Consider the following 139,052-nt stretch of genomic DNA (forward strand, 5'->3'; position numbering starts at 1 on the left):
AAAAGTGTGAAACAACTGAAAATATGTCATATTCTAGGTTCTTCAAAGTAGCCACCTTTTGCTTTGATTACTGCTTTGCACACTCTTAGCATTCTCTTGATGAGCTTCAAGAGGAAGTCACCTGAAATGGTCTTCCAACAGTCTTGAAGGAGTTCTCAGAGATGCTTAGCACTTGTTGGCCCTTTTGCCTTCACTCTGCGGTCCAGCTCACCCCAAACCATCTCGATTGGGTTCAGGTCCGATGACTGTGGAGGCCAGGTCATCTGGCGCAGCACCCCATCACTCTCCTTCATGGTCAAATAGCCCTTACACAGCCTGGAGGTGTGTTTGGGGTCATTGCCCTGTTGAAAAATAAATGATGGTCCAACTAAACGCAAACTGGATGGAATAGCATGCCGCTGCAAGATGCTGTGGTAGCCATGCTGGTTCAGTATGCCTTCAATTTTGAATAAATCCCCAACAGTGTCACCAGCAAAGCACCCCCACACCATCACACCTCCTCCTCCATGCTTCACGGTGGGAACCAGGCATGTAGAGTCCATCCGTTCACCTTTTCTGCGTCGCACAAAGACACGGTGGTTGGAACCAAAGATCTCAAATTTGGACTCATCAGACCAAAGCACAGATTTCCACTGGTCTAATGTCCATTCCTTGTGTTCTTTAGCCCAAACAAGTCTCTTCTGCTTGTTGCCTGTCCTTAGCAGTGGTTTCCTAGCAGATATTCTACCATGAAGGCCTGATTCACACAGTCTCCTCTTAACAGTTGTTCTAGAGTTATGTCTGCTGCTAGAACTCTGTGTGGCATTGACCTGGTCTCTAATCTGAGCTGCTGTTAACCTGCGATTTCTGAGGCTGGTGACTTGGATGAACTTATCCTCCGCAGCAGAGGTGACTCTTGGTCTTCCTTTCCTGGGACGGTCCGCATGTGAGCCAGTTTCTTTGTAGAGCTTGATGGTTTTTGTGACTGCACTTGAGGACACTTTCAAAGTTTTCCCAATTTTTCGGACTGACTGACCTTAATTTCTTAAAGTAATGATAGCCACTCGTTTTTCTTTACTTAGAATTTGTATTATGGCAAGAAAAAAAGCAGCTAACAGTCTATTCAGTAGGACTATCAGCTGTGTATCCACCTGACTTCTCCACAATGCAACTGATGGTCCCAACCCCATTTATAAGGCAAGAAATCTCACTTATTAAACCTGACAGGGCACACCTGTGAAGTGAAAACCATTTCAGGTGACTACCTCTTGAAGCTCATCAAGAGAATGCCAAGAGTGTGCAAAGCAGTAATCAAAGCAAAAGGTGGCTACTTTGAAGAACCTAGAATATGACATATTTTCAGTTGTCTCACACTTTTTTTGTTATGTATATAATTCCACATGTGTTAATTTATAGTTTTGATGCCTTCAGTGTGAATCTACAAACTTTTGGTCTGTACTGTAGATATTTGAAGTCTGACCAGTTACATTATTTATGCATGAGTCTCTATATGTACATGTACTAATGGTCAGGTACTGGATGTAGATTAGAAGAGTAGATCCAGTAGACGGTATATTGTGGACTCTGGATATACTATATATACATACACATTATTAGCCACATTTGCTTTTGATGGTCCATTTTTTTTCCCCAATTCAGAAAATCTTTGTCTGAATTGAAAAAAGCAGCATTAGGCATTCATTCACATGAATGAAACCTGGAACATTAAAGGGCTTCTGTCACCCCAAAACTCATTTTTCATTTTTGGGCATATTAAAATCCTTATTGGACGACTATTCCCTATATAGGGCTCTTACCTTGTTCTGTGGCTTGGTTTCACAAAAAATCGATCTTTTAAAATATGCAAATTACTTCACTGGTAGCCGCCGCATCCTCCTTTCAAAAAAACGCCCCCTCTTCCTGCTGATTGATAGGGCCAGCGAGCGCTCTCCTCCTCCAGCTGGCCCTGTCTGCAATTCAAATCCCGCGCCTGCGGGAAAAAACCCGAAAACGAAGACATCATCGGCGCAGGCGCACTGAGGAAGTGCTGAGGAAGCAAGCATGCTTCTCTCAGAGCGCCTGTGCCAAATGAGGTGCAGGCGCGGGATTTAAATTGCAGACAGGGCCAGTCGGAGGAGGAGAGCGCTATTTTAAAAGATCGATTTTTAGTGAAAACAAGTCACAGAACAAGGTAAGAGCCCTATATAGGGAATAGTCATCCATTAAAGATTTTAATATGCCCAAAAATGAAAAATGAGTTTAGGGGGTGACAGAAGCCCTTTAAGATGTCTTCGCATGACATGGTCAAAGCACATACATTTTCCAAATTGCAGCATGAATGCATTTTGGCTACCATGTGTGACTACACCCTGGAAGTAATTTGTAAGAACTGTTTTTTTGAGATTGTGAACCATATCAGTTGTACCCTTGTCTTCTCCTTTTCCAATTTGGTGCAATTGGAAAGGGAGTTTTTTTTCCAGTGAAGGGGCATGGCCTAATGGCGGCAGTGATCAGAGTACTGTCCGGTGTAAGGCATTCTCAAGTCTTGTTTAAACCTGTATCTTGGTTCTTTGAGGTATTAAGACACCATGAAACTCATATGGAATTTGTACAGGCACTTCGGCTCAGTTCAGTAATTAAAGTAATTTCAGTTAGAGTCATTTCTGTACAAGAGATGTTGACGAGGATTTGAGAATTCACCGGCCAGGAGACAAAAACACACACACAAGATAGAGTACTATGAAGTCCAGCTGGAGGCAGCCAGATGCCTTTATTCATAGTTTAAAAAAAGGGAGAACATATTTAAAAAAACAATTTATAATGTAAAATAGAAAACAAGAGATACCTAAAATAGGTATAAATTAATAGAAGGAAACAATATCTACATATTTGGCCATGAGAATAAATACAACTCGTTTGTCGCGCAGCTACAAACTTGTCCACAGCCAAGGTCACTTTATGGACTTAGACAAAGCACATTCTGCTAGCATGAATACCCCAATGCGTTTTGTGTAGCTTTTTTTGCAAGCCATTAGTTTAAAAAAATACAAATAAAAGTATATAACCTCCTCTGAATTCACTTCCTGAAAAAATAATAAATAGAGGTGAGCAAATTTTTAAAAATTCAATTTTTACGCTTCGCCAAAATGAGTTTCGTTCCAAATTAATCTGTCACGAAGCACGTTAAATCAGCTATATCCCTGCTGTGTGAGTGTATCTCGGTGTACATCACAGCAACATTGCTGCCACCCTCACCCCCGATGATTATGATGAAGCCCCCTCTTCAATCGGCTCCCATGGGCGATCAGCTACATCATCATCCACTACTGTCTGCTTGTCACATTTATTATCCTCACCAGTCTAATGGTTGCTTCCCTAATGGCTTGCAACACCTATTTTCACGTGACTATCATCGTCGCAACTTGCACGTCTACAGGAGGAAGCAGCAGACATCTCCTCCAATTCTAGGCTGGCCAGTAGCTGCTGACGGTCCGCAATAAGCTCGTCCTTGCTGAAAAGCGGAGCATAGCCAGCAGCATGCATTACTTGCCCTGAGCAGCTAAGGAACAGCAAAGGAAATATGCAGGTTCAGGACAGGTGAGGGCACAGAGCTTGTTTCTGGGCCATGCCAACTAAGTTTGGTGTCAGCGGAACCCACCGACTCCTGGCTCTGTGTGTCTGATGTCAGTTGAGATGATGTTGGAGACTGAGTCAACCATTCAAGGACAGCAGGAATGGTCGTCAAAATATGACCGCTGGATGACCATGGCAGCTCTGGCCTGTTGCTGCTGCTGCTGCTACCGCCCCCCTTCTGCTGCTACTTCTTCCGGCTACAGCAACTGCCCGTTCCTTTAGAGGTCCCTGGCAACTGTCTGTTGGACATACTGTACTGTAACACTAACTGTATATGTAAAATAAGTCAGTGTCAATATGGACACCCTAATAACATTAGAACAAGACAGGTTATTCACCAATTTGAGAATCAAGGCCTAATGGAATTGCTTATCTATTAAAGAAGTCAGACACTGTTTAATTAGATAGCTCTTTGCCATAAAAGAGATTGATAAAAACTAAGCTGTCTCCTATGGATTCCTTCAGCATCAGTCCCTGCAGTCTCCCTGTGCTCTCCCTACAGTGTCTGAAAACTCTCCCTACAATCTCCATACACTGTCCCTGTACTCTCCCCATTCAATATTCTACAATTAAACGCTTTCTTTAACATAGTCCTTTTTTTGATGTATTTAGTCTTTATTTCAATTTCATAGATAAAACATCCAGAAAAAAAACACATTAATCTGGCAGTAAAAAACTTCAATATTGACAATTAATAGTTACAGTTTATCTTCGTTTTATACCCTCCCACTACCCATAGGGAGAGGAGGGGGGGACGTGAAAAAAACAAAACAAAAAAACAAATCCAGCCCTAGAGTAACCAGTTTTTCCATACTTCGTCAAGATTTTGAGATTTTTTAGTATGACTCTCCATCGCACGTTCTTCTTTAATTAAGTTATCTATTGCTTTTCTCCACTGTCCCACTGTCGGTGAATCTACCGTTATCCATTTCCTAAGTATAAGAAGTCTGGCTTGGAACAATACTTTATTCAAAGCCAGTCGTATTTTTTTATCTAGCTTCAAATGTTCAGTTGCCCCTAAAATACAAATTACTGGATCGTTGGGCAGCTGAACCTTCAAAAGCAAAGATACGGTTTCTGCTATTTCTGTCCAATATCTAAAAAGTTTGTGGCATCTCCAGAAACAATGTATTAAATCGGCTTTCTCCTCCCAACATTTTGGACACTTATCTGAAGCCCTCACACCCATTCTTTTCAACATCCATGGAGATCGATGTAATCTATGCACTATGAAAAATTGTGAGATCTTGTGTGAACCCCTATCCGAGACCCTCGCATAGTTTCTAAGGGCATCTCTCCATTTCTCTTCCGTAAAAGATTCTAGTTCTTTCTCCCATTTTTTTACGGCAAGCATTGTAATCCTTTTTTTCTTTTCCTCCATCAAAATCCCATATCTCCTTGCGGTTATTCCTCCTCCTTCCCCTCCTCTAGTAAATTTATCCAACATATCCGATTTTTCCCTTCTATACCTATCATCCTGCTCCACTGTCCGCAGCGCATTCCTAAGCTGAAAATATTTATACATATCTCTATGGGGAATCCCAAATTCCATTACCATTGTATTAAAGTCCTTCAGCTTATCTTCCTCAAAGATCTGATCTAAGTATTTCATTCCTTTTTTTCCCCCAGTCTATATAAATCCTGATTGTTTCTAGTTCCTTTAATTAAGATTTTTCCAAGTCGGTGTATAATGCTGAAACCCTTTAATCTCTAATGTTTTTTTAATTTCCCCCCATACATATTCTGCTAAGTTTAGTGTTCTGTTACCAATATTTTTTCCCCCCAAAAAACCTGATTCCAACACCTCTAAGTGATTCCACTCCTCTTTCCATCCCCATCTATTTATTTCTTGACTACCCACCAAACTTTCTAAACTACCCTTTATATTCCCATATTGTGTTATTAGATAGTAGAAAAGCAAATTAGGAACCGCTAATCCTCCCTCCCGCACTGGAAGCTGAAGGACTTCTTTCTTTATCCGAGGGATAGCTCCCTTCCAAATAAAATCCCCCATTAGGCTATCAAATAGCTTAAAAATGTTCTGCGATATTCTCACTGGAGCATTTTGCAAGACATAAAGTATTTTTGGGAGAAAGACCATTTTTATTAGATTTACCCGACCTTGTATTGACATTGGTAGTCATTTCCATATATGTATTTTGGTTCTTAATTCTTTTATTAAGGGGAGGACATTTAATTTTTCATATTCTTCTATATTTCCAGAAATTTGTATACCAAGATATTTAAAGTTCTCGTATTTTTCAAGGACATGCACCCGTAAGTCTCCCTGTAATTGTCCGTCTCCTAATAATAGCATATGTGATTTCCCCCAATTAATATTTAAACCAGAAAACAAACCAAATTTATCTATTATTTCTGTCACTCTATTAAACTGATCCCCAGTATTGTGCAGAAAAAGTAAAATATCGTTCGCATACATTAACATTTTTTCCTCTCCACCCACATATTGGAACCCTTTGATCTTCCTATCATTTCTTATTATGCTTGCCAGAGGCTCAATTGCGATAGCAAATAACAGTGGGGAGAGAGGGCATCCCTGCCTAGTGCCACGATATAGGGCAAACGGCAGGGACAAGCTCCCGTCCACAACCACTCTAGCCCTTGGGTTAAGATATATTAACTGAATCCACCTTATAAATCCCTCCCCTATACCAACCCTTTTTAATACTGCCCATAGGTACTCCCATTCAATACAGTCAAATGCCTTTTGGGCATCCAATGAAAGTATCGCTTTCTCCCCTGCATCTAATCTGTTGGCTTAGATGTTAAGGAACAACCTTCTTATATTTGAGTATATTGTTCTGCCCGGAATAAAGCCTGTCTGATCTTTATTTATTACCACTGTAATAACCTTTGACAGCCTATCCGCCAAGACCTTTGCCAAAATTTTGACATCCGTATTCAGAAGGGATATTGGCCTATATGACCTGGGGTCTAATTGTTCTTTCCCCTTTTTTGGAATTAATGTAATAATTGCCTCCTTCATGGAGTTGGGTAGATCACCTAATTTTCGAGCCTCAACCAATGTTGTTTTTAACTCAGGTACTAAAACCTGGGAGAAGGTTTTATATATTTCAAAAGGGAGCCCATCACCCCCTGGTGCTTTTTCCGCTTTTACCTTCCTCAGAGCAAAATTTATTTCTGCCACCGATATTTCTTTTTCTAAGTATTCTTTTTGGGCCTGGGATATCTTACTAAAAGGAATCTTGTCTAGGTATAAATCTAACTCTTGTTTTGAATATTGTGCCCTAGACTTATAAAGCTCTAGGAAATACTCCAAGAACACTTTTTTAATACCTTCCGGTGTACTGGATAATTTACCCGTTTTATCTTTAATTGCGCCGATCCATGATTTCCCTTTTTGATTTCTCACCATATTTGCTAAAATTTTACCAACCTTTTCGCCCTCCAAAGCTAACCGGATCCCTTGAAAAAGCAATTCTTCCCTAGTTTTTTCTAGCTGGTATATTTTTAACTTTTCTTGTTCTTCCTCCCAGACTCTCTTATTAAGATCGGTGGGGTACCTTATACATGCCATTCCTGCTTTTTGTAATTTTTTTTCCAATGCATTCCCATTCTCTCTAGCACTTTTTTTCCAGTGATTTACCTTTTTTAGCAGCACTCCTCTCAAAAATGCCTTAACCGTGTCCAAAACCATTAGTCTATTAGCAGAGCCGGTATTCACCATAAAAAATTTTTTTAGCTCCTCAATTATACTCTCTTTATCTGAGATCAATAATAACCAATGAGGACTGAACTTGAACAATGGCAAGATGTTATTTTTATTCAAGTCTAGTTCAATTACCATTGCATTATGATCTGACAAAGCCATAGGTATATACTTTGTCCTAATCCTGTTTTGGGACATTAAATTTTTATTTCCGAAAATCATATCTATTCTTGACCAAGTTTGGTGTGTTTTTGAATAACAAGAGTACATGGTTTCATCCGGGTTTTGAACACGCCAAACATCTACCGAATTAAATTCCTGGGCTAGCTTACATAAATCTACGTTTTGTGCTCCTCCCCCTCTGCCAGACGTTCTATCCCTGAGTGGATCCATAACCGCATTATAATCGCCTACCGCAATCAATATACATTCCTGTTTGTTCAACATAAATCTATACAATTGATACAAAACATCTGGTTTATAAGGTGGTGAAATATATATATTGGCAATTACAATTTTTTAACCCTTCTATGTAACAATGTAAAAAGAGGTATCTGCCATAGTCATCGGCCTCACATGTCACAACTTCACATTTAATCTTCTTGTGTATTAAAATTGAGACCCCTCTAAAATAGGTAGTATACACAGAGTGAGATCCCTCCACCATCCATCTCCTCTCCAACCACCTTAATGATTCCTTATCCAAATGTGTCTCCTGGAGACAGATGATGGCTGGCAAAAACCTCTTCATCCACTCAAGGATAGCGTATCTTTTAATCCTCTCTCGAAGCCCTCTCACATTCAATGAAAGGATCCTAACCATCTAGCAGAGGGGGAGGGAGAAAAAAGGAAAAAAAAATAAAAAAACACACACGTCCCCCCCTCCCACATCCCATATATACCCCCCCCATCCCATATATACCCCCCCCTATCTAAATAGTCCCCCCTTCTGCTAACCAGCAGTCTGGGTGACTCCATAACTTAGCATAGAGACTCCTTTCACCTCCGCCTCCCCCAGCCTCAAAGGCCCTCCCCATCCGCCCATTCGCTACCTTCTTCCGGAGTCTGGAAAAAAACACTCCTACCTTTATATTCCACCCTTAATTTTGCCGGAAAAAGCAAGCTATACTTTAGACCTGCCTCCCTTAATCTTTTTTTTACAGTTATAAATTCTCTTCTAGTGCTGAATGAATAGTCTGGAAAAAGTTTAATCTTTACACCCTGTATGTGGTATTTTTCTGAAGTTCTAGCATCAGATAGTATTCCATCACGGTCCTTAGTTAATAAACATTTCACCAATATAGGTCTAGGATAATCCCCTGGGACCCTATTTTTTGTGGGGACCCTATGTGCTCTTTCGATAAAGAATAAGGGGGAGAGAGTACCTTCTTTACTATTTTCCCTTATCCATTTCTCCATAAATTCGGTACAGTTATCTCCCTCCGCTCGCTCTGGGATCCCCACACATCTTATGTTAGATCTTCTTGATCTATCCTCCTGATCAACCAGTTTTTGTTCCATCTTACTATTTATCTGTTTTAAAAATACCACCTCCTTCTCTAACTTCTGCACAGATTGCTCTAGGGTGGGAATCCTTTTCTCCGTCTCATACAAACGCTGCCTTACTTTCTCCATCTCACCTCGTATAACCATAACATCCGTTTGCACTGCCCCGAGCTGTGTTACCAAATTGCCCATTAAATTTTCCATCCGCGAAACAGTGCAAAGTATGTCTTGCACCATTCTTGCATCTGTTCCTGTGTATGTCACTGGGGTTCCCCTCTCCCCCTCTCCCCTCTCGGGTGTTGTCTCATGTGTTGGACCTTGAAGTCCAACGTCCGCATTTTTTTCTTTTTATGGGGATCTAGGCCCAGGTGAATTCGGGACCAAATACTTATTTAAACCCTGTTGGTTGTATCCACTTTCTAGCCCTGTTACTGATCGCCTGGCGGTACTCCCTGTAGGGCCACGCTGTTCCTCCCTTCTTTTTGACGGCATTTTGAGGGTCTCTTTTATTCCTCTCTCTTCCTCCTCTACCTTTTCCCTCTACCTATTATATCAAACAATTAGTTACAACAACACATTGTTAATAGTAGTCAAAAAAAAAACGACTTACAATCACTTACTAATCTCAGTAAAAAACAAAACAAAACAAAAAAAACCCTATAACACAATGATAAGACCAAATATAACCCCCTTTCAAATTAGTCACAAGGATCAAAACATAAAACACAAAACAATAAATTAGTCCATATTTAGATGCTAGTTAGTTCAGAAGAGAGAGAGAAAAAAAAGTTCAACGATGTTAAGTTAGACCTAGAGCTTGCAAGAAAGGGGAGAAAAAAAAACCAAAAAAAAAAAACCTGCCTCTTTAAAGAATTAAGGTCCAAAGCCTAGAATCCAGGCATATGAGAAAGCTTGGTTAGTTCAGAGAAGTTTGATGGAGTTAGTCTAGCTTTAAACCTGTAGTAGGAAGCGACTTCTCTATAGGGTTTAAAATCCGGAGTCCAGACCCCCAACACTCTCAGTTTTTTTCTCGTTCAATATACTCCAGTGCGATCCAGCCTCAATAACCGCTTCTAAACCCCACCAGGAATATCAAAGCGGGTACCAGCGTCCGCAGCCAATCAGCGGCGGCCTAGCAGATTTGTCACAGAAATTTCATTGAATGTCTCATTTATCTGAGGTTGCCACCAAAAACAACCAGATTCAGAAGTATGGTACCGATGTCATCTACTGCATGTGAATATACCATAACATTTTGGGCTCTAAATGATGTGCCCAATGACTCCCCGCACCCTGTTCTCTACAGGAGGAGACCAGGAGGAGGCAAGACCAGCTACACTCCCGCTATCAATTTCCTCTGTAGTTTTTCCACTCCAGTCACAAAAGCTCACCACCGGGCTCTCCAATAGAGGTAGACGGCAGACGGGGATCAGCGTCCAGGGCATCCAGAACAGACGGCGGCACTCACGGGCGCCATCTCAGAACGATCCGGCAATCCAGCTGGTATCGAGCGGCGAGGCCAGTGTGCCGGGGCGGCGGAGGGGCGGAGCCTAGCGTAAGACGTCCGACGCTCCCATGCCTCCGATCTCGACCAATGCAGCATTTAACATAGTCCTTAGTGCTCGTCACATCTCTCCATATGCTCAGCTCACAGTGAAATGGCGGAAACAGCGCGGGATGAGGCTTTGAAAGGGCGGTGCCATCACAGGGGCTGGCTAGCTGCGGATTGGCTGTCTGCATGGCATTATGAGTGATCTTGCGTTCCCGGGCTTCTTACTTTCACTTTAACATGTGTAGCCTCCATTTTCAGAAAAAAACAACAACTATTCATTATCACAAAGCGCAAGGAAATTCGAATTCGTCATGAATCGAATCCCATTTTGGATGCTTCCCTTCGCTCAACACTATCAATATAAACACAGGTTGACAAATGCATTTTTTCAAAACAACTGATATCTATTGCATCAAAACTCCAGCAAATAAAATGCTACATGCCACAGAGCATGCTGTGATTTTCAAAAAATGCCATGAACCTAAAATCCACATTGCAAGTGAAGAAATAAAAAAAAAACACGTTCTTCTCCATTTCATAATTACTGCAGACTTATAGCTAATATCGGTTTTGTTTTAATAAAAAAATGCTGATCAATGCTTCAAAAAAAAAAACACAAAAAGGCTCAAAGAGAATGAAACAGAAAAAAGATATTTCACAAGAATGTCTGCGTTTTCTATTCTGGTATTGAGATCCGTCATAGGCTCTCAAAACCGGAGGAAAACTATTCTATTTTGTCCTCATTCATTGCAAATGGGGACAAAACTGGACTAAACGCAATGCACCAAAATGCATTCAGTCAGTTCCGTTTGGTTGCATTCCCACGCCGAGAACAAAACTGATGCAAGCAGAATCTGCATGAAGAGGTGAGTTTACTACTTTATGTTTTCTAAAAAAACTGATCTTCCTTCCTGTATTTTCTTGATCTTAATATCCCAAAAATCTACTTCTTTATCTATTTTATATGTTAATCTCACGCTGATGTTGTTTTCATTTAATTTGTTCATCAGATGTTCCAATTCATTCGGTGGACCTTCCAAAAGAATAGGATGTCATTTATATAGCGCATCCAATTTTGTACTCTATATTTGGAATGGCATGTCTCAAACAAGATTTCTCTTTCCATGCTCCCTAAAACAGATTTGCATATGAAGGTGCACAGGCCATCGCAGAACCCTGAATTTATAAATACATTGATTACTGCTATTGTTGTTTGGAGCTATTAGCTCCTTTTAGCGGGGAAAAGCTAGTTACAGAGTACTATAGGTGAATTTCGGGGATAATTATAAGATATACCTTGTTACCACAGCCATATCAATATATATTTATTATTTATAAGGTATGGGGCAGTTATATTCACCAATACTCTGCCGCTATATGCACACTGATGCAGTGTTATCTTAGAGTTCATAGTAGGTCAGGGCTTACATATTAGCTAATACTTTACAGTCCTACTATCTTGATATGACCGTCTTGCTTATAATACCAGTCTGTAGGAAATTTCAGCTGACCCAATATCGTATCTATTTTGATGTATTAATTAATAAAAGTGTAATTTCATGGGAAGATTATGGCTACAAAATGTATTTTCTTGGTTTAGCAATATATCTAATGGTAGCTTTTTCTCAGTGATGAATATAATATGAATATTGGGAATAATTTTTAATATTTGCCAAATCTAATAGGGCTTGTTGATTGTCAGGGTCCGGGTGGGTTTGCCCTCTTCAGGACGAGTTATCCATGGCTAGGCTTATCAGGGCCAGAGCAGCATTCACTGATGGGGCTTATTAGGGTCAGTAATGGTCCATTAATCCTTGCATATTCTTGACCTCCTACAGGCCCCGCCACAGTGAGGACGCCCTGTGTACATGCTGATTGCGATAGGAACATATGGTTCTTTTTTATATTTACGCTGGTTGGGTGGCGCCAAGTACCCTGTGCAAATGTTTTTCTGGTGTCTGTAGGTTTGTGTCTCCTGGTCTTTTTGCATCTATTTTAATCACATCATTAAAAATTATGTTTTATCATAGCATTTACCACCCTTCTTTGTCTATTGACTATTGTCTATTGAAAAATGAAGTAAAGGTATCCGATTGCTGAGGAGCTCTCAGTCTGCAGGTCTCATAGATTACAGTCTGTATTACAATAGCACCACATGATTAGTATAAATTTAGTATTGTCCGGTATAAGGCATTCTTCAAGTCTTGTTTAATCCTATATCTAGGTCCATTGAGACACAAAGACACCATGAAACCCATATGGAATTTGTACAGGCACTTCATCTCAGGCAAGTTCAGTAATTAGAGCAATTTCAGTAAGCGTAATTTCTATACAAGAGAAGTTGTCGATCGTCTAGGAATTCATGGGCAGGGGGACAAAAGCACACAAGACAGAGTACTATGGAGTCCAGCTAGAAGCAGCCAGATCCCTTTATTCATAGTTTCAAAAGTTTAGAGAATATGTTAAAGCACCACTTGATGAACCACCAATCAGAATGTAAAATAGAAAATAAGAGTTAAAAGTGTTTTTCTGAGATTTTAATACTATCCTATGGATAGTATCTATTCGGTTCAATGGGGATGAGCTGCTCCTAAACCACATGACCAATGTGCTGATCGGCGGTGATCCCGGGTGTCAAACCCCCACCGATCAGATACTGATGACCTATCCAGAGGATAGGTCATCAGTATTAACATCTCGTAAAAACCATTTAACTAAAATAGGCATACATTAGTAGAAATACTGTACATACGAGGTTATACAGGTTTTCATAGTTCTTTTACCCAGAGCACTCTGCTATGCATTCATAATGATGATAAACGCAACTACAAGGGGTACATACAAAGCAAGGCCATATTCTCAAAGAATGTGCCCTGGGTACATGTTTAGGCAGACACCGAGAACACATGAAAGTATCATCCAGAAGGAAACTTAGCCAAGACAAGGGTACAAAGAACACGTTATTTACATATTTGGTCATGAGAATTAATACAACTAGTTTCGCGTGTGGCTGCCATCTTGCCCACAGCCAAGGTGACTTCATGTCACACACTTAGACAGGGCACATGGATATCATATAATTAGTTTCTGGTTATGCTGCAAAGCCTAATAATTATTTTAACTCTTAACTGTATCTCATCCCACCTGCACCCTGTCATACTAGAATGTGCATGAGCAGTTTGGAAACTCATTAACAATTCCCTTCCTTTTGTCCAACTCTTAAGATATTCTACCTGCTCCCAATCTTGACCCTATTCCATATGATATTCTGTCCTGATGATCTCAGCCATTCCTGAAGGTGGGGCTCTGATACCTCTGGACTCTTGTCCTGTTTCCATTGTCCCTTGTTCTCCCTACTACTGGTTGGATAGTGATGAGGGGTTCCACAATTGATGCAGACATCCAATATTTCAGCGTTCCATTTATCACATGCTGGGCATCTCCAACCACCGTTCTGCGTAGTGGTGGTAACTAGTCTGCATTTGGTACAGGTAAGGGTGGGTTTACGTCACGTTTTTGCCATCTGTTTAAACTACGTGTTGGGGGTCTGTCCTTCTATAAATGAAGACAGCTGCTGGCTTTGAAAAGTTAACATGAACATCATTATTTGAGGTTTTTCTATAAGTAACTCACAAAGCATATATCTATTAAGCAAATAAATTAGCAAAGCAATAAATAGTAATATCAATATAGCAGTCCCTGAAGTTACAGTATGTATTGGTTCCAATGCAAGTTGAAATCACTGTAACTTGAGTCCATAACTCTATGGAAAACTAGTAATTGGTTCCAAAGACCCAAATGTGATCTCATGATAAGAGAAAGTGAAGATTTAAGAAAAATAAGCAGATAACTAAGACAGATAAGACAAGTCATTACATATACCAGTCAGGAATAGATGATGGAAGCTGTAAATAACTTTCTATAATGAGAAAATTAGCTTCTTTACGGGTTCCTGTATAGTATACAGTGCACCAGAAAAATAATATGCAGCCTCCCTCACCTTACGTCCAAAAGAGCAGCTCATCCTAACATAGACAGAAGGCAGTACAACAGATATAGTACCACACTGAACTGTAAAGAAGAGCTACCAGACAACCGATACAGGTGTTTTACCAGAGAAATAGCCGTATTGATTGGTTTGATCTGAATCTGAGGCATTGTATGTTGAGTCTAGTGTCAACATACAATTGCCTAGGAAAAACCATTGTAAGTTGAAAATATTGTATCCAGAGGCCATTGTATCTTGAGGAACCAGTGTAAACAGTGATGATTAAGAACAACTAAAATATAATCTGCAACATTAGCAAACAATTCTGCCAATTTCTCTATATTATGTGTGTTCTTAACAGACTACTCAACTAATGTTAATGAAAATGCTAATTTTTCTTTCAAAAGGTTCATGGATCATTGGTTTAGCTTCCCCTGCCTTTTAACATCTCTTCGCATAGCATATGCTTTGGGATGTTTCCGATTGGGAATTCCCAATGTTCCGATACCCATGTCACTGGTGGGAGTCTAGCTAAGAGATGTGTACCTACTATCCTCACCAGAATAAATTTGTATGCATGGCCACAGACGATATACTGTAGATATTATGTGGTAACTCAAAACAGTTATACTTCTATGGTCTGCTACTATGTCCCCGAGTTCTACAAGTATTAGTGTACTACAGAAAATGCACCAGGATTCACTAGTTATATTTCTAATGGGACTGCGATATCTTCTTAGCCCACATATGGAGATATCACTTTGATTATAGTAAGGCCTCCTGCACACGACAGTATTTTTTAACGGCCCGCAAAACGTGGTTCCGTTGTTCCGTGATCCGTGCCCGTTTTTTCTTCCGTTGTGCTTCCGTGTTACCGTTTTTTTTTGCGGACCGTCAGAAAACTTGGTCTGGTGAAAAAAATGTCATTTTAATAACTCCACCCAGGATACTGGTATAAATCAAGGGCACCTGAGTATGCATTTGTGGCCATTTTCTGTAGTCTTTCCAGAGTACAGAGGTTATTTTGGCTGCTTCTCTTTGCTGTTTCACCATGTCTGATTCAGAGGAAGAGGTCTTAGTGCATTGGCTCGTTTCTCGGCAATGGGGTCCGCGCCCTCCTTTGTTGACTGAGGAACCGAGTAGAAGGCGACGATTTTGGGTCCATCCGATAGTTTCCCAACGGTACCGGAAAGGACACTTCCATACCCTCTACGAAGATCTGCGCCTGCATCCTGCGAAGTTCTATTCCTTCTGTCGGATGTCAGTGTCTACATTTGATCGCTTGCTGTCGTCTCTACGTACTGTCCTTACCTTTATGGACACCAATATGAGGCGCAGCATTACTCCTGAGGAAAGGCTCATCGTCACGTTGAGGTAAGCAGTATAGTACTTGTAAAGTTTCACCAGTAATGTGCATGGCTTGTGTCAGGAGTAACATGTGCTAGAAAATGGCTGCTGTTAGACATGTGCTAATGTTTGCAGAACTTACGTGTCTTTCTCCTTCTCTTTTTTTATTTCATTTGTTTGTGGGTGTTTTGGTAGCCCGTTAATCCCTGGCACAGAACATGCGTAAATTTTTTATTTGGGCTTGCTTTTGGGCAAGTTTCAAACTTGTGTTTAGCTATCGGCCTCCAGAGAATCCATGAAGACTCTGCACTCGCCAGTAGTTTGTTTAAAATGTTGTTTGGTTCAGTCAGTCAGCCATGTTACAGCAAGCTGTGACCTGCCTGTCTGAGTGATTAATTTCCTATCTTTCTGGATTTTCTGGCCTTTTTTTGTTTTTGTTTTTTTTGATTGTAAAGAATTTGGTCCCTCAGTCAGGATCTCTATCTGCGTGCCCCACCCTGAGCAAAGTCTATATACCGTTCTGTACCCTATTTCATTGGATTGTGCTGCTGCGAACCCGAGATGTCCAGCTAACCTTTTCATCATGCCTAATGTTCACAATATTTCGAACCGCCACAACACTCTCCGCATTTATAAAAGGGGCTAAACACAGTTTATGTAACTTAGTTGTGGGAGTACTGGCCACAGCCCAATAGCTGTTAGTGTTTAGCTCAGATACTCCTTTTTATTTTGGGTTATTACTTAACCAAGGACATAGGGCAGTGATGGCGAGGCGTTATCAGACTGAGTTGGCAATGTTCTAGCCAGTTCCGTTGCTTTTTTGTCGACCTTTCTACTCAGCAAATTTGCATGAATACTGTACTACAATATAGTTTAACGGCATTGCAGTGTAGCATTTTACTTTAAGTGCAGGCTTCCAATCAGTGCTGCCGGTAGTAAGCATAGTGTGCCCTGTTCTGATGAATGCTTTGTAAACTCAATGGTGTATAGTTGTAAACCAAAGTCTTTTCAATGGGTGTGGGTGCCCACACAGTGGGCCTTGAGTCCCGCCTCTGGCAGCCGTCCCATAGGTTCACCACCACTAGACATAGGGTGTTTACAATCATGGTGTGTATACATTATGCTTGAATCTTCAATCTGTTTTCCCTTATTGTCACAGTTTACTGATTTTTTTTTTCCTCAACAGATTCCTTGCAACTGGGAACTCATTTGCATCACTGCATTTTGAGTTTCTATTAGGAACCTCGACGATCTCGAGTATTGTACGACACACTTGCCATGTCATGTGGCAGCAACTCCGAGAGACGGTGATGCCGCAGCCCAAGGTGGACGATTGGGTTCGGATCGCAGAGGGCTTCCAAAATTCGGCGCAGTTTCCTAACTGCATCGGGGCAATGGATGGTAAGCACATCCGTGTGAAGAAGCCGCCACACTCAGGGAGCCGTTTCTTCAATTATAAACAGTATTTTTCGGTAGTGCTGATGGCTGTTGCTGACAGTAACTACCGGTTTATAATGGTTGATATCGGGCCTATGGAAGCACTGCGGATGCTCGCATCTTTAGTGCTTCTAGAATGGGTGAGCGGCTTCGTGCCAACCAGCTTGCCCTGCCCGAGTCCAGAAGACTGCCCGGATATGCAGGTCCGCCGGCGCCATTTGTCATCGTGGCGGATGAAGGGTTTGCATTGACTCCACATGTTATGCGGCCCTTTCCAAAGCGTGGTTTGGATGTCAGGAGGCGTATATTCAACTACCGGTTGACTCGTGCCCGTCGGTATGTTGAGTGCGCTTTCGGAATACTCTCTAGCAAGTGGAGGGTGTTTTTGTCATCCATACAGATGGCTCCGGAGAATGCTACCCTGGTGATTCAAGCTTGTGTGGTTCTACACAACTTCACCAGGATTCACGAGGCTTCCTCTTCTGTTGACATGGAAGATCTTCCTACGTCTTCAGATTTGGGTTTGGAAAGGACCCTGCATAGACGACCTGGGACTGCAGGGATTGCAGTTCGGGAACTTTATGCAGACTACTTTTCAAGTCCAGAGGGGTCCGTGCCGTGGCAGAGGGACGCTATTCGTGGCAGTTTTTGAAATCTTCTGGGATCTTTAGGTTTTTTTTATTTTCTAGATAGATTCCTGAAATTTAGTGTTGTAGTTGAGTGTAGGGACTCGCAATATTATGAGGACCCTTGACGTGGGCTTGCGGGCTGAGATTTTTTGGACATGCCATATTTTAATCAGCATATCAACACATATTAATGATGAGTTTGTCTAAATTTGAATTGACTTTTTCATCATTAGATTAATATTATATAGTCCAAAAAAAATTCTAATACCTCTAATTGAAAAGATCCTATAATAAAGATGTTTTTCAAAATAAAGTGTTGCTTTTGGCGTTATAGTGAGTTTTCGTGGTTTCTTACATTTCATTAAATTTTCACTTATAATGTTTAGTGGAGTGTGCTTTAACCACTTCAACCCCGCTAGCTGAAACCCCCTTCATGACCAGGCCACTTTTTACACTTCTGCACTACACTACTTTCACCGTTTATCGCTCAGTCATGCAACTTACCACCCAAATGAATTTTACCTCCTTTTCTTCTCACTAATAAAGCTTTCATTTTGTGGTATTTTATTGCTGCTGACATTTTTACTTTTTTTGCTATTAATCGAAATGTAACGATTTTTTTGCCAAAAAATGACATTTTTCAGCTGTAAAATTTTGCAAAAAAAAACGACATCCATATATAAATTTTTCACCAAATTTATTGTTCTACATGTCTTTGATAAAAAAAAAACGTTTGGGCAAAAAAAAAATGGTTTGGGTACAAAAATGTGAATTTCCGCTTTTTGAAACAGCTCTGACTTTCTGAGCACCTGTCATGATTCCTGAGGTTCTACAATGCCCAAACAGTAGAAAAACCCCACAAATGACCCCATTTTGGAAAGTAGACACCCTAAGGTATTCGCTGATGGGCATAGTGAGTTCATAGAACTTTTTATTAAGTTAGCGGAAAATGATGATTTTTATATATATTTTTTTTCTCCTTACAAAGTCTCATATTCCACTAACTTGCGACAAAAAATTAAAAATTCTAGGAACTCGCCATGCCCCTCACGGAATACCTTGGGGTGTCTTCTTTCCAAAATGGGATCACTTGTGGCGTAGTTATACTGCCCTGGCAATTTAGGGGCCCATATGTGTGAGAAGTACTTTGCAATCAAAATCTGTAAAAAATGACCGGTGAAATCCGAAAGGTGCACTTTGGAATGTGGGTCCCTTTGCCCACCTAGGCTGCAAAAAAGTGTCACACATCTGGTATCGCCGTACTCAGGAGAAGTTGGGGAATGTGTTTTGGGGTGTCATTTTACATATAACCATGCTGGGTGAGAGAAATATCTTGGCAAAAGACAACTTTTCCATTTTTTTTTTATACAAAGTTGGCATTTGACCAAGATATTTTTCTCACCCAGCATGGGTATATGTAAAATGACACCCCAAAACACATTCCCCAACTTCTCCTGAGTACGGCGATACCAGATATGTGACACTTTTTTGCAGCCAAGGTGGGCAAAGGGGCACATATTCCAAAGAGCACCTTTCGGATTTCACCGGTCATTTTTTACACATTTTGATTGCAAAGTACTTCTCACACATTTGGGCCCCTAAATTGCCAGGGCAGTATAACTACCCCACAAGTGACCCCATTTTGGAAAGAAGACACCCCAAGGTATTCCGTGAGGGGCATGGCGAGTTCCTAGAATTTTTAATTTTTTGTCACAAGTTAGCGGAAAATGATGATTTTTATTTTATTTTTATTTTTCCTTACAAAGTCTCATATTCCACTAACTTGCACTTCCACTAATCAAAATGTGTAAAAAATGGCCTGCGAAATCCGAAAGGTGCACTTTGGAATATGTGCCCCTTTGCCTACCTTGGCTGCAAAAAAGTGTCACACATCTGGTATCGCCGTACTCAGGAGAAGTTGGGGAATGTGTTTTGGGGTGTCATTTTACATATACCCATGCTGGGTGAGAGAAATATCTTGGCAAAAGACAACTTTTCCCATTTTTTTATACAAAGTTGGCATTTGACCAAGATATTTATCTCACCCAGCATGGGTATATGTAAAATGACACCCCAAAACACATTCCCCAACTTCTCCTGAGTACGGCGATACCAGATGTGTGACACTTTTGCGCATCTAGGCTGCAAAAGTGCCCAAATTCCTTTTAGGAGGGCATTTTTAGACATTTGGATCCCAGACTTCTCACGCTTTAGGGCCCCTAAAAAGCCAGGGCAGTATAAATATCCCACATGTGACCCCACTTTGGAAAGAAGACACCCCAAGGTATTCAATGAGAGGCATAGCGAGTTCATAGAAATGTATTTTTTTGGCATAAGTTAGCGGAAATTGATTTTTTTTTTAGTTTTTTCTCATAAAGTCTCATTTTCTGCTAACTTAGGACAAGAATTTAAATCTTTCATGGACTCAATATGCCCCTCAGCGAATACCTTGGGGTGTCTTCTTTCCAAAATGGGGTCAGTTGTGGGGTGTTTGTACTGCCCTGGAATTTGAGGGTCTCCGCAATCATTACATGTATGGCCAGCATTAGGAGTTTCTGCTATTCTCCTTATATTGAGCATACAGGTAATGAGATTTTTTTTTTCCGTTCAGCCTCTGGGCTGAAAGAAAAAAATGAACGGCACAGATTTCTTCATTCGCATCGATCAATGTGGATGAAAAAATCTCTGCCAAAAAAAAAAAAATGGAGGGGAAAGGCGTCTGCCAGGACATAGGAGCTCCGCCCAACATCCATACCCACTTAGCTCGTATGCCCTGGCAAACCAGATTTCTCCATTCACATCAATCGATGTGGATGAATAAATCATTGCCGGGATTTTTTATTTTTACATACAAAGTGTTTGCCAAAGCATAGGAACGCCGCCTCCTCCTCAGCTCGTATGCCTCGGCAAACGTATCTGTTACTGCAGAGTAGAAATCTTGTCTTGCAGCGCCGCATACACCGACTTGCGTGTAATCTGACAGCAGCGCAATGCTTCTGTCAGAATGCACATCAGTGCTGCAGCTAGTCGATCGGTTGGTCCACCTGGAAGGTAAAGAAAAAAAAAAAAAAAAAAAAGAAAAAAACAGGACGCAACGCAATAATTTTATTAACTTTGCAACAGAACATATAAACTTTAACTTTTTGAACTAAACATTAACCTTTTTGCTTACTGGTGTTTTTTTTTTTTTGGTTTTTAGTTTTTTTACCTTTATAGAACAAACCTCTCCTTCCCCATGGGTCAATGTGCAAAGCGCAAATCGCCCAAAGATGTGGCGAAGTGCGTTATGCACTTTGTCCCAGGTGAAAGGAGACGTTTGCAGCAGCTGTGTGAGTGAATGGGCCCTAATAGCCCTGTGTGCCTGTCCTGGTAAGATGATCCCTATGCTAGGTGTACCTGTGTGTGGTACTTCCGGAAACACTCCCCTAAGCATAGGACAGGGTGGTCAGGACAGTCAGGACAGAAATAGCGGGTGTCACGCCTTATTCCACTCCTGCTACAGACACAACATTTTTTTCGGGGTGGCGGTCGGTTTGAGGTACCAGGAACGACATTGGGGAAATGTCGCTCGTGTAGACGGCTAACTACACTGGTGGATGGGGCCACGGAACCTCCTGGGTACAGGAGGTTCGCGATGATCTCTTCCTGAAATTTGAGGAAGGATCCAGTTCTCCCAGCCTTACTGTAGAGAACAAAACTATTATACAGAGCCAATTGAATTAAATATACAGACACCTTCTTATACCAGCGTCTGGTTCTGCGGGAAACTAAATACGGAGACAACATCTGGTCATTGAAGTCCACCCCTCCCATGTGAAGGTTATAGTCGTGGACTGAGAGGGGCTTTTCAATGACACGGGTTGCTCGCTCAATTTGTATTGTCGTGTCTGCGTGAATGGAGGAGAGCATGTAAACGTCACCCTTGTCTCTCCATTTCACCGCGAGCAGTTCTTCGTTACACAGTGCGGCCCTCTGTCCCCTTGCAAGACGGGTGCTAACGAGCCGTTGGGGGAAGCCCGCGCGACTAGTTCGCGCGGTACCACAGACGCCAATCCGTTCTAGAAACAAATGCCTAAAGAGGGCCACACTTGTGTAGAAATTGTCCACGTAAAGATGGTACCCCTTGCCGAATAAGGGTGACACCAAGTCCCAGACTATCTTCCCACTGCTCCCCAGGTAGTCAGGGCAACCGACCAGCTCCAGGGTCTGATCTTTTCCCTCATAGACACGAAATTTGTGGGTATAGCCTGTGGCCCTTTCACAGAGCTTATACAATTTGACCCCATACCGGGCGCGCTTGCTTGGGATGTATTGTTTGAAGCCAAGGCGCCCGGTAAAATGTATCAGGGACTCGTCTACGCAGATGTTTTGCTCTGGGGTATATAAATCTGCAAATTTCAGGTTGAAATGGTCTATGAGGGGCCGAATTTTGTGGAGCCGGTCAAAAGCAGGGTGGCCTCTGGGACGGGAGGTGCTGTTATCACTAAAGTGCAGGAAACGCAGGATGGTCTCAAATCGTGTCCTGGACATAGCAGCAGAGAACATGGGCATGTGATGAATTGGGTTCGTGGACCAATATGACCGCAATTCATGCTTTTTAGTTAGACCCATGTTGAGGAGGAGGCCCAGGAAAGTTTTAATTTCGGAAACTTGGACTGGTTTCCACCGGAAAGGCTGGGCATAAAAGCTTCCCGGGTTAGCGGTTATAAATTGTGTGGCATACCGGTTTGTCTCTGCCACAACTAAGTCTATGAGCTCCGCAGTCAAGAACAGCTCAAAAAATCCCAGGGCCGAATCGATCTGAGCTGTCTCAACCCGAACTCCAGACTGGGCGGTGAAAGGGGGAACTACAGGTGCGGCTGAAGTTGGGGACTGCCAATCAGGGTTTGCCAGCACCTCAGGGATTCTAGGGGCTCTACGGGCACGTCTTTGCGGTGGCTGCGACGGGGTCACTACTGCACGTGCCACCGTACCAGCTTCAACTGCCCTTCTGGTGCTCGCTACTTCACCATGTTCTATGGCAGTGCTGGTACTAGGTCCAGGAAGGGCTGGGCTGCTGGTGTATGCCTCACCACGTAATCCGACAGCACCAGCCCCACTCTGCTGCTCTTTAAGCGGATCCTGCGCAACCTGCGGTCTAGCGACACGGGGCCGGGTACGCCTGGTGCTATCAGGGACCTCAGCCTCCTCGTCCGAACTTTGGGTCAGAGAGCCACTGCTTTCTACAGGTTCGTATTCTGACCCGCTAGATTCATCAGATGAGGGTTCCCATTGCTCATCCGACTGGGTCAGAAGCCTGTAGGCCTCTTCAGAAGAATACCCCCTGTTTGACATGTGGGCAACTAAATTTAGGGGTATTCCCTGAGACTACCCAAGAAAAAAAAGCAAGCCTGTCTTACAAATGGGAGGCTAGCGAAGTACCGGAGGCCGCTGCGGTTGATAAAAAATATCAAAACTGATTTTTTTATCGCCGCAGCGCGTGTAAAGTGAATGTGCAGTGATCAAAAAAAAATATTTTTTGTCACTGCGGTGGGGCGGGCGTGGGTGAACGCACGTGTGGGCGACTGATCAGGCCTGATCGGGCAAACACTGCGTTTTGGGTGGAGGGCGAACCTAAAGTGACACTAATACAATTATAGATCTGACCGTGATCAGTTTTGATCACTTCCAGATACTATAAAAGTACAAATGCTGATTAGCGATACGCTAATCAGCGAATCAGTGACTGCGGTGCGGTGGGCTGGGCGCTAACTGATCCCAAAACTACCTAACCAAGGGGCCTAAACTATCCCTAAAAACGGTCAATACCAGTGGAAAAAAAAAGTGACAGTTTGCACTGATCACTTTTTTCCCTTTCACTAGTGATTGACAGGGGCGATCAAAAGGGTGATCAAAGGGTTAATAGGGGTTCAGGGGGGTGATCTGGGGCTAGTATGAGGTGTTTGGTGTACTCACTGTGTAGCCTGCTCCTCTGCTGGATCCAACCGACGAAAAGAACCAGCAGAGGAGCAGGCAGCCATATAACAGATCATATTTACAAATATGATCTGCTATCTGGCACTCTGATTGTTTTTTTTTAAAATCAGCAACCTGCCAGCCGCTATCATTGGCTGGCAGGTTGCTGACTAAATACTTCTTGACGAAATGCCGACCCGCGATGCGCATGCGCGGGCCGGCTGTGACGAAATCTCGCGTCTCGCGAGATGACGCGCCGATGCGTCCAGGAGGAATAAATCAACCACCTCCCGGACGCATCGGTGCGTACAGCGGTCGGGAGGTGGTTAAAAACAGACAACTGGTTTTCTCCCAAATCAGATTTATGTTAATAAATGGGAGCAACATTGTATTCATGAAGAGAAAAAAAATCAACAATTTTGAATCAACATATTAAGTGCACCAAACATAAACAGAATACAAAATTATAAATTAAGTAGGTCCTGGGTGAAAGAACCCGGGCCAAACGAGGACTGTGGCCTTACATGTGCCTGTTGTTGGCGCACAGTTGGCAACCTGGGCGGGTATAGGGGCTGTCCCGCCTGCTGCATTGGGCCCTGGGGTAGGCCGTACAGGGGTTGAGTTGGGTATGAAGGCCCTTGTGTGGTTTGGGGTGGAAACTGGAAGGAGCCAGGCCTTGGCTGCTGCGCGGCATTCTCCAACTCCAGCTTCATTGTATTCAGACGCCCCAGAATGTCACCGTGAGTGGGGATGGCGAACATTTTAATCACGACCGCTACTGAAGCAATGCACTCGTGATTCTCCAAAGGATCCACATGCTTCAGTAGCGGTCCCAATCCACGGAGCAGCTTCTCCTCCACGCCATCACTCCTCCTCTGGGCCAGAAAATCGATGACTCGGGCATCAATTACTTCCCGACTCTCTGGCACAGAGGTAGAGGGAGGGACGTGGCGGCGACGTCTGGGCTGGGGTTGAACAATCCGCGGTGGACTGGCTAGTGGTTGGGGGGCTTGGCTCTGGGTGGAGTCCTCGGGGTCCTCAGCCGGCGTGGGAGCAGGACTTGTGGCGGGGGAGAAAACCGCAGGGGTCTCACTCCCAGACGTCTCCGAATCTGCCGAGGGATCCAGACTGTCCACAGTACTGAAATGGATGTACTGAAATGGATTTACCAAAAAAAAGTACATTAGATTTCGGGCTTTATTACATTTAAAAATACACAGACTATATTAGTTAGAATCTGGCGTGTGTCTCCAAATTAGATACAGAGTGGTAGCATAGATCAGACATTTGATTTTAATTACTCACTACTAGCTTAGAGGTGAACAGTGCAAAATCGAAATTAATAGCATTTTACATCTAACGCTAGCAGAAGTCTTGTAAAGGCATAATGTTACTGAAAATGGAAAACATTGTTTGGAGCTGTCCAACAACAGAAGAGGACTCAACATTCAAGGGCCAAAACCAGTGCCAACGGCATCTCGTCTGTATGTGACCCGCTACCACCATCCAAAGTATCAAGTGGAAAATAGATCCTAGTATACGATCATTTACTAAGAATGAACATGTACCAGCCCTCTATTGACCATGGTGAGAGTAGTACTTTTAATCCTGCTGGTCAACCGTAGCTGGAACATCATTATAATCCATTTTCTATGGATCCCGTTTTTTGACATTTTCTATGTGCAAGGAAAGGAATCAATGTTGTCTTTGGTTCAGTACCATTTAAGCAATATAAATGACAATACCAATACCTAAGGAGTTCCATTTTCAAATACATACCAAAGTAAGGGAATCGGTCTGTATTAAACCAAAGTCGCATTGTCCCAAATCCAAAATATGAAATACATTTTCTGCCCTCCTATTCCAAGAGGAGGCTTTTTGCAAGCTATGGTAAATAGTAAACCAATCCTTGGAATAGGTTCAAACAAATCGATTGGTGTGTGACTTCTTGCCGGCAAACTTGATGATCTACTGTATGAGGAAATAATGCGTGCAGTGTGCACGTGTCATCTGCCTTCTCCTATATCTTGTTCATATTGCAAACATCTATGTCCCTAGACGGACAATAAATTGATTGTACACGAACAAAACAGAGAGGGGAGGCGCAATCTGCACACTACACGTGTCGTTTCATCATACAGATCATAAGCGGTGGGCCCTGGTTTAACCACACCCCAAAAATAATGTAGACAAACAACACCAGGCATGTACAAACTGTTGCCCACCAGCTGATGCACAACTACAACTCCAAACAGGACTGGTTAGTTTACAGCTAGTCTGCCATGCTGCGAGTTTGCGTTGTTATACAGCTGGATGTAGTCAGTTATGACATGGCTGCACTAGAGAAAGTATAGATCTACAATACAAGAACACAACTGGATCCTTTAGTTTCTGGTTCAGTTTTACTCGTCTACATACTACCAAAAGTGTGCCCTAAAAAAACATTCATAGTGTTATGGACTATAGATACAAATGGATACTTGCTTGTTGAGCTAGGATGGCGGCCAGGCATTCTGCCAACACCTATAAACTAGAATCTTACTTTGTGTTTTTATCATGTGTTTCTTTGTGGTTTCCGTTCAGCTCAAGCAAGCAGTTACAAAGAAAGAAAGTAGTAACGTTTTCACCCAGGAACAAGGGGGGGGAGTGAGGAGGAATTTCCTCTGGCCGTCAAGGTTACAGAAAAGTAGAGAGTTCATAGCCAATAGAAAATATATACTTTATCTTTCACCCCCCCCTCACTCCCTCCTCTCGTGAAAACTATGTATTGTCTGTTTTCTTAGAAATAAACCAGAGATCCTGATTAACTCCATGTAGTGAGTTGTCTGTCTGATCTCTCCGTGCACGTATCTTAATTAATTTGGAGCAGTACATCAACTGAACTGGCAGCTTTGTCAGAACCAGAACAATAGTAAAACCAGAAAACTACTTACCGCCTCAAATCCATTACTGGCCTTAAGAACTGCAGCTGGGCAGTGTATATATAGGCCCGTTTTTTGGAGGTTCCCTCCCCACTCCGGCCTTTGCTGGTAACCTCCCGCCGGAATTGGTCCCAGCAACTGGCCCATCTGGTTTTGGTTTGCTTGACTGTTTATAAATGAAATTAAAAGACAATTGTGAGGATCTACATTTTTAATCAGGAAAAGAAATTTTGAAGAAAAAAAAAAACCATTAAAAAGGGAAAAGGAAAATGCGCAAAATAAGCAAAAATGGAAAAAGCACATGATACAGTCCAGCAGGTGTGTGGATGCAAGCCATTAGGACTAATAAACTTTACAATATGTGAAGGTGACAACTGTAAGATGCGCAATTTCAAGGAAAAAAGTAGCCAGACGTGATTATACATGAGTACTGTATGCTGTCGCAAAGGGCAGGACAGCCATTTCAAGATGGAAATGGAATTTAATACACGTCTCTTTAATAAACCAGGTACAGGGCTTTAGGATAAATGAGGCTGTACCACAAAGACATATTTGTCTTGTTACAAACTACATATTTGGGCCACACAGAGGGAAATGACAGCACAACTACATTGCTATCACTTACCTAATTCAGAACGACCTCGGCTATCTGCTTTGGCCCATTCATGCTTTCGCAGGCTCCGGGCCACTTGCTCCCACGAGGCTTCTTTTTTAACACGGTCGCAATATGAGTTGGCACGGATGTCCCAAAGTTCGGGCCTCTCCTGGACCAGGGTAATTAATTTTTCTACGTTCCACCTTGGCATGGTTGCTGGTAAAATATTGTAAAATGGCTGCCTCACCACACACCAGCTTGTCTGCACAGGAGGCTAGAAATTACCATATCCTGTGACCATATACTTCCTGTATCTATTTTTTTTTTAATTTATTGGCACAAGTTTTGGCAGACAATTTGCCCATGTCTGAAGTATGAAATAAAACGGGCGCGGACACGGGCGCGGCCGCGGATGACAAACGGGTGTGCAAACGCGTTTTTCACGGCCCCATTGACTTGAATGGGGCCGCGAACCGTCAGCCGTGAAAAAAATAGGACAGGTTATATTTTTTCACGGGCAGGAAACACGGGTCACGGGCGCGGGTGAAAAAACGGTGCAGTAGCCGAGTTTTCAACGGACCCATTGAAAGTCAATGGGACCGCAGAAAAAAAACGTTCGACGGAACAACGGCCACGGGTGCACACAACGGTCGTGTGCATGAGGCCTTAATCCCAGGATCTGGAATAGCTCCAATCTGGGTACAGGTGACATTGTCTCCTTTAGTCAAATTGATTGTCCATCTCTAAGCTGTGTCATGCATATACTGTATCGGCCCAAGCAGTCTGGCGAATATGGCATGCTCCAACCTTTATCTGGGGCCTTCTGGAAACTGATCTTCAGTTTCTTACTAGTAATCTCTCCTAGTTTAAATGTTGTCACTGACTCTTTCATCTCACTGGGATCCTGTCTGTAAACCATTGTTTTTGGATTTTGCCATTTAGTGATATTTACTACCCACCACAGATGAATAATATGCCACACTATCGGAAGAGGAACACCAACATCTGTCCATCCATTATAACTGTACAATGTTAAATTCCACCAGTCAAGTGTAAGTAGCTCATCTTCTGTAATGGGGACAGCTAAATAGGGCTTAATAGTCAAATTGCTTTATGATATTTGAAGAACGTATTATCTCAATTCCCCCCAAGGATGTAATTTATTCTTACTTTAGTAAGGATGCATGTCAAAATACAAAAGGAAGAACACGGGAGTAAGAATTAGGATTGTATGGTTGGTTAGGCTTTTTTTAAAACCTCTTGCAGTGTGAAGCTTTTATCCACTATACTTTCCCTCTAGCTTCACAGACACTGGTGTGGTCAGTTGGACTTGGAAGGGACCTTGAAGACAAGGTTCAAGAGCATTCCTAATGTGCCTTTTCCCAGTCTCCTGGTTTCAAGCCGTTTGATCTGGATATAGATGGCATCATAAAGGGGTTGCAGAAGGGTTTATGCCCCTAATATCCATTCTTGGCAATAACCTACTAGACCTAGAAAGTCCCTGTAATCTCTGACTGTGGTGGGAGAATGACATCTTGGATTGCCTTCCTCTTATTGTGCGTCAGATTTTTTTTGTTTTCGGAGAAATAGTGTCCTAGAAAGATAACGTGTTATATCAAATGGAGTCTTGTTCTTTGATACTTTACAGCCTGCGTGAACAAGAAATGTGAGAAGACTCACTAATTCCTCTAGACATATTGCTCTGTCTTGTGCACAAAGTAAGAGATCATCCACATGGGTGGTTGGAGGTATGTTTGGGGCTCCATCCTGATAGAAGTTGAGTGATAGCTTAAATGTGGATGAAGATGTTGCCCTCCCCCTGTGGTAGTATAGTGGAGCAATATTGCTGGTCCTTATGTGTAAAGTGAAATAAAAGCTGGTTCTTTCAGTCCAGAGGACAGAAAATAATACATTGGCTAGGTCAATGACAGTAGCTGGTGGGAGAAATCTGATGCAGGAAGATAGGAGGATTAGGTACAATGAGGGAGTCAATAATTGTGTATCTCACGTAGGTTATCGACCATACTGTATGCTATTGGTTGGCTTGGGGAAGTCTTTTTCTTAACTGAGAAGAGTGGTATATTATATGTTTATCTACAATTATGCAGAACCCCTATTTTTAAACACTGTACTCCAGAATCTGTAGGTCAATGGCATCCATTAGCTCCTTACTTAACGGGTGCAGTTTGATTTTTACTGGAACTACTCCTGGCACGAGTTTGATTTTTACAGGAGGTACTGTGAGCCTGTCCACATATGTTTTGCCTGTGGACCAGAGACAGAGTGGAGCCATCTCTGTCTCCTGTGTTTGCTTGAGTGGAGACTCAGATGATGTGAAACTGATCAAGATCAAAAAAGAGAACACTGATCAGGGAGTGGACCACTAACAGTTACTCCTGGAGATGTATACTGTTGCCGGCCTGAATGAGGTTGAGAACATCAGCGCTCAGATGGGTAACAGGGCAGTTATCAGAAAGCTCTCCACAATCTCAGTGGTCTCAGCATGTTTGACCTTAAGAGACTTGGTTTCCTTGAGAGAGGTTACTTGGCTCGATAGGCTGGTTTTGGGAATGGACTTTGTTATAAGATATTCGGTGGGCAACTCCTCTAATCTGAGGACTGTTAAGGGAAGCTCCAGTGTCCACTAGGCATTGGAGGATTTGCCCTCCTGGTAGTTGCAGATTCACTTATGCACAGGGCCGTCTTTACCAAGGGGCAAAAGGGGCAGCTGCCCTGGGCCCAGTTGCTCCTGGGGGGCCCAAGGCAGCTGCCTCTTGAGCCCTGCTAGCTACTGCCCCGGGTGTCAGGCTGTCGGCTACACAGGCATCATGATCGTACTGTGTTAATGATCTTAATTCTAGGACCTTAATGAGTTTGAAAGAAAGTGTTTAAAGGAATAGCTCACTCTTATGTAAAACAGGACCAGGTGCCAACAGGTCCAACAGGACCAACATACCAACAGGTATGTTTTTTATGGCACTACAAAAGATTGATACACACTGGCGGGGAGGGAAGCATATAGATAGAATGTCTAGGGCTGAATCACGTCTGATATTTGACTTTGGGAGTCTTATTCCATTGGGTCTGAACGCCGACCTAGAAATTTTTGGCTTTTTATAGATACGGGTTATGTGTCCGTTTTCTGATGGTGAGCCTCATGTCAGGCTGTTTATCAGCACTGAGTCTCTCCCTCCGAGTCGGACACACATCCCTTCTACCATCTTCCTCTTTTTAATATGTCCGAAAAATATAGTCCTTCTTTTTAATACGTCCGAATAGTCCTGCTATTATTCAATGACATCAAGCAATATATATCACTAATATATGTTTTTATTTTTATTTTTATTTTATTTTGTATATATATATATATATATATATATATATATATAGATATACATATATAGTATGTATATAGAGATATACATATTTTAACTATTCACATACATGTGCATATACATGTTTTTACTTATTTATATATTATATATAACAATTGAATGAACTATTTAGTATTCGTCTGTTCATATATTTTTTTTTTTATTTGTTTTAAATTAACATTGCAGCATTTATTTATTATATTCATCTAATGTATTCTATTAACAAATATTCAATTAAGTCCTAACCAAATAACGTCTTAAATTATCGCATCAATATTGCACAGAACAGCACCTATGATAAATGGAACATTGAAATTGAAAATCCAAACCGCTTTTTGTAAGTACCTATGATAAATGGAACAAAGAACAAAAAACTGGAATTGAGAATCCAAACCACCTTTTATGTTTCTCTATGCAGTCTATATAAACTCATTCCAAACTTAGGGAGATCAGCTGCCACTGAGGAAGGGGAAGAGGTCCCCGAAACGCGTCTGGCGTAACCAGCTGATATACTCCCATCAGAATCAAGGCCTTCTTTATATACTCAGATGGAATTATAATCTGAGAATATTTCTTTGCAACTACTGGAGCGCTCCAGTGAACAACTCTATCCAGATTTCGCCGAGCATAGTCTTTGGTACTCTGACTGCCGCATACCAGGTCACGCGATACTCTGTTGGAGTCCCGGACTGGAGGTACGTCACGAACCACGTGGGACGCAGCACACACTGTGATACAGACGGCCAAACCAGCAACACGCTATAGACCGCACCATTCCAGCGTCCACCACAGCACGCCATAGACCACATTGCTCCGGCGCCTAACACAATAAACCTTCAAACGTGGGATCATCTGCAGCATACACGTGAGTGACTGTTTGTTTTCACTCCAGCCGGCTCAAGGTAAGATTTGATATAACTCTCTTACCTGGAGTATCATATCTCAGTGACTGCCATATACCGCTACCTAGGAGTCAACACATTTGTGCTGAATCCTTTGCACAAGCCACACAACTATTGGACTTTACACCTGCATGGGACTGTTTTGGACTTTCTAATGTGATTGAAAGGACAACTACTTTATCCAACTATTTTGCTTATTACAAGATACTAACCACATCATATGAACTAACAAAGGTATCAATACATGCCAGTGCTGCCATCTACTAATTTTTAGCGTATATATGCTTTTATTGTATTGTGTATTTTATTGTATTATATTATGTTTATGAATTAAATTGTGATCACTTATATTTTACTATACCATTCATTGTATTTATTCCATATTACCACACATACAGAGTGCCAGTCCAATTTAATATACTTAATGAGTTTTGATCTAGGACCTTAATGACATCATTACCATGTGACCAGTAACCTAGCAATTACTGGTCACATGGCTATGAGGTCATCACAGGTCCTGTGGAGTGTTGCAGAAGTTAACTGTGGAGCTTTGTTGTGTAAAGATTACATCAGAAAAAGGTGACAGGGGCTGTTATGTTAATATACTGTAAACTACTGTATAGTGGGGTGCTGTATACTGTGTGGTGGGCTGTATATTGTGTTGTGGGCTATATATTGTGTAATGGGCTGTATATTGTGTGGTGGGCTGTATACTGTGTGGGGGGAGGGGGTGGCCTGTATACTGTATGGGGGCCTGTATACTGTGTGGTGGGCTGTATACTGTGGTGGGCTGTATACTGTGGGGGCCTGTATAGTGTGGGGGGGCCTGTATAGTGGGGGGGAGTGCTATACTGCTGTACTGTATAGTGTGGGGGGCTGTATACTGTGGGTGCAGTATAGTGTGGAGTGCTATACTGCTGTACTGTATAGTGTTGGGTGCTGTATACAGTGAGGTGTTGTATACCGCGAGGTGCTGTATACTGTGGGCTGCTATACTGCTCTACTATATACTGTGGGGTACTGTATAGTGTGGGGTGCTAAACTGCATACTGTGTGGTGCTGTATACTATAGGGTGCTATACTGCATACTGTGGGTTGCTGTATACTATAGGGTGCTATACTGCATACTGTGTGGTGCTGTATACTATAGGGTGCTATACTGCATACTGTGGGTTGCTGTATACTATAGGGTGCTATACTGCATACTGTGGGGTGCTGTATACTATAGGGTGCTATACTGCATACTGTGGGGTGCTGGGGTGCACTGTAACGCTAGGGTGAGCCGAGCCCTGGTCTCCTTCCTGCAGAGCGGTGCCCACTTCCAGCCCAGAGCACTGATCCTGAGCCGCTGGAGTCTTCAGAACTGGAAGTATTTACAGTCATTCACTGGACTCTACCAGATGTGTGGATTTTTTGTGTGTGTGCTGTGGTGGAGGGCGTGATTGCATGCTAAGGTGTGGGAAGGCGGGATCCAGGGGGCCCAAGTACATTTTTGCCCAGGGTCCAATCAATATTAAAGACGGCCCTGCTTATGCACTCAGAAAAGGTGCTGAGATCACCTTATTTGCCTGTACAGGGATGGTAGTGGGCACTGGGTTGCCAAATTCCTAGTCCTCACTCTCTTCATCATGTGAAGATAGGAAATTAATATGACATGGGCATGGTTTATAAGGAGGTAAATGACGCCTACTGTTAAAGGGGTTGTCCGGGTTCAGAGCTGAGCACAGACATAACCCCATTTTCACCCAGGCAGCCCACCTGATATGAGCATGGGAGCATTTCATGTTCTGATGCTCCCTTTTCCCCTGCGCAGAATCGCGCACGGCAAAAGCTTTTTTTTTTTTAGGAGATATGGTGACGTACCAAGCTGTCCATAGGGATTGCTAGGCGGAGGCTTCCGCCTAGCAGTGAGCCCGGTGATGTCACCGGCACTAATGGGAAGACTTTAGCGCTGCCCTAGCCTATAAAATGACTAGGGCAGCCCTAAAGCCGTATCATCAGAGCCGGTGATGTCAGCGGCAACACTGCTAGTTGGAAGTCTGTCTAGTAGTGTTAAAAACAAACACAAAAGTGCAGGGCAAGGGAGAGCCTTGTATGACATGTTCCGATGCTCATATCAGGGGGGGGGGGGGGGGGGGGGAGGGCATGTCCAGGCACAATTCGTTTTGTGGTACTTCTAGGTCGGGCTTAGATGGCATTTGGGACGTGTTACAGCAAGAGGCTGCTGGGTCTGAAACTGATCACTGTGGCCAGGAGGATTAGTGATTGCAATCCTGATAAGTTGGGGTTTAGATTCTTCCTCTGTTTTTTTTTCAGATGTTAATCCTCCAACCCACTGAGGACCAGGAGAGTTTTCTCTAGAGGAGTTATAGGACATTCAGGGCAGATACTCATCAACTGATCCCTATATTTGGCATGTAGCCTGCTGATAAAACAAGTGTGCAGGAGTTTGGCTTCTGAGCTGAGTAATGACTGGGAGGGTTTGTGTATAGGTAGTACAAGTAGGGACAGCTAGCAGGGACACCTTGGAAGAGGTGGGATTTAATCCTTGTACAGTCAGACACTGCATGACGCCCTTTTGCAGATGTTGTTCAGCACAGGAGGAGCAAAGGTTCACTTCCAGCGAGTGTGACATTTTTTGTACAGATTCAGTAGCTGAATTCTAGACTTGGGGACGCTCATATACATCAGCCATATGGTTGAATATGGTCTCCAATGCACTGGTGTCTAAACCTGAGGACTTGGGTCTTGCATTCTCTGAATGTTGGGGACATAAGCAGGATAGGTCCCAAATTCCGAATGGTCTAACATACTGAGCCAATTCCCTTATCAGGTGGGTTGTACAGTAGTTCCCACAGATACAACCTTCCGATCCTTCTCTTGTCTTTTGCTCTAGTAGTTAGAGATAAATTGAGCTTGTTGTCTCTCAAAATGGATTATTCTGGCTCATTGGTGGTTGAGTCATAATATCAGCCAAAGGTAGTTGTGCAGTAGGAAACTGGAAAGTCAGTGGCTGAGCCACATACATTCCATTTCCTTTTTCCCTTACTGTTCAGTATGTCTTCTGACATCTCTAACCATGCCTTTACCTTCTCTCCCTTCTTCACTATCCACTTTCTTTCCTTGCCCACAAACTCTTGCCACCTATTAGGGTCTAAGCATTCAGTCTCAGGTATCTTTCTTCTTTATAACACTTCCTTTATACCGTCAACTGTCCATCCTCCCTTCTGTTACTTTATAATATCTAGAACATGTGTTTCTTGCTATTTTGCGAGTCCATAATTTCTTCCTATAGGATAGCTAGACCTACTCTTGGTATCTATTCTCTTCGGAACCTCCCTGCGACAAAGGTGCACCTAGCCTTTATGCTGTCTGAGGCAAAAATTAAAAAGCCCCCCCTACCCATACCAAATTCTTAATTTAAACCCCTTCCCCCAGCCTTACTGTTAAAGAGATATGTGGATAGGCATTTTATACAACTCTACAAAACATACAGGGTAATACAGTCCTACATACCCATTACATTTAGTGATGTAGACACTCTCTTTCCTTATCTCCATTCATAGGTTAGACCTCTCTGCAGAGTTTTCCACACAAGCATTTTAGGTTCCTCACTTTTTCATCATCCTCTGCCTCCTGGTGCTCCAACATTGTAATAATAATGTAAATACAGTAATAACGTCCCCCACAGTATTTATAATGCCAGAGGGCCCTAGCAGAAGTAAGTGAACCCTATAATGCCCTCTGCAGTAAGGCACACCTTTAGAACTTCCAGTAGTAATAAGGCCATTCTATAAGGCTCCCCTAGGAGCCCACGGGGGCATTTATAAAGCCCCGCTGCAATGCCCCCTGTAGTTATGATTGACCCTTGTATTATAATGCCCCTATAGTGCCAGTACATATAATGAACCTAGAGATAAGCAAATTTCATATTTTGAAATTCATTCACACTTCGTTTGGTGGTAAAAGCAGAAATGCATTATGGATTCCTCTCCTGCATAACGCAAATGGGACAGATCAGTTATGCAGGCCATAGACTTCTATTATGACGGAATGAGTAACAGAATGCTGCTAAAGACATTCCGTCATAGAGTTGCGTTATGGTCCGTGGTAACAGAATCCATAACGCAATTCTGCTTTTCTGCAGTGCCTATATGTATTATGCCATTCTCAAGATTCATCTGCCCAACTGTTTAAGTACATGCACTTTTTGTAGCTTTTTCTGCACGCCATTTATTTTTAAACAGGAAAACCGGAATTAGACTTACCGGTAATTTTGTTTCCATGAAATCACCATGACGGCCACACAGGAGGTTGACCCATGACCTCTGTAGGGGCAGGAACAGAGAAGAGGTTAAATTGCCCCCTCCCACCTCCACTCCCCAGTGTTTCAAAGATTACTGAGTGCCAAAATCATAAGCAAAATAATTCAAGGTATTACATCATACCCCGAAAGGGAGACACAAGGTATTACTTCATACCAATAGAATAAAAAAGGGAAAGGAAATATGGGCCGTCATGGTGATTTCATGGAAACAAAATTACCGGTAAGTCCAATTCCGGTTTTCCATTTCATCACCATGACGGCCACACAGGAGAATTATTAAATTATACATTTTAGGGGGGCAACCGCTTGAAGGACCTTGCGTCCATAGGAAAAGGTCAGAAGACCTGGATAAGTCTAAGCGGTAATGCCTGACAAAAGTGTGTATGCTTGACCAGGTGGCCGCCCTGCATATGTCATCTAGCCAAGCTCCTGCTCTTTCTGCAAAGGTGGTGGAAACTGCTCTAGTGGAATGGGCCCGAACGTTTGCGGGTGGAGGTTCTGAAGCTTGTAGGAGAGAGAGAGAGAGAGAGAGAGAGATGGTATCTTTAATCCATCAGGCAATGGAGGACCTAGAGACCTTCAAGCCCCTATTCTTTCCTGCAAACTGGATAAGACTGTCAGATATTCTAAAGTCTTTTGTGGCTTCCAGGTATCTCAGTACAGTGCGTCTGTTTTTTTGGTTTTTCGCAAAAGGATGGGAGGATGATTTCCTGACTTCTGTGATAGTTGGAGACTACCTTGGGCATAAATCCTGGATCTAGTTTTAAGATGATTTTGTCGTCAGTGATAGTGAGATAAGGTTCTCTTATGGAGAGTGCTTGTATCTCTCCCAGCCTCCTGGCTGAAGTAATGGCTATGAGAAATGTGGTCTTGAAGGAGAGATTTTTTATTGTGCAGTCTTCCAGGGGTTCAAAAGGAGGACGCATAAGTACGTTAAGGACTAGGTTTAGGTCGCAGGTAGGAGTACGAGATCTTAAGGAGGGCCTTAGCCTGATTGCTGCTCTGCTAAACCGCTTAATCCACCTATGATCAGCGAGACTGGTGTCGAAGAAGGTACTAAGTGCGGAGATTTGCACTTTCAATGTAGAGGAAGTAAGCCCCATCTCCAGACCGTTCTGTAAGAAGTCAAGGATCTTCTGGATGTTAGGTTCTATCTCACCAGACCATGAGCAAAACCTTTTCCATATTTTAAGGTATATTGCAGATGTCACTTCTTTCCGACAGTATTTCATTGTAGAAATGACTGTCAGAAAGACCTTGGTGTTTTAGTATGGCGACCTCAGGATCCAGGCTGTGAGCTTGAAGAACTCTGGATGAGGGTGAAGAATAGGACCTTGGGGAAGAATGTCATGGATGGGTGGTAACTTCCGGGGTTCCTCTATTGCTAGTTTCCAGAGTAGGGGAAACCAGCTCTTCTTTGGCCAAAAGGGTGTGATCAGTATAACGGTCGTCCTCCCTTCCATGATTTTCTGAATTATTCTCAGAATCAGGGGGAGAGAGGGAAAGGCATATGCCAAGCCCCAATTCCAAATCAGTGATAGAGCATCGATTCTCCAGGGGTGGTCTCTTGGGTTCAGCGAACAGAATGTTCTTAGTTTAGCATTTTCTTTTGAGGCGAACAGGTCTATCGTGGGGAGGCCCCATCTCCTGGTTATCGTCTCAAACACTTCTTGTTTCAATGACCACTCTGAGTGGTCTATTTTCTGTCTGCTGAGGAAGTCTGCTTCCTGGTTCAGAGAGCCCTTCAAGTGGACTGCCGAGATAGATCTCACTCCGTGGCTTGCCCACTTCTTATACTGCTCTGCCTCCCATCCATGAAGACTTCCGGGTTGGTCACGTGACCGGGACCCGGAAGTGACGTCATTACTCATTGACGTTGGCGTGCACACACGCCGGCCGCTGCACTGCCCTCCCCACTGGGGGAGAGGAGGAACCATGCAGCCCGGGAGCAGGCTCCGGATGAACCAGAACGAGTCCTCCTGATACCCCCAGCCCAGCAGAAGCACGCGGCCGCCGGCGGACTGGGGAGCTCCCGCTGGAGCTAAGGTAAGAAAGACCAGGAGACCATCCTTGGACCTCCTGGAGCTAAAGTAAAAAACAAAAAACAAAAAAAAAAAACATAGCTTCCTCTTCATCTCCCTGACGTGCAGGGAGACTCTTCTCCGCCCCTGGCCTCAGTAGGGACAGGAACACTGGGGAGTGGAGATGGGAGGGGGCAATTTAACCTCTTCTCTGTTTCTGCCCCTACAGAGGTCATGGGTCAACCTCCTGTGTGGCCGTCATGGTGATGAAATGGAAAATATGTACTCCCTCTGATGTCACTTACTCTTTAGATCACTCAAAAAAAGTCATAGTAAAAAATAAATAAAAACTCAACAGGACAGATCCATTTTTCAAAAACCAATTAATATGTATTGCATTAAAACTCCAGGAAAAATGCCAGTCAAAACATGCTGCAATTTTGAAAAAATGTCATGGACCCAAAAAACCACATGGCAAGTAAACACCACTAGAGAAAAACAAAACAAAAAATAAAAAAAACACAAGAAACCCATGTTTATACTGCTTTTCATAATTTTCACAGAGCGACAGCTAATATCTGTAGGTGTTTTTTTTTTTTTTTTTTTTTAATGCTGATTATGCTGTAAAAAAAAAAACACACACAAAAAATTAAATTAGCCTAGTCCTGAGGAGCTCTCAATCTTTGGGTCTCATGGATTACAATCTGTATGATTACAATAGCACCCCTTGATTTTCTTATATTTATTCACAGTATTTAGAACTAATGACTGCAGTGATCAGAGTATTGTCCGGTGTAAGGCATTCTTCAATATTGCTTAATCCTATATCTAGGTCCTTTGAGGCACAAAGACACCATGAAACCCATATGGAATCTGTACAGGCACTTCAGCTCGGGCGAGTTCGGTAAAATCTTTGGCGTCCAAAATTAGAAGGAAGATATTTTTATTCTAAAATAAAAAAGGTATAGAATTTTAGTTACTCGCCCCAGCTTATAACATCATGAACATATGACCACCCACACTGACCAAAAGAGTATGAAACAAGGACAAAGGAGAGGTAACGTAGAGGTGTCCTGGGCTGCAAATGAGCATAACTGCACAGGGTATTGGGGTGGGCTGCTTGAGACGAACAGTATTTTAACTAATAGCCATGAATGCAATTTACCATTATAAATGTATTATGAGTTCAGCACCGATCTCCTCATTAGAAGTGTTGCCCCATTGTCACTAAGGCCTTATGCACAGCGCTCGCTATCTTAATATGTCCACTGATGGAGGCGCATGTAACCCCGCTCCATCAGCCCCCTCCTTTGAAAACCACAGTGCAAGAGACACTAGCGCATGCACAGCGTGAGGAGGCCGTGCAGACAGTACAGAAAGCTTTACCGACAAGGTGGTGTACTAGGGGTCATCACCTCACCCATCAAACATTGATGGTCTATCCTGAGGACAATCCATTAATGTTTAGGTTTCAGGAGACGCCTTTAAAGCATATAAAGTGTATGTGTCAGACATTTCTAGTTTTGATTGGTGGGGATCCAGGTGCTGCAAACCAACTGGCTCAATGGAAGGAAGCAGCAGAAATGCTTATTGAGCCCTGTGCACCTTGGCAGTGGTCAGCAGTTTTCTCCTCATCTTGAAGAAGCAAGGTTAGCTAGGTATGGGCAGTACATGGCACTATGAAGGGTTCATATATGGCAACAGGAGCAGAAGGGGCACATCACTCAGCAGAGCATTTCTACCCCTTCGTTGTACAGATCAGTTGAGGTCTCAGCACCCAGACACAAACATTTTTCTTACCAAGCTGACTGGTACTGTGAGACTGGGTATGTGTTTTTTTTGTGGCATTTTTTGGTATTATACATTATTACAATTAAGGAGTGCATTTAATTCTTGCATCAGTCTGAATTACACCTTTCACATACACTTTCTGTCTTTTATTTTTTTTAATAAAAACTGATCATGAACTGCGGCTCCTATGCTACCAGCAATTGGCCAATGACAGATAACGTTTGAAAAAAATTCTGCTGTATTAGAATTTTTTTTCCTGATCATCCTTGGCCCAAGAATAATCTTTTTGTCAAAGACTGGTCCCAGAAAGATTGTTTGCCCATCTCCCAGTTTCACTGAACATCTACGGCCAGTTTCAAAGAACTGTAATGGCTGCATTAGTTAAAGGTTGTTCAATCTTTAACCTACTTCTGTCTAATGTGTATGGCCACCGCTCCATATCCTAGTCAGAATGAGACAGCCTTAATTGACATGCAACCCACACAAGAGTCATTAACAGCTAAAGGATCTTGTACATTTAACAGTATCCTGGAACCAAGAGGACATTTTTATTTCTACACTGGCCAGAGTAAAAAGAAAATGTAAATGCGAAAAAGCGATAATGATAAATGACAAAGATTACAGCTAATTCCCCTCTGTATACAGCCCAAGGTGTTTCAAGCACGGATCCTAGTCTAATTAATAAATCCAGTGTATGAGACTCCTCAGGTGTTATACGGCCACCATGGCAAGAGTATTACCCAACAGGCAACTTTCTTCTCTCCAAGCCTGGGGTAAGACCAGGGTGGAGAGAGAGAGTGGAAAGCAAAAATGTAATGAAGTGTGGAGAAAGAAATATGAATGTCATCAAGCAGCTAGAGTGCCTGGAACAGCGTGTCCAGCTTTGGAGGACTTGGCATGGCCAAGAATTACATGGTCAGTCATTCATCAGTAGAGGTATTGTGTAGTACTACAGATGATCACCAATGAACCTTGCCTTTTAAAAAGGGACTGTCCATTTGTGACTACATACCATCAGTAGGCCAATAGAAAGCAGTGCTAAAACTATTAGATCGTTCACACCTTGCAGTCTAGACACAGTACTGGCTTTACATTTGGTCAAATTGAGCCCTATAATGAACTTTTTTATGGGGTTAATGTCAGAGAATATCAGTCTCATACCTGATCTGGTGTAATAACAGCTGAAAGGATGACGCCATCATCCTCCCCAACAAAATTTGGATGAGGCACAAATATCGGCTCTGAAGGGAAATACCCATCCTCCTTCCATATCTACAACATTCAATAGAAGAGAAAAAAAAAAAGTTAATAATACAGCGTAAAAGTGATGGTGAAAACATTATCCTTGTGATCACTGGGAGTTGCTATGTAGCTGGTCTGTGCATGTTAGTACACCAATAATCAAACCGATATACAAATAGATATAAACCCAGTGTGTGGCAGTAAATCCTAACACTGAAGAAAACCACACCACTAATCATTAATAAATACATACAACCTTTAGGGTCCATTCACACGTCCGTAAGTGTCCTGCGGATCTGCAAAACACAGACACTGGCAATGTGCATTCCGCAATTTGCGGACCGCACATCGCCGGCACTATAATAGAAAATGCCTAATCTTGTCCGCAATTGCGGACAAGAATAGGACATATTCTATTTTTTGGGCGGAAATGGAAGCAAGGATCCACAAATGCGGATGCGGACAGCACATTCCGGACCCATTGAAAATAAATTGGTCTGCACCCGTTCCGCAAAATTGCGGAACGGATGCGGACCCATTTTGCGGACGTGTGAATGGACCATTAACATCATTGCATTAAAAATACTCAAGAAGGTTTTATCATGATAATATATGGATCACAAACGTAACAGCCATGGCGGGTCACCAAAAACTGAGGACTGCAATACCTAAGGAGTATACAGTTATGCAAATCACACAACATTAAGAAGTCACATGCGACTAACATGGCTTGTGATGCCGATAAGATCACACGGTAAGGTACATCAGTCCCTATAATGCCATAACATTGATGTGTCCATAGACATTGCTACACAATAATTCCACATTTATGAGCTGCAAAAGAATAGGAACAGAATACAAAGAATCCTTCTGTTCCTATTCTTTTGCAGCTCATGAATGTGGAATTAATGTGTAGCAATGTCTATGGACACATCAATGTTATGGCATTATAGGGACGGATGTACCTTACCGTGTGATCCTATCGCATCACAACCCATGTTAGTCGCATGCGACTTTTTAGGGCTCATGCACATGGCCGTTGTGCGGCCGCTTCGTGCATTGGGGACCGCAATTTGCGGTCCCCAATGCACGGGCAACATTCGTGCGGCGGCCAGGACGGGTCAAACCCATTCAACTTGAATGGGTCTGAGTCGTCCGCACCGTAAAAAAATAGAACATGTTCTATTTTTTTGCGGCGCAGAGGTACAGAGACACCACGGAAGCACTCCGTAGTGCTTCCGATCCAGGCTTCCGTTCCACACTGCATCTCCCAGATTGCGGACCCATTCAAGTGATGCTGAATATGCAATACGGCCACGGCCGGGCAACGGCCGTGTGCATGAGCCCTTAATGTTGTGTGATTTGCATAACTATATACTGCTCAGGTATTGCAGTCCTCGGTGTTTGGTGACCCGCCATGGCTGTTACGTTTGTGGTCCATATAATATCATGATAAACCTTCTTGAGCATTTTTAATGCAATGATGTTAATGAAATAACTAATAAAGGTTGTATGTATTATTAATGATTAGTGGTGTGGTTTTCTTCAGTGTTGTCTGGTCTGTGTAGGTGCAGGAAACCACCTACATAGGATATTAAAAGGAGATGGAAATAGGCTAAGGAAAGATGCACCCCAGTAACGTCTGGCACAAATAAGGCAAACATGACAGATATAATAATAATTAATATAAAGCTACGGTATGTTATTTTACTGACTATGTGGTGCGGATTTCACCCATTTCAATACAGTGCTTACAGGGCTTGTATCTTCAGATTGCAAAATAAATGGCTGTCCATGTGGTGCTGCACATTCATCTCTTTTTTACCTTTGCTTGCTTTGTCTCCACATCTATTTTAACTAAAGAATCCCCTATAATGTCCTGGAAGCCACAGCCGTAGAAGAATCTGTATTTTTTGGCGTTATATTTTGCATAATTAATCTGGGGGAATTCAAATCCACTGGAGCCCAGAGTGTGGTCATAGAGGTTTTCGTATGTGCACCATATCTAAAAGAAAGCACAATAACTTCCATCAGGCAATCAGAACCCATCAATAAGTAAAGAACTAACAGCATTCACCAAGTTACATCTCAATGTATTCCCTTCTCAGCGCCAAAAACGACACTGGATTCAGGAGAGAGGGAGAAGGCTCTTTCCCTGTTTACATCAAACACGTATCAAATGATTTTCCATGGAAGCAGTTCTGTTCATTTCATTTACGATGCCATAGATAATGGGAAAAACATGAACATGAAGGAGCTGACACCAGTCAGGTCCCAGCACTCATTTTTCAGAGACTGACTGGTGACTATTGAACAACTTCCCCACTTTTTCTTCCCACCAAATTTAGTCTTTGTTCACATCTGCGTCAGAGGCTCCACTGCAGATTCTGTCAAATTTGACATGGTAAATAGCGCTGCATGCAAATTCCAAATGGGGTCTGTCAGGTGCCGGTGGTATCCATCACAGCAGAATGCTATGTTTTTTTTATGACTGGAACCCACAATGCTAATGTTAATAGAGCCTAGATAAATATTCGTGTTTATCCATATTTGTTTGGATGCAATGGAAAAAAAATGAAAAAATTTACTTTATTTTATTGTTTTAGTATCTTCTAATATCCATCATTTAAAATGTTACAAAACAAACCTCAACAGAAAGTACATTTTATATTAGTAAAGCATATTGAAGGAGTTACCTACCTTCCCATCGCCTTTCATAGCGGCGGTAGCACTTGAGTAGCTTAAAGGCTGGGTGGCCACATCCTTAATGCCGCTGTCCAGAGGGAGGACAAATCTACGTGGGTAAGACTTTGCTACCTGTTTGCGAAACTACAAGACAGAAAAATGTTACGTCCAAAACACTAACTACCTAACAAGTCATCTTTTATTTTAAAAAAAATAATATATATATATATAAAATCACAACATAACTGGAACGCTTCATGCCTCATCCTGGCCTCCTTTTTATGCGGTGACGTATGGTCCTAATAAATGTCCTCCATTGTTTTGCAATCATGAGGACATTATGCACATGATGTCTAAAAGGCTATTGGAATATTTAAGCCTGCATCCAAAAAAAGGGACCAGGTTGATGCGAGGATAGCGCAAAATGTCCTTTGCCTTGTATGTTCCCACAATTCTCTGCTTCCAGCCATGTGTTTTTTACCCAAGTCGAAAAAGGATCTCAGTGTATGGTGATTGCTGCAAGAGCACACTATCGCGGGATACATAGGTATGATAGCTGTGCTATTGGGCCAACCTGGTACAGTAGTGCTGATTCCAGTCTACCTTGCGTGGGACCTAAATAGTGGCTGTCCGCATAGACCGATGTGCCTTTTATTGCGGCTGAGTCCATTACCTCATATGAGTGCTGGGTCCCTTCATTCTGATGAACGGCAAGGATCCCAGGGGTTCAGATTCCCACCTGTCAAACACTGTCTGCCTATTCTGTGGGCAGTTTATAAAAAAAGTTAGTTCAGCTCACATGTAGAGTCCGTACAGGGATTCTGATGCTCGATGATAGCGGTGCCCCTTCCAGAGAGTAAATAATCACATTAATTGTTCCTTCAGCTCTCGTAAATTGAGATACACAACTTCCCGATAAACTTATGCCGGAGTTCGGGTATTTAAATATGGTGTCTGCTGTGCTTGCGAGTGGGTGCCATAGCCGCCGGGTGCCTGCTGTTTTAAACAGCAGAGACTAGGGGCTAATGTATGTGACTGACGGTAACGTAGATTGCATAAACCTAACCCCTCAGATGTCACATTTGACTATAAATTCTGGAAGCTTAAAAACCAGGAGTAAGCAGAGATTGGGAGAAGCTTGATAGTGTGTGTGGCAGCCTCGGACCTCCTGAATGATCTGAGGCTGCCGCAGCTGTGTTCCTGTAAAGACTGTGGCAGGGCTCCATAGGAACACAGTGAAATTCTCATAGACTCCAAGTGTTGGGGTCTATGAGAGAAGTAATCTAATGATTGCATGTTCAGGTTCCCTATGAGAACTATTAAAAAGTGTAAAAAAAAAAAAAAAAAAAAAAAAAAAAAACCACACAACAATCGCCCTTTCACCAACATTAAAATACATAAAACAATTTAAAAAATAAACATCATAGGTATTGCTGTGTGAGAAAACGCACATACTATTTTAAAATAGGAATTCGAAATTGGCTTTGGTACCAGGCAGTACCAAAGGCCACTTCGGATTCCAATTTTAAACAGTTTTTTAAATACATAGAAATGAATACAGTAGTATTTCACCGAAGTCTCATGCAACTTTGGGCGAGACTAAGTTTGGCTCCGCGGAGCCAATATATTTTAATGCTGTTCATAAACAGCATTCACAACAAAGATTTTGAATGAATGGACTTCAGATCTATGATCCGAAGATCGATTTGCTCAAGCCTAGCTGTAAGCATACTGACCCAGTGAATAAACGCAACAGGTCTGTTTTACCACATAGAAAATGGTGTAAAAACCAAAACCCAAATAACTGTGGCAAATTAGCAAAAAACAAGCCCTCGTATGGCTAGGTAAATACAAAAATAAATAAAAATGTATGGCTTTGGGAAGGCAGGGCGTAAAAAACGAAAAAGGGATTGTACATCCTAATGATATGTTACTTTTTCTGTGACCCTCTTCTCGGTGTGTTTACACAGGGCAGATACCATGCGGATCTTTTGTCAGTAGTGTAGTAGTACAGTAGCAGTTAATTAACTGGATTTAAAGTGTACTTGAAGGAATAATCCCACAAAAAGGTCCCCCCTCTGGTGCTGGTTTGAAAAACATGGAGTATTTACAACAGGCATCCTCAAACTGCCGCCCTCCAGCTGTTGTAAAACTACAACTCCCACAATGCCCTGCTGTAGGCTGATACCTGTAGGCTGTTCGGGCATGCTGGGAGTTGTAGTTTTGCAACAGCTGGAGAGCCGCAGTTTGAGGATGCCTGATTTACAACAACAACAACAAAAAAAAAAAAAAAAAGAAGAAGGAGGAAAATAGCCCGTTCCTGAAGAGGTTAAAGACCTATAAATCTATAAATAATATTTAGTGCCTCTACTTTTCAGCTGGACTGTCTAACCTGCAGGGACATTTTTCTGTGACTGTGTAGATATTGAATGCTTTTATTTATTGATCTTTTTTGTATGCTATATGTGTTGTAAGATATTGCTAGCTACCTAGGCAGCTAGAGGTCTACCTAGGCAGCTAGTTTTCTCACATAAAATGCTACTCCGCTTTCTCATTTTACCAAGAATGACCTGAGCTGTGTTGTTCATAAGTGAAACCAACTTTGACTCCTCTAATTTTGCACACTCTTGACTTCAACCACCCAAAATGGAAGTGTAGGGGCGCATGCACAGTCACCACTCTGGAGGCAGAGCCTCTTACGCTGCTACTTGGGAACAGCGGTCCATGTTCAAGATTGTCAGGGCCGGATGAGATGTCTATCCTTGTCAAGCGGCAGGGGAAGGGTTTTCAGAAGCAGGGACAGCCCCTCATTGGTGGAGGAGTGGATTGTGATAGGAGAGAAAAGTATTAACGTAACATTCAACTTCTGACTTTTCAAATTCAATCCTGGTTATAACTTCCAAAACTGCATCAAGAAATCTAAATGTCTTGCTGTACCCAAAAGAGGCAACAACACTGGAGACAGAGACAGGATTTTTTCACATTGAAGCCAAACAGCAGGATTGTGGCTCTGCCAGAGGGTGCAGGGGAGACGGTAGCAGTCCCACCACCGATATGCCCTAGTGAGAACTACTCAAAGATTGCTGGGACTCCTTTTCTTGAGGGAATCCCTAGCAGATGTATGGCAGGATACACAGCAATGAATTATATTGCCTCTTGCTATGAATCACCTGATGCTGAAGACATTGGATGAGGACTTGGTATATATATATGTGCAGTGGGACAGGAAATTAGGAAAGATTCCCCTATTGTTCTTCCTGTAGCTGGGTTTTTTTTCTACTAAGGTCCTGTGAACCGGTTACAACTTTATATATTGCTTTCTATGGGCTCCATTTAAGTCACTGGAGCAAAAAGAAGTCCCTGGACACAGATGAGCATTTGCAATAAGAGAAGTACAGCTCAGGGACAGGAAAACATGTCCGAGCAAGCACCAGGCAGGGAAATCATTGCTCAGGCAAGTAAAGCATACAGCTGAACTTTGTAGATTCGGACATGTAAGGAACAGTATCCGCAAGATGAACATTTGATTGAAAGGACACTTCCTGGATTAGAGACATGGGATACAGATAATTATATAACCCTACAACTGCATAATATTATAAAATTATGCACATTACGAAAGGGGTTTGTTAATATGGAAATGTACTAAGGGCATGTCATGGCGGAGGTCCATCCCCACTACTGTTCCGGGAGTTTTGTGTCCCCTGCTGGAGGCCGCTGCCAGGCCTCTTCCTCTATCCTGTAGGACACACGCGCTTCCCGCCTCTTAAGAGGCCAGCACACTGTAAGACCAATGCACCAAGTTATGGCGCATTTCTTTAGGAGATGCCCGAGCAGCAGGTTGTCTAGCTTGCTAGTTCCTTGCAAACATGTTCTGTTTGTCTGCCTAAGTACTGATCTCTACCCGTTTCCTGACTCGACTCGGATCTTCTGCTGTCCCTTCCGACCTGATTACAGTATTGAGCCATTGCTGCTTGCCCTGACCTGAGACTCGTTTTACTGATTTGCCCGATCCTCATCTGCCCTGAACTCAGCCTGCCCCTGATTATGGTTTTGCCTTCCTTGGTACACCGCACTAGCGTCTGGTTGACACAGTGGCTCAGAAATCACTAACCATTACAGGGAATTTAGGTTTATAGGAAAGGGGTTAATATATCTATTTTGAAGCTGGAGTTGGTACATTTCTACTGACTGACTCCAGGAATAAAACGCCACAGCTCTGAATATGACCACAAAAAACATTAACTGCCTTCTCGCTAGGGCTGCAAGATTAATCGACTTTAATCGATAATATTCGATAACAGGATTCATTGTCGGTGAATCCAGTTATCGAATAATCGCCGATTTGTTGCTATGTGGGCGGGAGGTTTACTTTAAATCAGCACGTCTTTATTTTACCTTACAATGAAGCTCCAGTAACAGGCAGAGCGGGCGGCGGCGTAATGTCACTTACTCACGTGACGCGCCTGCTCCATAAAGTGGGCGGGGCAGGAGCGTCACGTGAGTGAGTGACGTTAGGCCGCCGCCCGCTCTGCCCGTTACCGGAGCTTCATTGTATTGGATTTTGTAAGGTATTAAAGATCAATTCATAGCGCTGATTTCAAGTTTAAGTAAAAGTTACTGCAGGGTAACGGTTAAGGAATACTCTTTAGATATTGCTGTGAGCGGCGGGGCCAGTGTATTGGGACTCGGGAGACACTGTTATGGGGGAGATCTGTGGATGACACATATAGCATAAGATGGTTTATAGTGTAATCCACAGATTCCCCCCCCCCCCCATAGCAGTGTCATCCACAGATCCCCCTCCCATAGCAGTGCACAGATCCCCCTCCCCATAGCAGTGCCATCCACAGATCCCCCATAAAAGTGTGTCATCCACAGATCCCCCATAACAGTGTGTCATCCACAGATCCCCCATAAAAGTTAAACTTGCAAAATCATACTTGTCTATCCCAAGTACATCCACACCATCGGAACGCCTCTTCTCTGCTACAGGCAACTAACGTGTAAGATAGCTAGCCTCAGACCTGACCATGTGGACAAGTTGTCTTTTTTACATTGTAATGCAAAATTTTTATAATTATGTAACTCCTAAATTTGTTTTAATATAGCCAATAGAACATCATTTTTCAAGTAAAATCATATAAACCCCTTTTTTTTTTGTCATTTTGGCTCCCCCCCCCATTAATCGATGAAATTATCGACAACTAATCGATTATTCAAATAATCGTTAGCTGCAGCCCTACTTCTCGCCATAGTATCCTGTATGGTTAGACTGCACCAAGTGTCAATTTACTCTAGTTTTACCTCATTCAATTCCTCCCCAGATTTGCGCAGATTCGGCAGATTGAAAAGGTCCAGAGTTCCTCCATCATCCATGCAACAAAGGTCTAGAACAATGCAGCCCTGATCCTCAAAGGCATTGATCTGATGAAATGTCGCAAAAGCCTTAGTGTGGAAAGTCGCAGAATGTTTCTAAACAAGACATTAAAAAAAAAACATATTCAAGTTGCAGCTACAACTATACGAGTGCTGTAAATAAACAATACAGTAAATAAAAGATCTGATTCATCTGCGGGAGTACTGCAAGCAAAAAAGTGAACTTCTACAGAATAACATTACCTGTAGCACTGGAACTGACACAGATCCATAATAAGTCATGTGTATGAGACTTACCTCTCTACATTTGTTGCTTTTCATACCATTATCAACTGCCGCTACTCTCCTTCACCTGGACCCACGGTGGTCTTCTTTCACTACAGCATTCAATCCCTCATCTTTTCCAGAAACAGAACTGGCCCCATGTAGGAAGCTCCATGAACAGCGTAACATTATTGGGTCCTAAAGCAGTCATGTAGTTACATCCTTGAGGACTGCTTAACTAAGCTGTAATGCATCCAGAGTCCTGAGGACCCCGATGCAAGAACTGTATATAGACCTTTACTCTCCTTATCGTAGAACACTCCAGTTTTGGGTCTCCAACAATTCACCACACCAAAAACCGAATTTAAACGTGTCTTACTGTTTATTATTGATTACCTATTCTGAGGACAGGTCACTAATATCCGATTGGTGGGGGGGTCAGACTCCCAGTACCCCCGCCGATCAGTTGCTTGAGGAGGCTGCAGAGCTCGTGAGTGCTGCGCCCTCCTCATAGCATACCAAGCACAGCACTGTATACTGTATAGTGGCTGTACCTGGTATTGCAGTCCAGGCCCTTTTACTTGAATGGGACCGAGATGTGCTTTGGCCATAAGACTGATAAACGTGCTATCACTGGCCAAGGAGGGGGCCTGACTTCTGGCCTCTTCAAACAGATGATCGGTGGGGGGGCTGGGAGACTGACCCCTTTCGATCAGATACGGTATTTATGAGCTATTCTTAGAGCGTTCAATATTAAAAATCCCAGACAACCTCTTTAAATTTTTGCTGCCAGGTTCCCCAGCATACTATAGTTGATAGTCAGGGGTCCCAACTGAAGCACCCTGTTGTTATCTGCTTATTGGTGGAGAATGCGTCCAAAAATAAATAAATAAATTTAAAAAATAAAAATAAAATAATAATAATAATAATAAATAACAAAAGGTGCATCAAAAGTGGAAACACACTTTGGGGGCCCATATTTAATGTAATATTTTACAATTTTTGTACTTTAATGTTTTACACTTCGTGGTTCCTAATCTTTAGATGGAAGGGCTCTGGTTGTGCAGGACATACCTTTCCAGTGTGTTTATTAATAACATGGAATACAGTGTTGAGCTCAGGGTCCCAGCTTATGCTGTGCAATAATGCCTTTCCTCGTATCTTACAAAGCAATAGCTTCAATAAGTTTATCTTCACAGGTTGTTCCACAAACACCACGTAATTCTCACTCATGCCTACGACAAAAAGAAAATGTACAGGCTACACAGGTGGGAGATTTAAAAAATCAGACATATCCATTTTTAAGTAAAAATTACATTTTTGGATACCGTTCGTATCAACTTCTAAATGAGCAAAATGCATAGTATGATTCACTTTGGTAGCATGCACACAAGATGCAAGGACTTACTGAGAATAATGGGGGGGGGGGGACGACAAAAAAAAATAAACACACATTGTACCAAATACTGTTGACTTGAATGCTCAGAACTGAACTCCACTGTGAAGAGACGTGCAGAGAATAGCTGCCTGTCACGCCTGTGTCTCGGTCTCTGTGCATGCTGGTTGCCTGTGAAAATGTGTAGTTTATGCAGCATGTGTGTACACTTCTCCTTTAAGGTTTGTTTCCCTTCCCTGTCTGGTGCTTGTGGGGTTAACTGGGTTACCTGGCTGGGTGTGGTCACTAGGTGCTCATACTGCCTGTGGCTGGTAGCCTGGGGTTGAGTTGTCCTCCAGCCTCTGTTGGTGCTGGAGCTATGCTCCTGTCCTGGGTATTCCATCTGCCCAGTTATTGAGGGCCACCTAGTGAGACATCAATGTCATCGTTGTTACCATGTCTTCCTACCTTACCCGTTTCTATGTATGGTGTGGTTTATGGTCAAGGTTTGTGTTGTATGTCTAGTTGTTCCATGTCTGGTCTGTTTTGGTGTGTACAGTCCTGCATAGATGCTAGACACTCCCCTGTCTGTCTGTGCCTTCGGCAAGAGGGCTCCTGGGTTCCCCGGAGGGGGAACAACAAGTCAGTGAGCAGCTCTGCCTGGGGCCGCCATGTACCCTGTCCGTATGGGGGTCCAGGCAGTTACTGGTGTATTGGTTTTCCTTCCTGTTTCTGCGGCAGGTAAGTGCTAGTTGTTCTGGGTTCTTACCTGCAGATCCAGTTGCTTTTCACTGTCTTCCCCTTTCTTTGCATCTAGGCAGGTGGGAGATTCCTGTTCATCCGTATCTTGGAGAACAGGTAGTCTCTAGTTCCTGACATATTTTCCAGGGATTAACAGGGCGACTCGGGGTCCGAGGTTCCAGTGTATGAGTCGTCCTACCATCTAGGTCCGCTCATATGGATAGGAGTCAGGGCTAGGATGAGGGTGGCATTAGGAGGTGCCCTGCTCCCTTTCCCCGGTGTCCAGACCTAGTTTCTATTCCAGTTTACCTTCGGTGTTCGGTGGGGAGTTTTCTCCGACTCCCCACATCAGATTTTCTGCAGGGGCACAACAGTGCCCCCTGGAGTATATCAGGATGTACAGACCATTTTAAAATATCCATTTTTATGTTCAATGCTAAAACGATCACTTGAATGGATCTGATCTGCACCTAGGCCATGTGGCTGATGTCAGTGGTCTAGGATGAGGCCGCAGTGCTCAACGGAGCGCCGTAGCCTCTTCAGACAGCTAATAGGAAGGGGTGCAGGGAGTCGGACCTACGTCGATCAATATGAAAATCTCAGAGAACCCTTTTAAATTGATGCTCTGTTTATGCTTATTAGTCTAGTGTGTGGTCCTAATCAGTGATTCAAGGCCTTTACTGTATGACAATGTGTAGAGATAGCTGTCAATCACTGAGTAGTGACCACCCACTGGACTCAAAGTTATATATCAATCTGTTCTAGTTAGGTAATCAGTATCTGATTGGCAGGGGTCAGACACCCGTAAACCACACCAATCAGCTGAGCACCACTGCCTCCTCACAGCTTACCAAGCAAGCACTGTGCAGTACATTGCATAGTGGTTGTTTGGTCTTGTAGCTTAGCCTTATTCACTTGAATGGGAAAGAGCTGTGCCTGGAACACGTGACGTCACTGGCCTAGAGTAAGCTGGTCCCCCATCGATCATATACTGATGACCTATCCACAGGATAAGTTATAGGCATAAAAAAGTTATAAACGTCATTTATAGGACAACTGTCACACTTAGACCCTAATTAAAATTTTCATATATGTAGTTACTAATAACATGATATTCCAGAATCAGTTACTATTAGACTGACTCACCCCATATTTAATAACATTCAGCCCTTAGCAACCAGTCTGCATAAAACTGCAATTTCATTATTCAGTTAAGGCCTCATGCACACGGCCGTGTTCCGCGGCCGAGAGCGGACCGTAGAAACCCGGCCGGGATTCCTGCTATAGTGTATTACTTGTACAGCAGCGGCTGCATGAAGCGCATGGTGTCATAGCAACCAATGACGCCGTGCGCTCATGCTGTCAGCAGGAATCCCGTCCGGGTTTCCACGGTCCTGCTTCTGCGTCCTCCGTCCTTCAACAAATAGACGGACCATGCCTAGCAACCCTATTTTAAGCACAGGTAAAAGTAGGCAGTACAGGGAACAAAAATGTGGAATTAAGGGGTAATTGAATACACAGTGAAAAGTTGAAATAGGGCCACCAAGGAGATATTAATCACCACAATCCAGTACTCCAAAAAAAAATAAAAAATTATAATAATAATATACGACAGTTATACTTTAAATCACCAACAAAACGTATCCTTTAGTAGAGTACTCTGTTCACATTCTAGCACTGTAGGGGTTTGTCATGGACTTTCTTACCAAAGCTGTGATAGTAAGCAAATTTTATTTTCTCCGCTGGTTCGATGGAACAAACAACTTGAGCTCCTTCTAGAGTCTCCCCAGCGCTTGACTTCTGAGGGGGAACCCTAATAATGTTGTAACGTGTTCCTGTACAGAAACAAACATTGAGGGAAAATCATTTCTTTACAGAGATTTCATGGTGACATTTAATACCAAACTCTTATTAGAGGAGGTGAAGTATCGAAATGGATCAAACCCCCTAACAATCCCTCATATTGACACCCCCCCCCCCCCCCCCGAACTATAAAGGGAATTATACCTATCAGCGCCCTTCAACTCGCATCCGGTTGTAGGACCCAGACGGTCTTCTCTGCACTTCCAGCAAATACGGGGTCATGTGCACCAATGTAGCCAATAACTGTTCTCAGCATGGACAGCTCCCAAATGGCATGTGACCCAAAAGTGACATATATTTTGGTGACACGTCATTGCTGAGGCCAGTCATCGGTGCACAAGTGACACCATCCATGCAGGTGGTTTACATGCAGGCACCAGAAGTGCAGTGAAAGCAATCTGGATCCCACAGTGCTGGAACGGAACAGCAGGGTAAGCAGATAAGTATTCAGCCAATACTTTGTAGGAACACCTTCTCTGAAAATTACAGCTACAAGTCTTTTGGGGTAATGTATGTCTGTACCAGCTTTGCAGATCTAGAGGCAGAAATTTTCCCCTATTCTCCTTTAGAAAATAGCTTAAGCTCTGACAGATTGGATGGAGAGCATCTGTAAACAAATTTTCCAGTCTTGCCACAGATTCTCAATGGGATTTAGGTCTGGGCTCAAGTCTCAAGTTTCTTGCAGCCTCTAACAGGTTTTCCTCCAGGATTGCCTTGTATTTCGTTCCATCCATCTTCCCATCAACTCTGACCAGATTCCCTGTCCCTGCTGAACAAATGCACCCCTACAGCATGAGGCAGCCACCAACATGTTTCCTGGTGTAAATGGTGGGTTCAGGGAGATGTGCACCCTGGCCTTTATGGAAGAGTGGCAAGAATAATGCCAATTTTGAAAGCAAGCCATAAAAAGTCCCATTTGCAGTTTGCAATAAGCCATGTAGGGAACACAGCAAACATGTGGAAGAACTGTACAGAGGCAGATCTTATACATATGATGTGGTCCTGCAGAGAATTGCATACCTACTGGGTCGGAAGTGTTCAATATGGTAGATACCGTGTACAATATTACAGTTCCTAGGATCCCAGTGGTTGGTGTTCTGGGCCACACTCAGGATCTAGCAGTAACGGGGGGGGTGTAGGTTGGCGATAGTGAAAACTTTGTATTGTATAAAGGAAATTGGTTGCGAAATATTGGATTCAATCTGTTGGTCCAAACAAGCAAGAACTGTTAGGGGCTATAAACCATCTAATTCGGTTGGAAAGGGGAATCTACATGAAAAGAGGAGCACTTAAAAAAATGGGAGAATTGGATGGTAAGTCCTGGGAGGCTAAACCAGATCATGCTTTATATATTTTGTACTGTGTGTTAAAAAACAAATAAAAAACGACTCGATATTGTTAAAGATGTGTGAATTTTATTCTATATTTTTGTATATCTAGGATTGTAATGAGTTAACTTTTTCTTCTCCAAGTGCCTCCCACCCCTCTCTTTGTTTCAAGACTGGAGAAGAGGAAGGGGGGGGGGGAAGAGCTGTGCTGTGGGCAGCGTCTGGTTTCTCATCTTTCTACAGATGTCCCAAGGGAGGTATATAGAGTGTGGAGGAATGCATAGTCCAATCATATGGGTTGATATATACATATTATTCACTGCCTATAGAGAAGCACCTCCTTGAAGTGTCACATATGACGTATGCAGTATTATTGTTAGACTGTCCACCATTATAAGATGGCGGACACTTAGGCTACTTTCACACTTGTGTTCGGGGCTCCGCTTGTGAGTTCCGTTTGAAGGCTCTCATAAGCGGCCCCGAACGGATCCGTCCAGCCCTAATGCATTCTGAGTGGATGCGGATCCGCTCAGAATGCATCAGTCTGGCACCGTTTGTCCTCCGCTCCGCTCAGTGCTTGCAGCATTCGGGTGTCCGCCTGGCCGTGCGGAGGCAAACAGATCCGTCCAGACTTACAATGTAAGTCAATGGGGACGGATCCGTTTGAAGTTGACACAGTATGGCTCAATTTTCAAACGGATCCGTCCCCCATTGACTTTCAATGTAAAGTCAAAACGGATCCGTTTGCACTATCATGAACCATGCACTTTTCATGGTAATGCAAACAGATCCGTTCTGAACGGATCTAAGCGTTTGCATTATAGGTGCGGATCCGTCTGTGAAGACACCAGACGGATCCGCTCCGAACGCAAGTGTGAAAGTAGCCTAAGATGTTTACATTAGTTCACATTCCAAAGTGGTACTCACTGCGCAGATGTTAGTATGTTATCTCTATTTCTCTTATCTCTTTTTCCTTTTTGACCAATGAAACAATGCCTGGGCCTCAAAAAGTACTGCCCTTTTCTGAAGATACATATACCACTTACTCTGTGTAATAAAAGTTAGAGATTGCTTTGACCAGCTTCTGTGTCAGTGTCCAGTCTCTCAACCACGCGTGGATAGTAACCCCCTGGGGGTACATTGATTTGGAGCACCAGAGTGTATCTCAAATGCTCCAATTCAGGGCTGCTTAAACAAATGGCGATTACGAAGGGACTTCAAGGTGAAGTGAGCATCAACAGCCGACACACAAGAGGCCCCAGGACTTGACGAACGGCAGAGAGGAGATGGCCGGCTTTAATAGAACGGTAAGAATACTCTTACCCGCCTTTCTGCCATTTAGTTTGTCACTTCATGTTGGCCTAGTCTGCTGTGAGGTGGTACCCGTGTAAGTAAAGTAGTCGGCTGATATGCTGACTACATAATCTGAATTGATAGATCTGGTGTGTATATGTGTGTCAGTATGGTCCGAGGAGTGAATTGAGCATGGACAGTAAGACCACAGACAAAGGGAGGGGACAGTAACCTCCTGGTTTGGAAGGGAGCGCTGTAGCGCCGAGGTGTAAACAAAGTAAACTCCGGCTGACCTGGCCAGGAAGACTGTGGATCCTCATGACCCTTGGAAGGGAAGACTGCAGAGATATTCTCCACCTGACCTGACCCCCAGGAAGACGGTGGAGCCTCATGACCCTTGGAAGGGAAGACTGCGGAGATATTCTCCACCTGACCTGACCCCCAGGAAGATGCGTGAGGAGCCCGCCTGACCCCTGGAGCAGGGGAAGACGTGTGGGGAGTCCCAGCTGACTAGTCAGACGTGATAGTCAGATTTGAGCCAACCAGAGGGGAGGGTGAATCCTTTGTGTGTGGAGGAAAGGGTTTTGTGTGTGTCAGTCTGAAATACTGCTGTTTAAATGGGTCAGTCCCAGTATTATGAAGGAGAAAATACAGCCCCTAGCTAGTAGTGAGGGAAGAGGGAGATTATAGGATGTGATATTAATGGAGAATTGAAAGTTAAAATGTGAAAAAGAACGTTAGAGAAAGTGTGGCCCCAGACAACATGTCGCCCGGCTGGCAACAGGGATGAAAATCTGTAAGAATCGGTGATGTTAGAGCTTACAGACTGTGATGTTGAGGTGAGGGGGGGGGGGGGGGGATTCAAATGAGTGAGAAAACAGAGCAATGTCAGGATGTTAATTGAGGGCACTAGCAAGAAAGCAAGTGCCCCAGTGTCTGCAATCAGAAAGGCGATTGTGTTAAATGTTCAGAAATTAACTGGTTAAGTTTTGTTACGCTAATGATATGTGTGTGTTTAAATAGGGAAGGTCCTAGCACTAGCATTGGAGATTACAGCAGTAAAAGATGGTCAGTTAATGGAAGTATTATATCCAGTGTGAGCTACAGAGACTCACTTCCCCCTGCCTTCACACAGAAACATTCCTGAGATAAGAGGAGCAGGCGAAGAAATAAGGGGGGAGGGAATGAGGGAATCATGCAGAGTAAGTGATGTGTAATATATTATACAAGACGAAGATTTGTTCAATAATTTTCTTTCTTCTTTCCCAAGCAGTGTAATGTGGGAATCCAGCTTTTAACAAAATGACTGTATGATTATAACATGTATATTGTTTTCTTATATAGGATTATAACATGTAAATATATTGTTTTCTTATAAGATTTGATTAATCACAGAGTGAAGACCAGAAGACATTGGAAAACACAGCACAATAGCGACAGACCATCAGCAATTCTGGGTGTGGTGTGGCCATCTGTTTCCAGGAAAGCTGTGTTTGTCTGTGCTGCAAGTTTTGGGATGAAACAAAGAAAGCTATGTGGCTGGGTTGGAAAACAAATGATTCAGTGGAATGTGAATGGGTGTGGCTTTGAGTTGTAGTTGAGGCGCATATGTGTGAAGACTGATGGATGTTTTTACCAGAGCTGTGAATGTAATTCATATTTTATGTATATGGGCGTGGTTATGAGCTGTTTGTGAAAAGGAGTACATGAAAATGTGAATGTGTATGGAGTAAGATATTTGTTTTTATATAATATGCGCATTAAGAATTTTATTTTTCTTGGAAGTTTTGGGGTTTTTATTGGTGCCAACAGTGTTGATCACACTTTTTAATTAAAGTTAATGAAAAGTTTTTTTATGGGCCCTTTGTGTGTTCATAGTAACATAGTACATAAGGCCGAAAAAAGACATTTGTCCATCCAGTTCGGCCTGTCATCCTGCAAGTTAATCCAGAGGAAGGTAAAAAAAAGCCTGTGAGGTAGAAGCCAATTTTCCTCACTTTAGGGGAATAAAAATTCCTTCCCGACTCCAATCAGGCAATCAGAATAAATCCCTGGATCAACGATTTCTCTCTAGTAGCTATAGCCTGTAATATTATTACGCTCCAGAAATACATCCAGGCCCCTCTTGAATTCCTTTATTGTCCTCACCATCACCACCTCCTCAGGCAGAGTTCCATAGTCTCACTGCTCTTACCGTAAAGAATCCTCTTCTATGTTTGTGAACAAACCTTCTTTCCTCCAGACGCAGAGGATGTCCCCTCGTCACAGTCACCGTCCTGGGAATGAATAGATGATGGGATAGATCTCTGTACTGACCCGATATATTTATACATATTAATTAGATCTCCTCTCAGTCGTCTTTTTTCTAAAGTGAATAACCCTAATGTTGATAATCTTTCAGGGTGCTGTAGTTGCCCCATTCCAGTTATCACTTTAGTTGCCCTCCTCTGGACCCTGTCCAGCTCTGGCATGTCTGCTTTGTTCACTGGAGCCCAGAACTGTACACAGTACTCCATGTGTGGTCTGACTAATGATTTGTAAAGTGGTAGGACTATGTTCTCATCACAGGCAACCCATTATCTAATTGGCCTTGGCAGCAGCTGCCTGACACTGTTTTTTGCAGCTTAGTTTGCTGTTTATTAAAATTCCTAGATCTTTTTCCATGTCAGTGTTACCGAGTGTTTTACCATTTAATAAGTACGGGTGACTTGCATTATTCCTTCCCATGTGCATAACTTTACATTTGTCAGTGTTAAACCTCATCTGCCACTTATCTGCCCAAGCCTCCAATCTATCCAGATCGCTCTGTAGTAGTATACTGTCCTCATCAGTGTTAATTACTTTACACAGTTTAGTGTCATCTGCGAAAATTGATATTTTACTATGCAAGCCTTCTACAAGATCATTAACAAATATATTGATTCATGTCTGTTTTGTCAGATCTGTTTGTTTCAATGTTTAATGTTACGTGTTACATGTTAAGTGTTGTGCTTAACATCAGAGCTCTGTTCTTATGCATAGCTGGGACACTACTGGACGGACAGAAGGAGGACCACAGTATCCGACTGAAAGGGGTGGACTTAGATGACTCAGAGCGGAGAGGGGGATAGGGGTGGACGTTACAGACAAAGACATCCCTTGTGCCCATCCCCTAGATATAAGACACTCCCATGGAAGATGAGAAGTCCTGTTTTCCAGTCTATCAATTCCGCGATAGGGAAAGTTGGATACTTCTGTAAGCCAAAATGCAGAGTAACATCAAGCAGCATTGGGTGGTTCAGTGGTGCCAACCATAGGTAGTGTTCCTTTGGCATTGCTTCAGCCCTGATGTCAAACGCCTCATTAAAGTGAGGGAAAAGTAAGTCTGCCACCCTATAATGGTCCTGGGAGATGGGCCTGCAGAGTCTGTGGGACCCAGATCCCAGAAAAGAGAGTGTTGTGCTGTGTGTGGTACTCCTCGTCCACACCACACGAGAGTATTGTAGTCTATGTTGACCATGCCCGGATCACTGTCCGTCCCCACAGACACCCATGTTTTTTGTTATAAGGAAAACACAAGACAGGTGAGGGGGAGGGGGGATTTAGATCAAGATTAGGAACAGGAAATCCAGCATCGGCTCTACTTTTAAACATTTTTAGCAGATTCAGTCTGGCCCAATGATATCCCTCATTCTGGGTGATAAAAGAAGTAGTCCCGTTTTTGATTGATACTGGAGCAGCCAAGACAGTTGTTCACAGCAAACATGGCCTCCCCTGATTTACTCTCCAAGGACACCAGTCTTTGGGTAGAAGTGGATGGGAAAGTAGTACACTCCCTTTACAAGAGAAACCATCCATATTAGATTTGCCCCTAACCAAGATGCGCTTGCCCGTTTGCTGGTCAGTGGTAATGCCCCTTGTTGCCTCCTGGGTGCAGATTTGCTTGCAAAGGTACATGCTAGTATCTCCTATCAGGAGGACGGCACTGTGAAGCTTACAGGTGCCCTCAACGACCAGGAACTTTGTTTGTTGGCCATTAGTGATAAAATTCCCTCGTCCATGTTTGTATCAGTACTCCCAGAAGCTGAGAAAAGCAAACCACTCACCATTGGATGGTACATTACCTACACGCCGTTAATGAAGCCACAGTTTAACACCCACATCGTGCCCAATACACACACACACACACACACACACCTTGTTGGCTCAGGTTCCCATTACCCCTACTCACTCCCCTGTGATTGATTTGTCCTTAAGTCCCTATCGCCTCACAGATGAGGTGGTAGATTATTTTTATGCCTAGAACTGGCAATTTTGTGTTCCCCCACACTGAGCCTATCAAATTATTACATTTAGATTGTATTGTTATGAAGTGAGTGGCCATGACTAAGCTGTCCTCACCCAACTGCATGGCCAGCAATAACGCCCCGTAGCATATTATTCAGTCAGACTTGATCCCGTGGCCAGAGGTGCCCCTTTCTGCATCAGAGCTGTAGTAGTTGTAGGTAAATGAAGAAAAAAAGGTCCCGGAGACAAAATGAAGTTCCTCTGTCAGCTCTTCTTTATTGATCACATGAAGTTTACAGACAAAACCACCTCCTACATGGCATAACGTTGACGCGTTTCGGGTTGGTACCCTTAGTCGTAACAACTTCTCAAGTGTGGCCCCTCAACTTATAGGGGTTTGGAGAACGCCCTCCCCAGCCACGAGGAAGGAGTCTCCAACTCCATAGGCTGCCACATATGATGACACACCTTTTTCGTTTGCTGTGTTAATCACTGATATAATTGGTAACACACTGTGTGGACACCTCTCTGAGGATATTAACCCCAGGAATGCCGTGATACTATATTCTGGCAGGAAAGACGCACAGTGTGAACATGCCATCATCAATTAAAAATATATAATATAGTACAAGAACAAACAACATAAAACGAAAATGACCTTCTGATTTTCAGCTGATTGAAATACATAGTATTGAAGCAGATTACATTAGACAATTTGTCTGCAATTCTATTACATATTAGTATCTGCAGATGGCTCGGCGTTCCCAAAGACAACTTGCAAAAAGCTTATTGTGCTATTCGCAGGCAGCACCCGCTACATGCGTGTAACACAGTGAAATATGTAGCCTTCGATGCACTTTGGAAGCGCCGACTCCAATGGTTTTGTGGACAATCAAAAGCAAAAAAGAAGAAACCGCCTTATCTAACCAGGGTCCTATGTATTGACGAACAGAGATGTGTGCAAAAAACCAGGCTACCTGAGTTATCATCAAGGCTTCTATGTTAGGGGAGTGTATTTGGAAGCCCCAGTCATACCCATTATGCATGCCTTGCCCAAAGTCCATAAAGGCGTCCACCCCCCGCCTCATAGTCTCCGGCATAGGTTCCCTGACAGAGCGCCTGGGTAGTTGGCTGGATAATGTTCTCCAGCCTCTAGTCAGGCGCACTCCAGGATTCCTAAAAGATACAGCGGACGTATTAAGATCCATGTACAAATTTAAATGGGATAATAATTACTGTTGGATTACAGCGGATGTGGTCTCTCTTTATCCCTCTATTCCCCACGGGGTTGCTCTGCTGGCGATGGAATACCATCTTCATCGATATACCGGACTTAGTTCCGGTCATGTTGACCTTATATGCGAAATAACAGCGTATTTGTTAACCCATAATTATTTCATGTTTGACGGTGTGTTCTACCTACAGACCCGCGGAGTGTCAATGGGGGCCAAATTCTCACCATCATTGGCGAATTTGACAATGTCATATTGGGAGGAAAAATACATTTATAAATGTGGACAATCCATTTATGCCTGGTTTGGTCTGGTACGGCAGATACATCGATGACGTGCTCATGGTATGGGCCGGCGGTGTGTCTGCCGTCCCAGACCTCCAGGCATATCTAAACAACAATAATTACAATCTACAATTCATATGTTCGGCACATGAGTCCCACATAAACTTCCTAGATTTGACACTCCGCGGGAGTCCAGGAGAGGTGGTGCACACCGTCACTTACAGGAAAGAAGTGGCAGGAAATTCTATACTGAATGCCAAAAGCCACCATCCCATGCATACCATCAGAGCAATCCCCGTGGGTGAATTTACACGTACAGTTAGAAATTGCAGTAAAGCAGAGGATCTAGAAGAAGAATTTAGAAAAGTGGAAACAAGATTGAGGGACAGAAATTATCCAGGCTGGATGATAAAAAGAGGGAGAAAGATAGCATTACAGAAAGAAAGGATATGCTATTTGGAAAGCCAAGGAACAAATTAAGTGGGAAGGTCTCCGGAGACAGTGACCAGAACAAGGTTCCTACTCTATCTTTAACTTATAGTAGTGAATTTAACACAATTAGCTCTGTGATAAAGAAATGCTTACCCATTCTATACGATGACAATATATTGTATCAAGCCCTTAAATCAGGATGCAGAATTGTATCTAGAAGGGCCACTACCCTGTCCTGCTCGCTGTCTCCGTCCCTGTACACTGCCAGTAGCAGGGGAACTAATTTTAAGCCAAATTGGCTTATTTATAAAGGATTTACCAAATGTGGAGGTAATCCCTGCAAAACTTGCGAGTATGTGTTTCCCACGAAGTCATTTGAAAATTCAGATCACACGTGCAAATTCCCTATCCGTAGTTACATAAATTGTAACACGGAAGGTGTTATTTATGTAATCAGATGTACGCATTGTGACCTAATGTATGTGGGCAGCACAGCTCGTAAGTTTAAAAGTCGCATTCTTGAACATTTGAACTATGTTAATAACCCGAATATTTTGAATATTTCAAATATAGCAAGGCATTTTATACAAAAACATGCTCGTCAAGTGACATTTTTCCAGGCATTTGCTATAGAGCGAGTTCTAACCCCCAAAAGGGGTGGAGACATCGGAAAAAATCCTTCTCCGAGAAGCCTATTGGATTTTTAGACTTGCTACTAGAACACCAGCAGGTCTTAACTTGAAAAAAGAACTAATATATATTTATCAGTGAGTGACTAAATCAAGGGAACAACAATTATATATCTCTAATAATACAAGGAGACAGTATAGCATATGCCTTCCAAATACACTCCCCTAACATAGAAGCCTTGATGATAACTCAGGTAGCCTGGTTTTTTGCACACATCTCTGTTCGTCAATACATAGGACCCTGGTTAGATGAGGCGGTTTCTTCTTTTTTGCTTTTGATTGTCCACAAAATCATTGGAGTCGGCGCTTCCAAAGTGCATCGAAGGCTACATATTTCACTGTGTTACACGCATGTAGCGGGTGCTGCCTGCGAATAGCACAATAAGCTTTTTGCAAGTTGTCTTTGGGAACGCCGAGCCATCTGCAGATACTAATATGTAATAGAATTGCAGACAAATTGTCTAATGTAATCTGCTTCAATACTATGTATTTCAATCAGCTGAAAATCAGAAGGTCATTTTTGTTTTATGTTGTTTGTTCTTGTACGATATTATATATTTTTAATTGATGATGGCATGTTCACACTGTGCGTCTTTCCTGCCAGAATATAGTATCACGGCACTCCTGGGGTTAATATCCTCAGAGAGGTGTCCACACAGTGTGTTACCAATTATATCAGTGATTAACACAGCAAACGAAAAGGTGTGTCATCATATGTAGCAGCCTATGGAGTTGGAGACTCCTTCCTCGTGGCTGGGGAGGGCGTTCTCCAAACCCCTATAAGTTGAGGGGCCACACTTGAGAAGTTGTTACGACTAAGGGTACCAACCCGAAACGCATCAACGTTATGCCATGTAGGAGGTGGTTTTGTCTGTGAACTTCATGTGATCAATAAAGAAGAGCTGACAGAGAACTTCATTTTGTCTCCAGGACCTTTTTTTTTTCTTCATTTACCTGCGGTTGCTACGGGAACACTTCCCCAGGGTCCCTGGAGCCGGGACTACAAATTCCACCAGAAAGGTGAGCTGGATTAAGTATTTATATTTCTGTAGTAGTTGTACTAGCTATGCTTGATGAAAGCTCTGAGATAGTTCTGAACCACAAAGTGATGGTGATATTACATCTATCCTCATGAACGTACAATCCAAATAATTGTTTTGTTGCCTGTTGTCTTAGAATGCCGTGTTCCATTTTGTTGCCTGACAATGTTGCTCTCCAAAAGGTGTAATACTTTGGACCAAGCCACCCTGTTGCCTCTGGACCAAGGGGAGAGGGAAGAGTTAGGACACCGCACTTTAAACTTTTCTTCCAGATTCAAAGGAAGAGGCTCCTGACTTTTGCAGATGAGGTCACAAGAGGTAGTGGGATTCGGTAAATCAGCCATTAGATAATCTAGATCATGTGCTGTTTGTGGATGGATCGAGGTATGGCCAGGATGGCAGGTACTACACAGGTTGGGCAGTGGTGATTAAACGTGAACTACCACACATGTCTGCTCAAGAAGTGGAGCTAAAAGACTCTGAAGATGGCTTGCAAATATGCAGATGGAAAAACAGCCAACATTTACACTGATTCCAGGTGTGCTTTTGGGATAGCCCATGACTATGGGCCCATATGGAAAGCCAGAGACTCCCTGATCGCTTCAGGTAAACCCATCGAAAATGGGGAAGCAGTGAGGACTCTGATGGAAGCCCTCTTGTCACGAACATGAGAGGTGATGATAGCAACGAAAGGCCACTGTAAACGGATGCAGAGGAGGCAAAGGGGAAAGCCACGGCAGATCAGGCGGCAAAAATGGCTGCCAAATTACCTAAGACAGGGGTCTGCTTAAGTGGCCACTGTTCAGGTCCCTGAAATAACTCCTCCTGTCTCCCGAAAGTTCTTAAGACCTTACAGAACCAGATGGGGAAGGAGGAAAGGGACTGGTGGATGGAAAAGGGGGGACTACAAATAAGAAGGGAAACTTCGCCTTCCCAGGTCCCTCTACTCCACGATGGCACAGGCAACCCATGAAGTGATGCACCAGACAAAAACTGCTATGTGTGATTTAGTGCGAAGCATATGGTTCCCCCCCTAGGGTTCAGCACTGTAACAGTCAGACATACTCAAGGATACATGATTTGTGCCCAGAACAACGTGGGCAAGGTGGTTAAGGTACCCAAGAAACAAGTCTTGCTTTTTGTATCTGTTTCAACGTTTGCAGACTACCTTCCACTACCCAAGGTGGGCATGTACGAGTATGTATTTTTTATGTAATTACTTGTTTTCAGGATGGCCAAAACCGTACCCAAAGAAGTAAAGAAGATTATGGCCAAAGTTGTGTGCAGTTATGGGGTACCTTAGATCATTGAAAGTGACAGGTGAAGTGATGCAGGAGATGATTAAGGTTTTGGGTGTAGGACAGGCCTTGCATGCTTCGTACCATCCATAAAGCAGCAGTAGAGTAGGAAAAAGGAACTGAACGGGACGCTAAGTTAAAGATTCAAAAAGCCTTAATGGAGTGCCCTCTGGTAGCCCTCTTTTAGTAAGGTATACGCCTAACCGTGAGACAGGCCTTTGTCCCTATAAGGTCCTTTTTGGGTCAGGCCCTAGGATAGGATTTTATTTCCCACAGCAGCTTCAGATGCAACATGGTTGTCTGACAGATTATGTGATCAGTTTTGTACAAGCATTTGACTAAAGTACATTTTCAAGTTTTTGCTTCACTTCCAGTACCAGGAACCCACCCACTTGTGTCTGGAGATTGGGTGGTAGTAAAAGACACGTTAGAAAAGTCCCAAAACCCTGGTTTGATGGTCCATTCCGAGTGCCGTCAACCACAAGCACAGTGAAGCTCAAAGAAAAGCATAATTAGATTGATTTCAAGAAAGTGTTGAGACTGGTTTTCCCTTGTGTGACTGTTGATCATGACTCAAAAGAATATGGAAAAATTGTATGAAAACTTCGATCCAGAAAATCAGGAGAACTGATGACCTCCAGTCCCCCCATGTGATGTCATAGCAATTAGGGAAAGATCATCTGACTTCCCCGTACTCAAATCCAATGTCACGGGAGGCTGTTCGCTAGGAATGGCTTGTCATGGAAGCTGGTGAAGAGGAGGCGAAGCATTGGGACAGATGTTTAGGTTTAGGGAGAGAATGAAATTCAAGGGGAGACTGTTAAAGATGTGTGAATTTTATTCAATATTTTTGTATATCTAGGATTGTAATGAGTTAACTTTTTCTCCTCCAAGTGCCTCCCACCCCTCTCTTTGTTTCAAGACTGGAGAAGAGAGGAGGGGGGGCAAAGAGCTGTGCTGTGGGCAGCGTCTGGTTTCTCATCTTTCTACAGATGTCCCAAGGGAGGTATATAGAGTGTGGAGGAATGCATATTACAATCATATGGGTTGATGATTTATACATATTATTCACTGCCTATAGAGAAGCACCTCCTTGAAGTGTCACATATGACGTATGCAGTATTATTGTTAGACTGTCCACCATTATAAGATGGCGGACATTTAGATGTTTACATTAGTTCACATTCCAAAGTGGTACTCACTGCGCAGATGTTAGTATGTTATCTCTATTTCTCTTATCTCTTTTTCCTTTTTGACCAATGAAACAATGCCTGGGCCTCAAAAAGTACTGCCCTTTTCTGAAGATACATATACCACTTACTCTGTGTAATAAAAGTTAGAGATTGCTTTGACCAGCTTCTGTGTCAGTGTCCAGTCTCTCAACCACGCGTGGATATTAACCCCCTGGGGGTACATTGATTTGGAGCACCAGAGTGCATCTCAAATGCTCTAATTTAGGGCTGCTTTAACATTACAAAAAAAAATAATAATAATAATAATGTTGAACAAGGTGCTCTGGTCACATGAGACCAAAGTTGAACTTTTTGGCCTAAATACAAAACGCTACGAATGACGGAAATCTGAAAGAGAGAGAGATGGGGCCAGATTTATCATTAGCTCAGGTCAGAATAATGGAGTGAAAAAGTCCCAAACGCTAAAACTGCGCACAAATTTGTGACTTTTTTCTGCTCTGCACTATGCTCACCAGTTTTCTGAAAGTGGGCCTGTTTTCTTATGTAAATGAATCTCTAGACAGATTTACTATTGGGACTATTTAAAAAGTTGCAAAAAAGTCGCAATTTCACTCCAGTGAGGACCATGCTTATCTTATGAGACTTTTTAGTAGAACATGCGACTTTTTCATAAAAACTTGCAACTTTTTCGTAATAAACTGCTACCGTCAAACCACATTTATTACAGTCTTAAAGGGCCGATCATAAATCTGACTTGGCTAAAACCGACTTTAGCCATATGTTAAAGTGGAGTGAGCTGTCAGAGTGATGATAAATCTGGCCCATAGTGTTCTCTACTAATGTTCATTATCAAACCTCTGAGGCCTTCACAGAACAGCTGGAGTTATAATGAGAGTAAATTACACACAGGTGGACTATTATTTAGGTGATTTCTGAAGACACCTGGTCACGCTGGATTTTATTTAGAGGTATCAGAGTACAGGAGGCTGAATTTTTTTATTTATTAAATATTTTGAAATCCAGATATTTTCTTTTCCCTTCACACATACTTTCTTACTTTGTGTTGGTTTATTACTTATTATCCCAATAAAATACATTTAAGTATGTGGGTGTAACGTAAAATGTTTTGGGAAAAGTTAAAAGGGGTGTGAATGTCAGGTTTCTGTGATGGAAAAAAAAAAATAGATAGATAGATAGATATAATTTCAGAACTTTTTCCACCTTTAATGTGACCTATAAACTGTACAACTCAATTGAAAAACAAACAAATCTTTTAGGTAGAGGGAAGAAAAAATATAAAAATAAAAAAGTCTGCACACCATTAAACTAATACTTTATTGAAGCACCTTTTGATTTTATTACAGCACTCAGTCTTTTTGGGTATGAGTCTATCAGCATGGCACATTTTGACTTGCCAAGATTTGCCCACTCTTCTTTGCAAAAACACTTCAAATCTGTCAGATTGCGAGGGCATCTCCTGTGCACAGCCCTCTTCAGATTACCCCACAGATTTTCAATTGGATTCAGTTCTGGGCTCTGGCTGGGCCATTCCAAAACTTTAATCTTCTGGTGAAGCCATTACTTGGTTGATTTGGATGTATGCTTTGGGTCGTTGTCATGCTGAAAGATGAAGTTCTTCTTCATGTTCAGCTTTCTAGCAGAAGCCTGATGGTTTTGTGCCAATATTGACTGGTATTTGGAACTGTTCATAATTCCCTCTAGCTCAGGGGTGCACAACCCGCGGCCCGCACAGCCAGTTTTTGTGGCCCCCGTACTCCTGCACAGAGACACAGCTGATCTACTGCCTCTGCGATCAGCGCGTCTCTGTGAAAAATAAAGCCGGCTCTGAAGGCCCCCGCCCCCTGCAACTGCCCTCACCTAGATTCGGCTCCAGCCCGGAGCGCTCGGAATGCCCCGCCCCGGAGCGCTCGGAATGCCCCGCCCCCTGCAGCTGCGCTCACTACTCACCGCCTCCCGGAGCCAACACACAGGTCCCCCGCCTCCCCCCGATGTCTCATTGACTGGGCGCTCCCTCGTGCGCCTGCACCGCATCACATACTGGGCCAATCAGCATTAGCAGTGTGCAAATATCCTGCTGCTGATTGGCCCAGTGTATTGCTGGCAGGCAGCACCGCAGCAGGCGCGCATCCCAGGCTGGAAGAAGTCATTGAGTTGTGCTGCCTCACGTCTCACCAGTGCCACCCAAAACATTAATACCACAGCCAGTCCGGACCTTTGCCACTGCCAGCCCGTCCACACAGTAAGACACCGCCCCAGTCACAATCTTTACATACAGGGATTCTATCAAAAAAAAAAACTTAAAGGAGTATTCCCATCATGGACAATGGGGGCATATCGCTAGCAGCATATGCCCCTATTGTCTGATAGCACTGGGACCCGCACCTATATTGAGAATGGAGCGGGGAGTGCTGTGTCTGGAGGACCCTAGATTTCCCGGGGTCCATCCACCACCAAGCGCTTCTCCCATAGAAGTGAATGGGAGCGTACCGCGCATGCGCGGCCCATGCTCCCATTCATTTCTATGAGGCCGACAGAAATAGCTGAGCCAGCACTTGGCTATTTTCGGCGGCCCCATAGAAATAAATGGAGGGAGGCTGCGCATGCGCAGTGCGCCCTCCTTCACTTTTAGGGTTCCATTCTCTATATAGGTGTGGGTTCCAGCGGTGGGACCAGCACCTATAAGACAATGGAGGCATATGCTGCTAGCGATATGCCCCCATGTCTATGATGGGAATATCCCAAGTCATTAAAAAAACCTTACCCCACGTGACTTCCAGGGGTGTGCGCCTCTGCAAGTGCAGTACCAGGGCATGGGTAAGCTAAAATTACAGTGAGCATTGACTCATGGATGCACCCACGGACACCGCGCATGCGCTCTCAGGGGTAAGGAGATCTGACGGTATTTTTATCTCCTTACCCTCACACCGCACACGCGGATTGTAAAATCTTCTTATTCTTACTACACAGCGTGCTTCAGATTCATTTCTGGCTGGTTTAGATCAGGTCGGTCTCTATGTGCAGTGAGGGTAAGGAGATTTACAATCCGCACGTGCGCAGTGTGAGGGTAAGGAGAATTAACAAGACAAAAGACCGTCAGATCTCCTTACCCCTTAGAGCGCACGTGCAGTGTCCATGTGCGCATCCATGAGTCAACGCTCACTGTAATTTTAGCTTATCCATGCCCTGGTACAGTGCTTGCACGGAGGCGCAAACCCCCGGAAGTCACTTTGGGTAGGGTTTTTTGATAGATCACTGGATCATTAATGAAAAAAAATTCTGTACTAATGAGTCTCTCTTAGAACTTGCGTAATAATTTTTTTTTGAATGGACCCCCCAGCTGTCTGGCACTTCTGACACTTGACTTCTTCCATAATACAGTCCAAATTCAAATTATTGTCCAATAGACAAGTCATGGAAATATATGTACACTGTACATATGAATGGAAATTTAAGTTATGGCTATTGTAAAGTGGCGAGAAAAATAAATCAAAAATGAAAATGCGCTGGTACTTAAAGGCCCTATCCAGGAAAAGATATTAATGAATTATCCTCAGGATGGGTCATCAGTATCAGATCTGTAGGGGTGCGGCACCACAGACCCCCGCCTATCAGCTGTTAGAAAAGGCATTTAAAGGGGTTTTGCCATCTCAGACAATGGGGGCATATTGCTAGGATACGCCCCATTGTCTGATAGGTGAGGGTACCACCTTTAAAACCTGCATCTACAATGAGACCGGAGGGGTAAATGAACGGAGGGAGCACTGCGCATGTGCAGCCACCCTCCATTCATTTCTATGGGGCCACCAAAAACAGCCGAGCACTGGCTCAGCTATTTCCTTCTGCCCCATAGAAATGAATGGGAACAGGGGCTGCGCGTGCGCGGTACGCTCCCATTCACTTCTATGGGAGCAGCACTTGGTGTTGGATGGAACCGGGAAATCTGGGGTCCTCTAGCCATAGCTCTCCCCGCTCCGTTCTCGTTGTAGGTGCGGGTCCCAATGGTGGGAACCACACCTATCAGACAATGGCATTGTTTGTAATGGGAATACCCCTTTTAAGCGCCACAGCCTCTTCCTAGGTAATGTGACATTGTACATCAGTCGCATGGATTAGTAGCGTCTCAGCCCCATTCAAATCAATAAAGGCTGAGCTGCAATACAAAGTACTGCCACTATAAGATTTTACAGGTTTTAGAAAAGGGAAAAAATAAATAAATATATATATATTTTTTTTTAATTAGACTGCAGATCAGACCCGTATATCAAAGACCCCCCATGTCAGACCTCAGCTCAGACCCCCATACCAGATCAGACCTCCGATCAGAACCCCCATATCAGAGGCCCATCAGAAATAAAATAAATACATTCACTTACCTCTCCTCCTCCGCTGCTACTCTCCAGGTCCAGCGATCTCTCCTGCAGTCACACTCCCTGATCTTCTCTGGGCTCACGCCGCATGCAGCCTCAGGTCATAGCGCGAACACTACTTTCTGGCGATGTACGCAGTCAGGACACAGCAGCGCAGCCCAGAAAAGACCAAGGAGGAGGGGGAGTACAGCACTTCATTGACTGCTCCCCGCGACTCCTGCATACTAGTGAGCTCTTCTATAATGAAGCACTCACTAGTATTCGCTTTATAAGATGCGATTTTCACTGACAAGTTGGGTGAAAAAAGTGCATCTTATAAAGCAGAAAATATGCTATAAATTTGGTATCGCCAAGATTGTACTGACCCGAATAAGGCTACTTTCACACAAGCATTTTTGCTGGATCCGTCATGGATCAGTAAAAACACTTTTGTCATGATAATACAACCATCTGCATCTGTTATGAACGGATCCGGTTGTATTATCTTTAACATAGCCAAGACGGCTCCGTCATGAACTCCATTTAAAGTCAATAGGGGATGGATCAGTTTTCTATTGTCTCTGAGAAAACAGATCCATCCCCATTGACTTACATCAGTCTTGCTTTGCATCCCAAGACGCACTCAAAAACGCTGCTTGCTGAACGCAATGAAACAGAACGGAATGCATTCTGGTGCACTCAAATCCCTTCAATTCAGTTTTGTCCCCATTAACAATGAATGGGGACAAAACTGAAATGGTTTCCTCCGGTATTGAGATGTGCGAAAGTAAGCTATTAAAGGGAATCTGTCACCTAGTTTGAGCATATTAAACTGTTAACATAGCAATCTTCAATAAACTACCTTCATTCCAGCATGGGTCTTCTTTCTTTTATTCAAGTTGTCATTTTGATAAAAAAGAGATTTTTCAAATATGCTAATTAACCTTCAAGGTGCCCAGAGGGGCGTTATTCCTCTCCTCTAGTGCCCAGTAAGGCCCCCCTGCAGTGCCGAGCACGCCTCCTCATAAATAAATGTACTCCCACAGCCGAGCCGAACGGCGCCGCCCCCTCCGCTACGTCATATAATTTATTCACAATCCTTGCATCCTCCTTCCATGCCCATGAAATCTCGCGCAGCCGCAAAGGCAACAGCGCTCTGATTACGTCACTGGGCTCTGCGCATGCCCAGTGACACTATTGAGGCAGTTGCCCTCACGGACAGGCGCAGGCAGGCGGGGATACTGCGGCTGCGCGAGATTTCATGGGCATGGAAGGAGGATGCAAGGATTGTGAATAAATTATATGACGTAGCGGGGGGGGGGGGGGCGGCGCCGTTCGGCTCGGCTGTGGGAGTACATTTATTTATGAGGAGGCGTGCTGGGCACTGCAGGGGGGCCTTACTGGGCACTAGAGGAGAGGAATAACGCCCCTCTGGGCACCTTGAAGGTTAATTAGCATATTTGAAAAATCACTTTATCAAAATGACAACTTGAATAAAAGAAAGAAGACCCATGCTGGAATGAAGGTAGTTTATTGAAGATTGCTATGTTAACAGTTTAATATGCTCAAACTAGGTGACAGATTCCCTAATTTAAGGTCATCATGTCATTAATTAGTGCACAGTTAAACCTTATCTGAAAGTTTAAAATGTAACTGTCATTTTATTCTTGTAATGCATCGGGGCAGTGATACTGACCATTTTTGTAATATACTTTAAATTGTACATTTCTATTAGAAAATTAGCTCTAAAGTGGCCCTTTCTCAGCCTTAGCAACGCTCCTCTGTCTTCTGCTTACATCACACAGTCAGTGTTGAGCGTGTCTCCACTGTTATGTAAACAGAAGACAGAGGAGAGTTGCTAAGGCTCAAAATGGGCCACTTTAGAGCTATTTTTTTAATAGACAATTTCAGTAAAGTATATTAAAAAAAAAATTGTCAATATCACTGCCCTGATACAGTACAAAAAATAAAATAAAAATGACAGTTACATTATACATTTTCCTGTTCCTCAACCTATGTGATATGGTTTTCACAGATCTGAGACAGCTAAGGGTCTTTGCTGCACATACCTAAAATGGATGCTGCAGGCAGTGCAGAGAAGAGAAAAATTGCAGATGAGAACAGGAAATTTAATGAGACCTGGACAGAAAAATTCTTCTTTATTGAAGAAAGAGGAAAGCTAGTTTGCTTAATTTGCAAAAGTGTAGTTGCAGTGCCGAAGGAATTCAATGTTAAGCGGCACTACGAAACCAAACATTCCAATTTTGAGCAATGTAAGGGAGAATTGCGCAAACAAAAGATCTTATCTTTACAGCGCAGCCTAACTGTACAGCAGACTATGTTGACCAAGATATCTAAAGAAAGTGAAATGGCTATGGAAGTTAGTTATGAAATATCAGAATTGATTGCAAAGTCTTCTAGACCATTCACAGATGGTGACTTTGTAAAAAAGTGCCTCATTGTTTCTTCACAGAAACTATGCCCAGAGTCTGTTAAAAAATTTGAATCTATTAGCCTCAGTCGTATGACTGTTCAACGACTGTTCAACGCAGGATTGCTGATATGGCTGCAGATGTTTCAGGACAGACAGAAGAAAAGGCAAAAAAAAAAATTTTATTTTCTCTGGCGGCAGATGAGTCAACAGATATCAGTTCCACAGCTCAACTACTGGTTTTTATTCGGGGGATCACCACAGATTTTTATATTTTTGAGTGATTACTTGGAATGATCTCATTTCAAGGGCAAACAAAGGGAAGTGATTTGTTAAGCGGTATATTGGAATTATGTGCCAAGATGGATCTAGATTTAAGTAAGCTAGTTGGAATTGTTACTGATGGAGCTCCAGCCATGATAGGCTCCAAAAGTGGTATGGTTTCTCTTTTAAGGCAACACCTTGGAGAGCACAAGCACCAACTGATTCAGTTTCATTGCATCATCCACCAACAATCCCTGTGTGGAAGAGAGCTTGGATTTGAAAATGTAATGAAAGTTGTTGTCAGTGTTGTCAACTTCATAAAATCACGAGGACTTAACCATCGGCAGTTTAAATCTTTTCTAGAAGAGATTGATGCTGAATATCATACCTAGTTTTTTTATACAGAAGTAAGGTGGATGAGCCGGGGGAAAACCTTGCAACGTTTTTTTGAATTGTTGGAAGAAATAAAATTATTTCTTGTTCGGAAGGATAAAATAGTTGAAGAACTACAAGATGACAAGTGGCTGTGTGACCTTGCTTTCTTGGTAGATATCACACAACATCTGAATGCACTGATTTGCAATGCACGAGTCTGCAAAATTACAAGGGAAAAATCAGTTTGTTAGTAATCTTTGTAACTACAGTACAGACCAAAAGTTTGGACACACCTTCTCATTCAAAGAGTTTTCTTTATTTTCATGACTATGACAATTGTAGATTCACACTGAAGGCATCAAAACTATGAATTAACACATGTGGAATTATATACATAACAAAAAAGTGTGAAACAACTGAAAATATGTCATATTCTAGGTTCTTCAAAGTAGCCACCTTTTGCTTTGATTACTGCTTTGCACACTCTTGGCATTCTCTTGATGAGCTTCAAGAGGTAGTCACCTGAAATGGTTTTAACTTCACAGGTGTGCCCTGTCAGGTTTAATAAGTGGGATTTCTTGCCTTATAAATGGGGTTGGGACCATCAGTTGCGTTGTGGAGAAGTCAGGTAGATACACAGCTGATAGTCCTACTGAATAGACTGTGAGAATTTGTATTATGGCAAGAAAAAAGCAGCTAAGTAAAGAAAAACGAGTGGCCATCATTACTTTAAGAAATGAAGGTCAGTCAGTCCGAAAAATTGGGAAAACTCTGAACGTGTCCCCAAGTGCAGTCACAAAAACCATCAAGCGCTACAAAGAAACTGGCTCACATGCGGACCGCCCCAGGAAACGAAGACCAGGAGTCACCTCTGCTGCGGAACATAAGTTCATCCGAGTACCAGCCTCGGAAATTGCAGGTTAACAGCAGCTCAGATTAGAGACCAGGTCAATGCCACACAGAGTTCTAGCAGCAGACACATCTCTAGAACAACTGTTAAGAGGAGACTGTGTGACTCAGGCCTTCATGGTAGAATATCTGCTAGGAAACCACTGCTAAGGACAGGCAACAAGCAGAAGAGACTTGTTTGGGCTAAAGAACACAAGGAATGGACATTAGACCAGTGGAAATCTGTGCTTTAATCTGATGAGTCCAAATTTGAGATCTTTGGTTCCAACCACCGTGTCTTTGTGCGACGCAGAAAAGGTGAACGGATGGACTCTACATGCCTGGTTCCCACCGTGAAGCATGGAGGAGGAGGTGTGATGGTGCTTTGCTGGTGACACTGTTGGGGATTTTTTTTAATTGAAGGCATACTGAACCAGCATGGCTACCACAGCATCTTGCAGCGGCATGCTATTCCATCCGGTTTGCGTTTAGTTGGACCATCATTTATTTTTCAACAGGACAGTGACCCCAAACACACCTCCAGGCTGTGTAAGGGCTATTTGACCATGAAAGAGTGATGGGGTGCTGTGCCAGATGACCTGGCCTCCACAGTCACCGGATCTGAACCCAATCGAGATGGTTTGGGGTGAGCTGGACCGCAGAGTGAAGGCAAAAGGGCCAACAAGTGCTAAGCATCTCTGGGAACTCCTTCAAGACTGTTTGAAGACCATTTCAGGTGACTACCTCTTGAAGCTCATCAAGAGAATGCCAAGAGTGTGCAAAGCAGTAATCAAAGCAAAAGGTGGCTACTTTAAATAACCTAGAATATGACATTTTCAGTTGTTTCACACTTTTTTGTAATGTATATAATTCCACATGTGTTAATTCATAGTTTTGATGCCTTCAGTGTGAATCTACAATTTTCATAGTCATGAAAATAAAGAAAACTCTTTGAATGAGAAGATGTGTCCAAACTTTTGGTCTGTACTGTATATCTTTTCATTTCAATCCAAACTAAAATTGTTCCAATCTCACCTTGAAAATGGCAATCTTGTGCATTTCCCAGCATGCAGACAAAAATTTGTCAGTGGCGCAAACATGTCCGAGTATGTTGCAAAACTTGCACATCTCCAGTCCATATTTGAGCACCGCTTCACCGATTTTAAAAATGAGAATAGGGTTTTGAAATGTTTGCAGACCCATTTTCAGTTATTCCTGATGAAGCACCCCCAGAATTCCAACTGGAACTCATTGATCTTCAGTCATGTGACAGTCTACGAAACAAGTTTAAGGAAGGGGATTTACTTAACTTCTATAAATGTGTGCCAGGAGATGAATATCCCAAATTGTGTGAAAGAGCAGCTATTTATGCCTGCCTGTTTGGGTCAACATACTCTTGCGAGCAGGCAGTTTCTATTATGAACATTAGCAAATCAAAATTTAGGAGGAGACTTACTAATGAGAATCTTCAGTCAATTCTGCAACTAGCCACAACTGAGCTGAGACCTAACATCCAAAAACTTGCAAAAAATATGCAACCCCAGAAATCACACTAACTCCTCTTTCACAAACTAAAAATTTGCTGAAATCAACACCCAGTTGCTTTTATATTTACAGTCCTAAAGTTTCTTTTACTAATCATTTATGTAGTAGTACTGTACTGTGCAGTATATGTTATTTAACTGTAACTGGTAGGTAAACCTTGTTCTGTTTATTGTGAGCAGGATACATAAATAAACTGCATAAGGGCCCTTTCACACTTGCGTTGTCCGGATCCGGCGTGTACTCCACTTGCCGGAATTACACGCCGGATCCGGAAAAACGCAAGTGTACTGAAAGCATTTGAAGATGGATCCGTCTTCAAAATGCGTTCAGTGTTACTATGGCACCCAGGACGCTATTAATGTCCTGGTTGCCATAGTAGGAGCGGGGAGCGGTATACTTACAGTCCGTGTGGCTCCAGAATGACGTCAGAGCGCCCCGTGCGCATGGATGACGTGTTCCATGTGATCCATGCGCTTGGGGCGCCCTGACGTCACTCTGGAGCGCCCGGGAAGCCGCACGGACGGTAAGTATACTGCTCCCCCGCTCCCCACTACACTTTACCATGGCTGCCAGGACTTTAGCGTCCCGGCAGCCATGGTAACCACTCTAAAAAAGCTAAACGTCGGATCCGGCAATGCGCCGAAACGACGTTTAGCTTAAGACCGGATCCGGATCAATGCCTTTCAATGGGCACTAATTCTGGATCCGGCCTTGCGGCAAGTCTTCAGGATTTTTGGCCGGAGCAAAAAGCGCAGCATGCTGCGGTATTTTCTCCGGCCAAAAAACATTCCGTTCCGGAACTGAAGACATCCTGATGCATCCTGAACGGATTTCTCTCCATTCAGAATGCATTAGGATAATCCTGATCAGGATTCTTCCGGCATAGAGCCCCGACCACGTAACTCTATGCCGGATCCGGACAACGCAAGTGTGAAAGGGCCCTTACACAGCATATATTTGTATTCCCAATCCTGTTATAAGGAATTTTCTCATATTTTTCAAGGCTTTTTAGTAGGCCTCTGTGCCATTCAAAACATGCAGTGGTGCATGAAAATTGTAGTATGAATTAATTGACAATCCAATGGCGGGTTTACACAGCCTGATTGTAGGTTATCAGGTACGAATGTTACTATGAATGCTTGTTCCTGATAATCAGCCTATGTAAGTGTGCTGCCGATTGGGTGAATTGATCTGTCATGCAGCACATTAAATCTGCGAACAAAGCTCTGCTGTCCAGAAACAATGAATCTGTATGAGGATGAGAGATGGTAGTAGCAATGTAAATGAAGCTTTTCACCTCAACTGATGAGCAGGCAGTTATTGGGAAGGAACCGTTCATAATCAACTGCTCCATCTGCTCCTGTGTGGTATTGCTATTTGAATGCATCAATGTATACTAAATATTAATGATGCAAAACAAGTTATAGTTTTCATGCAGTAAACTTTTACAGTTTAAGCAGCTCAATTTTTTTTTTGTGGCCCCAGGAGACAGAACAATGCGACAATGCGGCCCTCAGACCAAAATAGGTTGTGCACCCCTGCTCTAGCTTAACTAAGGCCCCAGTTCCAGCTAAAGAAAAAACAGCCCCAAAGCATGATGCTGCCACCACCATGCTTCACTGTGGGTATGGTGTTCTTTTGGTGATGTGCAGTGTTGTTTTTGGGCCAAACATATCTTTTGGAATTATGGCCAAAAAGTTCAACCTTGGTTTCATCAGACCATAACACCTTTTCCCACATGTTTTTTGGGAGACTTCAGATGTGTTTTTGCAAACTGTAGCCTGGCTTGGATGTTTTTCTTCGTAAAAAAGGCTTTCGTCTTGCTACTCTACCCCATAGCCCAGACGTATGAAGAATACAGGAGATTGTTGTCACATGTACCACACAGCCAGTACTTGCCAGATATTCCTGCAGCTCCTTTAATGTTGCTGTAGGCCTCTTGGTAGCCTCTCAGACCAGTTTTCTTCTAGTCTTTTCATCAATTATGGAGGGACGTCCAGTTCTTGGTAATGTCACTGTTGTGCCATATTTTCTCCACTTGATGATGGCTGTCTTTACTGTGTTCCATGGTATATCTAATGCCTTGGAAATTCTTTTGTACCCTTCTCCTGACTGATACCTTTTAACAACGAGATCCCTCTGATGCTTTGGAAGCTCTCTGTGGACCATGGCTTTTGCTGTGGGATGAGACTATAAATTTCAGGAAAGACCAACTAGAGCAGATGAACTTTATTTGTGGTTAATCACAGGCACTTCAAATAATGGCAGGTGTATGCAGACTCCTATTTAACATGATTTTGAATGCGATTGCTTAATTCTGAACACGGCTACATCTCCAGTTACATTATTTGAAAAAAAAAATTGTTTTCTTCTCTCCACCTAAAAGATTTCAGTTTGTTTTTTAATTGAGTGGTACAGTTTATAGGTCACATTAAGAAGGTGGAAAAAGTTCCGAAATGATTTATCTTTGTCTAATTTTTTTTACAGCACAGAAACCTGACATTTCAGGGGTGTGTAGACTTTTTATATTTTTATATCATATATGTTAAAAAAAACAGTAAGAGGTTTGGTATTTTCCTCCCAGCATGTGCTGCTGGGCTGATATATATATATATATATATATATATTATATTATATATTAGTGGGGACTCGCTCTGGTAGACAGGATTAGCGGACGCAGTATAGAGGCAACCACAAGTTCTTTGGATCAAACAGTTCAGCGTTTTATTCACACTTTAGGCAAGTGACAAAACAAGCATCATATTCAAACAAAAAGTTACCTTGCGGGGTTGCTGGTTATTCACACCATACGGCAATTCTGCCTCAAAGAGTCCTTGCTGATAGCAGCACCAACCCGTTTTCATGCCAAACAGGTAGCAAGCCTTCATCCAGACACAAGGCTCCCAGATCCCAACACAGAGATATTGCTTCTGAGCCCAGCTGCCTATTTAAAGGACAGCCAGGTGCTGCCAAAACCTGCCACCTATATTTAACTAAGCAAATAGTTATGAGCCGCCTATTGGATAATTACTGCATGGGCGATAATCTTTCAGCTGGCAACAAGTCATTTAACCCCAACTGGTGCAATGAGTTGCTTCTCATTTCTTAAACAACCATGTCGAACTACACATCTTGTGGTCATGGAAAAGATGTTAGTCTGTTTGAGAAGGGTCAAATCATCTGCTTTGCATCAAGCAGAGAAAACATTTAACGAGATTGCAGAAACTACTAAAATTGGGTTAAGAACTGTCCAACGCATTATTAAAAACTGGAAGGATAGTGGGGACCCATCGTATACGAGGAAGAAATGTGGCGGGAAAAAAAAATCCTGAATGATCGTGATCGGCGATCACTTAAATGTTTGGTGACATCAAATCGAAGAAAAACAGTAGAACTCAGTGCCATGTTTAATAGTGAAAGTAAGAGCATTTCCACACACACAATGCAAAGGCAACACAAGGGATTGGGACTGAACAGCTGTGTAGCCGTAAGAAAACCACTAACCAGTGAGGCAAACGAAAAATAAAATAAAGGCTTTAATTTGCTAGGGAGCATACAGATTGGACTCTGGAGCAATGGAAGAAGGTCATGTGGTCTGATGAGTCAAGAGTTACCCTGTTCCGTAGTGATGGGCGCATCAGGGTAAGAAGAGAGGCAGATGAAGTGATGCACCCATCATGCCTAGTGCCTACTGTACAAGCCTGCGGGGGCAGTGCTATGATCTGGAGTTGCTGCAGTTGGTCAGGTCTAGGTTTAGCAACAGTATGTGCTCCAAGAATGAGGTCAGCTGACTACCTGAACATATTGAAAGACCAGGTTATTCCATCAATGGATTTGTTCTTCCCTGATGGCACGGCATATTCCAAGATGACAATGCCAGGATTCATCGGGCTCAAATTGTGAAAGAGTGGTTCAGGGAGCAAGAGATATCATTTTCACACATAGATTGGCCACCACAGAGTCCAAACCTTAACCCCATTGAGAATCTTTGGGATGTGCTGGAGAAGGCTTTGCGCAGACTCTACCATCATCAATGCAAGATCTTGGTGAAAAATAAATGCAACACTGAATGGAAAAAAAATCTAGTGACATTGTTTCGATAAGCTTCTGCAATGCCACAGTGAATGCGTGCCATTATCAAAAGGTAAAGGCGGTCCAACTAAATACATTTGGTGGTTACATTTTTTTGGGGGATGGGCAGTGTATAGATTATATATATATATATTATATATATATATAATTACACATACATACACACAGTACAGACCAAAAGTTTGGACACACCTTCTCATTCAAAGAGTTTTCTTTATTTTCATGACTATGAAAATTGTAGATTCACACTGACGGCATCAAAACTATGAATTAACACATGTGGAATTATATACATAACAAAAAAGTGTGAAACAACTGAAAATATGTCATATTCTAGGTTCTTCAAAGTAGCCACCTTTTGCTTTGATTACTGCTTTGCATGCTCTTGGCATTCTCTTGATGAGCTTCAAGAGGTAGTCACCTAAAATGGTCTTCCAACAGTCTGGAAGGAGTTCCCAGAGATGCTTAGCACTTGTTGGCCCTTTTGCCTTCACTCTGCGGTCCAGCTCACCCCAAACCATCTCAATTGGGTTCAGGTCCGGTGACTGTGGAGGCCAGGTCATCTGGCGCAGCACCCCATCACTCTCCTTCATGGTCAAATAGCCCTTACACAGCCTGGAGGTGTGTTTGGGGTCATTGTTCTGTTGAAAAATAAATGATGGTCCAACTAAACGCAAACCGAATGAAATAGCATGCCGCTGCAAGATGCTGTGGTAGCCATGCTGGTTCAGTATGCCTTCAATTTTGAATAAATCCCCAACAGTGTCACCAGCAAAGCACCCCCACACCATCACACCTCTTCCTCCATGTTTCACAGTGGGAACCAGGCATGTAGAGGCCATCCGTTCACCTTTTCTGCGTTGCACAAAGACACGGTGGTTGAAACCAAAGATCTCACATTTGGACTCAGACTTCCAATGGTCTAATGTCCATTCCTTGTGTTCTTTAGCCCAAACAAGTCTCTTCTGCTTGTTGCCTGATATTCTACCATGAAGGCCTGATTCACACAGTTTCCTCTTAACAGTTGTTCTAGAGATGTGTCTGCTGCTAGAACTCTGTGTGGCATTGACTTGGTCTCTAATCTGAGCTGCTGTTAACCTGCGATTTCTGAGGCTGGTGACTCGGATAAACTTATCCTCCGCAGCAGAGGTGACTTTTGGTCTTCCTTTCCTGGGGCGGTCCGCATGTGAGACTGTTTCTTTGTAGCGCTTGATGGTTTTTGTGACTGCACTTGGGACACTTTCAAAGTTTTCCCAATTTCTCGGACTGACTGACCTTCATTTCTTAAAGTAATGATGGCCACTCGTTTTTCTTTACTTAGCTGCTTTTTTCTTGCCATAATACAAATTCTAACAGTCTTTTCAGTAGGACTATCAGCTGTGTATCCACCTGACTTCTCCACAACGCAACTGATGGTCCCAACCCCATTTATAAGGCAAGAAATCCCACTTATTAAACCTGACAGGGCACACCTGTGAAGTGAAAACCATTTCAGGTGACTACCTCTTGAAGCTCATCAAGAGAATACCAAGAGTGTGCAAAGCAGTAATCAAAGCAAAAGGTGGCTACTTTGAAGAACCTAGAATATGACATATTTTCAGTTGTTTCACACTTTTTTGTTATGTATATAATTCCACATGTGTTAATTCATAGTTTTGATGCCTTCAGTGTGAATCTACAATTTTCATAGTCATGAAAATAAAGAAAACTCTTTGAATGAGAAGGTGTGTCCAAACTTTTGCTCTGTACTGTATATTATACACACACACACACACACACACACACACACACACTGTGGACAACCCTTTTAAGCCAGGAACATTTCCTCCTATAATTGGCTGGGCTCTGACCATGGGACCCACACTGATTACAAGCATGGCACATAGCGTACCAAAGCAGTCCCTTCATAGTTTAACCTAGAAAGGAGCTTTCATGGGGCTTGTAGCTTAGCTCTATGGAAGAGAGTAGGGCTTTGTTACAATATCAGACGCTGGGCCTGGATGAGTATGGTGCTGTAACTGCAAAAAATACAAAAGGGCTCCAGTGGTCAGACTCCAAATAGTCTATCTACCCTTAGTAAAGCTTCTATGTCTTAATAGTGGAAGGCCAGCACAATACATGAAAGAACTAAATCAGCATAATGTTTTCCATCACATTCATCACATGCTGTTGAGCCTCCGAGACTGTGTAATGTGAAAGACTGTATGGAAAAGCTAATCTTCCTTTGTTTCTACCACTTCTAAACTTCAGTTTGGTTTCAAGGCCACGTACCAGATGTATTAGTGAACAGCACACAAGCGCTCAACTATTTCTTTACTTTGTATGTTTGCTACCTTATGCAACTAATATATTATACACACACACACGGGCCTTTTGTCACTACTGTACAATGTAATTATTCAGTAAAATCTTTTTTTTTTCCAGTAAAATCTAATTATTTATTTAGCAATCAGGTCAACCTATTTATTCCTGTATCTCAGAATCCACCATGAAAAAAAAATCTGGATTGCTTACCCTCTTTTCCAAATGAATTTCCCATATTGTACACAGTCCCATCAGGGTCATAATGAGGGTGAGCTGTGCCACTATTCACAGCAATAAACTTTGTCCAATCAACCTGTACACGGTGAAAATTACAAGGTAAACATTTGGATGGACTTTAGACAAAATATTATGCAGAGGTATAACCCAACATATTATTGGAACCTCAAGTGTCGCCCTTCACTCCAATAAAGGGCCTCAAATCACAATCAAGCAGGTTAAACAAGGCACCTAGTGTTATTAGAGACATAGTATACATACACACACACACACAGTATGTGGGTGGGGGTCTGACACCCGGGACCCTCACCGATCAGCTGTTTGAGAAGTGCTTGGTATCGCAGCTCAGGCCCATTCACTTCAATGGCACGGAGCTTGATACCAAGCACAGCCACTATACAATGTATGGCGCTGTGCTTGGTGAGATGTGAGAAGGCCGCAGTGCTTACAGGAGCACCAGTGCATTTTAAACGGCATATTGGCGAGGGTCCTGGGTGTCAGACCCCCACCCACATACTGATGACCTATCCTGAGCATAGAGCATCAATATTAAAATCCTGCTAAAACCTGTTTAAGCTTACAAGTCATCGTACACTTGCATTGAGGATTACCTTTTCCAGGGTATCCAGGGTCTCAGGTGCCACTCTGCGCATAAAATTGGTTTCAGTGCTGACATAATAGTCACCTTTATACAGGACATAGTTCACACTGCAGTTGTCGGTTGAAGCTGAAGAACAAAACAGGAAGAATGGGATTTAGATTTCAGTGCTCAGACTGAGGGCTCATGTACATGGACGTGGCCATATTGATACAGCGGGTCCGCAATACACAGGCACCGGCCGCGTGCACCCCGTATGACGGAAGCGGACACATTCACTTGAATGGGTCCGCAATCTGGGAGATGCGGTGCGGAACGGAGGCACGGATCAGAAGCCCATGGAAGCACTATGGAGTGCTTCCGTGGGTTTTCTGTCCGTGCCTCCGCACCGCAAAAAAGTAGTGCATGTACTACTTTTTGCGGCGTGTACCGTCTGATGCGGATCGCAGACTTCATTTAAGTGAATGGGTCTGCGATCCGCATGCGGCAGCCCCACGGTCGGTGCTGTGCATTGCAGAATGCAATTTGCAGTCCGCAGCACACTGTCATGTGCATGAGCACTATAGGTAAATTCTAATATAAAGCTACCATGTCATAAAATGTGCGGCTTACGGGCAATAAAGGAAACAGCTTGCTTCATCATGGGAGAATCTTTAAAAAAAGTCCCTTTTGAAAAACTCCAACAACTACCCCCCAGCCGTATGGAAATATTGTTCTTGGTGTTGATGTCTTTCAGAATTTTTTTTATCAAATTCAAAGGAGACAAGGGATCTTGTCTCCTTCTGTGTGTTTGTCCTCATTTTATAGGGATCAGAAGCAGATATGATTTTCTCTCAGATTCTGCTTAAAAAGATGAGATGTTTATTCTGTCAATATACTGTACATATCCCAATAAGACTATGTCCAAAGTAGCAATATGAAATCAGGCAGAGGAACAGCAGTATCCCACCTAGTATTCAGTATATTGGGCAGACTAGATGGGCCAAATGGTTCTTATCTGCCGAAACATTCTATGTTTCTATCTCACAAAATTTCTTCCAACAAGGAAACACCATAACGTCTCAGTGTTACAGCAAATCACAGAGTCTATGCTGTTTTCATGCACATTCTGGTCTTGACAAAACAGTTATGTTTTCTGCAATAGAAAAAAAATACTGAACGTACTCATTTTGAATTTAGACATGAATCGATCATACATAGATTGGCAGGGGTCTGGCATTGCCAAGGTACCAAACTCTGAGACGACAATTCGATTTGCTCTCTTATTCATGGTGTAGGATTCACTTTGAAGGAACTTGCTCATGTAGGTGACAGAACCATTCTCAATCTTGAAGTTGTGCATCAGGGCCATTCCATCGAACCAATGATAGTATCTGAAACACAAGAGAACAAGCAGTAACCTACTGCGTTTCATAATTCTCAGACGTTCAGCCAACACCTGGAGACAGTGTTTTTCAGCCCAAAATAAAAAGCATCGCAAAAATGCGAAAGTGCAGAAAAACGAGACATAAAACTCAGACTCAAGGCAGGAGTGCGGATGGTTAAAGGGGTTGTCTCACTTCAGCAAATGGCCTTTATCATGTAGCGAAAGTGAATACAAGGCACTTACTGATGTATTAGTATCCATAGACAAATTTTTCCATGACATTATACACTTTTTGTTTCCATGGTTATGACCACCCTGCAATCCAGCATCGGTGGCTGCATTTGCACACTATAGGAAAAAGCCCCGGCCTACGTGTGCTCCTATTGTTCTGGCCACTAGAGAGGCCAGTGGTTTGCATAGTGTGCAAGCATGACCACCACGGCTGGATTGCAGAGTGGTCGTAACCATGGAAATAAGAAGTGTATAATGTGATGGAATATGATGATTACACTCACCGGTAATAGAATTTTCCAGAACCCACGACAGCAGAGAGGATCTGCCCCCAGGGACAGAAAACCTGCAGAATAAAAGGGTGACGCCTCTGTCCCACCTGAGTGGTTTACAGAGCATGAGAGAGACTCCAAACTGGGTTAGTTTATGCAATAACTTTTTTTTTTTGCTACACCCTGTGCAATTTACTCAGAAACCGTGAGAGGGAATAAGGAAGGGTGCTGTCATGGGGTCTGGAAACTCCAATTACCAGCGAGTTTAATCATCATTTTTCCCTTCCCCCACGACAGCACCACAGAGAGATTACAGATAACCCCCTTCCTTTCATAACCTCTAGATAACGCAAAATACTTTCTCACATCTAGGTAGTGGAAAACCCTTTCCTCCTGGGTCTTGGGATTAGTAAAAAATGACAGAAGAACTATTCTTCTGGAGCCTGTTACACTTGGACGGAACATTTAGTAAGAAATTTGGGTTTGGTTTAAGAACAACCCTATCCTCAAGAATAGACATAAAAGGAGGGTTAATAGAGACGGCTTGAATTTCCCTAACCCTTCTTGCAGAGGTTAGTGCTACCAACAGGACTAGTTTGAAGAAACTTTACTGAACAGGACAACAAAGGCTCAAAGGGCTCCCTAGTTAAGGCATTTAACACCCAGAGGGGAAACCTGGGTACCTTCATTGGAATGATTCTGTCTACTGCTTTGAAGAATTATTACCCAAGGGTCAATAGCAAAAAATTTCCCCCCTCAGGGCAGAAACCTGTACTTTAAAGGTGCTTTTAGCTAACCCCATAGACAACCCCTTTTGGAGAAGCTCCAGAATCTGTCGGACTGAAATCTCACAGGGCAAAGCGCCTGCCTCAATTCCTGAAAAAAGACTAGGAACTTCTTCAAACCTTCGTATGGATAGAAATTGTCACAGCTTTCCTACTTCCTGGTGATGTAGACACTAGAGCTTCAGAAAACCCCCGTCTAATTAGTAATGACCTCTCAAATTCCAGGCCGAAAGGTGCAGACCCCTGACATTTGGATGACATACTGGGCCCTGCATCAGAAGGTCCGGGTTCTCCGGAAGGATCCAAGGATCTGAGACTGACATCAACCTCATGAGAGAAAACCGTGCCCTCTTTGGCCAGAAGGGAGCTATCATAATTATTCTCGCACCCTCGTCCCTGATCTTTTTGAGGACTAGAGGAATAAGCTGGAACGGGCGAAAGGTGTAGCCTAGGGGGAAATTCAATTTCTGAAGAAGGACATCCACCCCATTTGGGAATTCTTTTGGGTTAAGAGAACAAAATCTCTCTACCTTGCTGTTCAGTCTGGTAGCAAAGAGATCAATTGAGGAATTACCCCAGAGATTGACCATCTCTGAGAAGACGGAAGGGTTCAGGGACCGGTCCCCCGATAACGACTCAGGAAATCCGCCTGGAAGTTCTCCTGGCCCCTTATGTGGAGTGCAGAAAGATGACTCGCCTTCCCTTCCATATAATGGAACAACCGATCTGCTTACCTCATAAGGGAAATCAATCTCATCCCCCTTGATGGTTTATGTAAGCTACCGCGGACCGATTGCCAGACATTATCTTGACATGTTTTAGATGAATAAAGGATAATTCTGTCTTCAGACCCAGTATTATGACTAGCAGCCATTTCCTGTTTGAGGAGAATGTTCTCTGTATTGGAGACCACTGACCCTGAATCATCTAATCCAAAAAATGAGCTCCCCATCCCCAAGGGCTGGCATCAGTTGTTACCACTAATGGATCAGGGTAACCTCAAGGAATCCCCTGAAAATTTGCAGCTTTGCATGGACACACAATATCTTCTCCTCGGTCAGAAAGACTCTCTGCACCACCGAATCCAGGAGAAGACCCAGAAACACTTGACAAGTCCCTGGCACCATTCTGGACTTTGAGATTTATAATCCATCCTAAATCTTCCAAAATTTATCTCACCATCTAAACTGCCATCACACAATTCTGCTGAGAGCTTGCTAGGATTAGAAAATCGTCCAGATAGGGCAGGAATAGGATGTTTTCCTTTCGTATAAACAAGGCTACTTCTGATACCATCTTTGTAAATATTCTGGGGGCCATAGAGAGGCCAAACGGAAGAGCCTGAAATTGAAGGTGACGAATACTTCCTTCTACAGTCACTGCCACTCTGAGGAACTGTTGATGCACAGGACGAATAGAGATGTGATAATGTGTGTCCTTCAAATCTAGGACCGCCATAAATCATCTGTGATACAGAAGATGAACTGCTGATTTTACTGTCTCCATCTTGAATTTCTTGGAGAAGGTATTTTAGAGGTTTTAAATTTATAATTGTGCGAAAGGAGTTGTCTGTTTTTTTCACTAGAAACAGCGGAGAGTAGAAGCCCTTCCCCTGTTCTGCCACCGGGACTGATATTAACACCCGTTTCCCCTAACAGTTTTACAACTTCCATCTCCATAATTGAAGAACTCTGCGTCTTTGTGACTACACATGAGCTTCCTGACCCAATCTCCTGCCACTTTTTCCCATGCGGGAAGAAAAGACTTTAGTCTTCCTCCCACCGAACGAACTCCTGGCGTCATTGCCGAGATGGCTTTTTAGACTGGCAGGAGGAACCTCCGAACAGGAAGCCCTTTCCCCCCACACCCCTTAGATCTAGGGTTCTGCTTTTTAATGTTAAATTGCCCCCTACTCTGAAATCTAGCTGATGAACGAAAGGGACATCTGGATCTAGAAAAGGGAGTTGAGGAAGCACCAGGAGAAACCCCTGGAAACCTCTTCTTATCCGCAGCCTTTTCTAGGAGGGAATCTAGCTCTGGACTAGGGCTGCAGTAAACAATTATTTTAGTAATCGAGTATTCTATTGATTATTTTTTACGGTTAATCGAGTAATCTAATAAGAAAAAAATAATACTGTTTTCCTTTATAAAAACTCATCAGACCCCCTGCCATCAGTCCCCAACACCCTTTGTTCCCCACTGTGCGATCAGCCCAAGTGCATCAGCTCCACTATCCCCCAGTGCCATCAGCTCTGCCCCCACACAGTGGCCCCAGCTCTGCCCCCACACAGTGGCCCCAGCTCTGCCCCCACACAGTGGCCCCAGCTCTGCCCCCACACAGTGGCCCCAGCTCTGCCCCCACACAGTGGCCCCAGCTCTGCCCCCACACAGTGGCCCCAGCTCTGCCCCCACACAGTGGCCCCAGCTCTGCCCCCACACAGTGGCCCCAGCTCTGCCCCCACACAGTGGCCCCAGCTCTGCCCCCACACAGTGGCCCCAGCTCTGCCCCCACACAGTGGCCCCAGCTCTGCCCCCACACAGTGGCCCCAGCTCTGCCCCCACACAGTGGCCCCAGCTCTGCCATCAGCTCTGCCCCCACGCTCCTCCTGACACCTGGATTGCACAGCGTCACTAGTTTCTATGACGCTGTGCACTCCAGGTGCCTGGCCTTAGTTGCGCCCCACCCCCTCGGTTTCACCAACTTACCTTTCCAGCAGGGGTGCTGCCGACACTCCATCGTTCTGCACTGCTCTGCTCCTGACGTCACACAGTGCGTCAGGTCACGGCGTGCATACGTCAGGAGGTCAGAGCAGCGCAGGACCATGTACGTACTGTGGAGTGTCCGGAGCCCGCCTGCTGGAAAAGTGAGTATTGCAGGCCAGCGGGAGACAACGGAGCGGGAGTAATAGCAAGCGCTTCACTCCCGCTTCATGGTCACATGACACAAACGAATCTTCGATGCAAAAAATTTGCATTGAGGATTTTTTTGTGTCGAATTACTCGATTTAATTGAGTAATCGTTTCAGCCCTACTCTGGACCAAACAAAAACTGACCCTGACAAGGAGTGCTGCACAATCTCTGTTTAGTGACCAAATACCCACTTCTCCAATTCTTTAGCCAAAGAGCTCGGCAGGCAGAATTGGACAAGGAGGAAACCCGTACAACCAGCTTGACCGAATCCACAGGCATCCGCAATGAAATCAGCGGTATTCTGAAGAGTAGGTAAGGAGGCTAAAATCTGCTCGCTTAGACACATCTCTAATTTGATACTCCAACCTCTCTAACCAGATGCTTATGGATCTGGCTGTAACAGTGGCAGCAATATTTGGTCTAAATGTGGGGGCCACAGCCTCCCAGGTGCCTTTTAGACAGGAATCAATTTTGTTATCCAACAGGTCCCTCAAGAATCCCATATCCACAGAGGGGAGAGAAGACCTTTTCGAGATCTTGGGAATGGCGACGTCAATCTTTGGGGCTTTATCCCAAGAAGAAGAAGAAGTTTCTCCCTTAAAGGCATACTTTCTTTTAAACCCTTTAGTAATGAAGGCCTTCTTATCCGGTTTCTTCCATTCTCTGTCAATGAGGCCTAACACACTTTTATGCAACGGGAAACATCTATGTCTCTTCTCCTGAAGGCCCTCAACTACTGAATCAACCACCAATTTATTATCTTTAATATCTTCTAAGTCCAGAGTGTAACTAATAGCCTTTAATAATTTGACAGGGTCTTCAACCAGAAACAACGGTCTACCCTCCATCTCATATTCCAAGGAAGAGGAATCGTCAGCTGAAGAATTCACCTCTGACCCCCAGTCTTCTACTGATCTCTTTTGGCGTTTACATTACTTTAGAGAAACCTTCACTTCCGATCTGATGAGTGATTTTATCATCTTAAAAAACCCGGGTGATTCTCCCGCCACTGTCTTTTCTATACACTGCTGACACGGCTTCTTATCATATGAGTAAGGCTACTTTCACACTAGCGTTCGGGCGGATCCGTTCTGAACAGATCCGCTCATAATAATGCAGACGGAGGCTCCGTTCAGAACGGATCAGTCTGCATTAAAATGGCAAAAAAAAGCTAAGTGTGAAAATAGCCTCGGACGGATCCGTCCAGACTTTCAATGTAAAGTCAATGGGGGACGGATCCGCTTGAAGATTGAGCCACATTGTGGCATCTTCAAACGGATCCGTCCCCATTGACTTACATTGTAAGTCTGGACGGATCCGCACGGATCCGCACGCCTCCGCACGGATCCGCACGCCTCCGCACGGCCAGGCGGACACCCGAACGCTGCAAGCAGCGTTCAGCTGTCCGCCTGTCCGTGCGGAGGCGAGCGGAGCGGAGGCTGAACGCCGCCAGACTGATGCAGTCTGAGCGGATCCGCTCCATTCAGACTGCATCAGGGCTGGACGGCTGCGTTCGGGTCCGCTCGTGAGCCCATTCAAACGGAGCTCACGAGCGGACACCCGAACGCTAGTGTGAAAGTAGCCTAAGATAGGGAATATCTACATAATGCACATTCCTTATTTTTTCTCTTAGCCAAAACTTTCTTAGGTCTTGTCTAGAGAGAAGAAAACCACATTTCAGTATGACGTTAAATGTTAGGCACTTACCCACTCCAAAGCCACCCAGTACCGGCGCCGGGATCTCACCTTCTGCCGGATCAGGTCTCTTTTCTTCCTCCATGGTCTCAGAGCCGTATCACTTGCCTGGCCAAAAAATTTGGGCAGTCACCAAAGTGTAGCCCTGATATGGAGGAACAACAACTCCTCACCTAGAGGATTTTTAACCTGTTAGGGACATAGGCCTGATGTCCTGGTACTTAAGGACACAGGGCGTACCTGTACGTCCTGTGTAGTTCCGATCACTGCCGCCCGGTGATCGGAACAAGGTGCCTGCTCAAATGATTGAGCAGGCACCTTGGGTCAGTGCGTGGGGGGACCCCCCCCCCCCCCGCCGTATCGGTTATCACTGAGAAACCGCAGTTCAATTCAGACCTTATGTTATTTCCCCCAAATAAAGTAAAAAAATAAATAAATTGGTATTGCCGCGTCCGTATCGACCGGCTCTATAAACATATCACATGACCTAACCCCTCAGATAAACACCATAAAAAATAAAAACTGTGCTAAATAAACAATTTTTTTGTCACCTTACATAACAAAAAGTACAACAGTAAGCGATCAAAAAGGCGTATGCCCACCAAAATAGTACCAATCTAACAGTCACCTCATCCCACAAAAAAATTAGCCCCTACCTAACACAATCGCCCCCCAAAAAAAATGGCTCAGAATATGGAGACACTAAAACATAAATTTTTTTGTTTTAAAAAAGCTGTTATTGTGTAAAACTTAAAGGGTTTCTACCATATGTAACTGACTGACACTATCGATGTGCTAGTGTCAGCAGTACATAAGTCTTCTTTGTTCACTTCTGTCTTCGGCCGTTCACCTAAAAAAATGTTCTTTTATCCATATGATAATGAGCCTCTAGGTGCTATGTGGGCGTCGATTCAGCTCCTAGAGGCTCCGTCTACTGACCATTTTCGCCACCCATGTAGTTCTTCTAGCCCGCCCCACAACTCTTCATTGACGTCCGAGTTGCCTGCATCTGTCCAAATGCGGCGCCTGCGCAGTGCGCTTCCGTATTCGGTGCAGGCAGTGAATGCCGCGCTCCTGGTGCCGGCTTCCTCACTGTAACGTAGTCGGTGCAGGCGCAGTGAGGAAGCCGGCTTAAATTTTTTGGACTCCATTTTTCCAGTGTTATGAAGTACAATATGTGACGAAAAAAATATCTCAGAATGGCCTGGATAAGTAAAAGCATTTTAAAGTTATCACCACATAAAGTGACACTGGTCAGATTTGCAAAAAATGGCCGGGTCCTCAAGGTGAAATATGGCTGTGTACTTAAGGAGTTAATGATGTTAGAATTGTGTCGATGTCCCTGACAATAAAATAAATATATATACAGTACAGACCAAAAGTTTGGACACACCTTCTCATTCAAAGAGTTTTCTTTATTTTCATGACTATGAAAATTGTAGATTCACACTGAAGGCATCAAAACTATGAATTAACACATGTGGAATTATATACATAACAAAAAAGTGTGAAACAACTGAAAATATGTCATATTCTAGGTTCTTCAAAGTAGCCACCTTTTGCTTTGATTACTGCTTTGCACACTCTTGGCATTCTCTTGATGAGCTTCAAGAGGTAGTCACCTGAAATGGTCTTCCAACAGTCTTGAAGGAGTTCCCAGAGATGCTTAGCACTTGTTGGCCCTTTTGCCTTCACTCTGCGGTCCAGCTCACCCCAAACCATCTCGATTGGGTTCAGGTCCGGTGACTGTGGAGGCCAGGTCATCTGGCGCAACACCCCATCACTCTCCTTCATGGTCAAATAGCCCTTACACAGCCTGGAGGTGTATTTGGGGTCATTGTCCTGTTGAAAAATAAATGATGGTCCAACTAAACGCAAACCGGATGGAATAGCATGCCGCTGCAAGATGCTGTGGTAGTCATGCTGGTTCAGTATGCCTTCAATTTTGAATCAATCCCCAACAGTGTCACCAGCAATGCATCCCCACACCATCACACCTCCTCCTCCATTCTTCACAGTGGGAACCAGGCATGTAGAGTCCATCTGTTCACCTTTTCTGCGTCGCACAAAGACACGGTGGTTGGAAGCAAAGATCTCAAATTTGAACTCCTCAGACCAAAGCACAGATTTCCACTGGTCTAATGTCCATTCCTTGTGTTCTTTAGCCCAAACAAGTCTCTTCTGCTTGTTGCCTGTCCTTTGCCGTAGTTTTTCGCTAGCAGATATTCTACCATGAAGGCCTGATTCACACAGTCTCCTCTTAACAGTTGTTCTAGAGATGCGTCTGCTGCTAGAACTCTGTGTGGCATTGACCTGGTCCCTAATCTGTTAACCTGCGATTTCTGAGGCTGGTGACTCGGATGAACTTATCCTCTGCAGCAGAGGTGACTCTTGGTCTTCCTTTCCTGGGGCGGTCCGCATGTGAGCCAGTTTCTTTGTAGCGCTTGATGGTTTTGTGACTGCACTTGGGGACACTTTCAAAGTTTTCCCAATTTTTCGGACTGACTGACCTTCATTTCTTAAAGTAATGATGGCCACTCATTTTTCTTTACTTAGCTGCTTTTTTCTTGCAATAATACAAATTCTAACAGTCTATTCAGTAGGACTAACAGCTATCCAGTGTATCCACCTGACTTCTCCACAACGCAGCTGATGGTCCCAACCCCATTTATAAGGCAAGAAATCCCACTTATTAAACCTGACAGGGCACACCTGTGAAGTGAAAACCATTTCAGGTGACTACCTCTTGAAGCTCATCAAGAGAATGCCAAGAGCGTGCAAAGCAGTAATCAAAGCAAAAGGTGGCTACTTTGAAGAACCTAGAATATGACATATTTTCAGTTGTTTCACACTTTTTTGTTATGTATATAATTCCACATGTGTTAATTCATAGTTTTGATGCCTTCAGTGTGAATCTACAATTTTCATAGTCATGAAAATAAAGAAAACTCTTTGAATGAGAAGGTGTGTCCAAACTTTTGGTCTGTACTATATATATATATATATATATATATATATATATATATATATACACACACACACACACACACATACACACTCACCTAAAGAATTATTAGGAACACCTGTTCTATTTCTCATTAATGCGATTATCTAGTCAACCAATCACATGGCAGTTGCTTCAGTGCATGTAGGGTTGTGGTCCTGGTCAAGACAATCTCCTGAACTCCAAACTGAATGTCAGAATGGGAAAGAAAGGTGATTTAAGCAATTTTGAGCGTGGCATGGTTGTTGGTGCCAGACGGGCTGGTCTGAGTATTTCACAATCTGCTCAGTTACTGGGATTTTCACGTACAACCATTTCTAGGGTTTTCAAAGAATGGTGTGAAAAGGGAAAAACATCCAGTATGTGGCAGTCCTGTGGGCGAAAATGCCTTCTTGATGCTAGAGGTCAGAGGAGAATGGGCCGACTGATTCAAGCTGATAGAAGAGCAACATTGACTGAAATAACCACTCGTTACAACCGAGGTATGCAGCAAAGCATTTGTGAAGCCACAACACGCACAACCTTGAGGCGGATGGGCTACAACAGCAGAAGACCCCACCGGGTACCACTCATCTCCACTACAAATAGGAAAAAGAGGCTACAATTTGCATGAGTCCACCAAAATTGGACTGTTGAAGACTGGAAAAATGTTGCCTGGTCTGATGAGTCTCGATTTCTGTTGAGACATTCAAATGGTAGAGTCCGAATTTGGCGTAAACAGAATGAGAACATGTATCCATCATGCCTTGTTACCACGGTGCAGGCTGGTGGTGGTGGTGTAATGGTGTGGGGGATGTTTTCTGGGCACACTTTAGGCCCCTTAGTGCCAATTGTCCATCGTTTAAATGCCACGGGCTACCTGAGCATTGTTTCTGTCCATCCCTTCATGACCACCATGTACCCATCCTCTGATGGCTACTTCCAGCAGGATAATGCACCATGTCACAAAGCTCGAATCATTTCAAATTGGTTTCTTGAACATGACAATGAGTTCACTGTACTAAAATGGCCCCCACAGTCACCAGATCTCAACCCAATAGAGCATCTTTGGGATGTGGTGGAACGGGAGCTTCGTGCCCTGGATGTGCATCCCTCAAATCTCCATCAACTGCAAGATGCTATCCTATCAATATGGGTCAACATTTCTAAAGAATGCCATCAGCGCCTTGTTGAATCAATGCCACATAGAATTAAAGCAGTTCTGAAGGCAAAAGGGGGTCCAACACCGTATTAGTATGGTGTTCCTAATAATTCTTTAGGTGAGTGTATATACACACACACACACACACACACACACACACACTTTTCACCCATGTGGAAGGAAAGCGATGTTTCAGCTCAACAGTAGAGCCGAAACGTTGCTCGGTTTTTATTTAAATTTTTTTGTATTTTGGAACTGTGCTGGTCTTTTTGGGCATTGCACCCGTGCTTTCTTTGGACGGTGCTGTATATATACACACACACATTATACACACATACATACACACTAGCTGACAAGCTGAAGGACCCGGCTTCGCTTGGGTATATTTAATCTATTTCATTTAATGTTTGTGTCGTTAAAAGATATCAACACTATCCACTATAACAGTGACATCTACAGCACCCCGCCCCCAAAATAGAGACCTCCACAGCCCCCCACCCCTTAACACTGACCCCCTCACAGTGCTTCCTCCCTTTAAAATTGGACCTCAACAGCAGCCCACTCCCTTAACTTTGACCTTTACAGCAGCTTTCCCTTTTAAGTGACTTTCACAGCATACCACCCCCTTGACAGTGACCTCCACAGGGGCCCGCCCCCTTAACAGTGGCCTTTAATAGATCGAGGGCGTGTTCTTTTGAACAGCTCACTCTAAGACAGCAGCACTGTACTGTCTCAGTGTGAGCTACAGGGAGAAAGTCACCCTCCATCCCACCTCTACAGCTGACAGAAGTAGATTTTTACCTTCATTTTTTCAATCCCTGTCGGCTGAGGCGTGGAGGGGGCGTGGCCTAACCAGATCAGGGCGTGGCTTTGCTTGACCTAAAGGCTGATTTTTTTACTTCATTTTTTCATTCATAGTCGGCTGAGGAGTGGAAGGGGGCGAGGCCTAACCGGAAAGGGCACTGTGCTGTCCGAGTGTAAGCTGCAGGGAGAAAGCCCTCCCTCTCACCCCTGCAGCTGACAGAAATTGATTTTTACCTTCATTTTTTTAATCCCAGTCGGCTCAGGAGTGGGCGTGGCCTAACCAGATCAGGGGCATGGCCAAGTGGGACCTGGGGGCGGGGTTTCAAGTATTTTGAGGGTGGAGGCATTGTGGCAGGGGGCGTGTCTGGGCTCCTTACTGGCTAATTTGCATACCAAAATAAAACCTTTGAAACATCTTCAAATAAGGTACTAAGTGCTATTAGGCCATGGCTTTACTTCAATAGTGATTATCCTGGTGACAGATTTCCTTTAAAGCTCACCTACAACAGTGAAGAAAAATGGCTGGGTTGTTATGGAAACCTGGAGTAAAACTGTACGTGGAGGCTGGAGGGCCTGAAAGCTTCTATTGGCTGAGGCATTTTTTGGGAATATCTCCGGAACAGTATTTCCTAGAGAGCTGAGACCTGGTCTAAAACCTTCCCTGACACCTGATGTACCTGTGTGCCGAATTTCGTAATTGTAAATGCGACGGTACGATTCCTTTAGCAGAAATACATACATACACTCAGCTTTATATATTAGATATATGTATCCATATACTGTACATGCATGCAAAGAGGACAGGAGGAGTATACAGCAAATCCCAGATGATTGAATGCGAGCGCCGAAACCACACAGTCATCTCCTGGCCTTTCACTTCCTTTTATCTGCTACCTCTTCCCCCGCGTGTGGAACGCAAATCCGGCCTCATGACCGGAAGTTACGTCCACCTCTCGTGCGGTTTCCTCCTGTGGACCGCATGCAAGGCAAATCGGCGCTCGGACGACTCAACACATGTTCAGTCCTGGCAGCATGCAGCGGAATACAATACCCCCCGAGGCCGTTTCCATTTCATTGTGCTCCATCGTGGCCTCACTCTTATTGAGGAGCGCACATGCATCTGCCGCAAAAGCCAGATGCAAGCCCTGGACCACCACCGGCTCCCAGGGTACTGCCTAGCCCAACATATGGGCTATAGACCCCAGCAGGTATGTGCCACATAGCCCTCCAGAGCATCTCTGGGACTTCCAAGCTCAAGAACCTGAAAGAAAACTACAGGTCTCCCACTCCAGGGACAGGAAACCACTGAGGTGGGAAAGAGGCTCCACCTTTTTATTCTGCAGGTTTCCTGTCAAGTTCTTACCCATAGCTTGGAAGTCCCAGATCCTATCTCTCTGTGGTGCTATCGTGAGGGAAGGGAAAAAATGGATCAAGCCAGTAAAGGAAGCAATATGGACAATCAGAATACATTAGTTATCTGTATGATAAATGTCATTTGCCGAAGTGAGACAACCCCTTTAACCATTTCAACCCCCCTAGCTGAAACACCCTTAATGACCAGGCCACTTTTTACACTTCTGCACTACACTACTTTCCCCGTTTATTGCTCGGTCATGCAACTTACCACCCAAATGAATTTTACCTCCTTTTCTTCTCACTAATAGAGCTTCCATTTGGTGGTATTTCATTGCTTATGACATTTTTACTTTTTTGTTATTAATCGAAATTTAACGATTTTTTTGCAAAAAAATGACATTTTTCACTTTTAGTTGAAAAATTTTGGAAAAAAAAACATCCATATATAAATTTTTCGCTAAATTTATTGTTCTACATGTCTTTGATTAAAAAAATATGTTTGGGCAAAAAAAATAAAAATGGTTTGGGTAAAAGTTATAGCGTTTACAAACTATGGTACAAAAATGTGAATTTACGCTTTTTGAAGCAGCTCTGACTTTCTGAGCACCTGTCATGTTTCCTGAGGTTCTACAATGCCCAGACAGTACAAACACCCCACAAATGACCCCATTTCGGAAAGTAGACACCCTAAGGTATTCGCTGATGGGCATAGTGAGTTCATAGAACTTTTTATTTTTTGTCACAAATTAGCGGAAAATTATGATTTATTTTAATATTTTTTTTTTTTCTTACAAAGTCTCATATTGCACTAACTTGTGACAAAAAATAAAAAACTTCCATGAACTCACTATGCCCATCAGAAAATACCTTGGGGTGTCTTCTTTCCAAAATGGGGTCACTTGTGGGGTAGTTATACTGCCCTGGCATTTTAGGGGGCCCAGATGCGTGAGAAGAAGTTTGAAATCAAAATCTGTAAAAAATGACCGGTGAAATCCGAAAGGTGCTCTTTGGAATGTGTGCCCCTTTGCCCACCTAGGCTGCAAAAAAGTGTCACACATCTGGTATTGCCGTACTCAGGAGAAGTTGGGGAATGTGTTTTAGGGTGTCATTTTACATATACCCATGCTGGGTGAGAGAAATATCTTGGCAAAAGACAACATTTCCCATTTTTTATACATAGTTGGCATTTGACCAAGATATTTATCATGGGTATATGTAAAATGACACCCAAAAACACATTCCCCAACTTCTCCTGAGTACGGTGATACCACATGTGTGACACTTTTTTGCAGCCAAGGTGGGCAAAGGGGCACACATTCCAAAGAGCACCTTTCTGATTTCACAGGCCATTTTTTTTTTTTTACACATTTTGATTGCAAACTACTTCTCACACATATGGGCCCCTAAAATGCCAGGGCAGTATAACTACCCCACAAGTGACCCCATTTTGGAAAAAAGACACCCCAAGGTATTCCGTGAGGGGCATGGCGAGTTCCTAGAATTTTTTATTTTTTGTCACAAGTTAGTGGAATATGAGACTTTGTAAGAAAAAAAAAAGAAAAAATAATAATCATTTTCCGCTAACTTGTGACAAAAAATAAAAAATTCTAGGAACTCGCCATGCCCCTCACGGAATACCTTGGGGTGTCTTTTTTCCAAAATGGGGTCACTTGTGGGGTAGTTATACAGCCCTGGCATTTTAGGGGCCCATATGCGTGAGAAGTAGTTTGCAATCAAAATGTGTAAAAAAAATGGCCTGTGAAATCAGAAAGGTGCTCTTTGGAATGTGTGCCCCTTTGCCCACCTTGGCTGCAAAAAAGTGTCACACATGTGGTATCGCCGTACTCAGGAGAAGTTAGGGAATGTGTTTTGGGGTGTCATTTTACATATACCCATGCTGGGTGAGATAAATATCTTACATATGTGACACTTTTTTGCAGCCTAGATGTGCAAAGCGGCCCAAATTCCTTTTAGGAGGGCATTTTTAGACATTTGGATCCCAGACTTCTTCTCAAGCTTTAGGGCCCCTAAAAAGCCAGGGCAGTATAAATACCCCACAGGTGACCCCATTTTGGAAAGAAGACACCCCAAGGTATTCAATGAGGGGCATGGAGAGTTCATAGAATTTTTTTTTTTGGCACAAGTTAGCGGAAATTGATTTTTTATTTTTTTTTCTCAGTCTCCCTTTCCGCTAACTTGGGACAAAAATTTAAATCTTTCATGGACTCAATATGCCCCTCATGGAATACCTTGGGGTGTCTTCTTTCCGAAATGGGGTCACATGCGGGGTATTTATACTGCCCTGGCATTTTAGGGGCCCTAAAGCGTGAGAAGAAGTCTGGAATATAAATATCTAAAAAAATGTATGCATTTGGATTCCGTGAGGGGTATGGTGAGTTCATGTAAGATTTTATTTTTTGACACAAGTTAGTGGAATATGAGACTTTGTAAGAAAAAATTAAAATTAAAATTTCCGCTAACTTGGGCCAAAAAAATGTCTGAATGGAGCCTTACAGGGGGGGTGATCAATGACAGGGGGGTGATCAGGGAGTCTATATGGGGTGATCATGGGTTCATAAGGGGTTAATAATTGACAGGGGGGGGTGTAGTGTAGTGTAGTGGTGTTTGGTGGTACTTTACTGAGCTACCTGTGTCCTCTGGTGGTCGATCCAAGCAAAAGGGGCCACCAGAGGACCAGGTAGCAGGTATATTAGACACTGTTATCAAAACAGCGTCTAATATACCTGTTAGGGGTTAAAAATGCAAAAAAAAAAAATTATATCCGGATCCGTCATACATAGCTAAACATGTATTGTCTTACTTGTCATTGCCGAATTCAAACTGGCCCGGCCCATTTCTCAGCAGGCTCCCTCTGATCCATTTCGGGATGGTCCCTGTGACTTTGGTTGGTATGGGCTGTGGAGTTTCTTGCACAGTTTGGAAGAGAGGAGCAAGACATTCCACTCCTGCCTGAGAGGATAAGCTTGTTCCTTGGCACAACTTTTTTATAACTGAAATAATACAAAATATTGTATTATAAAAAATAAAAAAAAACACACACACACACACATATAAAAAAGCACATATCCATTTACCCTTCTCCTGTCCTACACAAAAGTATCCTTAAACCAGCATCTGATGATCCACAAAGCCCAGCACAAAACTGTAAGGTCAAGTGGAAATTCAAAGACCAGAAGTGAGAGCTTGTGGGAGTTCAGGTGCTGAGACCCACCCAATGCTAGAATGAAGGGCTTTGGTGCTCTATTGGGTTTTATCCCCATCAGATCTTTTTGGAGCTCTCCAAGGACCCCACATTCGGAAGACCACCATAACCCCTTTGTTCTTGGGGTCTCCACCTGGAGCACTTCCCACATAACTATTCCATGCAAGAAGCCTTTTAAAACTACTTAGGGACCAGCAGTTTTGGACCTTGGTGACCAAGCACATTTTTTTTCTTAATTTGTTGCATTTCAAGAGCGCTAACATTTTTCTATTTTTCTGTTTATTTAGCTGAATGAGGGCTTGCTTTTATTGTAGGACAAGTTGTAGTTTTTAGTGGCGCCATTTTGAGGGACACATACCTTTCTGGGGGGGGAGCAGGAACACCACCATTGTCTTTTTAATTTAGCAAAATTCACTTTGCGGCATAAATAAAATAACTGCACTGTCTGGGTCAGTATAATGACAGCGATACCAAGTACATGTAGTTTTTATTTTAAAGTTTTACAACTTTTTAAAAATGTTTTTACATCACTGCATCCCATACTTTTTTCATTTTTCTTTCAACAGAGCCGTCTGAGGGCATCACTTTTGTGGGACAACTTGTAGTTTTTATTAGTATCATTTTCAGGTACTTATGACTTTTTGATTGCTTTTTGCTCCATTTTTTTGTTGGGGGATAAGCAAAAAACAGCAGTCCTGGCATTGTTTTTTTTATGGCGTTTACAGTGCGGAATAAATTACCGTACATGATAATTGTAAAAAAAAAAAAGAAACATAAGTACATCCAGTTCCCACATGGGATGGGTGGGGATGCCGCTTTTATAATAGGGGAGTGGGAACCTGGCTTCTCCATATTTTTTATAAGCATTAACCCCTTCATAACCCCTAGTATGTCACATGGTTGGGTCTTTAAAAATGGCGCCTGCTCCGGAAGAGAGTGAGCGTCATAGCTACTGGGTGCCTGCTATTTCATAGAGCAGACGCCCGTGACTAATGTCAGCGGTAACGTCCCCTTTCCGCAAAATAAAAATAAACAAAAAAAACAACATCATGGGCATTACCACAAGTGAAAACGACCATAGTAATAAAATAAAAAAAAAAAAAAAAAAAACCTTATCACATACAGTTAATGGGGCGATATATAAAACTGATTCGCCATTTTATCATTACTTTACCCCCTTTAAGAATTCATGTAAACCCTTTTTAAACCCTCCACGTCCAGAGCTAGTCTATTCCACAGTGAAGAAGCCCTGACTCTTCTGGAGACTAACTTTTTCTTCTCCGGTCAGAGGCAGTGCCGCCTTGTCTTTTGAGGGGATCTCACATGGAACAGTTTTTCACCGTATTATTTTGTATGGCCGATTTATATATTTGTTTAGGTTAATCACGTTCCACCTTAGGGTACTTTCCCACTAGCGTTTTTCTTTTCCGGCATAGAGTTCCGTCCTAGGGGCTCAATACCGGAAAATAACCGATTAGTTTTCTCCCCATGCATTCTAAATGGAGAGCAATCCGTTCAGGATGCATCAGGACGTCTTCAGTTCAGTCTTTTTGACTGTTCAGGACGGAGATAATACCGCAGCATGCTACGATTTTATCTCCGGCCAAAAAAAAACTGAACACTTGTCTGAATGCAGCATTTTTATCCCATAGGAATAAAATAAAATCGAAACTGATCCATTTGTCCGTATGACAAACCGACAGACAGATCCGTTCTTGCAATAAGTTGGCACGCGTTTTGCCGGATCAGAACTGCCTGCCGGATTCCTCTGCTGCAAGTGTGAATATACCCTTAGACGTCTCTTCTCAAGACTAAATAAATGTAACTCTTTTCATCTTTCCTCATAACTAAAGGCACATTTACACGTGCCCAGCGAGCAGACAATTATCGGAAGTGAAGCGTTCCTTCCTGCTCGTCAGTGGATGGGCTGTACTTCCACGTCTGCTGCGATCGCTTGTCCTCATACACATTCATGGTTTCTGGGCAGCGGACCCCTGTTTATGCAGCACGACCCAATGAGCAAGAGTTTTGCTCGTATATGGGGTGATCTGCGGCAACTTTACACGGGTCAATTATTAGGAGTGAGCGTTGGACATTTGTTCCTGATAATCTACCGGACAAGTGAACCTTTGGGGGCATTTTTTCATGATTGCATTTTATTCATTTCAGGCTAAAAATATTTTTTACAATTTTGCTTTTTTTTTAGAAACGCCCAGCCGTTTCTGAGATACAAGGGTTAAAAACAAACAAAAATAAAAAAAAACAAATCAGTCTGTTTGCAAGTGTCAATTTGTTTTCTTTGAATCCCCTCAGCTGACTGCTCATGTAGAGCTCTTATCAGTTTGATAAGAATTGAGCTATAATGAGGTGTTTATGAGATAAGAAAAAGCCTTAAATAAGTGTTTATGAGGTCAGGAGACTGGAGTTCTACATGAGCAGTCAGCTGAGGGGATTCAAAGAAAACAAAGTAACAGCTTGCAAACAGACTGATTTATTTTTAAACAATGTATCTTAGAAACGGTTAAACATTTTTTATAAAGACCCAATTGAAAATAATTTTTTTTTTTATATATTTATATTTTTAGCCCAAAATTAGTAAAATGTGATCATGAAAAAAAATAAATAATAATATGTCCCTGGAGTTTAACATTGCCTTTAAGACCCTCCATGCCCCTTATCAGTTTAGTCGCTGTTTTTAGTTGCAGGGAATCTTTTCTATAAGCTGGAGCCCAGAACGGAACTGCACATTTATTACAAGTGTCACATATAAACTGTTCTAGAAAGAAATGTCTGCACCACAATAAAACAAAGCACAAGTAAAGCAAAGCACATAAAGGCAGCAAAACTGCCAGCGACTGAGTACGTGTCATTACAATGACGAGGAATGTGAACTGGAAGTATCGGGGAACGTGTTCTTTTTATTGGGGTTATTTTTTACTTTCATTGTGATTGGATTATAAAGAATTAACCTCCAGCAAAATATAACCCTAAAATCTCAATACTTTATTTTTTTTTTAACTTAATTAAATAAAGTATTGAGATTTTAGGGTTATATTTTGCTGGAGGTTGGTACTTTGATAATTAACCCAGGTAGATCTAAGTATCTGCCAAATAGCTGGATTTCTTGATGATAAAGTATTGGTTTTGAAGCTAAAAAAAAATAAAAATAATCATAAATATCACATAAGGCGAAATTCACACTTGCGTTGTTGTTTTCCGGTATTGAGAGCCGGTAGAGGATCTTAAGATTGGAAAAGAAACGCTTCCGTTTAGTCCTCAGGCATTGTGAATGAAAAGAGATCCGTTCAGGATGCACCAGGACGTCTTCCGTTCCGACAGTAATCCGTTTTGTGACCGTGCAGGCTGCAGTTTTGCGTCCGGTCATAAAAAAAAAATTTAAAAAAAAAAACCCAGATCTGTCAGTGAAAACAATGTAAGTCAATGGAGCCTAAAAAAACGGATCCGTCACCCATTGACTTTTAATGTATGTAGTGACGGATCCATATTTTTTTTTTTTGTCACACATCCACATCCTAACGGAACGGAAGCATCCTGATGTGCAAAATCAAAACTGATCCATTCAATTCCGGATCTAAATAAGGGAATTCACAACGCAAAACTGCAACAGCGCATCATCATATGAGATTCCCATAGGACCCAATGGAGAAACACAAAGTATATGGGAGCAGTCACACCTCTGTGTTTATTTTGGGGTCCGCGGATCTGCAAACTATGGATGCTGTACGTGAGATGTCCGCATTTTGCTGCGGATCCGTTGACTTCAATCGTGTAAATGCACCCCGATACGTATATTACTTGTGATTTGGCATTACGATCTACGTCTTAAAGGGGTTGTCACAGAATGCCCTTTGTCACAGATGTAAAGAATTGATAACTCACCGCTCCCGCCTCTGGACTTCCCGGCCTCTCTTGGTACAGAAACGTGTAGCCCAGTAGTACTACCAGGTGGCACCACTGCCAGACCTAGTACATGGGCACATAACTAGTGGCAGTGCCATAGATGGCTCATAAAGCAATGGCATGGAAGCTGCGTACACACAGAGAGCTGCTGTTACCTATAGCACTCATGGCTGAGGTTATGCTGAGCCTTGTAGTTCCGCGGTTGCACTAGCCTCGCTTTCAGGGGGGGCGCCACTTGTGTAACACACAGAGTACTGCCATGTATAAATACCCTGGCACAGAAGCGTCACAACAGCGGGCGGGCATAGAAAACATAGTAGTACCAGTTACCTGACACCCGCAGTGCCCGACCAGTCCTGCCCAGCGCCCGCATCTTCCTGGCTCTGGAACAACAGCGGAGGCCCCTCAGGCTCGCCGTTTGATTGGCTCCCGTGGCTGTCAATCGATTCTTTCTCTCTGCTGATTGGCGGGTGGACTTGGTGGGTGTTCCCTTATAAGGCATAAGGCAAAGTCATGTAAGGCGAAGTTCACACCGCGCAAAACAAGTAACGGGGAGAGGAGCTGAACCCCGCGCTCCCCGACCGGAGCATGGCGGGAGGAGAGGGGACCCGTCCGCTGACGTGTCCGTATCCCCGGGAGGGATAGACGAGGGTTTTACCTCAGGGACTGCTGGGTGGTGGCCACAGGTGGGGGCTGTTCACATCTCGCTGTGCGTCAGCGGATAGGTTTGTAAACGGGAGACCCATAGACAGGGCAGAAAGTAGTGCATGCTTTTGACTCCATTATTTTATATATATACAGTACAGACCAAAAGTTTGGACACACCTTCTCATTCAAAGAGTTTTCTTTATTTTCATGACTGAAAATTGTAGATTCACACTGAAGGCATCAAAACTATGAATTAACACATGTGGAATTATATACATAACAAAAAAGTGTGAAACAACTGAAAATATGTCATATTCTAGGTTCTTCAAAGTAGCCACCTTTTGCTTTGATTACTGCTTTGCACACTCTTGGCATTTACTTGATGAGCTTCAAGAGGTAGTCACCTGAAATGGTTTTCACTTCACAGGTGTGCCCTGTCAGGTTTAATAAGTGGGATTTCTTGCCTTATAAATGGGGTTGGGACCATCAGTTGCGTTGTGGAGAAGTCAGGTGGATACACAGCTGATAGTCCTACTGAATAGACTGTTAGCTGCTTTTTTCTTGCCATAATACAAATTCTAAGTAAAGAAAAACGAGTGGCCATCATTACTTTAAGAAATGAAGGTCAGTCAGTCCGAAAAATTGGGAAAACTTTGAAAGTGTCCCCAAGTGCAGTCACAAAAACCATCAAGTGCTACAAAGAAACTGGCTCACATGCGGACCGCCCCAGGAAAGGAAGACCAAGAGTCACCTCTGCTGCGGAGAATAAGTTAATCCGAGTCACCAGCCTCAGAAATCGCAGGTTAACAGCAGCTCAGATTAGAGACCAGGTCAATGCCACACAGAGTTCTAGCAGCAGACACATCTCTAGAACAACTGTTAAGAGGAGACTGTGTGAATCAGGCCTTCATGGTAGAATATCTGCTAGGAAACCACTGCTAAGGACAGGCAACAAGCAGAAGAGACTTGTTTGGGCTAAAGAACACAAGGAATGGACATTAGACCAGTGGAAATCTGTGCTTTGGTCTGATGAGTCCAAAATTGAGATCTTTGGTTCCAACCACCGTGTTTTTGCGCGACACAGAAAAGGTGAACGGATGGATTCTACATGCCTGGTTGCCACCGTGAAGCATGGAGGAGGAGGTGTGATGGTGTGGGGGTGCTTTGCTGGTGACACTGTTGGGGATTTATTCAAAATTGAAGGCATACTGAACCAGCATGGCTACCACAGCATCTTGCAGCGGCATGCTATTCCATCCGGTTTGCGTTTAGTTGGGCCATCATTTATTTTTCAACAGGACAATGACCCCAAACACACCTCCAGGCTGTGTAAGGGCTATTTGACCATGAAGGAGAGTGATGGGGTGATGCGCCAGATGACCTGACCTCCATAGTCACCGGACCTGAACCCAATCAAGATGGTTTGGGGTGAGCTGGACCGCAGAGTAAAGGCAAAAGGGCCAACAAGTGCTTAAGCATCTCTGGGAACTCCTTCAAGACTGTTGGAAGACCATTTCAGGTGACTACCTCTTGAAACTCACCAAGAGAATGCCAAGAGTGTGCAAAGCAGTAATCAAAGCAAAAAGTGGCTACTTTGAAGAACCTAGAATATGACATATTTTCAGTTGTTTCACACTTTTTTGTTATGTATATAATTCCACATGTGTTAATGAAAATAAAGAAAACTCTTTGAATGAGAAGGTGTGTGCAAACTTTTGGTCTGTACTGTGTGTATGTGTGTGTGTATATATATATAATTAATTTTTTGTTGGGGGGGGGCTGGATTCACGTTTGTCATACGTTTAACGTGCACAAAAAACATATGTTAACCGATGTCTCAGACGGATGCCATTCTGTGAGATCCATCCCCATAGAGTTCCATTGTAAAAAAAAAAAAAAGTTAACCTATAATTTTTCCTTTTCTTGCAGGATGGAAATGTGTAGTGTACGACGCTTCTCGATCCTGCTAAAACATATTTATTTATATTTTTCTATACAATGGAACTCGTGGTGACGGAAATCGCAGTATAGCTTCTGTCTGAGGCATCCGTTAACGTATAATTTTTATTTATTTTTTTGTACGTTAAATGTATGACCAATGTGATATGAACCCAGCCTTGCAGAGAATGGGAGACAGATGAAAACGGAAATGTATGTTAAAAAAAATAACACCAAAATTGCATATATTAGTGTAAGTTTTCGTGTGTATGTGTTTTTTTTTTTTTTTCTGTTTAACTAAATGTTTTCTTGACGTGCAGCAAAAACGAGATATGAACAGGCCCGTAGTTAGACGTAGGCGAGCTGGTACCGCGTGTGACCAGTTACAAGGACCACACTGCCCGCTCGATTGTTTCATGGTTCTGACCACCTAGTCTGATAGTTGTCCACCATCCACAGGATAGGGGATAACTATTAAATCGCTTGTGGTTCTACCGCTGGGACAACCCCCCCACCCGATCCTGTGAATGGGGGGCCCCATACCCCCTGCAGCCCCCGTGAAATGAACGGAGAGGCCGGTCGCACATGTGTGTGGCTGCGTCATTCATTTCTCTGGGAGTCCCGGAGATAGCCGAGTACAGCGCTCACCCATCATCTCCGGGACTCCCAGAGAAATGAATGCAGTTCCTTTTGATTAGGGTCCATTCACACGTCTGTAGTGTATTGCGTATCCGCAAATTGTGTATTCGCAATACACCCGGCTGGCACCCCTATAGAAATGCCTATTCTTGTCTGCTATTTTTTTGGGGGAGCAGCGGACCGGAAATGCGGATAGCATAATGTGTGCTGTCCGCATCCTTTCCGTCCCCGTTGAGAATGAATGGGTCTGCACCCGTTCCGCAGAATTGCGGAACAGATGCGGACCATTCTACGGACGTGTGAATGGACCCTTAGAGGTCCTGTCAGCATGATCAACCCTAATCAGCTGATGGTGATTAACCCCTTCCCGACATGCACTGTATGTGCACAAACTGCTCCAGGAACAGCAGTGTTTCCATTGATGCCACCGGATACAGCAGAGACCGGGCTGTCAGTACCAGCTGTTCGAGGCGCAGTTTCGTTTCTGTATGCCGGAAAGTCTCTTTTCACCTATTAGCCCATTAGATGCTGTGATCAAACCTGAGCGCACCAACTCTGATCTGATGTTTGCGCCCTCTCTGACCCTATTGGGTCCCTGCACTGCAATGAAGGGCGCCTGATGCCTTACACATATCTCCTAGGCACACTGTCAGTGGAATACGCTGACAGACTCAATGCAGTACAATACAGCATGTTAGGGATGAAACCCTGAAAAGTTGATGTCCCACAGTCAGGACAATTATAAAAAGTAAAAAAAATAAAAATAAAGAAAATTCTTTTTAAATAGAAAATTGAAAGTTTCAAGTAAAAAATGTACGATACATTAGGTATTGCCGTGTCCGTTATGACCACCGGTGGATGCAATTAAAAAAAAAGTGCCAAAATAGCAATTTTTGGTCAACACATTTTTAAGCGAATCGACTTTGGATGTAAAAACTGAAGTCGATTCGCTCATATCTAGTAGTAATGTGTTTTTGTCTAAGGCGAAAAAAAAAAATATCCACTTACATGCGCAGAGGCAGTCTCTCCTCTCTTGATTCTAAAGGGTCTGCTGAATAACCTGCACTCAAGCTCTGTTCACTCCTGTCTAATGGCTGTTAACCGCCTCCCGACCATGTAACGCACGGATGCGTCCGGGAGGCGGTTGATTTATTCCTCCTGGACGCATCCGTGCTTCATCTCGCGAGACGCAAGATTTCGGACTGAGCCGGCCCGCGCATGCGCATCACGGGCCGGCAAATGAACGAGAACAATTTCGTCACCAGCCTGCCAGCCAATGATCGTGGCTGGCAGGCTGGCGATTTTTAAAATGTCGAATCAGAAGCCATATAACACATCATATTAGTAAATATGATGTGTTAAATGGCTTCCCTGCTCCTCTGCTGGTCCTTTTGGTCGGTTGGTCTCAGCAGAGGAGCAGGCTTCACAGTGAGTACACCAAAACACTACACTTTAGCCCCAGATCACCCCCCTGCACCCAAATTAACCCTTTGATCACCCCTGTCAATCACTAGTGAAAGGAAAAAAGTGATCAGTGTAAACTGTCACTTTTTTTTTTTCCACTGGTATTGACCGTTAGGTTTTAGGATAGTTTAGGCCCTTTGGTTAGGTAGTTTAGCGATCGGTTAGCGCCCATCCCACCGCACCGCAGTCACTTATTCGCTGATTAGCGTATTGCTAATCAGCATTTGTACTTTTATAGTATCTGGAAGTGATCAAAACTGATCACAGTCAGATCTATAATAGTATTAGTGTCACCTTATTTCGCCCTCCTCCCAAAACGCAGTGTTTGCCCAATCAGGCCTGATCGGTCGCCCACTCGTGCGTTCACCCACGCCCGCCCCACCGCAGTGACAAAAAATGTATTTATTTTTGATCACTGCACATTCACTTCACAAGCGCTGCGGCGATAAAAAAAAAAATCTGTTGATATTTTTTATCAACCGCAGCGGCCTCCGGTACTTCGCTAGCCTCCCATTTGTAAGACAGGCTTGCTTTTTTTCTTGGGTAGTGTGATGAATACCACCCCTCGTGCCCGCTGACGTCAACCACGTCGAGCTCACGAGACCCGGTATGATCACAGGGTTTACCAAAAACATGAAGTTACGCCCTCCAGAGGAGCCCGTAAGGTCAGGCTGGTATAGTTTACACACACACCTCCTGTCCACGCGGGCACAGAGAGGCAACAAGCTGGGAGAGCCTTTTCACTGCCACAGTGAAAACAGCCCACACTCAGCCCGGGTAACTGCCACCAGTTTCTCGTTTGATATAAGCCCAGTCCGCTAACGGGATTATATAGGGTCAGAAACCAACCCGCGGTAGCTTATAACTAGGCCAAAACACGGACGTGGGGATTCGTGATCGAGATACAAGATAGCACAAGATTAAATTATAGATTTAATCGCTGTAAGAGCACACTAGATATGACACAATATACACAGACAATATATACAGTGGTCTGAGATTACAGATATAGATTATATGGGTACAACTGGGTTAAGCAGTGTAAAAGTAAGTTACCAAGTATGATGAAAGTTCCTTGTGATGTCCTGAGCTGGAGTCCACACGAGGGGCTGTGATCTCCTGCTATTTCCTGGGTCCCTCTAAACACATGTGTAGGATGTGACCCCTCTTCAGAGAAAGACCGCGCCTACTTGCTGGCACCAGGCTTTTAACCTGTAGCTGGCCCATCCCCTCCCTGCCTCAGGGAGGGGTCAACTCCCCCTCTTCTGGGCTGACCGAAAATGACCCACAAAACCCTTTAGGGTTCATAGCTCCAGACCAGAGGGTCACAGGGAGATGGTTCTGGGACTAATGGACCTGACTGGGTTCCGGCTACAAGTAGAGCCCAAACCTGGTACCGGTATGTGGTTTCTATGGGGAGATATGGATATCTCCCTACCCCGACTGGGTAAGAGTAAACAAAGACCATGGGACCGTACCTCGTGGCCACCGGGACACAAATATGTATCCGGTTTGCGCCTGCGATGGCCAGGTGATTTATAATTCCTTATGAGAGGTAGGTGCCAATATGTCTAGGAAATCTCATTGATCCAGGCAAGAGCAGATACCCCCTGCTGGGGGGGTTTCCTGCAAGATTCAGCTGGCTCCAAACTGGTGCATGGAGGTGTGACCTTTTCCTTGAAGCAGGGCCCTCCTGTGGAGTTCCTTACCTCTGCAATCTGTCAGCACATGGGGGGTGTAAACTTATTTTGCATGTACACTGAATCATGCCAAGAGGTGCATCAAATTGCAATCAGGGCTGGGGGCTTTGAAGCAGGGAAATCCTGTAGATTTCCCGACCTCTGCTGTCTGTCAGCAAATGGGGGGTGTGAGGACATGGCTGACAGTAAATATTAATCCATATTCCTCACACCTCCCCCTTTTAGAGGGCGCCAGGGGGCTGTTCCCCCGTGCGCCCATCCGCTCCCTCCCTGGTGGTTAATGGCAAAGTGGTACGGCCGGAGAGCCAGGCTCCTGCGTACCACCCTCCCATTCGTTCCTGACCCAGGGGGTCACCTGGATTGAGCCTGACACTGAGGCCACAATGGCTGGCATCAGACGGTACCATAAACGGCCGCGTGCAGTCGGCTGCCTGTAGTACCGGGAAGCTAGAAAGGGCATGCTCCAGCGCCTGGAAGGCCGTCTCGCAGTCGTTGGTCAAATCGACTGCGGAGGGCAGCTTCTTCCTGGTGCGGTCCGTCAGGGGCCTCGCCAGGCTACTATAGTGGGGTGCGAACTCCCTATAGTACCCGGCGGAACCCAGGAAGGATATCGCCTGGTGCTTGTCCCGGAGGGTGATCCAGGATGAGCTGGCATCCCCTCTCCCAGGTTCCGGTTCCGAGGCTTCCCTGCCTGCCCGGGGCCCCTCACTTATGCCCAGCTGGCACTTTCCTGGCGTAAGGGTCAAGCCTGCCTGGCAGATCTGCCCGAGCATCTGCGCCAGATGCTCTCGGGGATCCTCCCATGTAGGACCGAAGACGGCAATGACCTCCAGGTACGCAGCCGCGTACCCTTCAAGTCCCTTAAGCAGCTTGACCATCCGCTGAGAAGTGGCAGGGGCATACTCCATGCCCAAGGGCATCTTGGTGGACGCAGTCCTTCCATGCTTGTTTGCTAACATTTCCCGGAAGGGGTGGCCTTCTGGGAGGGCACCTGCCTCCCGTGCCTTCTGCCTTCCCCGGGCGTGGTCCAGGGTGACCAGGTACATCCTGGCATTGAGCTGCTGGTGCGCGAGGTACGGCCCCTCCCAGGCCGCCTGAAGCTTAGTCTGAGGTACTGGAACCAGTATCCATGCTTGCGGACCCACGTGATGGGTCCTCTCACAAGCTAACTGGTCGTACCCCTGCTTCTGGACGGTCTGGGCCTGCCCCATACTGTCGTGCATCAACCGCGACAAGGCCGGCGCTTTTTCCTGGAAGCGCACGACACACTCGATGACCGATGCCCCAGGGGTGGCTAGGTCTCCACTCCAAGCCTCTGCCTTAGCGGCCCCTGGGTATCTGGTTACCGGAGTCTCATGCACAGCCCACAGAAATTCTGCCCTGTACGGATAGGATACCACAAATGGTCGGTCCCTAGGCCACGCCCCTGGTGAGCCCTGTGGGACCGTTTCCTGGCACAACCGACCTTGGTCCCAGACCGCCCTCTGGAGGTCTGAATCCAAGGGAGGCCGTGCCATATGCTCTGTGAGAGCTTTCAAGCTGGCGCTAGCCCCTAACGCCCCCTGAAACCCCTGGTGGGACGTGGTCAGAATGGATGAGACTGCCACGTCCCCTGTCAGTTCTACTAACTGCTGGTCCCTAGGCCACTCTTCCGGTGAGCCCTGCTGGACCGTGACCCGGCACAGCCTTCCTTGGTCCCAGACCACCTGCTTGAGGTCTGAATCCGAGGGAGGCAGTGCCGCATGCTCCCTGAGAGCGTTCAGGCTGGCATCAGCCACTAACGCCACCTGAGACCCCTGACTGGACGTGGTAAGAATAGATGAGACTGCCACGTCCTCTGTCAGGTCCCTGGGACCCGTCTCTGGGCCTCCATCTGACTTGGCAGCCACTTGGTCGGAAGGGGGAAAGCCATCAGACCCCGGAGGGGCCCCTAGGGCCCCGGCACTCCCACTGCGCGTGACAGCCGCTGCCACCGCTGGTAGTGCCTGCTTCCCCTCAGCTCCCGACCAAGTCGCCAGTCCAGACGGACTAACCGGGCCCTCTGACATCCCAGTGGTGGAGGAACACTGCACTGAGGCTTTACCTGGGAGCCCTACTTCACCTGGGACAGCCCTGACCTCATTTGCATCCTCCTCCCCCGCAGCTGTCTGCCCCCTGCTTGTCCCCCCAGTCACCACACTGGAGGACAACAGGTCCCAGCATGCTTGCTAGCTACACCCTGGGGCTTCAGCCCAGCTGACAGGAATGACCCCCTCCCCACTGAGGGGAGAGGCACACATTACATCCCCATCAACATGCATAATAGGTACATTCACAGTATTATCAGGGGGGGACATTGCATCACATTCTGGGGAATCGGACCCTGGGGCGTCAGCGGCCACATACTTAGACACAAGCCGCCCCAGGTCCGTCCACAGCAAAACACTGGCAGGGATATTTGCGGATACCCCCACCTCCCTTACTCCTCGACCGGCGCCCCAGTCCAGATAGACCTTGGCGACGGGCAGCGCCGGTTCCACTCCTCCAATCCCGGAGACAGTGAGGGATCTCCCGGGCAGTAAATCATGGGGTGCCACCAGTTCAGGCCGTACCAGTGTCATTTCAGCGCCGGTGTCTCTAAGTCCCATGGCCACGGCCTGGCCCACGGTGACCGGTTGAACATTGTCAAGGGACCTCCCACCACCCCCACCCACACACAACACAGTGGACGGTTTCCGGGTTGATGACTGGGACGGATCCCTCGGGCGCTGGGGACACATGGCTTTGAAGTGTCCTGGCTGCTTACACAGGTGACAAAGTCGGGGTTCCCCCACCGCCGTGGAAAGTGCAGCAGGGGCCGGTGCCCACTTGGGCCTAGGGGTAGCAGGTGCAGCGTGCGTCTTACCCCCTCTCCAGCCGACAGGTTTCCGGGCCTCTGAAGTCCTGTTGTTGGTGTATTCATCGGCCAGGGCTGCTGTTGCGGAGGCCCCCTTTGGCTTCCGGTCATGGAGGTACTGCTGGAGATCTTCTGGGCAGTTCCACAAGAACTGTTCTGTGGCGATGAGCTCCTTCAGCTGCTGGACGGTGCTGAGCTCCAATCCTGTGGTCCATTGGTCAACCGCTCTCAGCAAGGCCCGCATGTGATCGGCCCAGCTCTGGGTAGAACCCCGGTGCAAATTCCTGAGCCTTTTCCGGTACGACTCGGGGGTTAAGTTATACTGCCTGACCAGAGCCTGTTTGATGTCCTCATAGCTCAGGATGGTCTCGCTGGGCAGGTACCCGAAGATTTCAAGGGCTTTTCCCCTGAGCCGTGGCGTGAGGAATCTGACCCACTGGTCCTCTGGCAGCTGGTATTGATGGCAGGCTGTCTCAAATGCCAACAAAAAGGTGTCCAGGTCCCCATCTTTGTCCAGTAGGGGAAAGTCCTCCGCCCGCAGTTTCGGAATCCGGACCTCTGGAGACTCACACTGGGCTGGGGATGGCTGCTGGAATTGGAGCTTTAGCTGGAGCATCTGTAGCTGGTGCTCACGCTCGGCCCGCTCGCGACGCTCTGCAGCCGCCAGGAGGAGCTCCGAGGCTACCTGGTCTCCAGCCTGGAGACGGTCCATGGCAGCTTGTAGGAGAGCAGCTGAGCCAGCTTGGCTGGGGGGATGGGCAGGTGGATTGAGGCCCCGACTGGCTCCTTGGGGAGCTTTGGCTGTGCTCCCCCTCGCCTTCCACCTCCTCTCCGCCCCCATTTAAAGCATCGGCCATCTCCTTCGATTTGCTCCTTGTGATACTGGCCGTCATTGCAACGGATGGTCACTGACACCACTGCAACCTGATGCACACACACCTTATTGTATCTGCACTCAGACTGTCTAGTGTTGAGCTGATCTTAAGACTCCAGCAGCAAGAGCTACTGCTGGTCGTCTTTAGTGTCTGGAAGTATGGGTCTCACACTCACACACACTAGTATCTCGATCCCACCGCTGCCACCAATATGTGATGAATACCACCCCTCGTGCCCGCTGACGTCAACCACGTCGAGCTCACGAGACCCGGTATGATCACAGGGTTTACCAAAAACGTGAAGTTACGCCCTCCAGAGGAGCCCGTAAGGTCAGGCTGGTATAGTTTACACACTCACCTCCTGTCCACGCGGGCACAGAGAGGCAACAAGCTGGGAGAGCCTTTTCACTGCCACAGTGAAAACAGCCCACACTCAGCCCGGGTAACTGCCACCAGTTTCTCGTTTGATATAAACCCGGTCCGCTAACGGGATTATAGAGGGTCAGAAACCAACCCGCGGTAGCTTATAACTAGGCCAAAACACGGACGTGGGGATTCGTGATCGAGATACAAGATAGCACAAGATTAAATTATAGATTTAATCGCTGTAAGAGCACACTAGATATGACACAATATACACAGACAATATATACAGTGGTCTGAGATTACAGATTATATGGGTACAACTGGGTTAAGCAGTGTAAAAGTAAGTTACCAAGTATGATGAAAGTTCCTTGTGATGTCCTGAGCTGGAGTCCACACGAGGGGCTGTGATCTCCTGCTATTTCCTGGGTCCCTCTAAACACATGTGTAGGATGTGACCCCTCTTCAGAGAAAGACCGCGCCTACTTGCTGGCACCAGGCTTTTAACCTGTAGCCGGCCCATCCCCTCCCTGCCTCAGGGAGGGGTCAACTCCCCCTCTTCTGGGCTGACCGCAAATGACCCACAAAACCCTTTAGGGTTCATAGCTCCAGACCAGAGGGTCACAGGGAGATGGTTCTGGGACTAATGGACCTGACTGGGTTCCGGCTACAAGTAGAGCCCAAACCTGGTACCGGTATGTGGTTTCCATGGGGAGATATGGGTATCTCCCTACCCCGACTGGGTACGAGTAAACAAAGACCATGGGACCGTACCTCGTGGCCACCGGGACACAAATATGTATCCGGTTTGCGCCTGCGATGGCCAGGTGATTCATAATTCCTTATGAGAGGTAGGTGCCAAAATGTCTAGGAAATCTCATTGATCCAGGCAAGAGCAGATACCCCCTGCTGGGGGGTTTTCCTGCAAGATTCAGCTGGCTCCAAACTGGTGCATGGAGGTGTGAACTTTTCCTTGAAGCAGGGCCCTCCTGTGGAGTTCCTTACCTCTGCAATCTGTCAGCACATGGGGGGTGTAAACTTATTTTGCATGTACACTGAATCATGCCAAGAGGTGCATCAAATTGCAATCAGGGCTGGGGGCTTTGAAGCAGGGAAATCCTGTAGATTTCCCTACCTCTGCTGTCTGTCAGCAAATGGGGGGTGTGAGGACATGGCTGACAGTAAATATTAATCCTTATTCCTCACAGGTAGTCTCAGGGAATACCCCTAAATTTAGTTGCCCAAATGTCAAACAGGGGGTATTCTTCTGAAGAGGCCTACAGGCTTCTCACCCAGTCGGATGAGGAATGGGAACCCTCATCTGATGAATCTAGCGGGTCAGAATATGAACCTGTAGAAAGCAGTGGCAGTCTGACTCAAAGTTCGGACGAGGAGGTTGAGGTCCCTGAAAGCACCAGGCGTACCCGGCCCCGTGTCGCTAGACCACAGGTTGCGCAGGATCCGCTTCAAAGGCAGCAGAGTGGGGCTGGCGCTGTCGGATTGCATGGTGAAGCATACACCAGCAGCGCAGCCCATCCTGGACCTAGTACCAGCACTGCCGTACAACATGGTGAAGTGGCGAGCACCAGAAGGGCAGTTGAAGCTGGTACGGTGGCACGTGCAGTAGTTACTCCGTCGCAGCCACCGCAAAGACAGGCCCGTAGAGCCCCTAGAATCCCTGAGGTGCTGGCAAACCCTGATTGGCAGTCCCCAACTTCAGCCGCACCTGTAGTTCCCCCTTTCACCGCCCAGTCTGGAGTTCGGGTTGAGACAGCTCAGATCGGTTCGGCCCTGGGATTTTTTGAGCTGTTCTTGACTGCGGAGCTATTGGACTTAGTTGTGGCAGAAACAAATCGGTATGCCACACAATTTATAACCGCCAACCCGGGAAGCTTTTATGCCCAGCCTTTCCGGTGGAAACCAGTCCAAGTTTCCGAAATTAAAATTGTTCTGGGCCTTCTCCTCAACATAGGTCTAACTAAAAAGCATGAATTGCGGTCATATTGGTCCACGAACCCAATTCATCACATGCCCATGTTCTCTGCTGCTATGTCCAGGACACGATTTGAGACCATCCTGCGTTTCCTGCACTTTAGCGACAACACCACCTCCCGTCCCAGAGGCCACCCAGCTTTTGACCGGCTCCACATAATTCGGCCCCTCATAGACCACTTCAACCAGAAATTTGCAGATTTGTATACCCCTGAGCAAAACATCTGCGTAGACGAGTCCCTAATACATTTTACCAGGCGCCTTGGCTTCAAACAATACATCCCAAGCAAGCGCGCCCGGTATGGGGTCAAATTGTATTAGCTCTGTGAAAGGGCCACAGGCTATACCCACAAATCTCGTGTCTATGAGGGAAAAGATCAGACCCTGGAGCCGGTCGGTTGCCCTGACTACCTGGGGAGCAGTGGGAAGACAGTCTGGGACTTGGTGTCACCCTTATTCGGCAAGGTGTACCATCTTTATGTGGACAATTTCTACACAAGTGAGGCCCTCTTCAGGCATTTGTTTCTAGAACAGATTGGCTGCTGTGGCACCGCGCGAACTAGTCGCGCGGGCTTTCCCCAACGGCTCGTTACCACCCGTCTTGCAAGGGGGGAGAGGGCTGCCTTGTGTAACGAAGAACTGCTCGCGGTGAAATGGAGAGACAAGCGTGACGTTTACATGCTCTCCTCCATTCACACAGACACGACAATCCAAATTGAGCGAGCAACCCGTGTCATTGAAAAGCCCCTCTCAGTCCACGATTATAACCTTCACATGGGAGGGGTGGACTTCAATGACCAGATGTTGGCTCCGTATTTAGTTTCCCGCAGAACCAGACGCTGGTGGAAGATCCTGTGTGTATCAGCAGTATCATTGTACAGCTGGGACTTGTAGTCCTACACATACAACATGAGTATCACAGCAGTCAGGCATGTCACTCAGGGTAGCACTTTTATTCATTTCCTTTGCAGAGCAGGGGGCACAAATATTCATGAGGAAAACCTCAGATTGTGGTTATTGAAGGTAAAGAGTCCAGAAGAGAACCAGGGAAATGAAATACAATTTGTTTTGCCTAAAACATGCTTAGTTATATATTAAATAACAAAATTATGTCGCACAAGAGTGACTAGGGAATGATACGAGGTGCACCCACTAACAGATAACACCCAATCTGACAGAGGAAGTAATAAATAATAGATAACAGTGGGGCACTCTCGATAGCAATGAGAACAGTAGATTAAATTAATACATATGAAATTTATTACTATCCTCAAATCTATATAAAATAATTGTCACAGCTAGTTGTATAGTAGCAGCAATAATGCATAATATGATAAAATAATAGTGCAAGGTAGCAAAAATGTATCAATTGATCTCCAATCTAAAGTGAAGGTCAGTGCTAGTAATGTTCAGAGCGGCGTCCTGCTCCTAAACTGAAACAGCGGAATGGGGTTTGTTTTTCTGTGAAAATGGCCAAAAATGGACCATGTTCTTTAAAAAAAAAAAAAATTGCCCCATTGACTTAAATTTGTTCTAAAAACAGCTCCGTGGCAGTCGTGTGAATCTAGGCTGATACTGGGTGGCATCTCCCCTTGCTGTGACACAGACTGACACTCTGGCATAAGTCATACACATGCTGGATGTCCTCCTGTGATTTGTTATTCCAAGCTCTTTCCACTTGGAGCTGTAGTTAGCCAAGGTAGTTGTTGGCCACTGTGCATGGAAGCTCCATCGCCACATCCAGGCCCAGACTTTCTTGATGGGGGGGGGGGGGGGACTGGCCAGGGGAGCTGCTGGATACCCTGAAGAGTTTTGTCTAGCGCACCTGGGCACTGTAGAGCTGCACTGAACACCACCATTGCTGTGCTGCTCCTGTCCCAATTTGTATAGAACACGTCTCGGCTGCTGCTGTTGGGAACCTGCACGCTTAAAAGAGGTTTTCTGAGATTTTGAAACTGACCAATCCTCAGGATACATGATCAACATCCGGGACCCCACTGATCAGCTGTTCAAGAAGGGCTCAGCGCTCACAGTAGCACTGCAGCCTTCACAAAGCTTTGCCTGGCCCTAGGCCATGTTGGTCACATGGCCTGTGCTTGGTGAGCTGAGAGAAGGCCATGACGCTACTGGGAGCACTAGTGCTTTCTCAAATAGCTAATTGGCGGGGGTCCCAGGTGTCAGACCCCCACGATCAAATACTGATGACCTACCCCTTTTAAGTGTGGACCGAAGTTCATCTGCAGTGTTTGGTGCTCTCGAGCACTATGGGGTTCTATGAAACCCCACTGCTGCCTCGATTTTAGCCTCTACATGGCTGCCCTGGTAGACTACAATGCCAGGAAGCCATCTGATTATTGCAGAATGCTGAAACTGTACACTGCGGTTTTTGTCCGGCTGCCTCTGCGCTTGTTTGCTGTGCTGCTCCCGGACCTCCGGCCTGACCACATAGTGAGTAGGGCTGGAGTGGACTTCCAGCGGCATGGTGAGCTAGCGTTGGCACTGATCTGGCAACAGCCTGCCGGACCCTGCTACCGCAAGTGTGAAAGTAGACTAAGCGATGCGCCCTGCTACAAGCATTGAACTTCGGAAATTGAATAAGAGTGCGACTCTAACAGTCTCCATCTTCTGTATATGCGAGTTGGAAGACATAAGAACGCTAATTTGAGAGAGCTATTAAAATGAATAGGGGGCACTCATGCAGACTGATATTAACAGGTATCTTCATAACTTTAGGCAATGAATTCTATAGTAACTAATGCTAGATTACACTTCAAAGCAGGGGGCCTGAAACTCTGCAAGACATATGGGCTGTATATGTCATGGGTCATGTTCATATCAAATGCGATACTATACACAGGTATTGTTAATCGAATACAGCACTACATACCTATTCCACCCAGCGAAGTCTCCTCTGACGTAGATGCTATTTCTTTCTTCTCCATTTGGACCAGACCACCTTGACGACTTTTTTCAGCAGTGTCTCATGTTTGCGTTATTTGGCACACAGACATTATAGGTTCCTCACATTTCAACCTCACCCAGGGGTTCCCTAACATTGTCATCCTGCTGCTAATACCAATACTTGTCACGGTCATGGTCGTGACTCCTGAACCGCATGCGGTTGCCTGCGGTTTGGTTTAGTTGTTCAACCACAGGTGAGGGCCGCTAGTGTGCTGCCTCACTTGTGGTTGCTGCGGGCAACAAGTTATTTTGTATTGTCGCAGTAGAGCAGACTGAGCTGGTGCTAGGCAGCTTGCGGCAATGTTCATGCGGTTGCACCTAGCAACCTCTCTGTTAGGTGTGTGTGCGTATGTTATGCACTTTGTATGTCTGGTGTGCACGTGGGTTATGTTAGGTGTGCACTGTGACACTTCCCTTCACTGTGGCTGCCCGTGGCAACGTTTGGTTTGGTGTACATGTGGTGGCAGTGTCTCGGCCTTCTGGCTGACTCCCAGGACATGGTTGCCACGCATGTCGTTGCCTCCGGTAACAGCTGCAGTATGATCTTCTTTTGGACACAAAAAAAAGAAACAAAAAAAAAAAAAAAAATTGTTATGTATTGTTATACACAATGTTCTGAGGATGTGTTTGTGTGTCATGTCTATTTATTGCAGTGTATGGTTTCCTGGCGTCCTGTGTGGTGTGTGTGCTTTGTCTATTGTAATTGTGGACAGCAGCACTGATACTTGGGTCCTAGGCTCTGTGTCTGTGGCAGGTAGGTGTTAGTACTAGTTGCACTTACCTGCCATTGCCATATGACTGTTTCTGTTTCCCCTGTCTTTATAGTTTGGCCATTTTTTAGACTCCTATTTCTCCATGTCCAGGAGGAACAGGTAGTCTACCCAGCTCCTAGCTTAGGGACCTGCGGAGGGTTAGTAGGGACCCGAGGTTCAAGAGCATGAGTCCTCCTTCTTCAAGGTCGGCTCATGTCGCTAGGAGTTAGGGTCAGATTAGGGAAGCATTAGGAGGTGACCTGCTCCCTAATTCTGTCTTCCTGGCCGAGTCGTGACTACCATCTTCTGTCATCGCACGGCTGAGGGTTTTTCCCATCCTCAGCCGTGACAATATTGTGTCTGCTGTGCTTCTCAATGCTCACAAACACAAAAATTGTTCCATACAGATATTCCCCCCCCCCCCCCCATAGTAATAGTGCTCCCAGACTGTTCTCAATAGCAGTAGTTCCCCCGACAGTACCTCCAAATAGAGATAATGCTCTCCAAATGTGCCCCTATTCATAGCAGTGCCCTCAATATTGTACGTAATGATGTCACTATAGTGCCCCTAGCAGTAACAAGGCCCTTCTATAAGGAATACCTTTAGAGCCCCAATAGTAATAAAGGCAATCTATAAGGTACCACTATACAGCCCACAGTAGTAATAAAGCCCCCTATAGTGTCTCCAGTAGTTAGAGTACCCAATATAGTGGTTCTAGTATTTATTATGCCCCCTGTATTAGATCCAGTAGTTATAAAGCCCCCCTTCCCTGTAGTGCTCTGGCCTGTATTAATGCCCCCCCCTGCTGTAGTGCCCCCAGTAGTACTGACATATATCTATACATCAATATATATATACTCACCTGCTCCCCAGCGCAATGACGTGATCACAAATGTGTCATTGTGCTGCCTGAGACCCATCACATTGCGTATTGCTGCCTGAGGTGAGATGAGCAAACGCCTGATGGCTGCTGCAGCCATGCTGGTCACAGATAATTGCCTCAAGGATGTTTGAGACCTCGGCTTTAAAGTTTACTCCATCATAATATATGCCAAAGGTCAAGTTTACAAATGTGCGCATCTGCATATAGTTCCTGTCACAATCCCTACTCTCGGGTCACGTCACAGGGGTGAATTATACTAGTGAGCTCGTCAAGTTACCCCAGAAATTCCCACCCACCTATTCTAGATGATGGAATTATGCTAACTTACTCCCCTAGATTCTAACACCCCAATATTTTCTATCACAATAGCTGCCTCCACCTATGCTATAAGGCAATAGAGGCTGTGAGACAGTGACAGGTCTCACGCAGAGTAGAGGCAAGGAAGGGGTGGATAGTTCGGTCCACACCCCTATTCCACCACGGGCGAGACCAGCTGGAAGTAATCGGGCTGGCATATAGCACCTCCCAGGGTGTCAGCAAGGGGGGAGTGTGTTACCTGTGAACAGAGGCCTGGAGGCTCTGTCAGTGTGGTCCAAGCCAGGAGGGCTGAGAGACCACGATTCCCCAAGAGACACTGGACTGGAGACAGTGGGCGTACTGTGCTCTGTACAGCCAGGAGGCTGTGGGACATTGGCTGAGAAAGCCGCTTGTGTGAACAGGGACTTAGGTGAGTCAGGGATCTGTTTGTTTAGTTAGAGCCTAGCCAGGCGAGTGTTTATTATTTTGTATTATTGTTTATGTTTATGCGGATGTGCCGCAATAAAGCACCGTGTTTGGACCTTAAACTTGGTGTCCTGAAGATATGTGAGAATGACCCCCGAAAGAGAGCTGATCCCCCTACAGGGCCCATACTCAGATATTCTGTCAACCCAAATTTAACACCATAACACAAGTTATCTATATGGGACCTAAAATCCTCTGAAATACTTCTGGTAACGTTATTCTCTCCGAAATAGCAAGTTCTAGAAGACCACAAGGAAGATATTTTTTTTTTTTGTTTCTATTTATACAATTCTTACTACAATTTTGCAGATGGTTTCCGAAGCACTAAAGTAGGCCATCTCCATACCTCACATCTCTCAGTGCAACACCTTTTATGTAGATTCCCCCCCCCCCCCCCCACACTCGAAGAACCATAATGTTTTTTTTTTATTTTCTGTTCACATAGCTGTTTAAAGGTTAAAGGCTATGTACACCTTTTGAAGGCAATTTTTGTTTATGATTGCATTTCACTCATTTTTGGCTAAAAATCATATTTTTGAGACTTCCGGTTCTGGCGCAAACATGGCAAGTCGAGCTGAGTAAGAGCTCCGCTAACGCCCGCTATCTAAGGGTCTAAATCCCCGACATACCGGACTAGACAGCAGTCAAAGTCTGGGTCTACCGTTCAAGAAGTACCTCCGGTTTCCTATGGACCGGTGCCTAGTTTCGATGGGGAGCAAGAATAAGCAGAAAGGACCGATGAAAGTTACCAGGTCGCAGTCAATGGCGCGAAATCTAACTGATATGGCCGCGCAAGAGCCCCTCACAGAGACACCACTGTCGCAGCCAGGAGACGAGACTGCAGATGAACCCGATCATGGGGATGAATTTACAGTCGACTACAAGCAGTTGGCTTTGGAGGTTGCGGCTCGTATATTACCTGATTTGCAGGACTCTCTTTCTACCACGGTAGCTGCCTCCATGTCACAGATCCACCAGGACTTGGCCGAACATGGCCGCCGCCTCACGGAGGCAGAGGGGAGGATTGCAGCGATCGAAGATGACCAGGGTCACTGCCGAGTGGAATGCTCCAGGCTCCAGCAAGAGAACAAGAAGATCCTACTGAAACTAGATGACCTGGAGAACCGAACAATCTACGGTTAGTAGGCATCGCTAAAACGGTTCCGCTACACGAGCTGGTGAAACTATGCGAATTTTAACCTGGAAATGGACCCTTTTAAAAGATCGCTTTTATTAATTTTTTAAAAAAAAGCATAAATGTAAACACCCTCTGATAACCGGGTGTCCAAAATAATAATAGGACAAGATGTTGCCCAGCTACCACCGTGAATTGGTGAAGGAAGAATAGATAACACAAGATAATAAAGGTATATATAAATTCCCAGGGCGTTGGTAACTTTATATTGAGGTTGGGAATTGGGTGGAGAGTGGGGCACATGGATAGGGGTATTAGGGATAATTCTCTCCCTGTACCCGCCCTATAATAATCCTCTGCCCAGGGATGAGCCCTGATGGTGGGATCACCCTGTCCCCGTACCTACCCTGTGTAGCCCTGTACAGTGGGAATTTATAGTATAGTTAGTGTCAATGTTTTATCCCTTTATTTTAAATATAGCCCTGACGCGTTTCCCCACGTTTTGGTTCATCAGGGGGTCGGTTTAAAACTAATAGATAACATCATGCAGGATGACAAAAACAGATAATATTATATATATTTACTGTGTCCTGGTCGATACCATGATGGGGCAGGCCATATAGGAGAAAATAAGAGTTCATATGTTTTCTCCTGTAGAGAGGAGGATGTCACCTAGGGAAAAGAGGATGTTATACAAAAGCCCACTGTTGATACTTTGGCTATATAATAGAAATTACTCATAGACGTTTCCAATTGTTGATGACTTACATGTTAGGTGTCCCCCTGTGCTCTGGACTGCCATCTGCCGTGTCTGATGGGGCAGTAAGGCATCCCTGTAGTTTTGCTGTATTTAAATGCTGAGTGAAGAAGCGCCTTTTCCCTGAATGGAGCCGCGTGTCCGGTTGGTGGAACGCACGCGCCGCTACTTCCGGTCCCCTGGAACGCATGCATCGCTTCCGGTCTGCTGAACCGCAGACGTCATTTCCGGGATATCGATGTTCTAGCGCTCCAGGTCCTCCCCTATTGCTATAATCGCAGGAGCAAATGTATACGATTTTGGCACCCGAATATTTCAATGTAATTCTTCTATTTGGCGCTTTCTATGCGTTTACAGGAGGGGGGGGGGGGGCGCCGCTTAGTGGCAAGTCGTTTTTTAGGGGGTGAGGTTTAATCTGGCATGTTCAATATAAACACATTTAATGTGCCATATGAAACAGCCATAAGCATGTCACTTGGGCTGACCTCTTAATTTACATCATCCCTAAATCTCCATCTGTAATAAGGACCCCTCCATATTTATAAAACAGCAAGACAGGACAGATTTATTTCAAGGCTATAGCTATTCTGATCAGTAGATACGTACAATTGGTCAACGCAATCACCTGATCAGAAAAAATAACTATTATTTAGATAATTAGAAGATAATTTAACCGGGTATGGCCTGATATAGCTCAGACCCTTTTGATATAATATATTACATTATGTACACATGACCAGTTAGAGACCTTTTTTTTAATTAATTATTCAGGAAAATTAGAGGCAAATATGGAGAAAAGAGACTATGCGAACAAGAGCTTCCCCAGGCACTGAATCTTCCTACACGCTGTAAGGTGGAGAGAGCCCATAGGATAGGCCGAGCACCGTCACCGGCAGGACGGCAGAACCAGGAATCATCATCACAAGCGGCGCTTAACCAGAGGCAGAGGCAGGTAATCGTACGATACCTGGACTTTTCTGAAAAAGCGGCCATACTTAGGGCCTATAAGAATATCAAAACACCTTTGATGTTAAGGGGATCCAGAACCCTGTTTGAGGATTTTTCAGCAGAAGTCACCAGGAAGCGGCGGGAATTTTCTTCCATCTGCTCAGACCTATATAAGGCACAAGTGAAATTTGCCCTGATTTACCCAGCGATACTGAGGGTCCACGGCGCGGAGGGAAACATCAATACCTACCAAGACCCACAAGAGGCGAGAAGAGCCTTGCAGCATGTCTTTCGCAACGGGGGAGAGCGCTCGCCGCGTGATGATAAGAATTATAGGGGACGTTCATTCCAACGGGACTCAGGTCAGTAAGTGTTGGGGTAGTGACAACATTACCTGACACACTCAGGGTCCGTGGCGAGACTGTTATCATTTTACAGTCCTGTCAGAAATGGATCGTCATGATCTAAAGGAGCAGAAGGGACCTTGCATGCGTGGAACTGTCTAGCTACTGGACAATCCAGATATTTTTGCTGCAGTCACTGTTTTTCACCGAGACTGACTGTCGACCTAGATTCATTGAAAGTTTTTTTGTTCTACAAATGTTCTTTCACAATCTTTATAGCTTTTACAAAGGGCTAAAATTGGAGTGGTACGTTTGCACGTCATCTCAGCGAGATGTGGGGGGGGGAGTTGAAATGCAATGTTGGGAAGAAGTGAGGTCTAAAAGTGTTGATTCAGGGCATGTTTCAGAGGGGAAAGGGGGGGTATTGTTATTGGAGGGGAGGGTTCATGGGTTTTCATCTCAGATACGGGGTAGAGCATTTGGGAGGGGAAGAACAAGTAGTGCTAAAAGTGTCTGATTTACTCCACAAAAATGGTCAAAGTTATCACATGGAATGTGAAGGGGTTGAAATCCCCGCACAAACGGATTATGATCCTACGACATCTGAAGAGGTTGCAGACAGATGTTGCTTTACTACAAGAAACCCATTTAGGGAGGGATGATTTTCACCGATTGCGGCGCTTGTGGGTAGGGCAAGTTGTTGGGTCACCAGCAGTGGGTTCTAAAGGGGGTGTGGTGCTTTTGGTCCATAGACGCTTACAATGCAAAATTCTAGATAGCACAGAGGATGGTGAGGGTAGACTCCTTTATGGACGGCTCCAGTTAGCAATGGATATATTAAGTATATATAACGTCTATGGCCCAAATGACAACAATACCATTTTTTTTAATACCCTACGCCAAATGGTTTTGCAGGATACAACGCCATTATGTCTGGTAGCTGGTGATATGAACACTGTTATATCTGTTTCGGAGGATAGACGCAGCAATTTACAATGTCAGCCTAAACCTAGACATAGGGATCTAATATTAGATAAAGTAGTAACGGATTTACGTCTCCGCGATGCTTGGCGATCCGCACATCCAGAAGATAGAGAATTCACTCATTTCTCTCAGCCACATAACTCTTGGTCACGTATTGACTATTTCTTAGTTTCGGAGTCACTCCTGCAGCGTGTAACTGCAACGGAAATAGGTGACCTGGTAATTTCAGACCACTCCCCAGTTATCATGGAATTTACGCATTCCGTGCCCAGAGGTAGTGACTTTCTATGGAGGTTTCCTTCAGACTTAATACATAATGAAAACTTTGTAGAAATGCTGAACCATTGGTGGATGGAATATTGGACTGAGAATTCACCGTCCAGTGATACCCAATTATCTTGGAGGGCGGGGAAGGCAGTGTTAAGGGGCAGGATAATGGCTTACGTTGCAAGCTGGAAGAAAAAGGTAACTGACAAGTTGAGAGAACTTACAGAAGTGCTTAGAAAAGCCTATACGCAGACCCTCAGCGTCTACTAAGACCCTCTGGGTGGAAGCTAAAGAAAGTCATGATAGTTGGCTTAGGAAGAAAGAAGAACTAGAGGGGAAGAGGAGGGAGGCTAAGTATTATAAGTATGGTAACAAAGCAGGAAGACTCTTAGCGAACCTAGCAAGGGGGTTTGCACCCTCCAGTCAAATAACTGCAATAAAAGACAAGGAAGGCTGTTTACTCACACAACCTAAACAAATAGTGGATACTTTCAAGACATTTTATGCTGAATTATATGCTTCCACTATGGGTTCAGGAATTCAAGGAAAGCCATGGCTAGCTACCTTATCCCTACCGAAAGTGTCCCGGGATGAGTTAGATATTCTGAATAACCCGATCACTGAGGAGGAAGTTCAGAGGGTGATTGGGAATTCTAGCAATGGGAAGGCGCCGGGGCCTGATGGTTTCACTAACGAATTCTACAAGGCACTAAATCTTAAGATCGCCCCGACACTTGTGACGTTGTATAATAACATACTACAAGGGCAGGAGATACCACAGGACATGAATACAGCATACATAAAAGTCCTGCCGAAGGAAGGTAAAGATTTCACTTTGCCTTCATCATACCGCCCAATATCCCTGATTAATAATGACCTAAAGTATATCTCCAAAATTCTGGCGGATAGATTAGCCACTTTCCTCCCCAGGCTTATCTCACCGCACCAGGTGGGTTTTGTACAGGGTAGATTGGCGGTTTATAACATTCGCTAAGTCTTGGCGGTTCTTGATGACATCAGGGCCACGCCACATTGTCATCCATGTCCAGCTTTATTGGCCATTGACGCTGAAAAAGCGTTTGACAATGTAAGCTGGAGATGGTTGAACGAGGTGTTGGATATGATGGGGTTTAGTGGTGCCTTTAGGACGTACATAGACAAACTATATAGCTCCCCAACAGCTAGGATATCAATCCTGGGATTTCTATCACAGCAGTTTACTCTTCAAAAAGGAACAAGACAGGGATGTCCACTTTCACCCCTACTTTTTAATATTGCCCTTGAACCTCTGTCTAAAGCAATTATTCAAGACCAGTCCATTAAAGGTATCAGTGTCAAGTCACAGCCTCTTAAACACGCGTTGTTTGCGGATGATCTCTTAGTATTCTTATGGCAGCCGCGGTCAGAACTCCCTATTCTATTTAAACTGCTTGACAACTTTGGCCAACTGTCGGGGTTTAAAGTCAATAAATCCAAGTGTGAATTGCTGAATTTGTCCCCATCTCACAGCATAGCATCTGCAATGTTAAAAGATCTGCCAGCTATGGTCACAAATTTGTGTATTAAATATCTGGGTATAAGGATTGGTAAGACACCTGACACCCTATATTCGCTGAACTATCCCCCTCTGTTTAAGAAAATTGTCTCTGAACTTCGCAATTGGGCCAATTTACCAATATCGATACTAGGCAGGTGCGCACTGATCAAAATGATGAGCTTCAGTAAACTACTATACCCTATGCAGACACTGCCCATTCTCCTGAAGCATAAAGATATCCAGAATCTGCAAAGAGTGTTCAGGGAGTTCATATGGAAGTCTAAAAGGAGTAGGATAGCGATGAGGACCTTATGTAGACAAAAAGATAGAGGTGGGTTAGGATTTCCGGATATTCGGAAGTATAATCTGGCTAGCCTACTGAGACATGGAATAGATTGGATACATAACACATCAAACTACTCGGTTATAGGGGTTGAAAAGGAAATGGCGCGTCCCTGGAGTCTAACTGCTCTTCTGCATACCAAATATGCGTAATTGCCTTCCAGCATTAAAGGTAGTGTCTTATTTAGGGACACAATAGCAGCATGGAAGGCGGTAAGAAAGTTGTTCCATCTCCCCTTTCAAATATCTAAGATAATGCCCCTCTGGGACCATCCAGTATTTAAAGCTCTCAGCATCAATGCTCAATTTGCTAAATGGAAGGACAGGGGGATATCCGTTGTGGACCATGTCTGGAATCGAGAATGTGGTACATACTATACTTTTCAAGACCTGAGGCTGAAGTTCCAGTTGGAGACATCTCATTTCCTGGCATATCGACAATTAATATCATTTCTGTCATCCAGAGCCAGAGATTTGTCCAGTGAGTTTTCAACCAATGCGTTTGATACACTATTGCGTTCTGCAGTACCAAAGAAAGATTTATCATCCATCTATGGGCTTCTGAGAGATTTTGACTCTAAGTTGGGGGACGACTCGCTTTTTAAATCCTGGCTCAAATCCTTCCCTAATTTGATACTACCAGACCAGCTCCTAGAAGGCTGGAATCTTATTAGGAAGGTGATAAGTAGTGAAATATGGAGGGAAACATATTTCAAACTCATGCATAGGGCAATATACGGCTTTCATTTACCGAAATCAGCCACTCATGTGTCTACAGAAAAATTGACGCACTGTCCAAAATGTAGTATACCAAACACTGATGTCATGCATGGACTGTGGGAGTGTCCGAATGTACAAACTTTCTGGAAGGCTCTCTTAGATATGTTGAGCTCAAAATGTGACCTGAAAATAATTATGGATCCAGAATTATTACTGATCCATGTAGGGAGGGATGTGCGGCTTCCAAAGATTCCACCAGCTTTTCATGTGGTACTTTTGGCCGCCAAGAGATGTCTGTTAAGCCACTGGCTGGTTCCAAAAGTGCCGGGTATAGGAGATGTGTTGCAGCAGACTAACAATTGCCTGACTCTCGAAAGGATAGAGGCAGAGCAAACAAAATCGAAGCTCACGGAACCCTTCTTCAAAAAATGGAGACAATATATGGAAGCGTTACTACCTGAACAGGACATAGTCGCTCATATTGTCCCGTTCATATATAGGGAGTGGTACTTGAAGCTAGGAACATCAGATAAATGGTATCAAATCCTCACGAAACATTCCTCAACGCGGTCAAGAGTAGGTAGTTAGAGTTAACAGAGTCATTTGTAAGGTGGTCCGTCATGTGCAGGACAACGTGAGAGCAACTAAGGAAATTTTTAGTAGTAAGTGAGTATCTGAGATGAGGGGGGGTCGGGAGGGGGGAAAGGGAAGGGGGGATTTTGTTATGGGTGTTTTGAAATATAAAAAATAATAAATAAAAATAATGTAAAATAAAGTAAGTGACATGTAAAAGGCAGGTCCGGGGGAATAGAGGCATCTTTTTCATGTATAATTGTACCATCAGATGGAGGAACTTTATAATGCAATAATTATACATGTCATTATATTATACATCGAGCAGTGTGTCTCTTCTACTCGAATACTGTACTTACCTGTACTTTGCAATAAAGAGAAGTTTACAAAAAATAATCATATTTTCAATTTGCTTTTATTAAAAATATTGAGCTTTTCTTTCACAACAGGTTAACTTTTCCTAGCTGTGTAACTGTAACTTTTACTTTGTTCTGGTCCTCTAATAACCCTCATCTCTAAACTAGTGAGAGGTCATAAACACTTATTTAACCCTTTCATGACCAAGGGTCATTGATGCCCCAATGTCCAGGTCAAAATTTACAAATCTGACATGCGTCACTTTATGTGGTAATAGCTTTGGAACACTTTTACTTATCCACGCCATTCTGAGATTGTTTTCTCGTGACTAGAGTTGAGCGAACACCTGGATGTTCGGGTTCGAGAAGTTCGGCCGAACATCCCGGAAATGTTCGGGTTCGGGATCCGAACCCGATCCGAACTTCGTCCCGAACCCGAACCCCATTGAAGTCAATGGGGACCCGAACTTTTCGGCACTAAAAAGGCTGTAAAACAGCCCAGGAAAGAGCTAGAGGGCTGCAAAAGGCAGCAACATGTAGGTAAATCCCCTGCAAACAAATGTGGATAGGGAAATTAATTAAAATAAAAATTAAATAAATAAAAATTAACCAAAATCAATTGGAGAGAGGTTCCATAGCAGAGAATCTGGCTTCCCGTCACCCACCACTGGAACAGTCCATTCTCAGATATTTAGGCCCCGGCACCCAGGCAGAGGAGAGAGGTCCCGTAACAGAGAATCTGTCTTCATGTCAGCAGAGAATTAGTCTGCATGTCATAGCAGAGAATGAGGCTTCACGTCAGCCACCACTGCAACAGTCCATTGGCATATATTTAGGCCCAGCACCCAGGCAGAGGAGGGAGGTCCCGTAACAGAGAATCTGTCTTCATGTCAGCAGAGAATTAGTCTGCATGTCATAGCAGAGAATGAGGCTTCACGTCAGCCACCACTGCAACAGTCCATTGGCATATATTTAGGCCCAGCACACACACAGGCAGAGGAGAGAGGTCCCGTAACAGAGAATCTGGCTTCATGTCAGCAGAGAATCAGTCTGCATGTCATAGCAGAGAATGAGGCTTCACGTCAGCCACCACTGCAACAGTCCATTGGCATATATTTAGGCCCAGCACACACACAGGCAGAGGAGAGAGGTCCCGTAACAGAGAATCTGGCTTCATGTCAGCAGAGAATCAGTCTGCATGTCATAGCAGAGAATGAGGCTTCACGTCAGCCACCACTGCAACAGTCCATTGGCATATATTTAGGCCCAGCACCCAGGCAGAGGAGGGAGGTCCCGTAACAGAGAATCTGTCTTCATGTCAGCAGAGAATTAGTCTGCATGTCATAGCAGAGAATGAGGCTTCACGTCAGCCACCACTGCAACAGTCCATTGGCATATATTTAGGCCCAGCACACACACAGGCAGAGGAGAGAGGTCCCGTAACAGAGAATCTGGCTTCATGTCAGCAGAGAATCAGTCTGCATGTCATAGCAGAGAATGAGGCTTCACGTCAGCCACCACTGCAACAGTCCATTGGCATATATTTAGGCCCAGCACACACACAGGCAGAGGAGAGAGGTCCCGTAACAGAGAATCTGGCTTCATGTCAGCAGAGAATCAGTCTGCATGTCATAGCAGAGAATGAGGCTTCACGTCACCCACCACTGCAACAGTCCATTGGCATATATTTAGGCCTAGCACACAGGCAGAGCAGAGAGGTCCCGTAACAGACAATCTGGCTTCATGACAGCAGAGAATTAGTCTGCATGTCATAGCAGAGAATGAGGCTTCACGTCAGCCACCACTGCAACAGTCCATTGTCATAAATTTAGGCCCAGCACCCAGGCAGAGGAGAGAGGTCCCGTAACAGACAATCTGGCTTCATGTCAGCAGAGAATTAGTCTGCATGTCATAGCAGAGAATGAGGCTTCACGTCAGCCACCACTGCAACAGTCCATTGGCATATATTTAGGCCTAGCACACAGGCAGAGCAGAGAGGTCCCGTAACAGACAATCTGGCTTCATGACAGCAGAGAATCAGTCTGCATGTCATAGCAGAGAATCAGGCTTCACGTCAGCCACCACTGCAACAGTCCATTGTCATAAATTTAGGCCCAGCACCCAGGCAGAGGAGAGAGGTCCCGTAACAGAGAATCTGGCTTCATGTCAGCAGAGAATCAGTCTTCATATCATAGCAGAGAATCAGGCTTCACGTCACCCACCACTGTAAGAGTCAATTTTCATAAATTTAGGCCCAGAACCCAGGCAGAGGAGAAAGGTCCCGTAACAGACAATCTGGCTTCATGTCAGCAGAGAATCAGTCTTCATATCATAGCCTAGAATCAGGCTTCACGTCACCCACCACTGTAAGAGTCAATTTTCATAAATTTAGGCCCAGAACCCAGGCAGAGGAGAAAGGTCCCGTAACAGACAATCTGGCTTCATGTCAGCAGAGAATCAGTCTTCATATCATAGCAGAGAATCAGGCTTCACGTCACCCACCACTGCAACAGTCAATTGTCATAAATTTAGGCCCAGCACCCAGGCAGAGGAGAGAGCTCCCGTAACAGAGGATCTGGCTTCATGTCAGCAGAGAATCAGTCTGCATGTCATAGCAGAGAATGAGGCTTCACGTCACCCACCACTGCAACAGTCCATTGGCATATATTTAGGCCTAGCACACAGGCAGAGCAGAGAGGTCCCGTAACAGACAATCTGGCTTCATGTCAGCAGAGAATCAGTCTGCATGTCATAGCAGAGAATGAGGCTTCACGTCACCCACCACTGCAACAGTCCATTGGCATATATTTAGGCCTAGCACACAGGCAGAGCAGAGAGGTCCCGTAACAGACAATCTGGCTTCATGACAGCAGAGAATCAGTCTGCATGTCATAGCAGAGAATGAGGCTTCACGTCACCCACCACTGCAACAGTCCATTGGCATATATTTAGGCCTAGCACACAGGCAGAGCAGAGAGGTCCCGTAACAGACAATCTGGCTTCATGTCAGCAGAGAATCAGTCTGCATGTCATAGCAGAGAATGAGGCTTCACGTCACCCACCACTGCAACAGTCCATTGGCATATATTTAGGCCTAGCACACAGGCAGAGCAGAGAGGTCCCGTAACAGACGATCTGGCTTCATGTCAGCAGAGAATCAGTCTGCATGTCATAGCAGAGAATCAGGCTTCACGTCAGCCACCACTGCAACAGTCCATGGTCATAAATTTAGGCCCAGCACCCAGGCAGAGGAGAGAGGTCCCGTAACAGACAATCTGGCTTCATGTCAGCAGAGAATTAGTCTGCATGTCATAGCAGAGAATCAGGCTTCATGTCAGCCACCACTGCAACAGTCCATTGGCATATATTTAGGCCTAGCACACAGGCAGAGGAGAGGTTCATTCAACTTTGGGTAGCATCGCAATATAATGGTAAAATGAAAATAAAAATAGGATTGAATGAGGAAGTGCCCTGGAGTCCAATAATATATGGTTATGGGGAGGTAGTTAATGTCTAATCTGGACAAGGGACGGACAGGTCCTGTGGGATCCATGCCTGGTTCATTTTTATGAACGTCAGCTTGTCCACATTGGCTGTAGACAGGCGGCTGCGTTTGTCTGTAATGACGCCCCCTGCCGTGCTGAATACACGTTCAGACAAAACGCTGGCTGCCGGGCAGGCCAGCACCTCCAAGGCATAAAAGGCTAGCTCTGGCCACGTGGACAATTTAGAGACCCAGAAGTTGAATGGGGCCGAACCATCAGTCAGTACGTGGAGGGGTGTGCACACGTACTGTTCCACCATGTTAGTGAAATGTTGCCTCCTGCTAACACGTTGCGTATCAGGTGGTGGTGCAGTTAGCTGTGGCGTGTTGACAAAAGTTTTCCACATCTCTGCCATGCTAACCCTGCCCTCAGAGGAGCTGGCCGTGACACAGCTGCCTTGGCGACCTCTTGCTCCTCCTCTGCCTTGGCCTTGGGCTTCCACTTGTTCCCCTGTGACATTTGGGAATGCTCTCAGTAGCGCGTCTACCAACGTGCGCTTGTACTCGCGCATCTTCCTATCACGCTCCAGTGCAGGAAGTAAGGTGGGCACATTGTCTTTGTAGCGTGGATCCAGCAGGGTGGCAACCCAGTAGTCCGCACAGGTTAAAATGTGGGCAACTCTGCTGTCGTTGCGCAGGCACTGCAGCATGTAGTCGCTCATGTGTGCCAGGCTGCCCAGGGGTAAGGACAAGCTGTCCTCTGTGGGAGGCGTATCGTCATCGTCCTGCCTTTCCCCCCAGCCACGCACCAGTGATGGACCCGAGCTGCGTTGGGTGCCACCCCGCTGTGACCATGCTTCATCCTCATCCTCCTCCACCTCCTCCTCATCCTCGTCCTCCTCGTCCTCCAGTAGTGGGCCCTGGCTGGCCACATTTGTACCTGGCCTCTGCTGTTGCAAAAAACCTCCCTCTGAGTCACTTCGAAGAGACTGGCCTGAAAGTGCTAAAAATGACCCCTCTTCCTCATCCTCCTCCTCCTCCTCCTGGGCCACCTCCTGTTCCATCATCGCCCTAAGTGTTTTCTCAAGGAGACATAGAAGTGGTATTGTAACGCTGATAACGGTGTCATCGCCACTGGCCATGTTGGTGGAGTACTCGAAACAGCGCAACAGGGCACACAGGTCTCGCATGGAGGCCCAGTCATTGGTGGTGAAGTGGTGCTGTTCTGTAGTGCGACTGACCCGTGCGTGCTGCAGCTGAAACTCCACTATGGCCTGCTGCTGCTCGCACAGTCTGTCCAGCATGTGCAAGGTGGAGTTCCACCTGGTGGGCACGTCGCATATGAGGCGGTGAGCGGGAAGGCCGAAGTTACGCTGTAGCGCAGACAGGCGAGCAGCGGCAGGATGTGAACGCCGGAAGCGCGAACAGACGGCCCGCACTTTATGCAGCAGCTCTGACATGTCGGGGTAGTTGTGAATGAACTTCTGCACCACCAAATTCAGCACATGCGCCAAGCAAGGGATGTGCGTCAAATTGGCTAGTCCCAGAGCTGCAACGAGATTTCGCCCATTATCACACACCACCAGGCCGGGCTTGAGGCTCACCGGCAGCAACCACTCGTCGGTCTGTTGTTCAATACCCCGCCACAACTCCTGTGCGGTGTGGGGCCTGTCCCCCAAACATATGAGTTTCAGAATGGCCTGCTGACGTTTACCCCGGGCTGTGCTGAAGTTGGTGGTGAAGGTGTGTGGCTGACTGGATGAGCAGGTGGAAGAAGAGGAGGAGGAAGCCGAGAAGGAGGAGGTGGCAACAGGAGGCAAAGAATGTTGCCCTGCGATCCTTGGCGGCGGCAGGACGTGCGCCAAACAGCTCTCCGCCTGGGGCCCAGCTGCCACTACATTTACCCAGTGTGCAGTTAGGGAGATATAGCGTCCCTGGCCGTGCTTACTGGTCCACGTATCTGTGGTTAGGTGGACCTTGCTACAGATGGCGTTGCGCAGTGCACACTTGATTTTATGGGATACTTGGTTGTGCAGGGAAGGCACGGCTCTCTTGGAGAAGTAGTGCCGGCTGGGAACAACATACTGTGGGACAGCAAGCGACATGAGCTGTTTGAAGCTGTCTGTGTCCACCAGCCTAAATGACAGCATTTCATAGGCCAGTAGTTTAGAAATGCTGGCATTCAGGGCCAGGGATCGAGGGTGGCTAGGTGGGAATTTACGCTTTCTATCAAATGTTTGTGAGATGGAGAGCTGAACGCTGGCGTGTGACATGGTTGAGACGCTTGGTGACGGAGGTGGTGGTGGTGGTGTTGGTGGTACATCCCCTGTTTGCTGGGCGGCAGGTGCCAACGTTCCTCCAGAGGCGGAGGAAGAGGCCGAGGCGGCAGCAGCAGAATAGGCCGAGGCGGCAGCAGCAGAAGAGGTAGCAGGGGGAGCCTGAGTGACTTCCTTGGTTTTAAGGTGTTTACTCCACTGCAGTTCATGCTTTGCATGCAGGTGCCTGGTCATGCAGGTTGTGCTCAGGTTCAGAACGTTAATGCCTCGCTTCAGGCTCTGATGGCACAGCGTGCAAACCACTCGGGTCTTGTCGTCAGCACATTGTTTGAAGAAGTGCCATGCCAGGGAACTCCTTGAAGCTGCCTTTGGGGTGCTCGGTCCCAGATGGCGGCGGTCAGTAGCAGGCGGAGTCTCTTGGCGGCGGGTGTTCTGCTTTTGCCCACTGCTCCCTCTTTTGCTACGCTGTTGGCTCGGTCTCACCACTGCCTCTTCCTCCGAACTGTGAAAGTCAGTGGCACGACCTTCATTCCATGTGGGGTCTAGGACCTCATCGTCCCCTGCATCGTCTTCCACCCAGTCTTGATCCCTGACCTCCTGTTCAGTCTGCACACTGCAGAAAGACGCAGCAGTTGGCACCTGTGTTTCGTCATCATCAGAGACATGCTGAGGTGGTATTCCCATGTCCTCATCATCAGGAAACATAAGTGGTTGTGCGTCAGTGCATTCTATGTCTTTCACCGCTGGGGAAGGGCTAGGTGGATGCCCTTGGGAAACCCTGCCAGCGGAGTCTTCAAACAGCATAAGAGACTGCTGCATAACTTGAGGCTGAGACAGTTTCCCTGGTATGCATGGGGGTGATGTGACAGACTGATGGGGTTGGTTTTCAGGCGCCATCTGTGCGCTTTCTGCAGAAGACTGGGTGGGAGATAATGTGAACGTGCTGGATCCACTGTCGGCCACCCAATTGACTAATGCCTGTACCTGCTCAGGCCTTACCATCCTTAGAACGGCATTGGGCCCCACCATATATCGCTGTAAATTCTGGCGGCTACTGGGACCTGAGGTAGTTGGTACACTAGGACGTGTGGATGTGGCAGAACGGCCACGTCCTCTCCCAGCACCAGAGGGTCCACTAACACCACCACGACCATGTCCACGTCCGCGTCCCTTACTAGATGTTTTTCTCATTGTTATGGTTCACCACAACAACAAATATATTATTTGGCCCAATGTATTGTATTCAAATTCAGCGGGATATAAATTTGAGGCCTAGTATTTAGGCGCTGGGTGACCGGTATGGATTTAGTGACAGAATTAGACTTGGAAATGCACAGAAGCGTGTGTGTGAAGTTATTCTGAATGACCCTATGTGCACCTTCAATATTATATACCCTTTTAGGGATAGATTTCAAATAGCTCTGATATAGCAGAAACCACTAAATTATGAAATTGCTAAATTGGGAATTGTACTTCAACCCAGAACAAAAAATGTGCTTTGACGGACACTAAATATCTTGCCCAGCAACAACAGTACAGCGGTGGGTAACGAGAGATTTAGAGGGATTTAAATTTGAGGCCTAGTATTTAGGCGCTGGGTCACCGGTATGGATTTAGTGACAGAATTAGACTTGGAAATGCACAGAAGCGTGTGTGTGAAGTTATTCTGAATGACCCTATGTGCACCTTCAATATTATATACCCTTTTAGGGATAGATTTCAAATAGCTCTGATATAGCAGAAACCACTAAATTATGAAATTGCTAAATTGGGAATTGTACTTCAACCCAGAACAAAAAATGTGCTTTGACGGACACTAAATATCTTGCCCAGCAACAACAGTACAGCGGTGGGTAACGAGAGATTTAGAGGGATTTAAATTTGAGGCCTAGTATTTAGGCGCTGGGTGACAGGTATGGGTTTAGTGACAGAATTAGACTTGAAAATACACAGTAGCGGGTGTGTGTGAAGTTATTCTGAATGACCCAATGTGCACCTTCAATATTATATACCCTTTTTGGGATAGATTTCAAATAGCTCTGATATAGCAGGAACCACTAAATTATGAAATTGCTAAATTGGGAATTGTACTTCAACCCAGAACAAAAAATGTGCTTTGACGGACACTAAATATCTTGCCCAGCAACAACAGTACAGCGGTGGGTAACGAGAGATTTAGAGGGATTTAAATTTGAGGCCTAGTATTTAGGCGCTGGGTCACCGGTATGGATTTAGTGACAGAATTAGACTTGGAAATGCACAGAAGCGTGTGTGTGAAGTTATTCTGAATGACCCTATGTGCACCTTCAATATTATATACCCTTTTAGGGATAGATTTCAAATAGCTCTGATATAGCAGAAACCACTAAATTATGAAATTGCTAAATTGGGAATTGTACTTCAACCCAGAACAAAAAATGTGCTTTGACGGACACTAAATATCTTGCCCAGCAACAACAGTACAGTGGTGGGTAACGAGAGATTTAGAGGGATTTAAATTTGAGGCCTAGTATTTAGGCGCTGGGTCACCGGTATGGATTTAGTGACAGAATTAGACTTGGAAATGCACAGAAGCGTGTGTGTGAAGTTATTCTGAATGACCCTATGTGCACCTTCAATATTATATACCCTTTTAGGGATAGATTTCAAATAGCTCTGATATAGCAGAAACCACTAAATTATGAAATTGCTAAATTGGGAATTGTACTTCAACCCAGAACAAAAAATGTGCTTTGACGGACACTAAATATCTTGCCCAGCAACAACAGTACACCGGTGGGTAACGAGAGATTTAGAGGGAATTAAATTTGAGGCCTAGTATTTAGGCGCTGGGTCACCGGTATGGATTTAGTGACAGAATTAGACTTGGAAATACACAGTAGCGGGTGTGTGTGAAGTTATTCTGAATGACCCTATGTGCACCTTCAATATTATATACCCTTTTAGGGATAGATTTCAAATAGCTCTGATATAGCAGAAACCACTAAATTATGAAATTGCTAAATTGGGAATTGTACTTCAACCCAGAACAAAAAATGTGCTTTGACGGACACTAAATATCTTGCCCAGCAACAACAGTACAGCGGTGGGTAACGAGAGATTTAGAGGGAATTAAATTTGAGGCCTAGTATTTAGGCGCTGGGTCACCGGTATGGATTTAGTGACAGAATTAGACTTGGAAATGCACAGAAGCGTGTGTGTGAAGTTATTCTGAATGACCCTATGTGCACCTTCAATATTATATACCCTTTTTGGGATAGATTTCAAATAGCTCTGATATAGCAGGAACCACTAAATTATGAAATTGCTAAATTGGGAATTGTACTTCAACCCAGAACAAAAAATGTGCTTTGACGGGCACTAAATAACTTTCCCAGCTACAACAGGACAACG

General features: G+C 44.4%; 1 protein-coding gene across 2 annotated transcripts; it reads right to left on the minus strand.

Annotated features, from left to right (window-relative positions):
* Positions 1 to 38,444: 38,444 nt before the first annotated feature.
* BCO2 (beta-carotene oxygenase 2) lies at positions 38,445 to 104,758 on the minus strand. Of its 2 annotated transcripts, none has more exons than XM_044282294.1 (12): positions 104,393 to 104,758; positions 99,740 to 99,929; positions 84,518 to 84,726; positions 83,367 to 83,482; positions 82,729 to 82,831; positions 53,041 to 53,169; positions 50,293 to 50,453; positions 48,883 to 49,050; positions 43,591 to 43,719; positions 42,716 to 42,895; positions 40,810 to 40,920; positions 38,445 to 38,805 (listed from the first exon to the last, which is right to left on the minus strand). In XM_044282294.1, exons 1-12 carry the CDS (start codon positions 104,562 to 104,564, stop codon positions 38,686 to 38,688), a joined length of 1,788 nt encoding a protein of 595 aa, XP_044138229.1. In that variant the 5' UTR covers positions 104,565 to 104,758; the 3' UTR covers positions 38,445 to 38,685. The 2 variants fall into 2 exon arrangements, with proteins under 2 accessions (XP_044138229.1, XP_044138230.1); XM_044282295.1 differs by lacking the exon at positions 104,393 to 104,758 and adding an exon at positions 104,218 to 104,345.
* Between the last annotated feature and the right edge of the window lie 34,294 nt (positions 104,759 to 139,052).

This window comes from Bufo gargarizans, chromosome 2 (genome assembly GCF_014858855.1).
Source record: "Bufo gargarizans isolate SCDJY-AF-19 chromosome 2, ASM1485885v1, whole genome shotgun sequence".
In the NCBI taxonomy this organism is placed as follows: domain Eukaryota; kingdom Metazoa; phylum Chordata; class Amphibia; order Anura; family Bufonidae; genus Bufo; species Bufo gargarizans.

Bases quoted from the DNA above. Each gene is read 5' to 3' on its own strand.
- BCO2 (XM_044282294.1), bottom strand. From the start codon at position 104,564: ATGCCTTATAAGGGAACACCCACCAAGTCCACCCGCCAATCAGCAGAG. The intron at 99,930-104,392 runs GTAACTGGTACT...GTATTATTTCAG, and splicing joins TCGGGCACTGCGGGTGTCAG to TTATAAAAAAGTTGTGCCAA. The intron at 84,727-99,739 runs GTAAGACAATAC...CTTGTGTTTCAG, and splicing joins TTTGAATTCGGCAATGACAA to ATACTATCATTGGTTCGATG.